We start from the raw sequence: 123,583 nt of genomic DNA, 5'->3' as shown, positions 1-123,583 counted from the left end.
TCTGACTGCTGGCTTCCGAGGGCGTATTGTACATGACACATTTAGAAACTAATGCTGAAAAAAGCATGAAGCAAAGATTTGAAATACTGTAATTATAATTTATTATTATCTCTAATTGTTCCATTTTCTTCCAGTGTATAAACCATTACTTTTTTACTGGTTTCTTTTGACATAATTTAAGAACCACATTTATTTTCTACAGTGTTAAGACTTTTTCTCAGAAATACATATCTTTGTACTACTATTCAAATGAATATATGGACACTGTGGCACACTTTAAGTATTTTTTCATTAAAAATAAATATTTGTGGTTTCACACAAATGACATCAGTCACATTCTTCTCAAAGGTAAGTAACTGCCTTTGCTTTTTAGGTCCCAAGTGTTTCTCAGGCACGGGAAGGTCTTGACCTCACGTTAGACTTGGTTTGCAGAGGATCCAGCTGTCTTGTGCTTACCATTATTAAATGTATATAGGTGCGTGTGCGGTTGTATAAAAATATATGTATATTTATGTGCAAGGAACCTATCAAGAGGAACGAGAGCAGCATAAAATAAACCTGGTGAGGCCTGAGAATACCAGAGCTCAGATTAGATTTGTGTCTGAAACTAATTCAGGAGAAGTCAAGAGAGAAGTGTTGCAAGGAAAGGGAATCATCTCCAAATGAAATGCTGACAGGTCATTGCTGAGATTTTAAAGCTCTGGAGTGGAAGTGTTCGATACACGGCCTCTGAGCTGCCTCTGGCTGAGGTATTTATGATCTGCATGGCGCACGTAGAAGCTGCAGAATCTAAACTTTTGTTTAAAAAAAAAAAAAAAAAACACCAAAATAATCAGGCTGTGGTGTTGGTGAATAGCGGTGTTCTCAGTGTAAACAGATGTGACACCATCAGCCCACACCAGCAGCCAGTGGCTCGGAGACGTGGAAACCACCCAGACATCCCTTTCTGAAATTCGGGGCAGGGGAGAGGGAATATTATTCTCCCAAATAACATTACTCGGGCTGTTGCCTCTTTCCCCAGTCCATGGTGCAATGGGGAAGGACTTGGGAGCTAGACCTTTATGATGAGGTTATGGATTTAGGAATAATTATGAAGGGGAAAAAACAAAGCAAAGAAAAATGGAAGAGAGGAGTGGATGGGAATGGGAAGGGAAGAAGATGACAGCACCAGCACTACTATAAATGCAATGAAACAAAAACAGAGATCTTCAGACAGTGTCAAAGACCATGCTTCAGTGCGGATCTCTGAAAAAATCCATTGAGCCTCGGTGAATTGTAACTCTCCTTGCCTGACGTGTTTACCTTGGTTGATGAACAATCATAAAAAATTAAAATCAACCCTCTAAGAGAAGGCAGCTTGACACCTCTGCTCCAGAAAACAGGCTTTTGTTTACATTACTGGCTTTCCAGATAAGTTGTTTAATCAGCTCTTCCTAATTAGGAGAACTTACGCATAAAAAGAGAATCTCCTTTTCTATTTAGAACATGCAAAACATTTCCAAATGTGCACGGTTTGTGTTTCAGTACTTTGAGTTGGAGCGTGTCGCTGCTGTGATATCCCCTTACACTACTGGGATCTACCCTAGATCTCTTTTTAAAGGCTGTAAACAAAAAGGGGTTAATTCCTGTAATTCTTGTGGTCTGTGTAAACTCCGCCGTTGTCCAGAACATGTTTCAGATTTATGGAATAGCTGTTCCCCTCGCATCAGAACATGCTGGTACTTGCTGACTGCTCTCCATATAAGGGATGAGATCCTACTTTTATGTACATACCCCTTGATAAATCAGGGAGGAGACAGAGCTGGGAAGTAAACCATATTGCTGGTAGGAGAAGGGATAATAAGGACCAATACCTGTTCATTGCTTCGTATTTTTCCTGAGTTAACGGACATATGTACGTATGATTCCATTCTAATTTGTAATTTCATGGAGCATCTAGTAATCTCTAAGCTTAATTACAAAGATAAAGCATACCTCAAAAAGATAAATGGAGATTTATTGTAAAATGTATGCAAAGATGTTAAGCATGCTGTGGGCAGGCTCTCATCTTTTTGACCCTCCAAAAAGATCTGTTCTCCTGCAAAGATGAAATACTATTTGATAATCAAATTTTGAAGTTGCTAGAAAAAGGGTTGCCCCATTTCTATTCTGCAGCGTAACGAAGATTCAAGTAGGGTCACGTCTCTGCATGCTAGTGTCTAAATTTCACGCTTAAAACTTTCTGGTCAGATGGTCTGCGGCATAATGCAGAGCTGGAATGTCCTGGCTTCCAATTACTGACTTGCTTTCTTGTGCAACAATGATGTTTAGCTTTACAAGCTGTGTTGACTGGTGGTTTTTCTTGAGAAACCAAGATAAGGGAAATGTACTGCGCTGTTGTCAGTCTTCTGACTGATACTGAGCTGTTTTCTGAAACTTGTCCTTGAGCACTTTGTCCAAATTTGACTTTTACAGTTTTTGTGCTACGAGGTCATTTTTGCAGATAATCTGCTTTAATGTTTTTTTTTTTCCTCCTTTTAACTGAATTCCATCCCTTTCCTCCTCATTATTCTGTCATGGTTCTACCACAACCGCCCTTCCGCTGTATATGCTCTCTCTCTGCTTTTATTGCCTGTGTTTCTGGAGTTGGAGGCCCTTTGCTTTATTTTACTGTGATAGTCTAGCTGGCCAACTTCAATTATTTTATCTCCTTTCCTAATTAGTAGTATTAGGCTGAACTGAAGCATGTTTCACATTCTCATACATATATTACACCTGGTTGCCACCTCTTCCTTCTTCATGGTTCTCTGTTGTCCCGGTGCTCATTTCCCATGCCATTTGTCAGTCGAGCTGACTCTGCCTGTAGCTAAATCGGTGGGGATTGATTTTTTTCAAGTTGAGTTCATGAATCACTATGTCAACTGTTTGAAGTTAGATAGTTGGCCTCAAGTTGTGCCAGGGGAGGTTTAGGCTGGATATTAGGAAAAATGTCTTTACTGAGAGAGCGGTGAAGCATTGGAACAGGCTGCCCAGGGAGGTGGTGGAGTCACCATCACTGGAGGTGTTCAAGGAACGTGTGGACGTGGCACTGTGGGACATGGTTTAATGGGCATGGTGGGGTTGGGTTGGTGGTTGGACTTGATGGTCTTACAGGTCTTTTCCAACCTTAATGGTTCTGTGATAGTTACTGTGTATTTGTGTGCCCTCTGCTCAGCAAGTTTATTTGAAATCCCTTGTTTCCCATTTTTCTGTTATTAGCTTGGAGATTAGGTTTCTGCCTCCGCATGTCGTTTTTCACTGCAGGTGATTGACCCATGGTGTTTTTCAGGGACATCTCCCCCGTCTCTGCCATACATCTTCAGTAAGCTGTTACACACCAAGACCCAGTAATAGACTGCCACATGTACTGAGTTATTTTCAGTTTTCCAAGCATTATCTCACTGGTTGCTCTCCATCTGCAACTGTAGCGACCACTTTTCATTGCTACCCCAGAGGCCGATTCTATTCTCTTTGCTGACCTTGCCAAAAGCTTTAATATCTTTTTTTTTAAATGTCACCTGTGTGACAATCCTATTTTCTGGTTTATTGGATGGACTTGAGCCTGACGTTTTTTCTTGCGTTCCATGTTTGATCTGCGTTTAATAATCATTTTTCACAAAATCAAACATTCTCTTGGTTTAGCTTTTCCTTCGCTCTTCCGTAGGTATTTTTTAGTACAGCTTGTCTCTTACCCATTGCACTCAAGCCTCTTCTGAAGCCTTTGGTTTCCATTTCTGCTTTGATTTCTGTCCGCTGGCACTGAAGCTTGCTTCGTGAATGTTTGAGCATGGCCTGTGCATCCTCAAGATTAAAGTGGAAACTCTGAAACCCACTTGAAACCCAAGAGGCGTGTATTACCGTTGTGATCCCGGAGACTTCTCCTGAAAGTTCAGCATCAGCAAAGCCCAGCTGGATGTGTTTAGCTTTCAGGATGGGTTTGCATGTTCTCTCCTCACTGCGTTTGCGTCTTCCATCGGTCAGCTTAACTCCGGGACTGACAAAGCATTTTCTGTCAATGAATTTTGGCATATTAGTGAGCAGTGGATCTGGGCTGGCCTCTCCTAAGACTGGTTCCTCGCTCTTTGGGTTTCTCCTGCATCCCCTGAGGCCCGTTTGACCCACGCTTTTTTATAGATGTCACAATGTTTTGTGTTTGTGTGCCGTTGCAGAAGCACTTAAAACTGCATGCAGAGCTCCTGATGCTGACAGTGTGTTGACATGGTCTCCTCTTCCAAGGAATAAGAGGAGAAGTCCTAATCCATGGAGAGAAATGCCTGGCTATCAAAGTTTTAGATCGTCCCGGAGGTCAGTGCTCTCTGGTCCCATTAGAAAGCAAATTCCAACATCAGCCTTTTCCCCAAAAAATGCCCTGTCGCCCCAGCTGCAGTTGCCTAGCAGACCTTGGCCAATGCTTTCCCTTCGAGAGTGAAAAGTCAATGAGTCCCCTGCAAACATGAGATGTCCCGGGAGCGATCTCTTGTGGTTTTGAACTCCTCGATGATTTAACCAGAGAGAGGGTTTTCATGTGACGATTCTGTGGGCTTCTGCCACAGATTAACTTCTCTCTTTGTTTCTTAAATAAAATGCCATTTCTTGCAGCTACTCTGCCCTTTCCCCGGTGCCTCGTTAATTGTAAGCATGGGCGCGGGAGAGGTGAAGTGCAAACTTCTCTACAAACTGCAGCCCTGACCAGATGCTCAAGCTCCAAGGACCCCATGTCCAATTTGTTGTTCTTGCTGGTTTTATGGCTCTTTCAATATCTCCTTGAAAGTCAATCGCTCATCTCAGAGTGGTCCCATACTTTATATCGCAGCTACTTAAAGGGTCTTACTGTTTCACCATACCCCTTGATAAAGAAGATCCTTCTCTTCCATTTTAAAACATGATTTTCAAGCATGTTTGTGCCAAAGCATCTCAGTTTTTTGGGTTTTACTATTTTCTGCAGTTTATAAGATGATGATCTTACAGCTCCTTTAGCTTGGGTTTTGAACTCATAATAGCTGATTCAAGCAGAAATTAGTCTTACCCAGTGCTTTACAAATCCTTTATGAATATTTTTCTCTCTGATACAATATCACTGGTAACGTGACAGACCACCTCAAGCTACCTATGTGGTCCTGCTTATGCTACTTCTCTAACAGCCAGACCCCAACCCTGCTGAAACAAAGGTTTTCCCTTGACCTCGGTGAGCGTTGGATCACATTCTGAGTGCCTCTAGTGCTTGTTCCTCTTCCTATCTTTTCTTAGGTGAATATGTATAATATGGTGGGGGAATAAAAGGCTTTGGCATTTAGGTTGCCAGTTGGCCAGCATCGAGCCCTCGAATCCCTCGAGTAGAGAGATCACGCTGTGATCCGTGTTGGCCTCCATGTACTGCCGTGTGCTCCAGATTATGCCCAACAGCCTCTCAGCAAGCAGAGCGTTGAATTCTGGTTTTCTGTTCATATTCCTCTGCCTGCAAAGCCCAGACTGGTTGGAAACCAAAGCCGTGGGAAGGGGGAAAGGAGAGCCGCTCTGCTGATTTTGAATTTGTGATATTTTTCTGTATATCGCTGTCTCTCACACCTACCCAAAACTGGAAACGAGTTTGTGCTACCACCGGAAAGAGACTGGCGGACCACATTGTCTCTGGTGTATTTTCACAGCTTGTGTTTTCAGAACTGAGTCACTAACATGCACTGGGGGTTTTGGACTCCAAATATTGAGGTTTTGCAGGGTAAGGACCCAGCAGGCTGGGGCTGGACACAATTTTGATTAACCCTCAAGAGTGGAAAAAGCAATTGTGAATGATCGGGGTGGGCAAAGGCTGAGCTGGTGGCAACGGACGTGGTCTCAGGGCGCTGGTGCTCGTGAAACTTGGGTGCTGAGTTGGCCGGCGCTGCCGAGCGGGGCTCCCCCCTCGCCGCGGTTTGCCGTGGGGATGCCGCAAGCCCTGCGCGTTGTCACTGGGAGTCCGGCTGGGCAGGAACAGGCTCCCCCGCGCCGGCTCCCGGAGTAGGTGTTTCCCGGTGCGAATCAGCATGGAAACGCAACATGGCAAAAATCTCTGCAAGATAAAGAGAGCCCTCCGAAACGTGCACAAACGTTTTATCTTTCCAGCTTCTTGTCCCGCTGCTGTTCTGTCATGCTGAAGGGCCAAGCGAGGAGCATGAGGTTTTGGTCTAAAAATGCCACTGTCCTGCTCTGATAACTTTCCAGAATGTCTAATACCGCAGGATTTGTCAGAAATTATTTTCACATTCGGAATTACTTTTAAGTAACCAATACTTCAGTTTAAAAATAACTTAACGTACTTTCAGCATTGCTAGGTGTGCTTTCAGTAAGGAAATGGTTAGACCTATTTGCAAAGAAGAGCAGACCGCTTCCAAAACAAACACCGTTTATCTCCCAGCTGGTGTCTCACGGGAGGGTGGTCCAGGGATGCCACCACTCCCTCTCACCAGCATTTCCACAACTAGTTTTAAAGCTACTGGACTGTGAAGGGCCCTTCAGTTAATCTCTGTGCTTTGTGTAAAGTGAAATACTGGGGGAAAAGGAATCTTTAAGCGGCTCAGACGTGGCACTGGTGTTCAGCCTGGTGTGCTTGGCAGGAGGGGCTTATACTGAAACAACAGCTGAATGTTCCGTGTTTGCAAAGCACGATGTTCGGATGGGATGGTTATGTCTCCTGGCACGCTCCTCAGGTTTTCTCCTGCATGCTTACCAGACTGCCCCTTGCATGCAATTGAGTGTGGGGTTTTTTAATTTTCATATAAACTAGAGTATTAAAAATCAGCAGGGGGGAGGGAGGGAGGTGAGGTTGCTTTGTGGTGGTTGCAGAAAAGGGAAGAGCATAGAAATGTTCCTTCCAACGATGCGTGCTCCGCTGTCACGAAAGAAACCTGCGATCTCCTTCGTGTTGGAGAGACCACATCTGCATTTGGCGGGGGGGGGGAAGGAGGGGGAAGAAGAAACAGGCAGGAGAAGCGCTGATTAAATCAAGGCAAAGCTTGGCAGTGTTGTGGAACAGCCTGATGCGTCTCGGCCAGCACGTGTGCAACACATGTTGTAGCTTGATGCTCCCGTCAGGAGACGTGGGCACCAGGCGGATGGCAGCGAGCAGGACGAGAGCTACGGCCCTTTCCTCCCACGAGGGGCTCGGTCCTGTGCCTGCCCCCAGCACCCTCTTATTCTTTGGGGTTGAGTGATCCCTTCCTACTCGCTGCGAGCACGCCTGAACTAAGGCGCTGCTGCTCACCCAACATATCGCTAGAGCAAGGCTTCTCCTGGTGGTATTTAATTGCTCCAGTGACCACGCTCAGCCCAGGGACTCCCTGCACGGCAGCCTGTGTCCTGGCCGCTTAGGTGGGATCTCCCAGACCCGGAGCAGGGAGCCCCCGGCGTACACGTGTGTCTCCAGGGGAACTGAAACCCCTTTCCGAGCTTGTCCCCGTCCTGGGGGTTATCCAGTGCATGGTCTCCAGCCCATTTCCAGTAGGCAGAGCCTCTAAGGAGCAGCTGGGCTGCAGTTCCATGCAAGGAGCCTTCGCTTCCCTGCCCAGAGCCGCCTAAACTCGGAGCTGATGGATGGCTCAAGTCAGGAGGGAGCGATGTGTCTCCTCTGACCTCCTGCAGGCAATAGCTTCCCACCCAGCATCGCCGGGCTGCTTTCTAGGGATTATTCGCTTTCTTTCCCAAGTCACTGGGCTGACTGAGCGTTGCAGCTTTGACATCTGCAACCACAAAGTCTTGGGAAAAAAAATCTTGAGGACTGGCTGCTTCAGACTGCCTCTCTCTGCAGTGAACGTTGATTCCGAGTAGCCTTAGCAAGCGGCAGTGCCTGAAAACATCTGCAGACCGGGTTGGTCCCGCATTCTGCAATGCACCCTATTCTTTTATTCTAGCTACCCAAAGAAAATCAGAGCTGTATGGATTTTGCAGTAAATGTTTTGCCAATTTCTAGTTTTATTTCATAATCGTGATGGCATTCTTGGCCTCCTTGGATTTATGATTTATGGCGACACATTCACAGCCTTCTGGGGGAAGGGGGAGCTCTGGATGCAAGCTGTTTCTCTGTAAGCGTGAAGGTCCTCCTGAGTTTATTCTGTGGTATCAGGAGAAACGATGCGTGCATGCGAGCATGGATGAATATATTTTGTGCATTATATACGTCTGCAGAGTGCACTTGTTTCTCCACAGTCTAAGCTGTGTTTAAATCAGGGCTTTGAAACGAGCCTAAAAGCTTCTGCAAAATAATTTTACCCTCTCCAAACAATTTAGTTAATTAACTGGCTAAATCAGTTCTTGCTGACTCTCCCTGAAGATACCTCTCCTGAACAAGATTTTTTCTTTAGATTTGGATGAAATGCAATGGTTGAGTCATGAGTTTTCTTTCTGGCTCGGTTGCTGGAGTAGGGAATGTTGTTCACAATGTTGGCTGTTGCCATATGCTTTTTTCATCAAGTAAAAGGGTGCAACTTTCTTTTTGCTCCCCCCCTCCACTGACTCACTCCCCAAATATGTTTCTGGTTAGGATGCCTTGTGACTTCTTCCTGACATAAGGTTTTCTAGTTTGCAGTTCGCTCTGTGAAGCGGCTCTGCGAGCTCTAAAACATCCCAGCTCCTGGGAGGAGAGGACGGGTGTCCTGGAGAGCAGTGGGAGCAGCAAGATCGGTTCTTGGGTGGTTCTTGGGTGCTTTGTTCGGTAGCTCTCCCACCCCAGAAATGGTTTTCCAGAAGACGGGCGGTCCCGCTCCGATGTCCGTCGGTGCCCTTCGCATCCTGCATGCGCCTTGTTGTGCCTGGGCAGTCTAGGAGAAGCCCAAGGGAGTCTCCCAGAGATCTCCCTTCTGGATTAGGTGAACTTGGCATTTGATCTGTCAGCAGTGCGATGCTTTTAGAATCAGTGTAAGTTAAGGAAGGGAGATGCTGGCTGAAAAATAGCTTAGAGGGACAGACAGACAGATAGACATGTCCCTTCCTGACTTCTTTTATGGCATTGTATACAGGCCTACTTTTGCTGTCTCCCAGAGCTCTGATGCCAAATTTCCTCGGAAAGGGTGAGTTAGGAGAGCAGGGCTTTTGTCAGAGCCAACCCAGTGCTCTCAGCATCCTGTCCTTAGCCGTGGGCAGCTTCCAGCGCTTGGCCAACAAAAGGAAACAGCTCCCCAAAAAAAGCAGACCATCAATCATTCAAATGACGCTTCCTGAACCTGACCTTGCAGAAAACAGGCTTGCACCTGCAAGCGTGGGACTGGGTTCCTGAAAACCAGTGTCCATCACACCCTACTACTGACAGCTTGCTGCAGTAGGACTGTAGGTGTACACCCCATCCTCACCTCCCAAAGTCCTGACATCCCGGGAGATGCCAGAGAGGCCAGGAAGAACAGCTTGCCTGTTTTCCAGCTAAAGGAACTGAGATGCCAAGAGTTAAGTGACTGGCCCAAAGCCAGAGTGCTTGGAAACAAGCCCACGTATTCCTTGTATTAGCTGGGACATGACCCTGTAGCATGCCCTGCCCTGCTGGAAATGTCACCCATGATCTCTGGAGCAGCTATTCTGCAAAGAAGCATCTCCTTTTTTTTTTTTTCTTCCCTTTTTTCTTTTTTTTCTTTTTCTTTCTTTTTTTTTTTCTTTTTTCTTTTCCTTTTTTTCTGCCCCCCATACTGCTCTGCCTCCCAGGACAAGCCCGATCTGTTTGATCTTCTGGGATGCAGGAGAGCAGAAACACGCCAGCCTTCACGCTCTCCCTTGTAGCACTTCTCATTTCCTACAACTTTGCCTGGAAAGTTAACTCCAGGCTTATCCGTGCTGGGAGTTTTCCCATCGGCTGCTCCGCTGGCACAATGCTACAGGGGAAGTTATTCCAGCTGAGTGACTCTCCAGCAGTGCGTCCCTGGGCGTTGGGGTGATGGCAGAAGACACGCAAGGGCACCAGGAGTCAGCACCGCAGGGTGGCCCTGCCTGATCCTGGCACCTCTCCCAGGGAAAGGAAATCGGGAGTCAGATCCTCCCTGTCCCTCCTCAAAGCCTGAGAGCTTCTCTTCCCTCTGCCACTTGGGACGACTCGCGGTGACCCCAAGCCGTTTGGGTACAGAAGGTGGCAATCGTGGTGTCACGTGCCAAAGCCACCTGAGATGCCGGCCCTGCTCCCAGGACTCAGGCTCTTGTAAGAAGGTGCTTGCTCCGTTAGGCAGCAGGTGCCATCTTCATTCCGGGGTCCCTTCCAGGGAGGACACGTCATTTATAACCAACCTCCGCAGGCTGGTTATCCACATGGCCTTGGTAACCTCCCCTTTGGGATCCAGGAGTGATTCCTGCAAGATAGTGCCTAATTTCCATGCGATTTGACGGTACTTTGGCTTTTTAGCTGTGGGTTGTTTTTTTTTTCTTACTCTTTCCAATGCTGCTGTCACTCATTTTTCCTGGCCTGGCGCTGTCATCGTCTGGTGTCATCACTCGGGACATGGAGGGGGAGGCAGAGGTGTTTCCTTGCAAGGAACAAATGTTGGAATAACCCATCCTTCCTCAGCTGGCAGCATCTCCAGAGCCCAAAACACACTGGAGAGATGCAAGCAAAACCTGGCCACGCCACAGCCCTGCAAGGAGGGACAGGGGATTTGATGCTTGGAAAAAATACTCTGGCAGCAGAACCTCCTGGACTCTGCCTCTGAAAAAAAAAGAAATCTCCCAAAGGAACTGATGGAGCTCAACATTCGTGTTATTTAAAACTGAGCAAAATAAAGAGCTGGAGGCTGCAAGATCAGTATAAACGGCAGTGGCTTCTCAGGACCTTAGTTAAAGCCCCCTGGGGAGGAAAAGCACATCAGACAGCCAAAATAGGTCTCTCCTCCTCTCCATTGCCATGTTTCCGTGTAGTTGGGAAAACGAGTGAGGTCTTGGGAATATCTTTTCACCGGCTGTGCATTCAAACATGCTGTTGTGATACTTCCCTGTATCACCTCGCCTCCCTCTGGTCCCTTGCCAAGGAGAAGCGTTCGGGACTTGCCCTGCCCCATCTGCATGACCGCCAGCGTGGGGGACCGTGCTGGATGCCGGGTGCCACAGACCTTCAAGGTGCCACAGACCTTCAAGGGTCTGGCCAGCGCCGGGCAGATGTGTCGGGATTTGGGCTGTCGGATGGAGATGGGGTTTCCCAAAAGCAGCCGGTGCTCGGTGCAGAGGGCTTTGGGGAGCCAAACGAGGAGATAAATGCTTTTCTGTGCTCCTTCAAGCCACGTGAGCATGGCACCTCTGCATAGGAGAGCTCGTGGCAAAGCCCAAGCCTGCATGCTCTGGTCCCGTTCGTCACTTCACAGGCCAAGGTGGGGGGGTGGGGGGGGCCTGGGTTGGGATCCCAAACCTGCCCAGTGCCCCTGTCCATCCCCTAGAAGGTGGCACTAAACCTTCCTCCTGCACATTCCTTCAGTTCAGGCTCCCTGGGGCTCTCGCTGTGTTTGTGCTGCTCATGGAGCAGCAGTCCCAGCTGGAACCATGATGTCCATCACAGGGAATAACCATCACCCCATCTTGATAGGACAAGGGGTCACGGTTTTAAATTAAAAGAGGGGACATTCAGACTAGATATAAAGAAGACATTTTTTACGCTGAGGGTGGTGAAACCCTGGCCCAGGTTGCCCAGAGAGGTGGGAGATGCCCCAACCCTGGAAACCTTCAAGGTCGGGTCGGATGGGGCTCTGAGCAGCCTGGTCTGGTTGAAGATGTCCCTGCTCACTGCAGGGGGGTTGGACTGGATGAGCTTTAAAGGTCCCTTCCAACCCAAACCATTCCATGATTCTATGATCTCTCTGCCACGGAAACCTCCTCTCACCCAACACATCTCCCCCTGTGCCGGTCTCCTTCCCAAGAGCTTCCCGATGGCCTGTTAAGCCACTTCAGAGCATTAACTTGATTTTCTCTTCTTCCCCATGCGTCTCCAGGCTGTCTCCTATCACGCTGCCATGGGGCTTGGCTTCTCCTCCCACCCTCCCACGGCTGTGCACAGCAGCGGCTTGTGGTGCATTCCTTCGCATCGTAATCTCCGGCTTGCTATCTAAGGAGTTGAAGGATATTTCCAACCTAACGCTGCCAGAAAATACTGGCACCCACCTCCAGCTACCTTCCTCTCATACACACATCCAGCTCCTCGAGCACTCTGATACTCTGCCATGTTTAAACAACAGTTGCTTGCAGTCAGCTCTCAATGCAGGGAGTTATTTTCTGGCTGGTTTTCCTTATTCTTTTCCAAGCCCCAGCTGATTTCTGCAGTTTCTTGCCCTGGTGACTGGACTTGACTCTTCGCACCAAGTGCCCACGCTGTGCCTGCTGCATGAGAGCTGCAGCTTTAACCCAGCTGCAAAACATGCAACACAACCTTGTCTTGGCCTCTACGGTCCCTGGGGAGCAGCAGGTCCAAGATGTGTCCAACCTTCTGCCATCAATGCTAATGCCATCGGTATCAGTACAGGCTGGGGGCTGAAGGGATGGAGAGCAGCCCTGCGGAGAAGGACTTGGGGGAACTGGGGGATGAAAAGCTGGACATGAGCCGGCAATGTGCGCTCGCAGCCCGGAAAGCCAACTGTATCCTGGGCTGCATCCAGAGCAGCGTGGCCAGCAGGTCAAGGGAGGGGATTCTGACCCTCTACTCCACTCTGGTGAGAGCCCCCCGGAGCACTGCATCCAGCTCGGGGGTCCCCAACATAAGAAGGACATGGACATGTTGGAGCGGGTCCAGAGGAGGGACACAAGAACGGTCAGAGGGCTGGAGCACCTCTCCGATGGGGACAGGCTGAGATAGTTGGGGTTGTTCAGCCTGGAGAAGAGAAGGCTCCAGGGAGACCCTATTGCTGCCTTCCAGTACTTAAAGGGGGCTTATGAGAAAGATGGGGACAGACTTTTCAGCAGGGTCTGTAGCAATAGGCCAAGGGGTCGTGGTTTTAAACTAAAGGAGCGTAGATTCAGGCTAGATATAAGGAAGAAATTTTTTACGCTGAGGGTGGTGAAACCCTGGCCCAGGTTGCCCAGAGAGGTGGGAGATGTGCCATCCCTGGAAACCTTCAAGGTCAGGTCGGATGGGGCTCTGACCAACCTGGTCTGGTTGAAGATGTCCCTGCTCACTGCAGGGGGGTTGGACTAGACGACCTTTAAAGGTCCCTTCCAACCCAAACCAGTCTGTGATTCTATGATTTTATGATCATCCTGCTGCACCCCAGAAGCAGTCCCAGACCAGCTTCCTACAGCGCTAGCCAGCAGCAGGGATGCAGGGTCCTGGCCCCCCAGCACTTGCCACCTCTCTGCTCCCACCTGGGCTGTGTTCCTGGTATTTTTGTTGGCCCATGGGATGGTCTAGTAGCGATGTGCTCTCCATCCTGTGGTCTTAGCCACACGCGGTTGCAAGGACATGAGTGGACGGCCATCCTTCTGGCGCGTGGTGGGGTTGGAGCATCCTCAGTACTGGATTCAGCGCGCAGTGGAGCGCAGGGATTTACCTGCAAGTGGGCATTGGACCAAGTCTGTGCATGGCACTAATTTCAAGCCCATCTTTGGAGAGAATGAAACTGTTGCCCTTTAGATCAGGCAGCAGCTCCAGCATCCTCCTGTTTAAGCAATGAGATGCTGAAAGCTTTTACGGATCAGAGAAGGTGGGAGAGCCCCCCTGGCTCAGAGCAGGCACATAGACCATCTGGGACGTGTGTTTTCTGGCTCAGCTTTAAAAACCTCTGACGATGGGGATTCCCCTCCCTCTGCAGTCCTTCACTGCCTTACACCTAAACAGTCTCCCTGAAGAGCTAACCTGAACTTTTCTCCAGGTGATTTCCCCATTGCTTTCTGCCTATCTGTTGTGGAAATGGGGAACAGAGCATTTGTTCCCTTTTCCATCCCTCCCTCTTCAGATAAACCCTCTTTTATCTACCCGAAGATGTTATCGGCTGTGGTTTTTCTCTAGGGTAAACAGCCTGAATTCTTATAACCTTTCCTCCTCGGTCACACTCCCATCTCACCACAAACCACTGATGAACCGGGAGCAGGGGTCCCCAGAGGGGACCTCATCGAGCCCACCTCTCCCCTATCCCCAGTTTGCAGGGGACACAGGGCTGCACCAGAAACTGAGGTACCCGACAGCACCCTTGGCTGCAGATCGCTGTGTGTCTTCTAGGAGCCTGCAAGTCACTGCGATTTCGTGCTACACGGGGTTTGGGGATTCTCAACATCTCCCTACGTTGTCTATTCCTGGCCGGCTGAGAGCCCACCTCTCCTTCCTACGGGACCTGCCCATCGCTTCAGACCACTCTGCTCAGAGGCGAAGTTCATCCCACCCAGCTGATTCGATAACATCTACCTTATTAAACCACTCCACTCTGCTCTGTCTCTGTTTTTCCGGCGCTAACTGCATTACCATCCCGCTTGCATCTGACCTTTCCGGTGAAGACTGAAGCCGAAAAAGCACAAAACCATCCAGCTGTCTGGGCATCATCCGTCTCCAGTTTCCCCCAGCGCAACAGGCTCCCAAATGTGCTCAGCTGCTGCAGCTACACGGGGCATCTCAGGTGTCTGAGAGGCAAGTAAAAAAATAGATCCATTTGTTTTCTGCTTGAAAATTCCCCAAATCCCTTTATTCAGCTCAGAAAACTTCAGTGCAGCACTGAGAGATGAAGCGATCCGCAGCAGAGAGAGGTGGACGTGACTGGGAATTTTGAGCCCAGCATCCGCTGGTGCACTAACCCTCCTGTTTCTCTGCAGCCTCCGGGTGTTATTTTCCCTGCAAAAGGAAGTGGTTTGGGGTTATTTTTGACCCAAACCTGCACACAGGGGCTGTTGTGCTTTCCCACCGTACCAAACCACATCAGCCATCCCGGGTGGCACGATCCCGGCTCCAGCGGGGAACTGCATCCTCAGTGGTTGTTAAGTCACTGCCGTGCGTCCAGCCTCGGCATCTCCATCTGTAAAATGGGGAGAAAATTGCCACAATTTCCTTGGCTGCAGCTGTTCATACCTGGGGAAGTTGGGTGACCTGTGCCCAGGGAGGCTGCTGACAAACACCCCAAACCCAGCAAGAGGAGCCAGGATATGCTTGTGTTTGGTTAAAAACAAGACAGAAGAGTGGTCTGGGGCAGCCCCACGGACGCTCAAGTGAAGTGGTGTTAGGGGACGACGCTGGGTCGTTTCCCCTGCACCCACAACTTGGGGTCTGGGGTAAAATTGGGGTGATTCACACAGGGCAAAAGCGCCTTGGATGATGGCTCCATCAGGGCTGGGTGGCCGAATGCCCTCCCACGGCACGTGTGCCCCCGGTGCCCGCGTCGCATCGGTTCCTTTGCTCAGGTGCCTGTTATCAGCCCGGCTTTCGCAGAGCTCTGACGTGCATTTCGATAAAAACCCGTGTTCGGAGCTTTTTGTTCTCCAGCAGTGCATGAGCAAAGGCGGCCAAACCCGAGTGGCTCCGTCCTCGGTGCCCTCCTCCTCCAGCCTTCACAGCTTCCCGCAGCAGGGGTGGGATTTATCAGGAGGGTATGTTTTATAGGATGAATGCGATTTATGGAGCTGCTGCTATTCTTGTTTAGCCTTTGAGGCTTCGCAGCCTTGGGGAACTTGTGCTCCCTGCTCCCTGCACCTGCATGGCTTGCCCTGAGTCCCTTATTCCTGAGGCTTTGGATGCTTTTGGGATCGGGAGATGGGAATGAAGTGGCGGCTCTTCCACAGGACTGTTGCTGCCAGCTTCTCCTTCCTTCTGGCTACGCTTGGGGGCATTTGGGCAGCTGCTCCCCAGCGAGCTTGGGGCCACGTGGCTCCTTCTCAGGATGCCACACAAAGGGGAGGCACAGAGTTTCGGGGGCTAATTGGGGTTGCCCAGCTGCCCACACTGGTGTTTGCTCTCTACATCGTGGGGCGGTGTCTGGGTTTCCCCATTCACCCCCCAAGGTGCTGCTGTCATACCCCTGGTTATGGGAGATGAAGAATAAACCCATCTCCAGAGCATCCTTCTGGGGCTGCGGGGTGGGGACCAGGACACCGGTACCAAGCGGGTCGGTCGTGCAGCCAGTGGGGAGCATCCCAGTGCTGGCCAGAGGGGACGGGTGGCCCCGGCTGGGGTTTCTGGGGTTTCCACAGGTGGAAAATCATCCCAGTCCCTCCTCATCCTCATGTTCCTGGAGCACCGCTGGATAGCCAGTCCCCAGGGCTGGATTTGCTATTCTATTTCACGATTTGGTGATTTTTGCAATGCCATGGGGTCAAACAGTGCCCTGGGGAGCTCATCTTACCCTGAGCAAAATTTTTCACAGGCTGGAGGAATTTGAGCAACGCTTGCAAAGAAAAACTGGTGTGGTGAAACCCCAGGCCTGGGCAGGACACCAATTTGCTCTCGCCGGGCTTTGTCTTTGACCCCCACGTGTCTTGAATTGATTTCGACTCCAGAGCGCGGGTGGGAATGGTCCGGCATGTCTCAAGGGATGCCCAATGCCTCCGCAGCCCTCGGGCCCCCGAACGAGGCGTGACGGACGAGCTTCGCCTCGCTGCTCCCTGCGCTGATAGAGGGAAAACCCGCGGGCTGGGAGCCAGTTTCCCCAGACCGTTGGGGAGGGGAGAGCTGGGGCTGGAGAGATAACGGGAAGCGTCGGTGCCACGGCTTGGGGTGGGGTGGAGGGTTGATGCTATAGCACTTGGTGATGCCGGCCGCGGGGCTGCCGCTTTGCAAATACACAGGACGGGGCTACGCAGGGTGCGGGGGGCAGTTTTCCTCCCCTCTTTCACAACCTGGGCAGATCTGCAGGGTGCTGGGTGCCAGCGCAGGTTGCTTTCCCACACTCTGCTTCCCATCAAGCAGCTGCCCCGAAAGGGCCTGAATAGCAGCTATCAATAACTGACAGTGTGATTTGGGAATCTTCCCCCCCCACCCCCCCCCACCCGCTTCCCAGTAAATCATTTCCAAATAGAGCCTTTCCATTATCCGTCCGGCTCTGCAGATGATGGTGTTGGAGCCATCAGATGAATTTTTCGGGATTTCTGTTTTTTTTTCTCGCTGACTAGCAGTGGATAAATGATGCCGGGTGTTTCTTCTAACACCCCAGACTCACCACCTCCAGGGATGGTGATTGAGCATTGCGTGACATTTGGGTTTTCTTCGAGCCCCAGCTCCATGGGAGAAATTCAGCCTTCCAGCTTGTACTTTGTATTTGTAAAGGCAAATGAATAGAAGGCCTTCTGGAGGTGGAGAAAAGCCAGAACGGGAATGGCAAAGGCTCAAAAAATCTGATGGACAATAGAAAGTGGTTTAATATGTTGTATATTACAGGAGAAGAGGCGGGGGGTGAGATATTTGAACCTTTGGGCTGGAGTTACCCCCTTTCCCTTGGGCAAGTGCAAATCAGTGGTGCGGTAAAGTACCCTTTGAAGTCACTTTTAGCCAAAAAACTCTACAGACTGATCACATTCTGGGATTACCTCATCAAAACACAGCGTTTTCCATCCTGGGTTTCTAGAAAATGAGTTACGCCGACCGCTTGCCAACAGCACCACGCAAAGCATCCGCAGCACCCACAGGAGAGCACCCTCTGAGAGCCGGTGCAAGCAGCCGGGGAAAGCTACATTTGGGACAGGTTTTGCCAAAAGAATTTGCAAACCTTGGCAATGGGCGGGATGGAGGCAATGGTCCAACATCCCTGGGTGTCCTGGGGCTGGTTGAGAGACCGATGGGGATGGCAGCTGGGAGAGACACGTTCCTGCATCCCTGTGCAGCATTTCTGCCCCATCCTTGACTAAAACACGGGCTGTGCAGAGCAGCGTGATTTGATGCTGCACGTCATGAGGTAACATTAAGAGTCCAAGGTGAGGATGAGGAGCGGTCCCAAACCCATGAGCCAGGCACAGGTGATGCAGAGGAAGATCAGCAACAAGAGCAGGGTCCTGGGCATGGCTGTTGTGAGATACTCAGGCACCGGCCAGGGAGCTGGAAGGACATTTTCAGCCCTGGGATGAATCAACTTTTGGGAAAATTTACCTGGGATGTATCCAACTTCTCCATCACGTGGATTCAAGTGTTCTGCTAACAACTCCCTGTGGCTAAAACAGATGTCAAGAGGATGCTCCAGGACCCACCGTCCCTTTCAGACACAAAGTTCAAGGACCCTTCTGACCTTGGGGATGACTAGAGAACGATTTGAGGCACGTTGCCTCCTTTCTGGGCCAAGGCAAGGGTCACCCTTGGTGGAGGTCACTCCTGGCAGCTGGAAATACCAGAAGGACATGACCACATGATAGAAAAAGGATAAAAGATAAACGACAGCACAGGGATTAATGTCAACAGGAAACTAATGCCTGACACACGCCGAGACAGGAGAGCCAGTGGAGTTTGTTATGAAGAGCTGATTTCAGAGGAAGAGGCTGGGAAACAAACCTCCCAGCCTGAGGCTTCAAGAGCTTAATTGGCCCCAATTCCTGGAAAGAAGGTGAAGAGGGGTCAGAGAAGAGCCCTGCGGCGGGGTTTGTCCTGCAGCACAAACCCAGCGAGCTCCAGTGCACCATGGCTGATGTTAGGCACATGCAGAATGGAAATGAAATGCAATTTTGTAGCTGTAGGGCAATGAAACCTTGGCTCGACTTACCAAGGGAGGAGGTAGCTCGCTCTGGCTCCTGTGTCTCTTACCTGAGCGTAGCTATCTCTAGCAAGCTCGGATTTATTCCAGCTGCAGGGATGGATTTTGTAACCTTCGGGCATGAAGGGCCAAGAGGGATGGTTGTGACAGTCTCAAATCTTGGTCCCTGGTTTCATCCCATGTGTCCTTGGCCATAAGGAGGAGAGATCTGGCCACATGGTCCTCATAAGGTTGATGGCTCTTGCTTTAGGTACGGATACCCATCTTGGCAGCAGTACTCTTTGCCCAGAGCACCCAGCTGCATTTCCACATCAGGTTGCCTGAACTTCCCTTGGGGTAACTAGGACAAACGTCCCATCCTGAGGATGTGAAGACTTGAGTCTACAGACCTATTCCTGGCCCTCAAACTCTGTGAAGATACGCAGTGCTGCCTTGTGTGTTCAACCCCGGGCTCCACATACCCCTCCAGCTCCGATACCTGCTGTCATCTCCATCCTCCCCCACAAGTGGTAGGAAAACCCAAAGACACCACACCAGCTACGAACCCGCCCGGAAAAGGGTGCTGACACTCCGTTATGGATAGGCCCAAAGATGAGACAAACTCCTGGGAATTCTTCTGTCCTCATTTATCAGAAGCAAACATTACATCCAGCTGAGATGATGAGCCTGGAGGAAAGCTACGCGTGAGCAAAGCAGTGGGATTGCATTGCTGGAGTTGTGTCCTAAGGGACATAAGCAAATAATACTCTACTGTTGGGCAGTGAGGTATGGAGATGCTGAATAATCTTTGCAAGATCACAAGAGGGAATTACTACAATCTAGAAAGACTAAACCTCCACAACCTTTAAGACCTTAATCCCAAATATTATCCACCCTATCGTTACAAGGATGCTGAATAACGCTATGCATGTACCAGGTGATAGATAGAATCATAGAATCATAGAATCATTTAGGTTGGGAAAGACCTTTAAGAGAGTCCAACCTAATACTGCCAAGTCCACCACTAAACCATGTCCCTAAGCGCCTCATCCACACATCTTTTAAACACCTCCAGGGATGGTGACTCCACCACCTCCCTGGGCAGCCTGTTCCAGTGTCTGACAACCTTTTTGGTGAAGAAATTTTTCCTAATATCCAATCTAAACCTCCCCTGGAGCAACTTGAGGCCATTTCCTCTAGTCCTGTCACTAGTCACTTGGGAGAAGAGACCAACACCCACCTCACCACAACCCCCTTTCAGGAAGTTGTAGAGAGCGATGAGGTCTCCCCTCAGCCTCCTCTTCTCCAGACTGAACAACCCCAGCTCCCTCAGCCGCTCCTCATCAGACTTGTGCTCCAGACCCCTCACCAGCTCCGTCGCCCTTCTCTGGACACGCTCCAGCACCTCAATGTCCTTCTTGGAGTGAGGGGCCCAAAACTGAACACAGGATTTGCGGTGGGGTTTCACCAGCGCCGAGTACAGGGGCACGATCGCTGCCCTTGTCCTGCTGGCCACGCGTTTGTACGATACGTAGCTGTGACAGCTTCATTACCCTGCACACACATTCAGAAAAATTAAAAAGCCAAGTCACGTGGACATTTCCGAAATGACAAAATCAGGGAAGAATGAATGTGGTCGGGAATAAACAAGGAAGCGGAGTTACCCAGCACGCTTCCTTTGCCAGGAGCATGACCTTCTCTCTGCTAGGAAATGCTCATTTGTGAGAAGTGAACCTTGCCTATGTCCAAAAGACGCTTAGAGGTGGAAGGAGATGAAGAGACACATGGAGAAAACCACCCAGGTGGTTTGAACCTCTCTCACCTGCTGTTAGGCGGTGCCAGAGATGTGGGAACAGGGGATAAGTGGTTTGTGCTGCTGTTCAGTCACTGCCCAAGTTTATTTCTAGTAGCGCATTTTTTAAAAAGGGACTCAAGTAACGCTCCAAGTCCCCCGTCGCTTAAGGGATGCCTGTAAAGAGCTCAGAGTAAAACTCAGGGAGAAGTAAAGAGCTTGCAAACCCTGGGTATAGAGGAGCGGTACCGGTGGCAGGGAGTTGTAAAGGAGCGCACAGGCAAGGAGGTGTTAGACACAAAAAGTGCCAGGGAAAACCAGGCATCTGCATTTCTCCTTTTTTGGGATTTCTTTTGAAACTTCGCCCTTGTTAAGGAAGAAGCTGCAGACGGGGAATACCGAAACCCGGGTGAACCGGAGGGGTGATGGGGGCGAGGCGGGGGCTGCCCACCACCAGGTCAGAGCCCATTGTGCTCGGCCGCGCTGGAGCATTTGAGGAAACGGAGCTTTTGTCTACACGGAGGTTTGGGGAATTTCTTCGTCTCTGTATATGGAGACGGGCCGGGCGCTCAGTCGTGCTGCTTTTCCTGCTCCAGTCACCCAGCCGAGGCACCCAAATGCACAGGGCAGATTTCCGTGGCCGGTCACCCTGGGAAGAGCCAGTCTGACCGGCTTGCCTGCAGCCCCGGAGCAGCCAGGCAGGAAAGCCAGCTGGTTTCAACAACCGCATGTAACAGTTTAAAAACAAAAAAAAAAAAAAAAAAAAAAAAATCATGATTAAAAAAAGGGGCAAAACAAGTCAAATAAACCCGCAACAGGGAAGGAGCCGCTCAGCTTCAGCGCTGATTTTCCCAAAGATGCCCATTGAGTCATTTCATCGGAAAAGCATCCCGGTTTCCACAGAGCAGAGGCAGAAGGAACGGTGGGCAGGGAGCTGCGCTGCCGGCAGATCTGGTAGGTATCATCCCTGTCCCGATGGAAGCGGCCGTGCGTTTCGGCACCTTATTTGGCTATTGCTGCTTGTACGGGGTGAGGACTTCTTGCAAACAGTGGGAAGAGCCCCGGGGATGCTTGGCTGCCTCTGACGCAAGAGCTTCGCCAGTGCATTTTTGACCTTGCTTTGCGTCTCGGCCGAGCATTGGAGATCACGCTGCCCGCCTCTCCGCACACCCACCGCCGAGCAGCGGCGCTGGGAGGAAAGGAGAGCCCCGGGGTCGGCAGTGCCCGGCCCCGGCCAGGATGGAGAAGGCAGAGAGAACGGCTTTCCCCGTCCTCGGGGAAAGATAAGCTCCGCAAACAGTTTTAAAAGCACAATGAACCAGCAGCCTCTACCCCACGGCGGGCGATCAGCTGTACTAAAAGGTTACTAGCTCCGGCGGAGCTGTATTGAATTGCATCAGCTGGGAACCTCATCCAAACCCTTCGGGTTGAGAGTAACCCTTTCTATTTATTGCCCTATTGTTTTACACTGGAAGAACACGGAGATACAATCTGTGAAAGCTTTATTGTTACAGACCGGCTTTCCCCTGCGCTCCCAAGCCATCACCCTGTAAATTATCCTACAAGTTTGCGGGGGATGAAATGGGGAGTTACATCGACAGGGATTAAGGCCCCGAGAGGATTTGGGTGGGTGGGTGGGGGTCATCTGCTGTCCATCCTCCCACTGTTCGAGGCAACCCGAATTCTCCGCGCTGTTTATGTGTAAAACCTGGCTTACTCTGCCCAGAGCGAGCTCGAGAAAGCTTTTATTAATGCGTATGGGAAAAGAGAGGAACAGCCCTTTATAAATATCTCCCATTATAACAGCAAAAGTGAAAAGATGGCAAGAATTTATCATCCCCATTAAGAGGGTTTTTGTTGCCTCTATGATGGCAAAGCTCCCGCTGCTGTTGGCAGCACAGGACGTGGGAACGGTGCTGGCGGAGAAGGCTCTGGGCTGGCAGAGCCATCCCCGAGGCTGCCGGGGAGGGCACGGCTTTGTCGGGATGTGGCTTCCCATCACCCGGCGCGGTGTGGGACACGTCCTGCCCGCTGCCACCGACCACCACGCTGGACCTCACAACGCAGCTCCTTCCGCGTGTGACGGTTTTTCAGGAAGCCCGGTTGCCTTGGCGGGATGTATGTATCGCTGGGTGGGGAGGTACAGGAAGCGGAGAATATATTCTTTTTTTCTCCGTTTGTGCCGGTTCGGACTCTTATTTAAAGACGGTTCCTATTCCCTAGATTCACGGATGATAAGGATGGAGGGAAGCGGCGCATCGCCCGGCCTCGGCGCGGCCACGGCGCGGGCCACGGACTGCGATGCTAAGGTAAGGGGTTTTCCTGAGGAGAAATATTTCGCTTATGGATTAGGGGCTCTTAAATGGCCGGGGTTAAAACCACCCCGAAGGCGGCAGAGCGGGCCGGGCCGCCGCGGAAGGGCGCTCAAAGCACCCACGCGTGTTGGGGACGGGCAGCTTCCCCCGGCCCTAGAGGACGCGCTGCGGGCCGCCTCACGAGTTCCCCTCTCCGCCCGCCCCGGGACCGCCGACCACCGCGCCGGGGCGGGAAACGGCGGCTCCAGCGGCTGTGCCCCGCGGCGAGCCCCGGGCCGCGCTGCTGCCGCCGCCGGCAGCCGAGCCGAGCCGAGCCGAGCCGAGCCGAGCCCAGCCGAGCCGAGCCGAGCCGAGCCGAGCCGAGCCGAGCCGAGCCGAGCCCAGCCGAGCCGAGCCGAGCCGAGCCGAGCCGAGCCGAGCCCAGCCGAGCCGAGCCCAGCCGAGCCCAGCCGAGCCGAGTCCAGCCGAGCCCAGCCGAGCCGGGTCGGGCCGAGCCCGGCCGCCCCCCGGCGAGTCCCGGATGTTGGAGCGGCCCCGCTTGCTCCGTCCTTCGCTTCCATAAAAGGCCAAGGGGCGCGGGGCGCGTTTTTCCTTTAATTATTATCCCCCTCCTCCTCCTCCTCCTCCCTCCTCCTCCCTCTCCCTCCCCTCCCTCCTCCTCCCGCTCCCCGCCCGCCCCTTCTCTTCCCGCGGCGGCCCCGCAGGCAGCGGCTGGGGGGCGGCGGGGCAGCGCTGCACCCCCCGATCCCGCCCCACCGCGCCCCCATCCCACCTCCCCGTCCCGGGGCGCGGAGGCGGGCCGTGCCCAGCCGTGCCCAGCCGAGCCGAGCCGAGCCCAGCCGAGCCCAGCCGAGCCCAGCCGAGCCGTGCCGGCGGGCGGGCGGTGAGGCGCGGCTGGCGGCGCAGGAGGCCGGGGCCATGGCGCTGGACGGGATCCGCATGCCGGACGGCTGCTACGCCGATGGGACGTGGGAGCTGAGCGTCCATGTCACCGACCTGGGCCGCGACGTCACCCTGCGGGTCACCGGCGAGATCCACATCGGCGGCGTCATGCTGCGCCTCGTCGAGAAGCTCGGTGAGTCCTCCGGCACCCCCCACCCAGCCCAGCACCCTGTCCCGGCATCCTCCCAGCACCCAGCACCCTGCCCCAGTGCTGTGCTGCAGCACCCAGCATCCTGCCCCAGCACCCAGGACCCTGACCCAGTAGTGTGCTTGAGCACCCAGCACCCTGCCCCAGCACCCAGCACCCTGTCCCAGTGCTGTGCTTCAGCACCCAGCACCCTGCCTCAGTGCCGTGCTTCAGCACCCAGCATCCTGCCCCAGCACCCAGCACCCTGACCCAGTAGTGTGCTTGAGCACCCAGCACCCTGCCCCAGCACCCAGCACCCTGACCCAGTAGTGTACTTCAGCACCCAGCACCCTGCCCCAGCACCCAGCACCCTGCCCCAGTGCTGTGCTTCAGCACCCAGCATCCTGCCCCAGCACCCAGCACCCTGCCCCAGTGCTGTGCTTCAGCACCCAGCACCCTGCCCCAGCACCCAGCACCCTGCCCCAGTGCTGTGCTTCAGCACCCAGCACCCTGCCCCAGCACCCAGCATCCTGCCCCAGTGCTGTGCTTCAGCACCCAGCACCCTGCCCCAGCACCCAGCACCCTGTCCCAGTAGTGTGCTTCAGCACCCAGCACCCTGCCCCAGTGCTGTGCTTCAGCACCCAGCATCCTGCCCCAGCACCCAGGACCCTGCCCCAGTAGTGTACTTCAGCACTCAGCACCCTGCCCCAGCACCCAGGACCCTGCCCCAGTGCTGTGCTTCAGCACCCAGCATCCTGCCCCAGCACCCAGGACCCTGCCCCAGTGCTGTGCTTCAGCACCCAGCACCCTGCCCCAGCACCCAGGACCCTGCCCCAGTGCTGTGCTTCAGCACCCAGCATCCTGCCCCAGCACCCAGGACCCTGCCCCAGTAGTGTGCTTGAGCACCCAGCACCCTGCCCCAGTGCTGTGCTTCAGCACCCAGCACCCTGCCCCAGCACCCAGCACCCTGTCCCAGTGCTGTGCTTCAGCACCCAGGACCCTGCCCCAGTAGTGTGCTTCAGCACCCAGCACCCTGCCCCAGTGCTGTGCTTCAGCACCCAGCACCCTGCCCCAGCACCCAGCACCCTGCCCCAGCACCCAGGACCCTGCCCCAGTACTGTGCTTAACTCCCAGCACCCTGCCCCAGCACTCTGCCTAGCACCCTGCCTGTCCTCGCATCCTGCCCTGGCTCTGGGCACCCTGCCTGCTCTAGGACCCTCCCCCAGTACCCCATCCCAGCACCCTGCCCACCCCAGCTCCCAGCACCCTAGCACCCTGCCTTAGCACCCCATCCCAGCCCCGGGCTGCCCCACTCCCGCGTGCACCCTTCCAGACACCACCCAGAAGCCCCGGCAGCCCCCACGCTCCCAGCACCCTGTGCTGCCGCCTCCCAACCACCTCGGGCCAAAACCGGCCAAACTTTTACCCCCCGGGGCCGGTTTCCCTGTGCCGGGGCCTCAGCCCCCCTCCGCCAGCTGCTTTGCACGCTGGATTTTACACCGAGCCGGGAAACACCATCGTTTATGGGGTGCTGGGGGGATTTTTGTGGGTGCTCTCCAGTTTACAGAAAGATTTAATTCTGAAGCTGTAGCTGGCTCCGCGCCGCTTCGGACGAGGAAAGCGCCTCCGAGGACCCTTTGCGAGCGTGGGGTGATTAACGGGGTGGCGTGGGCGAGGGCGGGGGGGGGACTTGGGCTTGGGACCGGGGACGCCGCGGTGTCCGGTGGCTTTGGGTGCGCACCTGGACAAAGAGCCCGTTTGTCTGGGACGCGTGGGAACGCGCGGCCGGAGCCGCCGGGACGGCTTTGTGGCGGAGGAGCCAGCTTGGGCGCGCTCCCCGCCGAAAGCGAGCGCCTCAACCCGCCGGCCGCGGGGAGCTCTGCCCCGCCAAACCTCCCCCTTGTCTTTTTATCAGCTCTTTATGGCTCGGGTGTGTTTACTCAACGGTATAGTCGGGGCCGATGACTGTAATTGCGCAAATAAAATATTAATTGCGAGGTCCCTGCGCGTGCCTGCGGCTGTGGGAGTAGCGGAGCTGTCAGCTGCGCCTGCAAGTCCCGGTTCAACGCAAAGCCCTCGTCCGGCTTTAAAAATGCCATCTTCCACCACGCTTCGGTTTTGATTTACTAATTATCTGAAGTTAAAGGAAGGAAGAGACGGATATAAATATGCTTGTTTCAAAAGGAAGCAAGCGCTCGCATCAAAGGGTCTCGTGCTGGAGATAGCCTTGACTCTCCGAAAACTTGATTTTTTTTTTTTGTTGTTATTTTTATGCTGGAGCTGCAGAAAGATTTGCTGGAGTTGAGCACTCAGTGGCTAGGGAGAAAAAAATAACAGCTTTCTAGAAACGATAAAAAACCATCCCGTTGATCACGAATGAATAAGCGATGCTCCCCTCGGTTTCGAGCCGCGCTGGGTGTCGGGGCTGGGAGCTGCCGAAGCAGAGCCGAGGCCGACTCGTGTGCCGAAAGCCGGGCGCGTGCACGGGGACGAAGCCCAGCGAGGATCTAAATTAGCGCCTGACGTAATGCACCCCCCCCCCCTCCAAATGCGTTTAGCCCGGATCCTCTCCACTTGTTAAATTAGGGATTGTATTAGAGGGAAGGAATGCAGCGGCCGCAGCGCTGGCCCCGGCGGGGGGGAGCGGGGATGGTGCTCCCCTGGGGGGCTCAGCCTCAATGCCCCCCTCCTCGGGACGGTCAAGACCCGCGGATATCTCCGGCTGTTGCCTTCCCTTTCCCCTTGGCTTTTGTCGCTGAGCCAAGCTATACGTATTTAGTTCCTTTTAATCGTCCTGCGTGTCAGCTCTTCCAGCCCTCTCATTATTTTTATGGCTCTTCTTTGAGCTCCTGCCAGTTTATCAGGGTCGGGTTTAGCAGAGCGGGGTGGGACGGGACTCGCTCCTCGTCCTCGTGTGCTTCCTCAAAGCCCTCCTTCATCCAGCCTCTGCCGCTGCTTCATCTTCAGATATATTAATTTTGCGATTTTTGCCCATTGAAACCCTTTCCCTGCGTTTTTAACCTGTCCCTCCCCGTCGTTCCTCTGTCCCTGCCCGTTTGTTTCCCCTTTTTAACAACACCCAGCATTAGAAAAATTATTTGTCTTTTGCAAAGCGGATTTTTTGCTGTGACTTTTAAAGAAATGTCTTCAAAATAAAATTTCTTCGCAGCTCTGGGATCCCCAATGGACTGCTCCGCTTGCACGTCGCGGGGGGAGGAAGGAAAAGGGGGGGCTGTGCTTTGGGCAGGGGTTTGCCGGCTCCATCCTTTGGGACAAACCTCCCATAGGCTTCGTGCTGCTGGAGGGCAGGGAAAGCAGATTTTTGTGGCCTGCCCGGAGTCTCACTGAAGTTTAGGGCATCGCTGTGACTTTGCAGCAGAGCGGCCCCGCTCTGGCTGTAGGATGCTGGTAGGAGCTCTTCCATTAGTGAGCAGGGGAAAAAAAATCCCTTCCCTCCTCCCAGCAGCCAGGAGAGCTTGGAAAAGGGAAAATCTAGATTTACGTTAGTATTTTCTGACGCTTGTAGGAGAAAAAGATCGCAGTATATAGCCCTTTGCCTTGGAGAGGGCTGGGGTGCACGGGGACCGCGTGTTGGGGTGCCATGCTCAGAGCAGGAACGCGGGGAAGTCTCTCCTCCCTTAATTGCAAGGCTGCAGGTATCAGTAAATCTTGTCGACTCAGTCCTTGCCTGCGCAGAGCGGCTGCGGTCGGACTATTTGGGAATAGGCAATTAAAATCTGTCACTAACGCAGGCAGGGATTGGAAAAAACCCAAGCGGCAGATAGGGCTTGTGGTTACTCAAGTGAATTGCGATGACCTGTTCGCTCCCCTGTTATTTATCACCCCGCTGGATTAAGCCACTTCGTTAATTGAGCCGTGCCGCGTGCTTGGCAGAGTCGTCTCTGAAAAACAGGCAAAAAAAACCTGCTGAGGTTTTAGGAGCGGTAGTATTTAGTTGGTGCGTGCGGGTTGGGGTCTGTATTGGAAACTCTTGGTGCTCACCCAGGGGTTTTTAGGAATTTTGCCACTATTGACTTACAAACAAAAAAATGAGGCTTAAAATCACTGGGAGCAGAGGAAGGAAGGAAGTGAACGCGGGTTATTGTTGTTGTCTACTTAAGGCTGTTTTAAACACATGCAAGAAAAAAACCAAAAACCTGCTTTTTTGTTGAAATGCCCTGGGGTGAGCTTCGGGGGATATACGTTAAACGTGGGATTGCAGTTGGGGGATGCTCTATACCGTAGCGGGAATAAAAGAACAGCTGACAGAAACAGGGAAGGGGGGACAAATGGTGGCTGGGGGAGGAATGGCTTAAGACAGATGACCTAAATGTGCGCTGAGCGGATTCGGAAAGTCCGTGGATAGAAGTTTTGCAATGGAGATGCAGATTTCCATCTAGGTTTCTTCTACAGGCAGTATGTGCGTGGCGGCCGGCTCCAGCAGCGGGGGCTCGCTGGGAGCACTGGGGGAGGACTGAGCACCTTTAGGTGAAGAAAATAGATAAGTGAATGAAAAAAAAACCCAACTGGGTTTGGAATTCCGATAGTCCTTCCGGACCGAAAGGTGTTAACGCTTGCTGCGTGGCCCGGCCGAGGCGGGAGGACGGCTCGAGGTGCTGCCCCGCAAGGTGGTGGCATTCCCATTTTATCCGGCCAGGATGGGCGCGCGGGCTGCGCCGGGGACAAACATCAAAGCAAGCCCCCTGCCCTCGATAGAGAGCAGCTGATAACGGCAGGCAGTGATGACATCTTCTAAGGCCTTGGCGGTTTTTTCGTGAATCACATCTTCGATAAGGGTTTGGGCAACTGGTTTAAACTCCATTGTTCCCCTTGGCGGCTCCTCCGCTATCTCCTTTCCATCACTTGGGAGAGGGCGGAATGTAACCTGAGGACTGGCACAGGAGTTGCACATGCAAAGTGTTTTGGTTTAGGTGACATGGCACACCACAGCACGTCGAGCTCTTTCTTTTGCTGGTTTTAGCCTGCAGATGTGTCTGGGATTCACCCGAGGGGCTCTGTTCGCCATCGGATGGCCGCTGCCCACGTTATCTCGCCAATGACTTCAGCTGTACTCTTCGCAAGAGCTGTATTCTTCGCAAGATCGATTGAAAGTATTGGTCTTCTCCCTGCAAAGTCTCATTTTCTTAATGGACCCCTTAAAGGGTTATGAATAAAACACCAAGAAAGTGCAGCGTCAGTGATTTCCCCAGGTTTGTGCTTGAGGTTTTGCAGTGCTTATAAATACTCCAAACCATCCTGAGGCTTGGCTGGGGAAATTCTTTGCCTTGAAACTGGAACGAACTCTTTGAGACAGCTTAAGGCTACGTAAAAGAAATGCAGAGTCCTTGCCCCAGCCCATTTCTGTTGCAAACCCAAGGCAGGATGAGTCTGCAGTGCTGTCTTGCAGATGACTTGCTCCTTTTGCTTTGGAATTCTCCAAGGAGTCTTGGGTAGGAGCTCGCTAGGTGACCGCTTTGCTGTTAGAAGAGGTGAGAGGAATGGTGGGAGGCTCAAGAGAGATAAAGGAAGGGTTTTATCGTAGCCACGCTTTCCAAAAATACTTATCCGAGCATCAGCGCTTGGTGCCTGGAGTATGGCCGTGGCATTTCTCCGGTCCATGCCGCCAGGATGACAGCTGAGCATCTTCATTTGCAAGATCTGCAGATACTCGTCTGGCTGTCAGCTGTCGGTCGAGACGAGAAGGATGTTTTCCTTCAAAATCAGCGCTCAGTCACTCCTCAGTATTGCTTTTCAAGTACGTGGCGTTCACGAGAGGACTCTGAGTGCCATTCAATATGCCGGGAGGCTTGCGAGAAGCTGTTTGTATTCCCTTTGAGGCGGGGTGGTGAGTGGTTGTCTCAAATAACGTGATAAATGGTGGCGGTGCTTGCTGCTGCGGTTTGGGCAGGCGGGACTCCTCCGACGCTCCGCACTGACCCCGCTCCAGGTTTCCCTGGGAAACATCATCCCGGGCTTTTAAACGGCAAAACTTGCGCAGCCAGCGGGAGGTGGGACGGTGAGCGCAGTGCGGGGGTCTAGAGGGTTCTGGCACACTGTCGAGCACAAAAAGTCCTCCTGCCCCAGAAACAGGCAGGGATTTTGGGCCATTTTGAGGCGTAAGTGGTACCCTGGAAGCTGCTGGCTGCTGCCCAGCAGAGATGCTCCAGGGCAGAGATGCTCGCTCCCACTTCGGCAGCATCTTCAAGGAGACCAACGGAGCTGCTGATGCGCCCTGCATTTATATATTGCCACTCGATTAATATCTTTGCTAGCAACCTGTGCTGCATCCTCGTCCCCCAAATAACACATTTCTAATGGCATTTAAGTCAGAACACAGACACAGACATGTTAACACAGACACTCTCCGGCCGCGCACGGTGATCCGCGCGGGGCTGGCTCTTTACTTTACATCCAGCTTTTGCCTCCAGGAAGCTTCTACGTAGGCCCGCACCAAATTACAGGATTGTGGCTGGAATAATGTCCTCTTTGTTAGCCTAAGTGGAATATTCAGCTGAACTGCCAATGACCAGAGGAATTCGGGGCGGGGGTAGGTGAAAGCCGTACGCAGGCAGCTCCAAGCTGCGGTCACGGCAATTAATATTTCTACCCAGAGTGGCCATGACTCTTTGGAAGCAAAAAAAAAAAAAAACAAACTAAATTTTCAAATTTTATTTGTATTTAATTTTTTATCTTATTTTAAATTTTTTTCGCTACAAGCCATTCGCTTTGGCTTGAAAGAGCCTGGTCGATGACAGGGATCCCGGTCGGAGGGGGAAGAGAGCGGGGCGGGAGGCGACGTTCCCGCGAATACCAGAGCCTGGGTTTGTCGTACCACAGACAGGAAATTGTTGGGTTTGCTGCTCCCACCCAGCCCAAATCAGTAGTTTCCTCTTCCAGCTCCCTCAGGTTTCGATTTGACGTAAGGCGCGCGGGGAAGCCGGCGTGGGGAGCTGCGTTCGCCACACTCGCGTCACTCCGAGGGAGCGAAAATGATAGAAATCATCACATTTGCACACTTCCCTTATTTATTTTTTTTTCCCCTTTCTTTTTTTCCCCTGCAGCCATGCTTTCCTTTTCCCCATCCTTTCCTTTTCCCCACCCTTCTCCATCAGGGCTTGCATTTCGCCCAGGCATCTGGCCGAGTCTCTCTCAACCCTATAAAAAACCCAAACAAATTGTACTCAAAATAGTTTAATATTTCTCTACAGAAGCCAAATGCCTCCGGCCGTCCCCGGCGGGGATTTCTGAACCCTCTTTCTGCGCTGTTACGTGTGCCGTGGTTACGTTCATAGCAGGCACCGTCCACCCCTGGGTACCGGGGTAAAATTGTGCCCCACCTCTGGTTTTTTGATGTAGAAAAACGGCATTTGGTAGTTGTCAGTCTGCAGCTAGCAGCCCGCTGCGGGTTTATGAGCGACTTCTTGCAACCCTGCTATGGGACATTGTAAAAACCAAACCAGGAACCCGGATTTTAACCCTTGGTCTCTGATTATGGTGGGGGGAAAAAAGGGATTGTGGATAACTGCATGAAATTGTGGATGTGGGGAGTGTTTACTGAGTTGGGAAAGAGCTGAGGGAGTATTTGCACTGCAAACTTCAGTCGTTTCAACATCACCGGTGACACCGCCGCTGCGAGCTCCTGTTTTGGGTGTTTGGGGGATTATTTTTTTTTCAGTGGGGGTTTTTCTTACAGGCAAGGGGAAGGAAGGAGATTTACGGTGCACGTGGAGCTCTTAGCACACCGACTTCAGCCCAGCATCCAACTCTGGGTCTGCTTGGGAGAAAAAGTCTCATACTGTTAAAACATCTTATAGAAGATGTATTTCTTCGTTCTCTTTCCGAAATGTGAATTAACCGATAGCTTAGAAAGGGGCAGAGAAACAAAACCGAGCAAAACTTCTCAGCTGGTGGGATTCGGTTCTGAACGTTCTTGGTGGCTTTCGAGATTTTCCAGGTGTTGCAGTTTGGAAAAATACTGAGAACCCCAAATTCCTGCAGGATGGAGCAATAATGAGTTTGAGCAGAGTTGCAGTAACTTACTTTTCCTGGCCAGGTTTGCTTTCTGCACATTGCTGCGGTTTTGGTTGTCCAGGCTGGAACTTCCACTGGGCAGAACTGATGGGACAGGGGAAGAAAAATGCCCAGCAAGCCAGAAGAAAGCTTTTTTATTTTCTTTTTTATTTTCAGAGAACTGTGCTCCTCAGCTTTCCTTGCGCTCGCCCGGTTCCCAGCGCGTTTGCAGCAGCTCTGGGTGCAGCTCGCACTCGGTGGCCGTTCAAGTATGAACCTCGGTCGGTGCGCACGGCATGTCTGTGTGCCGGCGTCGGTCCCTCTCTTGCGGACCAGGTGGAGACCTCCGATTTTTGGTAAAACGTGGCTGAGTTTGGACAACAGGCTGAGAACAGGGTTGGGAAGGGATGCACGTAGGCAAACAGGCACACCAGCAGTTGCATAAACCTTCCCCTTTATTATCTCAGCTGGTTTTTAGCTTGCAAAACAACTAGACAGCAACCAAAAATGCATCTTGCCAATTACTACATTTTAAATCTCTTACCAGCCCGTTATACATGTTTGTTTGGTGGTTGTTTTCTTTTTCTTCCCCTCCTCCCTGCAGGCATATGTACTTTTGGAAGGGTTAATTGCCGAAACTCCAAATTCAATTAGAAAGTCTGCGTTTTATGAAATGGCCTGGAAAGAGCTATATCGCTGTCTTGCTGAGCTTCCCTTCCTCGCTGATAATACACAGAGCTTTGCTCAACATGACGTCCGGCTCAAAAGCCGTCTGCAGCAGAAATTGTCTTCTCCACCACCCCACACGTCCTGCCCTACGGCTTTTGTGCCTGAGCTGGGTTGTGTGATAGGTGAGGTGGACCCAAGCTCAAGGTTAGAGGTCTTAAAGCCCTTTAAGAGTGTGTTGCGTGCATCAATGAGCTTGGGCTGATACAGAAATTAATAAGAAAAACGGCAGGGTTTCATCCCCTCCCCGTGGCATCTCCCCATAGCTCTGCAAAGGACCTAGAGCAGAGACCAGCTTCACCCCAAATCCGGCTTTGCCCCAGGAGCTCATCCCAAAACGCGTCCAAGGGAAGGCTGGTGGCGTGCGAAGCGCTTTTGGCTGCTGTCACTGCCGGGGAGGGATGAGGCTCCCTATGCACTTTGGGTGAAACGTGGAAGGTTTGGTGTCCCTCTCTTGAGGACCAGGATCCCGCCTGGTCTGCAGGAGAGGGACCGACGCTGGCTCGCAGGTTGGGTGGAGGGTGAGGCTGCCCAAGGCATCGCGACGGTTGCAAACCTCGCTTTCCAAGGGGCTCAGCTTTTATCGGAGAATAACCGTCGTTAAGGCGCGCTTGGGGGATTGCCTGGTGAGACGGAAGCTTCAGATGGGATGTTGGGAATTCAGGTTGCTCCTTCGGTTCTCCTTTATCTGCTGTACGCATCCGTCCTGCCAAACGTCCTTTGGCTCAGTTGTTGGGTATGATGTCTTTCTGGCAGGGACCAGCTCTGTTATGCCTTGCACGTTCATTGGGGATGAGTCAGGATTGCAGACGGCTGGCACCATCACCCTGGGGCACTTTTCCTTTTTGGTGAGGGAAGGGAAGTGTGATACATGGCTGGAGGGTGAGGGAGTGCCCAGGCTGGTAGTCAAGGCAGTTGAGTGCTCCCTGGAGAAGTGGTTTTCCTTCCTTCCTTCCTCTGCTGCTGTGTTTCTGTCCGATGCTTCCTATTTTGTGCTGGATGAATCATGGAAACCGCGCTCCTTAATTGAGTTTTCTGCCATTTCTGGTGATTGCATGGGAGGCAGGGAGCAGCCAGCGAAAGCCTCTTCTGGAGAGGTGCTTGGTGGGTGGGGGGAAACGCTCAGCAAAATCAGATTGTAAAGATCCTGGGTTTAGAAAAAAAAATATTTTTTTTTTAAAAATCCACCCTTGCTTTCCTTTATTCCCTCCCGTAGAAAAATGAGCAAGCCCAATTGCTCTGGGATGCTGGTGCAAGGATTTAAAGCAAGTTTGCACGGCACTTGCAAAGACCTTCCTGAGCCGATCGGTGCTTGTTAGCGTGGAGGTGTTGGGGAGCTGAGGTGTCCCCGGCTTTCGGCTCCTCCGGAGAGTTTCCTGACGTTTCGGCTGGGTTCAGCATCGCTGCAAAACTGCTCTCCCCGCTCAGGGGTTTAAATGGGGTTGGGCATGGCTGTGCTCAGAGAAACCCATAGACCTCCTGCTGCAATAGGTGCTGAGAAATAAAATAGGGTTTATTTTATATATATATATATATGTATAATAAATTAATGCATGAAACCATAATAAAAGTATGTAGATACCTCTAGGGCAAACACCATATGCTCGGTTCACAGCTTGTGGTACGGATTGCCTGTGCCTTTTGCGTTTGTGGGATAGCGTCAGAGCTGTAAAGCAAATTTAAAGGGGGTTTTGCTGTTCTTGCCGCAGGTCAGCGGCATCCATTGAGGGCAAAGGTGCTTGTCAGTGTGGCCGGCACAAGAGAAATCATTTCAGCCCTAGTAGGAGGAGGTATTCGTGTTTTAGTACTAGCGGTGCAAGTAGTAGATACTGCCGTGGCATCTTAATGAATTAAATTTCCAAGTGCTAGTTGAGTAATCCTATTAATGCTCAAAAGAGCTTCCTTCCTAGAGTTTACTTTAGAAAAAAAGTAACTTTCAGGCTTGTCGGGATTTGCTCTTCTCCCTGAATCCTGCGTGCGGACCCGGCTCCGGCAGAGACCTTTGAAGGCTCAGCATCGCGCCGGTCGAGCGGCTGGAGCGCGGCGGAGCAAAGCCCCGCGCTGCCAGGAGCAGCGTTTCGGGGCTGACGACACACACGTTTGGGTTCAACGTATCAGCCTCCTGCTTTTGCAAAGATGCTCATTGACGGTGTGGGCTTGTACAGCGTCTCTGCTCCGCACGTGGATTATGAAACGATACCAATGGTTTAGAAACCAAGCGGGGAGATTTCCCAGGGGCTTTTGCCGCGCCTCAGTGCGGGGCTGTGTAGGTGGTGGGCTCTGCCGGGGAGGGCGGTGGTTTTGAGCAACAAAAAGATTGACTGCTGCATTTTTTTGTCACCTCTTCGGCACTTCAGTTACTGTCCCTGCCCCTTCGAGACGTGGGCTTGCCCTTGTAAACCTCACTTGTAAACCCAATAAAAGGACACTTCTTTTTCCAGCAGTGCAGCAGCACGTTCCCTCCTTAGCGGAAGACGCTCCATAATTTTTCTGAGCAAGGACGCGTTGAACATCTGCATTCAGCCTTGCGTCCTGACGTGCTCAGTGTCCTCCACAGGCTTTCTTTTTTCCTCCTCCTTTTTTTCATTGCTCTTGAATAGCTCTCCGCATCTACAACGGCGTGCTTTGACGTCAGGATTTCGCGGCGATGAACCGTGCGAGTCCCCTGGCACGCCGGGACGAGAGGGAGGTCTTCTGCGCTCCCGGGAATCGCAGCGTTGGGAACAAGGCTGCTTTTGTCCGTATTTTGTTGTTTTTTTTTTTTAATAAGTCAAACTATTTTTCATGCAAGAAATGTTCTTAAATTTAAATTCCAGCATAGGTCCGCCCTGTTTTGGACACCTCCGTGGATGTGTGTAGATGTTCTCCTGAAGACAAAGTAGGATTAAATAGCGGTGGTAGTTGCCCGTGGTGGTAGATACAGGAGAATTTGAGGTACCACTTTGTATTTACTGGTAGGTAGAAGCCCTTCCGCAGGTGGTTGCTGCAGAGTGGCTCCTGTAGACTATATTTTTCATAGCCTGTGTCAAATACATACAGGGCATGCGATTAAAACCCCCTCTTAAATCTCATTAGTACCAAGAGCATCAGATTGTCGTGGCTACAGCTTCATTACAGCAGTCTGATAATAATTTCATAGTATATTTATCTCCGTGTTTCAAAGTATAATTTTTTCAAGTGTCGTGACCGGAGGCTGGAAGGATTTTTGTTCCACGTTGAACTTTGCTCTGCAATTAAATCCCCGTTGCGGGGTGGAGGAGAGTCTATTCTGGCGCGCGCCGTACCCCAAAAGATTCAAATCCGCACTAAAAAATAGATTCTGCCCCAAGACAGCGACCGTGTCACTCAGCAAAACTCATCGGCATTTCTGTTGGACTCAAGATAAATGCAAACAGCTCTGTTTTTAATTTTTTGTTTCCATAATTGTCCTGGAAGGAGTGGCTTTGGCATGTTTAAAGGAATCTGGGTGTAAAGACGTCAGTATGAACGGCGAGGACGCAATGTCCCAGCCCTCCCCATAGGGAGCAACGGGTTCGGCTATATAGATGTATGTGTGTGTGTGTGTATATACCCATAAAATATGGGTACAGCTCTGTGTGTTTATGTATGTGCACACACATAGTTGCGCTCATATTTTTACATATATAAACATGTGTTTGTATTTATGGATATATAAAAATATATATTATATAAATGAATATTTAATATATAAATAAATATATAGGTGAATACAGATGGCTATAAATATATGTAAAAATTCTGGCCTGCTTTTTGTGCTGTATTTTTGACAGCAATGATGGTAGCCCAAAATGAGCCGGTTAGGTCTCTGGCATTGCAGCGTCGCAGAGGGTCCGTGGGCCAGCATTGCAGCCTGGGCACATCTATCTCACGAAATCCCGGTCCCTGCACCGGTTGGGAGGACTTTTCAAAAGCAAGCCATGATCCTGCAGCTGTCCCCGGCAAACCGCGGGGGTCTGGAGCTGATCCACTGAGATGCAGAAGCTGATCCCTGCACTGGCGTCCGTAGGTGGGGGAAGAAAACGCAGCGGTATTTAATGGTTGTGTCAGTAGTTTCTGAAAAGTAAATAATATTGATGATCACGAGAGCAGGCGCTGGCTGGAGCGGGACCTTCAGCAGCGCTCTTGGCTGTAAAACGCTTCTTTATTCTTGCCCTATCCCAGCGCCTCCGTCCTGCTCCGTGCACCGGATTAGCCATTTTTTGGTACTTCTGAATTTTTCGGGAACATTTGCAGTATTGATTCTTTTAGCCTTCAGGCCTCATTGACACACACCGCTTGATAGTACGTGGAAAAGGAAAACCTACCAAAGCAACCACATGAGGATACGTGCAACGATTTTTAGTGGTGTTTGGGGTTTTTTCCTCCCCTCTTCTGTACTTTTAGTCTTAAATTGCTCTCCTTTTCAAGTTTTTAAATACTTTAACCTTGCTTTCCATGCACGGTAGCCATGCGGTGCATCCCGAAGGGATGGGAGGACGGAGAGGAGGGTGCATCCCCACCCGGCGAGCTCGCCCAGGGCACACGAGGCACTCCCCAGCTATTTATTGCTGGAGGTCTCTTTTCCTTTGAAGGAGTTTTTTTTCACCCCCCCCTGCCCCGCCGGCTTCCCAAGAGGGGTGTGTAACCAGCCAACACCCAGCCTCTGGCTTGGAGAGCCCCTGGCCGCTCCTTGGGGCTTGCGAGCACTGGATTAATGCGTTATCAGCAGGTATTTGAGCTTAAAGGTACTTTAATCTCCCAACTGCCTCTCCAGCTGTCTGCTGCCCGCAGTCGGGGTTTTAAATGTGCTCTCCACATCTGTATTTTTTTCGCTAAAATGTGTATCGCGTATTGATTTTAAAGAAAGAAATGCAACCCCCTTTTTTTTAATTCCATCCTTATAAAAACCCTCGACCAGTTTCAGCCCAACTGCACCAAACCCATTGAAAAGCTGGAAAGTTGGGGGGTTTTCTGGGTAGATTGCCAAGCACAAAAATCACTTTTTGCAAGAAGAAATGCTTGGCTTGTGAGTTGGTTTCAATCCTTGCACCGTATCTTATATATATAGCTTTTTAATATGTGTGTGTGTATGTATAAATGTATGGGTGTGTATATATGACACATATATATGTGTATATATATTTTATATATGCATATATTTTATGTGTATATGTATTATATATGCATATATTTTATGTGTATGTATATATGATGTAAGTGTGTATATATGTATGTTTATATACATAATATTTGTGCATGCGTATATATATATATATGGAACAATTTGAGGTGTTGTGTGGGTGATGGAAAGGCATTTTGCTACCTCGACTTCCCGAGCGTGACTAGACCAGAGCAGGAATAATCATCGTTAAAGGCACCCCTGGTGCACACTCACCGCTGGAAGAGCCAGGATCGGGGAGGGCTGCTGTGCTAATTCCGCTCCTATGGAAAAACAACCAGTGGGATGGATGGGCTTTGGTTCTGCCCTGTTTTGTACCGGAGGAGGATTGCTCCTCCGGGAGGGCTGAAGACTTGAATGCATTGCTCTAAAAGCCATCACTTATAATTAAGAAATGAACTGGAACCTCTGCTTTGGCTGCATCCGCCGCCCGTCCTAAAGTAAAGAGTATTGCAGGGAAACCAGCTTCAGCTGCAAATCTTTGTTTCCAAAAATCAAAGAAAAAACCATGATGCAAACCAGACAGGCTTGCAGAATTTCCCGACATACCTACTCGAGCTTACGCAGGAGCTTTCTAATAATCTGCCTCCGACGTTAAGGTGATGGAGGCGTTCGTAGGCTCTTTGCTGTCCGATGGATTTAATCAGGGATGCGTGTGTGAAAGGGGATGTGGTGCCACCCCATGGGAGCCTTTCCCAGAGGTGAAGACCACCGCTGCTGGAGATTCCTGCTCTCCAAATATCAATCTAGTGGGGTTTAACTGTGTGCCAGGGAGCAGGGGGGATGGAAAAAAGAGGTTTATTCGGTCGTATCGGGGCTCTTTTGTTCTGAGCAGTGCTCAGAAGGAGGGCCCATCTGCAGTAGGGGATATCCCGAAATAACAAGGCAAATACAGTGTTTATGTAACGCCGGAGACTTGTATACTATTGCTAGTAAGTCATAAGCTCTCACAGAGAGCCTGCCAAGTGACGGTAATGCTTCTGAAGAAGGGAGGTTCAATAGCTGCTGCAGAAGCGGAGCAGAAAAGGGCCTTTTAAAATCCACGGATCGGCAGAGGGAAAGCGTTTGGAGCAGCCAGCTCCTGGGATAAATGGGCCATCAGGGAGAGTGGATGGGGCTGCCTCGATCTTCGATCTTCGCACTTCACCAAAATTCGGCTTTGTTGCTTAAATGGTAATTGTGTACGTGTGGCTCTGTGCAGTAGCAAGCCCAGAATTAAAATACACTTCCTATGCATCTCAATTAAGACTTATTTTCTGCAACTTGAATTCTAGATGTGAATTTAGTGGTAGCTGTGGGAATAAAAATCTGCAATTGTAATTATGCTGGACAAGCTGGTGTGATGTGACTGCAGCGAGGCGCCGGCATGAATTGGAATGAAGGATGCTTAAGGTTTAAAACACTTTATTGAGCAGCTCTTCATCTCTTCTTATAATGTTCTGTCCTCGCAGAGGTCTCTACAGCTGTCTGGGTGATTTAAGATACCTCTTGCATTTGCAGGACCATCTGAACAGCTTTTCAAGGTGAGCGGCAAGCTTCCTCCCTGGGTTTTGCTGTACAAAATGTCCTCAGCATCACCCGTGCTGCGTCTCTGCCTCTTGGCACGGTTTTGGGAGGCAAATGCAAAACCAGGATCCTCTTCAAAAATAAAAATCACAGCCAGGTCTCCCAGCCCTCCCGGGCTCCCAGCAGCCGAGGTTTTGGTTCAGGCTGCGCAGGGAGGTGGAGGAAGCGGGGAGCGGGGATTATTTTTGATGCCGGGAAGGAAGCGCCGTGCTTCCCTTTCCCGCTGGGCTCTTGGAGCTCCCCGTCCCCTCCGCCACTGACAGCTCCAGTCCCTGCAGCCTCCCCGAAAGTCCCACCGCCTTCACCTGGCAGGTTCCTTGCCTGGAAGGGGAGCATCGGTGGCAGTGATTTGCTGTGACCCTCGCAGATGTGCGCAGCTCATTTCCAGGGATCCCCCTGTGCTCTCCTTTGCCCAAGATGACCATGGTGGGAGGGTGCTTTTTTGTTGCACTGAGGACACCTAAATTCTGTTGGCTCCGGCATTCCTTACCCCACACCGTGCCGTAGGCAGGAATCAGCCCAATTTAGACTAATATGGGTGAACCGAACAATTCTGTTTCTTCTGCTATTTTGCAGAATCACAGAATCACTAAGGTTGGAAAAGACCTGTAAGATCATCAAGTCCAACCACCAACCCAACACCACCATGCCCACTAAACCATGTCCCGCAGTGCCACATCTACACGTTTTTTGAACACAATTTGCTTTGATTGAAGTGCTGATGAACACTTGCTGGCTCTGACCATTTCTGCTTCTTTGCGTGACAGCGTTACCCTAAGGCTGGTACACTTCGTGGCTGGAAATAGCAGCTCAGGGATGTGCAAGTAGCATTTAGCAGCTCAGAGGAGCTTCTGGATCTGCAAACACCTCCGCTGCGATTTGCAGCATGGTTTTGGACCCGTAGCAACCTTTTGAGTTTGAGGTCTGGGATCTCTGAAATGCGTTTGCAGTGCTTGGAGACTTACCCAGGCTCCGATAACTATGAAACGGGCAGTCCTGCGACAGACAGTAGTAAATGGGAAAAGACGGAGCTGAAATAATAAGCCTTGTCGTAAAGCTGTAACCCCAACGAATCGGTAACTTGTGATTTGGGACCGTGGTGAAGATTTATAAACCTTTGATCAGATTTAACCGGGGGGTTGGCATTCCCTGGGGTTCAAGGCTTGCTCCAAGCCTTGGGTCATGCCTGCTGCCTTGCAAAGCACCGAAGTTTTTCTTGTCAACGTGTTAGTGTTAAACCCAACCCCGCAAGTCAGCTGTTAAACATTTGCCAAGCCCTTTTATATATAACTACCCCGTGGGGAAGCCACAGACCTTTACCTTTCTGGGCATAGCCAACATCTCACTGTTAATTCAAAGTGTTAATTGCTCTCAGGCCGAAAGATGATGCTGTGCGTATTTGTGCCATGGCCTGAAAGGTTAATCTGCAGCATAAACCCAAATCCTCTTCTGTTAGGCATAAATGTTAGTGATTCAAAATGCCTTGGGTTTTTTCTCTCCCCCAGACTTTCAGTGCCAATTTGTTCAGCTTTCAGTAGGGCAGAAGTTGGACTTCATTACCAAAGTCCATTGTAATGATTTCTCAGATTTTTTTGAGAGTAGCCAAGGCTTGTGCAAGTTTGCATGCTTTTCTATATTTGGTTTTGTTTAATTTGATTGTACAAAGCTGTTGAAAAGTCTAGCTGAACATTTCCACTTTCTGGCTCCATGATTATGCCATTAGACCAGAAGTTCAAAGACAAAAAAAAAGCTTCTGCTGGGTTTTCTCAGTAACCCTGAGCTCAAGATCCCGTTTTTAGATAGGGACAGAAAAAGTTTGTTTGTCACATTGTTCTCATCCTGATTAAGTTCAGACGTGGCTCGTGGGGATAGTCTTCGTGATGTCTGTCCTGGAGCGTGTTCCTTGGTACCTTCAGCCTGTGTGGTGCTGTGTCCCTGGACTCTGCTGGGTTTGTCCTTGGCTTTCTGGCTGGTGCCCTGCGATGCACAAGCATCACTGCCGAAGGATGGAGGAAGGAGCTGTTGCAATAAACATCAGCTGGCAGTTTTAATTTGGGTTAAACTAATGTTTCTTGTTGGGAATCCGGGATCTGAGAAGGATCTGGAGCTGAAAACGGAATTATTTTATTACCCGTGCCTTAACCTGGAAAGTGCCATGCTTTTAAGCTTCTTTTTTTTATTACGAAAATTAAAATAATCCTCATACAAAGTCCATAAGCTCAAAACTTACTGGTAACTCTATCATTTGCAATATTGAGTGCAGAAGCGTCCCTGTAACTTGTCCTGCAGCCTCTTGAGGTTCTCATGTGCTTGCCCAGATGACATCCTGCGGAAACGTTTGGGTTTTCGTTCGAAACGAGAGCTTTGGCTGTCCACACTGCTGTCACCGTCAATGCTGACACACCCCCTGGTCGGTATTTTTGGAGATGGAGGGCTTAGGCTAAGCAGAGTTTTGCAAAACGCAGCTCCAGTGCCTGGATCATTCCCTCCCCTTCTCCTTCCCTTTCTCCTGCGTGGTGGGGGGACATTGCACCGTTAACGCTGATCGGTGGTTGTCGGACTGGAAGATGCTCTGCAGGAATGGCAGGGGGCTGCGGGGAGAGCAGGGCAGGTGTTAGTGAAAAATATTCCGGGTGTTAGGGAAAATATTGCACGGTGGCTGTCTTTTGGAGTTATCGCCGTGCTTTGGTTCCCCAAATGCTTCCCAACTTGGACGTGACCTTCAAAGACCCCATGGTTACGTCCCTGCTGGAAGGAGACGTGGCTGTTGGGTTTTGCACTGTTGTTCCTTTGGGAAGTAACTTTTAGTTTCATTTGGGAATTTTCCAGGGGTTTTTTTGTAGAAACCGGAAGACCTGGAAAAGACACGGTGTTTCTGTTTAATTCCTCTTGCAAACCTCCTTCTAGTTCTGCTTTCCGTTTGTGCTGAGGTGGCTGGACTCACCTTCGGGTAGCGCAGGTGTCCTACCTGGTGGGGATGGCGAAACCCAAGAATTGATAGTTAACCTAAAAAGCTGTGCAAAATCCCTCCCGAGGAAGGTGTCGGGTCGTTCATGACCCCATGGCTTCATGCTCCAGCCTCATCGCTGCCGGGCTGAGTGATCCACGGAGACGTTGTGTCTCATGCTTATTCCTCTTGGGTTCTTTCCTACTTTTATCTCCGAGGTGGCTTCTGGATGCTATTGAGTACAAGCAATTATTTGTATCTGAAAAGGGCTGCCGGCGTTTTTGGATCGATAGTCGCTTCTTGGTTAAACGCATTTAAACTTCTGCTTTTGTCTTTTGAAGGCTAATTCTGGTCCCGGTTTTAACTGGTAAAATGGTTTCTTTGTTCTAGATGTCAAGAAAGACTGGTCGGATCACGCGCTGTGGTGGGAAAAGAAGAAGACTTGGCTCCTTAAAACACACTGGACGTTGGACAAATACGGGATACAGGCTGATGCCAAGCTCCAGTTCACACCTCAGCACAAGCTGCTTCGCCTTCAGCTGCCCAACATGAAGTACGTCAAGGTGAAAGTCAACTTCTCGGACAGGGTCTTCAAGGCGGTTTCTGACATCTGCAAAACGTTCAGTAAGTAGCGAGTGCCGAAAGCCGACAGTTTTCAGCCGCCGATGGGGAGGTCGTCATTTAGTTTGGCTCCTGCCTGTCCTTCGGCATGTGTGCTCATCTCATAAACTTAGTAAATTAGTGTTATTTTCCAGCTTCAAACACCCAGCGGTCACCTGGGCATCGAGCAGCCTGGGTATCCACTATTTTTCCCTTGCAAATCTAACCTTTTATGTGTAAATACTTAAATAACGGGACCGATCGTACCGCAAACAGAAAAAGAAATACGGTTTTTGCGCTGAATTCTGTTTCATAGCAAGGCTGTTCTCGATTTTGTCTTAGGTGAGGCGAAGCTGCTGGTGTTGGGTCGTAATTTTTTTTCTGCAGATTTATTTGCTAGATGAAAAACAAACCCTGAAATAGGAAACCTGCCAGCTCTGTGGGTTCTCTTCCAGTGGAAAATCATATTAGAGATTAAGTGATGATGCTTCACTGTAAAACTGTCTGGTGGAGGGAAGGAACCGAGTCTCCCTCTCTCCTCCCCAACTCCTCTTCACGATCCTTTCTCTTGTTGAGAAGCCCTAGAAGAAAGGATGGATCATTTCCTACCAGGTACACAGGGCTTGTCCCAGGCTGCTGCTTTTGTGCATCACTTTTTACCCATCTTCACAAATGTCTAATCCCAGAAGCCGGTGCTTCTTTCTCCCCCCAAAAAAACCCCAGGAGATGGTAACTCCGTTCTGAGCAACTCAGATAAGCGCTCTGTGTGGGCTCCGTACCAGCGTCCTTCTCGGTTGCTCCCCTCCGAAAGGAGCCTGCAACCCGACCTCGGCCGTAGTAAATCTATTTCTGCTCTCAAAAAGCAGCCAGGGTTACTCTTGGCTGACCCAGTTATTTCGTGAGGCAGGAAGAGCTCAGCCGTACGTGCGGTGTTACGGCGTGGCCTCCGGCTCATCTGTGGTTAGGTCGGTATATATAGCTGATTACGACTCTTTGCTATTTCTTTCCTGGGTTTTTTTTAAATATAAATATTGGGCAATTTCTCCTTAAAATAGAAAAGGCTTAGCCAGCATTATTTCCCAGTCGATTTTGCTTCCCCCCTGTCTCCCATTGCCATTTTTAATGCCATGCTAGACAGCGAGGTCACCGGCGTCCGCTTGGTTGCTGATGAATCTTTCTAGCAGTGAGTCACGTCAGGAAATTCTGATACAGTTAATCACGTAACAAGAGATCTTTTACTGACGCCGCAGAGCAGTCAGAACCTTACATGGGCCTGAAGCAGCTATTTATTCAACTCCAGGGCTCTCAGGGTATTTATGAACAAACCGGCAGAATAATGCTAATATTTAAAGATGTGGAAGGGGAAAAAGCCGCTCGGGTGGCTGCAGCCCAGCTGTGGTAGGACCAGGCAGGGGGGACACATCTGCAAGGGTCGTTCTGAATTTCCTCCCCTGCTATGCAACGTGCTGGAATAAATGTTCCCGATTTTGGGGAAAGCAGGATTTTTGCCGGAAACCTCACTCTCCTTTTAGTGACTCTTACCAGCCCGAGCTGTTTGAGGACGGACGGAAACTACGTGGCTGAATACAGCGATTAAATCTTGTTTAGCCCTCGTCTTTGTGTTTGCTGGGAGCCAGATGTTCAGCGGAGCTATGGGGAAGACGGCCACATCAGCTCGAGGGAAGGGGGGATCGGGATGCAGGGAGGAGACGGTGCTGGAGCTGGAGGGACTGGGAAGCTCTTCCCTGGACCGCAGAGGTATTTGGACACTTATATAATGTAGATATAATAGCTGTATTTGGACACCTGTTATACGTAGGTGTATATATAATAGGTTTATTTGGACACCTGTAAAATGTAGATATAATAGGTGTCCAAATACAGCTATTATATCTATATATAATAGGTGTCCACATACCTCTGCAGTCCAGGGAAGAGCTTCCCAGTGGCATGACATATATATTTTTATTTATTTATATATTTCTATATATGAGAGATATAGGAATCAAGAGCTACTTGAGGCAAACACCAAAGCACTCCATGCAAATCTCGGTCACCGCCTGTCCTTTCTTCCTCTGTGTGTGACCTTGGTGTTGCGCCGTGGGTCAGACACGTCCTCAAGCGCGGGGTCCCGGAGCCGAGCACTGACGATGGAGGCAGGAACTAATCTCGGCCGGGAGGTCACGCGCTTGCTGGGCGAGAGGGGCCGCTGCTTTCTGGCGTGCAAAATCATCCCGGGGCTGTCACACTGAATTTGCACAGGGTGTTTCATTCCTGGAAGGCGTGGGGGATATCTGCCCGCACCTCGGTGCCCGACGCGGCTTGCCAAAAATTAGAGTGGCTGTAGGGTGGTGGGGTCATCCCAGCTTGGGGAGCGTGCATTTTCCTTTTTCTCCAACCCAACCCTCTCTTGGGGTCTTGCAGACCGTGCTATAACACTTTCCCAATCCTCCTGTTTCCCTCTTTCCACCCCCCCCCCAGGTTAGTGTTTATGCTGCCGCATTTTTCTCCGTTACCTTCTCCTGCCCTCCGCAGCATCTCTGCACAGGTTGGCTGCAGAGAGCACTCATACCCCATATTAATTAAATTGTCTCCCCAAGGAAAACTGAGTAGATATTTCAAGGTAGAAGGGGAAAGAAGTAGTCCCTGTTCTACCAGCACAGCTCTTGTCTCCGGAAATCCCTTGATTTCTAAAGTTAGGGTCCAGTGTGGCCTGGGCCGATGGCCAGCAGAGCGAGCTGTGCTTGCGAGTTGCTCGTATTTTGGCTATAAGTGTTTGCCCCAGAGCATTTAATTACTCACTTCAGTAATTTTAGCATATGGCATGATTAATGAGTAATGTAAGTAATTTCTCATGTTGCCGGGACTGTAGCTGGTTGCCTGTATATGCAAGCAGGAGCACACTTGGGTGAGTTATTTAGGGTTGTGCCTTTTCTTATATTCCCTTTAAATGGTACCCAGAGGTGTCACCGTTGCGGTGTGTGGTCGCTTTGTAAAGAAAAACCTCTGTTCTCGTGCAGAGTGAAGTTATTGCAAAGGGCAGCCCTCGCCGCCGGCCGGGCTGCGGCTCCCGGGGGACAGCCCGGAGGTGGCTGTGAGAAGATGCTGGAGCCACTCGCACATCCCTCGCTTTCTCGGAGGTCGTGCGAAGCCGGAAAAAAACCCGATCTCATTCCCAGTTGCTGGATTGCAGCCCCTCAATTCCCACAGCAATCCAGCGGGAGGGTTAAGGGCACGGATTGACCCTGCCTGGGGTAGGAGCAGGCAGGAGAAGGCAGGAGGAGAGGAGCGGGGCGGTGGATGGGATGGGCAGCCCTCACCGAAGGGTGGCCTGGAAACCTTCCCGGGAGCAGCTGCTGGCAGGCGGTGCTGGCCTGAAGGGCCAGCTTTGATCTGCAATTAAAGACCAGAGAAAGAGAAAGTAAAACTTCATTTTTTAAATTTTTTTCTTTTTTTTTTTGGAGCGGCAGGGGTTTGTGCTGCCTGCCTGACCGGCAGAGGTTGGGATGGGGTGCTGCCTGCGGGGCTCCTGCGTGCCCCCCTCCTCTCGTCGTCCCGCTGGGGAGGTATTTCTGCCCAGCAGACAGCCCATCAAATAGACAAATGCAATTTGATGGGGCTGCCGTCAACACTTTATTGACGAGGGTGGGAATATCCTCATTGGAAAGTGGGATTTGGGGAGACAGGAGATGTGGCTGCATTGCAGAGCTCCCACTAACCCCTCATCCTGCATAACAAGCAGAAAAATCCTCTTCTCCTCCACAACAGTTGCATTGCAGAGCTCCCGCTAACCCGTCATCCCACGAGCGGAAAAATCCTCTTTTCCTCCACAGCGGCTTCATTTGGTTCCAGGACAGCGGACGCCTTGCATCTGCTCACACCCTTAAGCTGCTTTTTTACAGCATCCCCTTTCTCCTGCTGCTGCCTGTATTTTTTTTCCATGTGTCCTGGGAGCAGTAAGGGACTCCAGGCAGGATCCGTTGCTGCTGTGTGGGCACGTGGGAGAGGAAAAACAAACAGCGAGATGCAAGTGTGAAGGTTTTTTCCCATGCCTCGGCGTTTCCTGCCCCGGCGATGCTGCTTCTCGGGGGGAAACGGCGTGTGTTGCAGAGCCGCAGGGAGAGGGGAGATGCTGTGATGGGGTAGAAGCTTGCATCCTTCTCCTCTGCTTCTGGCTGTGAAGATTTGGGACCTACGCTGCCCTCCAGCCTGAGCAGGGGAGCAGGGATCATTCCAGTTGGTGCTGGTGGGAGCTGGGAGCGCCGGGAGGAGGATGTGGTGCTGGAGCTGGGAGGAGGCAGCTCTGGGAGGAAGCTCTCCCAAATTCATGACTACTCCCTCCCTTACCCGCCCTGAGGCTGTGCAAGATGAAGAAATTCCCTTCGGGTCTTTTTATTTTTCCCCCAGAGGCTGGTAGGGCATCACACCCAGCTCCTGCCTCGTAATCCTCAAAGAATTTCGTGGGAATTAATCACCTGTTTTGGAAAACGAAGTCTGCAGAGCATCCTGTGTCGAGCAGCGGCAGTTTCCATGCCCGCATCCCGTCTCGCTCCGGTCCCCAGCTCCCCGGGGGCGAGGGACGCCGGGAAAATGGGACCCCGCTTGCATAGGGTAAGGGTGGTCCCATCCCAGGGAGCTTGTGGGGCCGAGGGAGGAGGGATGGGATGCCGAGAGTCCCGTGAGGGTGATGGAATGCTTACCCTCACCTCTCCCTGCCCCAAAATAACCAGGTGCCCCAGGCAGTGTGACTGATGGGAAGGCGATAGCCCGTCTTCCTTGCTTCAGCCTCCCGCCACCGAAAGCAACCCGAGACGAGGTGACGGTGGCATTTGGGAGCGGCGTGATGCAAGGCCGGCCCGAGCAAGGCGACACCGTCCAGCAGTCTAGACGCCGAATATGACCCTACCTTTTTTTTTTTCCTTTATAAATGGTCTCCGCTCCAGTACAGAACGTCCTCTGACTTCTGAAGTATTTGTAATATTTCCACGCCCTCCGTTGCCAAAAAACCTTCTATTAAAAGCTGCTGGGTTGATTTTTTTTTTTGCAAAACTGAAACTCTTTGGTACTCCGAGATGCGCAGCGTTCCCAGGGCTCTGCCCGTGCCCGTTAGCACGCGGATCCGCAGCCTCGGCATGGTTGCTTTCCAGGAGGCAAAGCTGTCTGGAGTTACTCCTTGCCACTGCAAACCCCCATTGCAAACCTCTTTAAACCCTTTTTTCTTCCTTCACGCCCCACTGGAAAATAAAGTAGCGTTTTTCCTAAAATAGTGGGGCTGAAACAAAGTCCTGGTAGATGCATGTGAACATCTCGGGGGGGATATTTGGGGGGTGACATCAACATCTCGTGATACAGTCTCCGGATGCTCAGCAGCACCGCGAAGATGCTTGGAGTCGGCGTTCGTGTACCGGCGCGGAGACAGAGGCGGTGAAGCACCGAGGAAGGGTTTGCTGCCTTTTGCTGCCACGAGCAGAGAGGTTTGGCAGTAGCGCAGCTATTTCTAAATATGTCTAGGGGATGGGTGTGGAAGGAAATCTTACCATTTAGAGAGTCGGCCAAATTGCAATGTACTCAGCTTTTTAAATCGCGAGGCCCAAGTGTACCACTGCCAACTTCTTCATTTCGCTATTTTTCCTCTTTTATTGCTTGCCTATATTCATCTGCAGCTGTTGTGCAGGATCCAGGCGAACACCAGAAACAGGACTGTAAGGGAAATAATGAGATTTAACTGCAAAGTGACTGAAATGGAAAAAAAATATTCCCCTTTCTCCCCCCTCCCCACCCTGGTCCCTGTTCTGCCTGTTGAGTAGCGTCAGGTTGTATGTCACCGCGTGAGTCAGTGAATTTTTTCATCCTTACTCTGCTGTTGACAGCGACCCTTTAAATAGACTTTCATCCTGAAGACATTAGGAGATGCTGGCAAATGCCACCGCCTTCCTTAAGATTATTCTGATTGCTCTTCATGGTCCAATGCAGAGGGTGTAAGTGGATTTATTCTCTTGTTTGTGGCGCTTAATTTAATTGAGTTTAATTTGACTTTAGCTGCAGTTCAGACACTTCAGGGGCAAGGCTCGAAGTGCTGTCTGCGCTCTGAGAAGCATCTGGATAACTGCAGTCTGGGGATTTTGTCCCACTTGCGGGAAAAACCATCCAAACATTCAGCGTTTGTTGACTCTGTCTCTTCGACGGCCCTTTTTATTAGCCTTGCAATAACGCTTGGCTCCCTCCTCCTCCTCCTGGGTCCCTCCCGGCCGATGCTGCCTAATTTCAGGTCTCGGTACCACTTACGCAGACGGCGTTTGCGAGCAGCGGTTGCACCGCTCCAAACCCCACTGACCTCATTTTTTGGGTGGTTTTGCAGATCGTTACTCCAGCGGCAAGTCAGTAAGTCAACAGGCACTTGGGTTGTCCACGCTGAATTTGGGAAGGCTCTGGCAAAGCCCCTGCCGGGGTCAGCCCCAGTTTGGTCTGCGCCTGGGGCACTCGTTGGGCATCTCAGGAGGCTTTGCGGGATGTCCTGACATAGCTGCACGGCCCAGGGCGGCAAGTGGAGAATGTGGCTTTTACCCAAATAAATATTTAAGCAACCAGGCAGCTGAAGAACCTATAATAAAATGTTCTGAATGTAGGCGGGTGTACAAACCTAGTAAACTGTTTGGGGGGGGGAGGACTTACTCCAGCATCAGATACAGCCCAGCGTCCGGTACAGCCACGGTCTTATCTCCAGGCACTTCAAAAGTTATATAAGTCTTTTTTTTTTTTTTGCCTTTGGTCTGTTTTGCAGAACTTTATCTCAAGTGAATTTATGTTGACGATAAGTCAGATACTTAATTCTGTAAACTTAGGAATCCTGTAAATTCAGGAGTTGCAGTCCATAGAATTCACTCATTCCAAAGAAAAATACGTTTTATTTTTTTAAAAGTCTGAAATGGGAGAGAAATGGGGTTTGAGGTCTCGTTTTTCTAAGAATCGTCATGTCGATGCGCAAAGGCTGTAATTTTTATGAGTCATTGCTTTGAGACAGCGGTAATCCAGTGCAGAAATATCCCACTTCAAAACACTTTTCCTAACAGAGGGTAACTGGATCAGCATTAAAGAGAGGATTTCCCCTAAATGCTGTGCTACAAGTAAAATTACAGAGTTTTTATGCTTCAAGAGTTAGCCAGGCAAACCAGCTCTCTCTTTTAGGGGAGCCAGAAATCAGGTGGAGAAATGGATGCTAAGAGCTTCTTTGGAGAATTCATTTTTCTTATATATCAAAACTGAATATTGAAACTGGTGTGATTTCCCATAATTTTAAATTTTCGGTACATACTCAGACAGCGCTTCCAGTCGAGGATGCCGTGTTGCCTATGTAGGTGATGCAAGAAAACCACAAATCTCGTGGGAGTGAGAGCCCATCCCTCGGAGCACCGAAATCGTCACTGTGTGTCCCCCGACCGCTTGGCGTGCTGCTTGGTGGGGTCTGGGGACCCCACATCTTGGATGGGTACAAAGCAGCAAAGTCACCCCTTCTTCCACGCCAAGACACATGGATTTCGGTCCCGTCTCTGACCACAGAATCAGTACGGTTGGAAAAGACCTGTAAGATCATCAAGTCCAACCAACAACTGCTTTCCCATCACGATACACTATCGTGGCTAAAGATGGAGCAGCTGCAAGATTTACTTGGTGGATTCAATGCAAAAGAGCATAAATTGTGACTTTTACACCCTGCAAGGTGGATATTTTTCTTGAGAGCCGGTTTTCTGGGTGCAGTCGGTGCCGTGTCCTGTGAAGGAGGGTTTCATCCCAGCTCTGCTGTTCGTCGCTGGGTGAGAGATAAATGGGCACAGCTGGCCTGGGTGAGATGTGCAGGGGCTGGACGAGAAACGAGGGATTTCACGGGGAAGAAAAGGCCATGGATTTATCTTCAGCGGGACACAGCACAGGCACAAGTAGGCTTTTGCAGGCAGATGGAAAAGAAGATGCTGTAGGGAGTAAAATGGCTTCATCCAACCGTTGGAAAAATTCTTCTTGGAGGTTGAAAGCCGCCTTCTCGGTCACATTTTTGAAATGCCACCTATGAAATGCATATATGTGTGTTCCTCTCGCCAAAGGGCATTTCCCTCACTTGATAAAAATCATAGAAAGGTTTGGGTTGGAAGGGACCTTTAAAGGCCATCTAGTCCAACCCCCCTGCAGCGAGCAGGGACATCTTCAACCAGACCAGGTTGCTCAGAGCCCCGTCCAACCCAACATTGAATGTTTCCAGGGATGGGGCATCTCCCACCACCTCTCGGGCAGTAGTTGTTTGACGAAGCCCTTCTGCTGGGACGTGGACATGGAGCTGCAGCAACGGTAGGGCTCAGCCGCAGCTGCAGCTGGTCCAGTGTGGGCTGGAGGAGATGTCAAAATACAAACGGTTCATGCTCGAATTCAGCTGAAAAATGTTTTTGCACCAGATTTTGGTTAGCGCTCTCCCCTCCGTACAGAGCACGCTGGCATATCATCGCAGATGGTTTCTGCTGGCTGTCACCAGCGAGGCTGGGGACGCTCGGTCAGAGGCTGGATAGCTGTGTTTTCACACGCTTACACAATAAATAGAAATAAAATGCTAAAAGGATCATTTACAGTAAATTCTACTAAACGTTGCCAGTGCCATCTGTCTCTTGTGTACAGACAAGCAGTCTCTTTTAAAGCAAACACGGCCCCCACCAACGCATCAATTGAAGAGTCAACACATTAGCCTTGTTCAGAAGGTCACTTCTCCTGGTCCACCCACATTTCACTGACCCTTTTTCCTTCCAAGTGACCTTTGGCAGGAGCAGCTTGGCTTCAGCTGGCAAACGTGGATGAAATAGTTAACGGAGGGTTTCGAGTGGGAATTTGGGGCTGAAGTCAAACCCTGGGGAGATGTTTCACCCCAGCTGAACAACTCCAGCAAATGGGCTCCTCTGGGTGCAGTGGGACTTAGTCAAAAGCCCAAACCCATAGAAAGGACTTTAATTTTTTTGCACCACTTGGATACTTCAAAGATCTTGCTTTTGCTCTTATTGCCAGAAGACAGGGGCTGGGGTTCTGGAGCAGTTCCTTGTCCCAGTTTCCAATTAACTGGAGTCCTACCATCTGCAAGCCCTTACACCCTGGGATAGGCTCTGCTTTAGCTACAGTAACTAAACACCGCGTTTGCCAAGCCCAGCTCTGTTCAAAACACGCTTTAAGACCCTTTCTACACTTACTTATTAATCATAAGCAGCGCAAACATTTTTTTCACCAGCCGTTTACTGAAAGACTGAAACGTGCAGCCGGAAAATGCACGAAGTTGCTTCTCGCTTTTTCTCTGATTCTGGGGTGGGAAATAAAAACACCGTCGCGCTCCTGCTGCTTTTCTGCTCTCTGCTTTTTAGCATGGTGGGTGTTATTTTTAATTACTCCTGCAACTCTCAGTTGGCTTCAGTGGGTTTGCAAAGTCTCGGAGACGATGGTATGTCCAGCGGACCGCCGTTCCGGAGAAATTTGCGGCTTATCAATGGGAAATGTGCTCTGCTGCAGGGGAGCAGGGATGCTCCGGCATCGCAAGGATGCCTTTGCCATGCCCCACGGCCATGCGCCGTTTCGAAGCAGCTGCCGAAAATTTACCCGTATCCTTTGTAATCCGACGATAGCGTCATGAACAACTGAGGGACTATAAAAAGTCGCTTTGAAATCAGATGGTCAAGCTTTGGGCCGTCTCCAACAGATTGCTTTCAGGAGCCGAGCTTGGCCCAGAGCCCTTCTCTTGGCCTCTCTGAATGGTTTCAGCTGAGAGGCTGTATCAGTTGCTAATGCACCATAAATAAACATCAGAGTATAAACCTTGCTAGCAAAATACCAGGGGAACTCCTCATTTTAGGCTGTGCTGCATGTTGTCCCTTGCGCATGACCCTGGTTGTCCCAGCAGATTTTTTCTTCATGAGGTAAGCTGGCTGTGATAAATGGGAATGCGAATAGCTGTCTGGATTCATACGCTAGGTATTTATTGCTAGAAATGGTCAAAAAGTTGTGCGGTGAAACTAACTGTTGGGTGCAGGGACGGAGTTTAGCATGATGATGTGTACGTAGTAATAATAAGTCAGTGTTAAATTAAAGCTTAAATTAAACAAAGCTTCTATATAAATAAATAAAATGTATACATATTATATAAACAAATATCTATAAATATATAACTAAAAACAAAGCTTCAATTAAAGCTGTGCCAGATGATGGTTTGGGATGGGAGACCCATCGTATGAGAGATGGTTGAATCCAGAGGTGCCCAACCTCTGGATTTGGGAACGTTGGAGCTAGCAGGATCCATCCCTGGAAGTCACCTAAAATCAAATCCCCCAAACGTGACAGGCACAGCGGGGTTGGTGGTGGTGCACAGGCTCTTATTGAAAACAGCAGGAAAAAAAGGGAGAAGCACGGGTTGTTATTTAAAATAGCATCACAGGAGGGTGTCGTCCCCGGGAGGGGACAGCCCGTGCGCCAACCCCGTGATGCTCACCGTGTCTGCAAACAGGGGTGCGAAACCCAGGGATGTGACCTGTCAGGGAAGCCGTGCTTTAATAAATTTAAAAAATTAAAAAATAGAAGTTTTGGCAGGTAGTGTTTCTAATGGCAGCCATCCCCTAAGAAGTGTGGAAAAGCACTTCTGCTAAATGGGCTCACGGTGTGTCGCTGGATGGGGCGAGGGGGGAGCAGAGCTCACTTCCAGCCTGAAGTTTCCCCGCTTGTTTGCGGTAAGGAAAGATGCTGGCGCGAGCGGGCGTCAGTTGGGACAGACACATGTGGGGACGCATGTGCTGGGGACCGAATTCCGGGTTCTAATTATATTAATTATATTCTCGCGGCTGGGAGTGTACAGCAAACTCCCACTGCTGCCAGCGCGGCGGCTGCGCTGGGGGGGCCGGGGTGAGATACCAACCCTGTAACCTCTCCTCGTTAGAATAATGACTTATTGTCTCGTTCGGCATTCCTCTTGGTGGGAAAATACAGCCTGGCTGCAATGCAACCAGCTCCCTCTCCTCTGCCTCCTGGCCTCCCTCGCAGCTACAGCTGCAGGCTTCCATGCGGACAGGACCAGTGGCTGCTTTCCTTAGGGCATCCCCAAGCCAAAGCTTTGCGCATCGCCGTGCAGCTGAGCATTTTTGGGCGATACATGCAAAAAACAGAGCTAGAAACAACACAGGGGCCTGAACATGGCCAACCAGCTGCAGAGGAGAGCTCCGAAACTCTTCTTTCCAGGTTCAAGCATGACCCATAATCTCCTTTTTTCCAGTCCAAGCTGTATTTCAGAGCTCTCCGACCTTTTTGCAGCCTTTCGTCATCGCAGCAGGATGGCTTCGTGCCCAGGTGAATGCTTTTCCAGGTCGGTTCCAACATATCGACTGAGTTTAGAGGTGATGGAGGGTTTTTTTCTCCCCTCTTGGTTTTTGCAGCACCGGCGACGGACTCCTGGCCCCCCTCCGCGCCCTCGGTGGTTTCGGTGGTAGGACGGACGGTGGGCTCCGCTTTCCCGGAAAGCTCCTTCCTGCCTGGAAGCAACTGCAGCAGGCAGAAGCAAACCTAAAGTACCGCCTTAGTGGGAAATGGCCCTAAAATTCTCGTTTTCATTAGACTCCCCGTACTCCCGTAGCTTAAAACACCAACACGCTGTGATGTGATAACATGGTTTTAAAATTATTCAGGCTGGTTCTAGCCTGGGAAATGGGAGAGATTTGCTGTGAAAAGGAAACACGTTGGCCAAGATCTCTTTAAAAAGTGGGTGCCTTAAATACAGGCTCTGAAATTTCCAGTCTGATATGCAAATAAATGGCTTGATTCTTGGATTGTTGCTATGGAAGTGAGAGTACCTGGCCTCTTACCTAGGTGCCTAAATAGGGGGTTACATGCTGATTAATATATAAAAAAGAATTCTATTTATTTTTATTTATATTTAAGATAATGAGTGGGAATGGTACTAGGGTCTAGCAGTGCTTGTATTTGCGTTTGAGTGGCTGTACCTGGGAAATTCGGCATTTGCCCCAAACGCTGGGTTACCTCTCCAGCCAAGGACGGTGCTCATTTCCAACAGGCTTGCAGGGAAAATGTTCTCAACTTGTTTTTTAACCATTGCAAAGCAGGAAAATCAGCCAAGGGCGATATTGCACGTTGCTGGATGTTGTTCCTAAAGGAAGGATATTCCTTTTTTCCCCTTTTTTTCCATCCTGCTTTTATAAAAGTGTCCCATTTTCTCCCCAGACATCAGGCATCCAGAAGAGCTCTCCCTTTTGAGGAAACCCAGAGATCCATCAAAGAAAAAAAAGAAGAAGTTGGATGATCAATGCGAAGACGACGCCTTCGAGCTGGAGGGTCCGCTGATCACGCCGGGGTCCGGTGAGCTGGGGCTTGCTTTGTGAGGATGGGCTTGCAGGGAAAGGGTCGGCAGGAGGCAAACAGATAATAAAACGGGGGAAAAAATGACATAGCCGTATCGGTCTGACCTAATTCTTTAAAGTCTGTGCAAGAAACGGACTCCAAATAAATTCCACAAATCATCCAGGGCTGCAGCACACGGTCGCGGTCGCACAGATGCATGCCTGAAGCTGTCACGCATAGAGGGGAGCAGAACAACGCCAGACTTTATAAAATAAAACAGAAACCAAGTGTGACCACTTTAACACAGATTACGTTACTGAAAGGTTTTCTTACCTTATTAAGACAGGAGTTAAATGGAAAATCGTTCCTAATGTCAAATTCCAGGTGTGTTTTAGGCAGTACCACCGTTCTACTCCTTATTTATAGCCCAGCAAAACCAGTATTTTATTAATTGCATTAGTGTTCCCTTATGTTAAGGGCGTAGCTATAGATTGTAATGCCAAAAAAACCCCTTTTATTGCTCGGGCAGGGGGTAGTTTGCCAGTCTGGCTTACAGAACCTGAGCAGAGCTACTAAGAGAATTGCTAACGGAGTAACATCGCTGATGGTGTAACATCTGCTGCCACAGGCAGCAAATTGCTGCAGGGAGGTGTCTGCAAGTGGAGGGGGTTTTCGGCTCTGCTCCGTGGCTGCTGGAGGTCTGGTGTTTGAAGGCAAATGGCAGGAGCTTAGACCGCAACGTCGGTCAAGTGGGAGCACTTCAGCCCAAATGGACTTGCGGAGAAGGTCGCAGCGATGCGCGCTGCTGGGCGGGCGAGAAGTGTCTGGCTGACAGAGTTCTTGGTTTTACATCCAGCAACGAGCGTGAAGCAGGGCAGCTTTAATTAAAAAAAATATCTTGGAATTCAGTAAACTTGTATTAATTGGTCTTAAATTAACTGAAGTACAAGCGAAGGTCATGCAGTGTGGTTAATGTCGCTGGTGGCTCTGGGCTTGCAAGCAGAAAGGTTTCGGCTGCGCACGGCACGGCCGAGGGCGACGATGCGCTGGACCTGCCGTGCCGAAGCGATGTGCACCACAGGCTCTGAAGCAAACCATCAGCACGGGTCTGTAGCAAGGGAAAAATAATCCTTCTTCTGCTCTGGTCTCGCTCTTTCTCCTCTCAGTTACTTAAAAGTACTCCTGGGTTAGTCCTCTCCCACTCCTGGCTCGGGGAGTTTTCCCTGCATCGGGCAAGGCTCCAGGCAATTTTCATTTTCATTTGGCGTTTTTGTCTTGAAAAGCAGTAGATCAGTAGGAAATACTTGGCCTGCTTTGGGAGAAATGAACACAAAAAATATTTTATTTATTTATTGGTCTTTCAGCGAGTCGCTTTGAAACGGCGTGCTGGTTTTTCTTTCCTTGTGAATGAAATTACTTTTGCTGCAAGTTTAATTACTGCAGCTACCTGTGAAGTTTAGGTCCCATTAATTAAAAGCCGTGTTTTTAATCTGAATAAACTTTTTCTAGCCCTGTTCCAACATTAATTTGTGTGCTGAATACTTCTGTAAAATGAGTTAATAATTTGGGATCTGCTTATTTCAGTGCATGTAGATGTAATGGGCATGTTTTGTCGCTGAGCACCCCGTACCTGGCAATGAAACCACTTAAATCACTGTAGGCAGAGCTGTCAATACACCCACAGTAACTGTTGCCCAACACTTTCCATTAGAAGACCTGTATTCACTTGTTTATAAGTTAGCCAAACTTATAGCTATTTCAACTGGAACTTTCCATGACATTGCCTGCCTTGGGCAAATTTGTAAGGGAAGCTTCTTCTGAGATGTTTCAGACGTTTGGAGAAGGTGCCGAGGAGAACATCCGAGGGGAAGCTTTGCTTCTCTGGAGGAGACGCTCCAACAGAGAGGAATGCGGGTTGGATGTCCATGGGAAAACCTGCCCAGTTTGGGGCAAGAAGTGGGTTTATCTTTTGTTGGTCCAGTTAATGCTCAGCCCTGTCTGCTTGAGCCACGTGAAGGTTGAGGCTGGCACGCTGTGAGGGCCGATGGGGAGGAGGCAAGAGCATCTTTCGGGGTGAGGTTTATGGATGGTGATGGTGGTTTATTGCTGGTTCTTCTTGGGCTGCTCTGCTCCAGTGTAAGAACGGGTCATGGGTAGGGCACGTTTCTGCGGCTTTTATAATCATAGAATCATAGAATATCTCAAGTCGGAAGGGACCATAAGGGTCATCGAGTCCAACTCCCAAAGTATAAGTACCTGCTATAAGTACCTGGCAAGTAACCCCCAGCCTTCTCCTTGCAAGTGTGAAGCTTGAAGGTGAATATCTCCATCCCTTCATCATTTCTGCTGCTTTTTTGCTCCCACCCAGTTTGCTGGGTCTGTCTCGGTGGTCGGTTCCCACGGTGCCCACTGGTCCCCAGGCTTTTGGTCAAAATGCTAATCCAGACCGGGATGCCAGCAAAACTAGCAGGAGCGTTAAAAGCATCCTGGTGGTTTTCTTGTTTGATGGCGACGGACGGTTTTCACTCATATTTTCCATCCTATCAGGCAGCTTAGAATCATGTTTCTGTATTATTTAAGTTTCCTAACCAAGATGTTGGCTGTCATTGGTATGATGCTGCTGATTCAAACCGTTCGTACTGCTCCTTGAGACACCCATCGAAAAAGATGAGAGTTTGGAAAGGCTTTTTATTGTGTTGGTCTTGCACCTCAACTACTGTGTTCAGTTTTGGGCCCCTCACTCCAAGAAGGACATTGAGGTGCTGGAGCGTGTCCAGAGAAGGGCGACGGAGCTGGTGAGGGCTCTGGAGCACAAGTCTGATGAGGAGCGGCTGAGGGAGCTGGGGTTGTTCAGTCTGGAGAAGAGGAGGCTGAGGGGATACCTCATCGCTCTCTGCAACCACCTGCAAGGGGGTTGTGGTGAGGTGGGTGTTGGTCTCTTCTCCGAAGTGACAAGTGATAGGACAAGAGGGAATGGCCTCAAGTCGCACCAGGGGAGGTTTAGGCTGGATATTAGGAAAAACTTCTTCACTGAAAGGGTTGTCAGACACTGGAAGAGGCTGCCCAGGGAGGTGGTGGAGTCACCATCCCTTGAGGTGTTTAAAAGACGTGTGGATGAGGCGCTTAGGGACATGGTTTAGTGGTGGACTTGGCAGCGCTAGGTTAACGGTTGGACTCAATGATCTTAAAGGTCTTTCCCAACCTAAATGATTCTATGACTTTTCCAGATGTCTAACTCAGCTTTCTGTCATTTCTTGGGCATTTAGGGAGGAGGGATTGTTTGGAGTGAGAAGCTGGAGGGTGGCCCGAGGGGGTGGTTCAGGGCAGCAGCAGGAGGTGGCACAGAAGACCTTGCTTGGGGCATCTCAACCCTGACACGTGCCCCTTCAACACCCTTAATAGTGCTCTTGGGGGTAGAGTTTGGGTGCATCGAATTGCACATCTGAACAGGCTTGTGATTTAAAAAGGACACAACTCTTTCCCAAAAAGCCAGTTATTAGTCCTTCTGGGTACTGATCCACGGATTTACGCCCAGCAAATGGTGCTGAGCTCATTGCCCGATGTACATACACGATGGAATTACTGACATTAGGATACGGTCGTTGAACCTCCCTTATTTTGAAAATGGGATTTTATATTCTCAACGTAAAAATCAATGCTCCTGTGAGATGAATAGGAGCTATTTAGCTCTCAGCTATTTTAGGGTATGAGATACCAAGCTGGATCCACTTTCTTCTCTTCAAATTTGTAATTTTAAAAGGGGGTTTTTTGTCTGCTTTGAGTCTGTACGAGCTGTAAAGCTTTAAAGGGCCTGGGAGTAATGTGTGCTTCGGGATCAGTTTTGCACCAAATCGCACCACTTGCTCAGCATATTAATACCGAATTTGTTTGGCCGTCTCAGCAAGCTTTTCCGTCCGTGAAATGCCGCGTTTCCGTGCCCAGCTGTTTTTTGTAACGTGAATAAAATAACCGTGGAGTCACTTTGGTTGCTTTGCCTGCCGAGTCCACCGGCGCTGCTGCCAACGCTCCGTTTGGGTGGTTAAACCTCACCTGTGCTGTTCTGCCTTCTTCCAGAAATGCTCATTTTCGGCTTCTGTCCTTTCCTACTCTCCCGGTGACTTTCTCTCGCCTTCTCATTTCCCTCCTTTCTTTCCCTCTCTATAGGCACCGATATTCTTTACATCGGCCCCGTCAAAGGTGAGCTCCACCTCAGTAGGACTTTTGCGCTCTGCCTCTGGTCTCTTTGGCTGCGCCCTTAGTTTATTTTCCTGCTCCTCTAAAACTTTTGACTTCCAAAAACTTTAAGCAACAGGTAATACCGGTAAGTCGGGGGCCGTTCGTGTCCCAGGTGCCACAGAAACGCAGAGGGCAGGAGCTTCCCAGCATGGGAGACCTGCGCCTTTTCCCATGGATTTGGGCTGGAATGAGTTTTCCATCAGTTTTGCTCTTGGAGAAGAGCTGAGAGAGAGGGGCAGCTTTTCATGGGAAAACAAGCAGCGCAGTGTTTTCCCATTGTGGAAAAAAAAAAATGGTAAAAAAAGGGAAGGTTTTTCATCCGCTGGCTTCGGGTTTGTGTCTGAGTTGGCTTGGTTGGGAGCAGGCAGGGCTTGGCTGTGAGCTAACTCCCAGCTTACTCCTCTTACTGGTAGGAAACATATATTCCAGCCCAGGACTGTATAGCAAAACGATGACACCGACCTACGACGCTCACGACGGCAGTCCCCTGTCACCCACTTCAGCCTGGTTCGGTGACAGCGCCTTGTCGGAGGGGAACCCGGGCATCCTGGCCGTGAGCCAGCCCGTCACCTCCCCAGAGTCCTTAGCAAAAATGTACAAGCCACAGGCGCTGCTCGATAAAGCCAAAATCAACCAAGGGTGAGTTAAGGATTTGGTTTTCTGCTCTTTTATTCTTTTTTTTTTTTTTCCTTTTCTTTTTTTCTTTTTTTCTTTTTTTCTTTTTTTCTTTTTTTTTTTCTTTTTTTCTTTTTTCCCAATACGCGGTTTTAAATTGCATTCTTGAAAGCGTCATCGCGACTTCACCGGAGCTTTTTGTGTGTGTTATTCCATGTTGACAATTTACAGATGGCTGGATTCGTCCCGATCTCTTATGGAGCAGGAGGTGAAAGAAAACGAAGCTTTGCTGCTCCGGTTCAAGTACTACAGCTTTTTTGACCTGAATCCAAAGGTACAGAGCTATTTATTTTATTTGCATCTTGCAGGCAAAGGCTTTGAGCAAAGGATGCCTGTATCTCTAACGTGCATTTGTGCTGGTAAATCATCCACCGCTTTGAAAATTGGTCTTACAGGCGTCAAACCTGGCTTTGCGTGCCCCCATGTACCAGTTAGCTAATCCTTAGGTATTGCTAGAGATGCTCTAAGCGTCGCATAGAGCCACTCCACTTCAGTGGCAGAAGCTTTTCAGTCTCGGATTGAAGCACTGCATTGAAATGAAAGATGAAGTGGTTTGTCTTGAACTGGGCTCGTACGTTTTACCACTTTTAACATGTTTTTGCGCTGTGCCGTAGTACGACGCGATCAGGATCAACCAGCTGTACGAGCAGTCCAAATGGGCTATTCTGCTGGAGGAGATCGAGTGCACGGAGGAAGAAATGATGATGTTTGCAGCGCTGCAGGTAGGAGACAGCCCGAGACGCTTACCATTTTGATTAAACTTGATTTTGTAACTTTGCAGACTTCTCTATTGATTAATATTGATTAACACGATAAGAGAAATCTGCTGTAACTGCTGTTTTAAGCCTCACTGTGTCTTCGGTGGGAGCTCAGACTTCTCGTGCTGGTAGAAGTCGGATCGTTTCCTGTCTCCTAATCCTCACTTGAGCTTATTAGGTAATTTAAATATTTGCTGCTGATTACTTCTCATGAAAAGGAACTTGGTCTTCTTTTACCAAACATGTTTATGTCTATCTTAACTTTTAGTTTTGCCCTTCTTAAAAAACCCCAGTAAGTACACTAGGTTACTGAACTGTGCGTTTCTGGCATGCTGCCCCCCAAACAGCTGGTGATAATCTGTGGGTTTCCCAGAACTATTTATTTATCTTTTTTATTAAATACTCGGTGTCATTTGGCATAAATGCTACACCTGCTATTGACTTCTGTAAGACGGATGGCAGGCTGTTTACTATGTGTGGTCTGGCGTGCCTCTTCGCTGTAGGATGCAGAAATATCCCCATCAAGAGCAGGGCTGTCTGCTCCTAGGGCCTCTCCCGGTTAAAAAAGAGTGAAAACAGAAATATAAAGACTCAGTTTACCTCTCCAAGTGATCCAGAGTGGGTTGGGCATGGTCCTTAGTGTGAGATTTTATGGATGTTTTGGTTTTCTGGGGTAAAAACAGATGCAACGCATCCTCCCAAACTGGGAGGTGTGGCTGACACGCCAGAGGGTCGTGCTGCCATCCAGAGGGACCTCGGCAGGCTGGAGAAATGGGCCAACACGAACCTCATGAAGTTCAACAAGGGGAAGTGCAAAGTCCTGCCCCTGGGGAGGAACAACCCCATGGACCAGTATACTCTGGGGGCCACCCAGCTGGGAAGCAGCTTGGCAGAAAAGGACCTGGGGGTGCTGGTGGACACCAAGTTGAACATCAGCCAGCAATGTGCCCTTGGGGCAAAGAAGGTGAATGCTCTTCTGGGCTGCACTGGGCAAAGCATTGCCAGCAGATCGAGGGAGGTGATCCTTCCCCTCTATTCAGCACTGGTGAGGCCACCCCTGGAGTACTGGGTCCAGTTCCAGGCTCCTCAGTGCAAGAGGGACATGGACATACTGGAGAGAGTCCAATGAAGGGCTACAAGGATGATGAAGGGCTTGGAGCATCTGTCCTGTGAGAAAAGGCTGAGGGAGCTGGGACTGGTCAACCTGGAGAAGAGAAGGCTCAGGGGATCTTATTAATGTCTATAAAGACCTGGTTGGAGGCTGTAAAGGAGCTGGAGCCAGGCTCTTCTCAGTGGTGCCCAGTGACAGGACCAGAGGCAATGGGCACAGACTGAAACACAGGAGGTTCCCTCTGAACATAAGCAAACACTTTGTTACTGTGAGGATGACCGAGCACTGGCACAGGTTGTCCAGAGAGGTTGTGGAGTCTCCATCCTTGGAGATACTCAAAAGCCATCTGGACATGGTCCTGGGCAACGGCTGTAGGCGGTCTGGCTTGAGCAGGGGGTAGGACCAGATGACCTCCAGAGATCTCTTCCAATCTCAGTCAGTTTGTGATGCTGTGAAAAGAGCAGCTTTGCCCTGCGGGGTCCTGAGCGGACCTTCAGGGTTCGTACCACCGACTCCTCAGATTGAGAACAGCCAAGCCGGTCATTCCTGACTCGGCTGTGCTCGGGTCTCAGCACTTGCCGGCCTCTGCTCCCACAGAGAGTACGGCTCCGGTTTTCCACTCTGCTTCCCAAGCGCAGCGGCTGTGTTGTGATGAGCCTGCGGCATCCAGCAGATCGCAGGAGCATCCCGGTGAAATGGTGTGCCTTGCCTTTCAGTACCACATCAATAAGCTGTCCATCATGTCTTCGGAAAACCACCTGAACAACAGCGACAAGGAGGTGGATGAGGTGGATGCTGCGCTCTCGGATCTGGAAATTACTTTGGAAGGTGGCAAAACGTCAACCATCCTGGTAAGGGTTGCAGGCACGCGGTGGCAGGGTGGCTTGCATGTCCCCTCCTCGCCTCGCACGAGGAATAATCATCCCAAGCTGGGAATTTTTCCAGGCATGCAACCATTTTCCTTTCTTTCCCCTCCCTTTTTTTTCTATTTCTGCTCTTACAGCATGAGAAAGTTGCCCACAGCCCAGTGAAGCAACACAAAACATAGACCCCAATAATATTTTCTTAAAGATAGTATTTTTTTAAAATACCAAGAGGTAGTTCTGGTGGGAGGGGACCGCGGGCAGTGTCCAACACGGGGCCAGCACCAAGCTGGAGCTCTGCTCTGAGCCCAAAGCAGCATAAAAACCTCTTTGAGCCTGTGCACGTATTGAACCGAAGGCTTCATTTAAGCTGTAAGACCGCCTTCTGTTTTTTGGGTGTTTGCAGTTAATTTAGCAGGGGGAGCTCAGCCCGTCCCATGTGCCCGGCTTTGCGTTGCTGCAGAAGTCAAGTGCAATATTGCTTTTTTTCCTGCTGGGACCGTAAGACCAAATGGTGTTGGAGAAGTCCCGGAGGAGCCGGGATCTTACTGAACCACCCCCCCCCCGGCGCACCAAGCCACCTTCCTGGTGAAATAATGGAAAACTCAGATGAAATTAATTTCGTTTCTGTTCTCGCTACCGGCTTTCCAAAATACTGAATTCTTCACACTGAGGTTTCTCTTCCACCGTTTCTAATTCACGGCAAAGTTTTACAGCACCTAAAACAGCTGCCGCGATTTTCAGAAATAACTTACACTCATGAAACCCTGTTTTTATTAGACTGGATTTTAGCCTGGAGTGGGCTATGACTGTATTTCAGAGAGTTTCTTTCTTTTTTTTTCTGTTATGCTGTTTTAACACTGGTTTTCCACCTTTAAAAAAGTAAAACCCAAAAACTAAACTGTCGAAAAAGGAGTAGGTCCGGTCAGACTTGGCACAACACAGCTTTTCCAGGCACTTTGCACATTTATACCATCTCTGAGTTTCATTTTAAGTTCTTTCAAACCCTAAAACCCCTGAAATTTTCCATTCTTACACTTCATATGATTTTTTTTAAGTGTTTACAAAGGGTCTTTTTGAAGTTAACATCCATACTTAGCCTGCTTTGCTAACATTAATAACGCTAGAGGTTTACAATGTTAACCGGTCGTGGCACTGCTTCGGTGCGACAGAAATAATGAGAAATTTTCATCGCCAAGAGATCTTTTATAATTTCTTTGCAAAACCAGATTTGAAGCACAGTACGAAGGACCAGTCCCTGCCAGATAGGAGGGAAGACGACAATGATTCATCAGAAAACCTCCATCCCTTTCCGTAGGGGTTGTTAGCAGTAGCCATTTCCAGATGCATTCGAGTAATTGAATACGGATAATGGGCAATTACTGGATTGTTTGTTTAGATTCTGCATTTTTTTCCCCATGGTATCTATAAACAGCACTGCTCATTGCAGATGGAAAGTAAACTGTCTTGCTACTGGAAGCTGTTGGAGCAGGCTTTGCTTTTTCTGTCCTTTGAAAACCCTTTAGTTCAAGCTTATGGGAATTGAAAGTGCCACCCTGTATATTTTGCTCACGCAAAATGTGAAGATAAACTCAATATTAAAAAAGCTGGGGGGGAAAAGCCTTTCTAGGCTGTCAGAAAGCCCTTCCCCGGTCCTCGGTGGAGGCGCAGAGCTATGTCTTTCCCTTTTGTTTGGAGCAGAAGGAAAAACCAAGGGAGGAGAAAAAGCCCTGTGGGAACCCGGCGGTGACCTCGCGGGTGGGAATTGGCGGCAGCAGGAATTCCTCAAAGAAAAATAAAACCTTGTCCTCTGGTTTCCAAACAGCACTTCTGTGCGATAGATTTTTCTCCGCTTGCTTCTCCCATGAAGCGGATGGGGCTTTCTCAGGAGCACTTCCATGACCCCTGAGCCCCCGCTGTTGGCCGGTGAAGCTGCCGCTGGCTTCCTCCCCTGCGCAGCATCCCTTCCCTCCCGGACCCAGCACCCCGGCTCCGCTCGGGCAGGCGGATGAATGGGATAATCTTCTCTTTTCAGGGTGACATCACTTCCATCCCGGAGCTCGCCGACTACATTAAAGTCTTCAAGTAAGTGCTGATGGGAAGAAGTGCTTGTGAAACTGGTAACATCTATGAATAATTAATGGCCCTACCGCCTAATATCCACTTTTTTTTGTCTCCTGGCCGTAAGATCTTGCTGCGCACCACTATTGGACCTGGCGTGAAAAGCCACCGAGCAATCGCTGTGTAATACCGCAGCTCAGAGCATCTGCGCTCTCTTGCTGTTAAAACATTTTACTTCTTTATCCCGTAGCATACTCACTAATTACTTCATGCTATTTGAAATACTCGATACTGAAGTTGATCAGTTCTTCTATATAAAACCCAGAGTTTTTTCCCGCTATCACCGCCCCGGCAGGTACGCATCCCTCCGGGAGAGCTTGCTTCATCCCATAGCCAGCAGCGCGTGCCGGGATATTTCTGTAACACAATTAATGCCCATGAAGTGATCAAGCCATCCTAAAATTAGGAGTGAAACCTAGAAACCTTGCTCAGATACTTCTCCTGCTTTGCAAGAGGCTGGATGAATTATAAACAGCCGGGATCCCAGTCTGTCTGCCCTCTCCTTGCCAAAAGGAGCAGGTTAAGGTGACTCTGCTCCTCTTCCAGCTGACTCAGGATTTAGGGTTTGGGTTTTTTTTGCTTTGACTTGGATTGTGGTATGTGGAAACTGGGAACGGCAGCGTCCGGACTGTCAGTAACATTTTGGCAGCTGCCGCCGTCTTTTTGCAATTTATTGCCTGCTGCAGCAAGGGTTACAGGGAAAGTTCTGGAAACTGGAAATAATGATGAGATTTCACAGCGTAGCTATAGGGTATGGAAGAAAAGCGGTAGGCAGCAAAATAGCTCCGGAACAAGCCTTTATTTTATTAATTGTTTGGTTCTGGAGCCAGAACCTGGCACTTCTGTCTGAAAAACTCTTTCTGCCTCTCCGAAGGCGAATTAATAAGGTCTCCGCGTCCGTCTGGGCTTGCAGTCTGTCTTAACTGGGGCAAAGTTTCAGGGCTGCAGACTGTGCCCTGCATCTGAGTAGGTGTCTTTTCCCCCCCTGAACAAACAAACGGACAAAAAACTTGCTCTTTCCTTTGGTGTGCTTATTTGCTAATAAAATCAGGCACGACTCAGAGAGCTAATTGCTTGCAAATTGGCACACTAGTTGGTGGGGCAGGAGACGGAGCGGCGAGAAGCCCCGAACCCTGAGGTTGGGATTCGAGGCTGTCCTGCTGCGGCGGCAAAGGACAGAATTGCCATTTGCTCCTAAAAATGAAGGCTGGGTGGTATTTTACTGCCAGAAACCCAACGTAAATGACGTAAATGACAAGCTGGCTCAGCTTTGGGTGTGCCTCTTGTCACACTTCATTGGGGAGGAGCTGCAATATATGTCCTTAGTACACCTTATATAAAAGTCCTATATATATGTCCCTATACATGCCTGGCATTGCTGCAGAGACTCGGGATGATTCTCTCTCCCCTGCCAGCCAGGTTACTGCCCGTGTGAGCCAAAATGCCCTGCCTGCAATTTAAAGGAGTCCCCCCAAAAAAGCTCAAGACGGTAAAAACGTATTGAAACATCTTTAGAGAAGGATGCGAAGCAAAGGGTGGAAAAACCTGCACGTGTAGGATGGCTTGGCTGGAGGTTGGTGACCTGTGCTCAGCGGGAGGCAGCTTTCAAAGGAAATCGAGGTTGCGATGTTTGCACGGGGCAGGGCTGTGTGTGCCAGGGCTTTAGGAGGAGGAAAACCAGCAAAGGCAGGAGGAGGCAGCAGATGCCCCGAGCTCAGGTGTCCATCAGAGGTGTAGGAGCAGCGGGCTTCAGGCAGACACCATCTTTCGCCCCCACCTCCCTAATTTCCCGGAGCAGCCCCCAGCATGCTTTTGCTTGGAAATGAAAGTGCAGAGCCCTGAGGACGAGCAATTGGGGCCATCGCATATTTGATCCCTACCAATGAGGGTTGAGCAGCTGTTTCTGGGATGGAGATGTGAGAAACGCATCACGGTGAGAGGCTGCGGAATCAGCCTTTGAATAAGGTTGAGATATTCGGGGGGTTAAGAAGCTCTACGGAAGTCCTGGGCTCGCGGTGGGATGAGCAGGCTCAGGGTGCCACCGTGCCGGGTGGGGCTTGCAGGGCCATTGCTGCTTCTGCAGAGTCGGGCAAAATCTATGTTTTCCATAGGAAGGAGCTGAACCTTTTCTGATGTGGAGTATTTAAAAAGAAAACAACAAGTGTACTCATGCATGTGCTTGACTGACAAGTCTTTTAGAAGTACCGCTTCCTTTCAGAGCTCAAGCAAAGAGGTTCCAGTCTAATGTGGCAGGTGAAGAGGAATATTTTGCAGCGGTTCAGGGACGCATCCGTTTTTGTAATACAGTTCTCCAGCTCCCCCCACCTTGCCCCAAATTAGTGGGACCTCCATAGGATTGAAGAGGCCAAATTTGCATTTGCAGCTCAATTTCTTGACCCAACATTGTAGTGAAGGGATGGTGAGTGGTGGCTGAGCTCCCAGGCAGGGGCTGTCCCAGGGGTGGGCATACCCCAGGCTGCTGGCACCAGGTTTTCAAGGGTGAAATGAGTCTCCCGGTGCAGCAGCTTTGTTTAGGAGCTTAAACCAAATGTAACGTCCCTCAACCTGTCTGGCAGGCCCAAGAAGCTGACGTTGAAAGGCTACAAGCCGTATTGGTGCACCTTCAAAGATACCTCTATCTCCTGCTATAAAAGCAAAGAGGAATCCAACGGGACTCCCGCACACCAGATGAACCTGAGAGGTGAGAGAAGCGTAAGCGCCGTTGCATTTTATTGCAGTAATAGGCTGCTCCTCTTGCATCTCGTTTTCCCACTGCCTTATCTTCTTGGCATGCCATCCTAGGGGTGGGTAAATATTTTTAAAGGACTGAGGGTGCCTGGGGTTGATAGCATGGTGTATACTTAGACTTCTAGAAAGTGAATAGGTGGTACGTGTGACCTCGAGGGGAAGCGCTGCCAGCCCCTCAATACCATGGGGAGACAACTTGCCGTTCTCCTTTTTGTTGTGGCTATCCAAAAGACTTGAACTAACTCCCACGGCGGAGAATAAGTCCGAGCACACGCTGCGCTGGAGAGAACAGACCATTCTCTTCCTAAGCTGCCTTTCAAGTTTTTTTCTCCTCTCCCTGGTGCTGGTTGTGAGCAGCCTCGCTCAAGCACTTGCATATGAGTTTTGAAATTCCTACGGCTGCTGGCTTTTCTTATGTCAAGTTAAACATTCCTGCTCCGGCAGCCACCAAACTGCAGAGAGCTCTTGTTTTTTTTCCCCGTGGAGGCAGGAGCAGATGTGATGCCAAGCGACCTCAGGCTGCAGTCAGAGCGAAGCCCGGCCCGCAGGACCTTTTTGGGAGCTTTTGACATATCTGCTGTGACGGCACTTTTAAAAAATCTCGGAGGCGGTGTTGAAGCGGCGCCCGGGCTAACTTGGCTGGTTCAGTTCATCACCCCCCAGTGTTTATACAACCGCTTGGAGTTCTCTCCAGACACCGAAAGCGGGATGCTCACACCTCACCACTGACTATAGCAGCGATGTGCCCGTCTGAAATAACATACAGGGGTTTCAGGGTGAGAGTCAGCACCCATCCAGCCTCCTTTTCCTACCCTTTCATGAAAATTTCAGGGTCATGGAGTATTTACCAGCCATCAGGTCCGTTCACGAGGCCAGGCAGGACCTATGAGATGAACCCTGCAGACGCACATTAGCTTTGGCCGCATTGCTTTCAGATCAGGTCTTGCTTTTTCCCCCCTTTTTTCCTTTTCACTTGGAAAAAGAGACATCTGACAGTTTTTGTCCATGCTATGTAGAGTGTTTATCCCATCGGAGATGTGGTCTAAGACCCTTGCAGCACTGGGATGCTGTTGGACACCCTTTAGTTGGAGTGCTTTGCTTTTTCTTTTCCTTTGTTTGGTTTTTTTTTCATCTTTTTAAAGCATACTTCTTCACACCCCTGTTGAACACTGGCTCCCTCATTGCAGGATGTGAAGTTACCCCTGACGTGAACATCTCTGGTCAGAAGTTTAACATCAAACTTCTGATTCCGGTGGCGGAGGGAATGAATGAAATCTGGCTTCGCTGCGATAATGTAAGTTTATCGCTTGGACCGGCCCTCTCTTTGCCCTTTGCCCACCATCAGCTCACGCTCAGATGTGCCATGTAGCTGGTGTTAATTAAAAAAAAAAACCAAAACGCACTTGCATGTGTTTGATCTCAACGTTCGGGGCACGCGTGTGAATTTGGAGTAGAAAATCAGCCCCTGCTCTTCCTTGGCTTTGTCCCATGGTTGTAGTCTACACGTTGGCTGTGGTTTTGCCCGTCTTTGTGCTTGAGTCTCCTGGGGCTGGAAGGAAAATAAAGGCTCCCTGGAGTTTTATTTGGGGAATGGGGGGCAGGTGGCACCCCCACCGCTCTGACAGGCGTGGGTCTCTGTTTGGGGGGCAGGAGACGCAGTACGCCAGCTGGATGGCCGCCTGCCGCCTGGCCTCCAAGGGCAAGACGATGGCCGACAGCTCCTACGGCATGGAAGTGCAGAACATCCTCTCCTTCCTGAAAATGCAGCATTTGAACCCAGACCCGCAGCTGATCCCGGAACAAATCAATACCGACATTAATCCCGAGTGTCTGGTTTCTCCTCGCTACCTGAAGAAGTACAAGAACAAGCAGGTACGTGCGCGCCCGCTCTCCCGGCGCGGTGTTGGTGTGGACCGGGCTGACCGTGCACCCGTTTTGGCAGTAGCCGGTGTTTAACACTGCCTGGTTTGGATGTTGTCACTTAATCGGATGCACGCGGTTACTAAAATGAAATGCCGACTGAAATGTGTGGTTTCGATCCAGCACCTGGGGATGGCACCCACGACCTTAATTATGCCGTATCTTACGCGACGGTGCACGTACACAGCCTCGGCAGCAAGGAACCATTTATTTTAAATACATTTTACATTTATTTTAAAAACATGGGGAATGGTTTAAAAGAGGGGAATGGTGTTCACCGCTGCCGATACCGAGCGACGGTGCAGCAAAGCATGGGTCAGCTGCCCCCGTCTCTCCCTGCACGGATGTAGCAGCGATGAGACAAAATCAGTCCCCGGTGCTGGGATTAAAACCCCTTCCCTTGCACAGAGTCCGTGCAGAAATCCTCAGGATCAGTGGAGTTGCAGTTGCTTGCGGTGCTTTATCCAGACTTGGCTGTAATGCGGTTTGCATATTTCTCTCTTTGCTTTTCCACTACTTCCAAATGCCAGTCCTTAAAACATTGCTTCATTTTGAGTTGCTGTGACTTGTGCTTGAACTCCACGCTACATTCGATCCGTGCATGAGAGGGCTGAACTGTTCGGCGCTGGAAATAAATGCATGACTTTCTGAAAGACATTATATGTCAGTACAGCAGCAAAAATAAGTAAGGCATTGCTCCGTGGCCTTTCGGTGACTTAATCGTTCAGCTGTAGCTTTGCAGCCTGTGTCCTTCGGGCTGGCTGTGGCTAGATACAATTTCTCCAAACCCAGAAGAAGGCTGCAAGTCAGAGAAGCAGGAAAAATATAACTTTTTATTGGCACAGCACGATGATTTCCTGGCAGTGGAGTTATATTTTATATAGCCCTTATTATTCTTCTGAATAAGCCTTTATATCCACTTGGATGGAGGAGAGGCTGCATAAATATACCATTTTAACATATATAATACCTTCTAGGCTTGAACTCAGTAAAATGGAGGCACCTGGAAAAATATTAGCTCTCAGAACTTGCTTACCATGCAGGTATCCTCGTTATAAAAATAACCTGCGTCGAACCGCGGGGACAGGCACGAGCCCTCGCCCTGCTCCACGCGGGGCCGGTGGCCACGATGCAAACACCGGGTCCCCTATAGACATCGGCTAAATAGCAGATGTAGGTTTTTCATTTATGGCCAGAGGCAGAGCTTGCAGCAGCGGAGGATGTTTGCTGGCGGCACGCGTGCTGGCACGGCTGGGAGGGACGGAGGGATGGAGGCTGCGGGAATGCGAGGAATTCGGCCACGAGGGTCCCTCCTCGCCCCGGCTCAGGGGAAGGAGGCGGAGGAGGAGGTCACGCAGCCCACAAACGGTGCTGAAATGGGAACTGGCAGCGGGCCTCGACGGAGGATTTATAGAGGCGCTTGGTCCCACACCAGCCCCAGGCTCGCTCGGGCGGTGTTTGTCTCCACGTGCCCTTGCAGCAGCGTAGGGTTGGCAGGTCGGGTTTGGGGAGCGCCAAATCCTAAATGCAAAAAAAACCAAAAAAACCCAAAATAAACCTACTCACAGCTCTCAGGTGCCTTCTTGGGGTTCGGTGTCGGAGCGGCGTCCAGCCGGCTTGCAAGGGCAGATGCATCCCCAGGAAGCCCCCGGCGTTGTCCACCCTCAGGACAAGGCCACCTCCCTCCGCAGCCCTGCGTGCTCCGGCTGATGTTGTCCTCCAGCCCCTTGCTACCCCGAGCAGCATCCCCATCATTTCTCAGCCTATCTCAAATAAAAAGAGCTATTGAGCTGACGGCCCGTAGTGAGATATTGAGCTTCCTCTGCGAGTAAGTGGGTTTGAGTTTGTGCGGAGGCATGGAGAGGAACGTGAGGACACAAATTCTGCTCTGAGACAGCAGCTTCACCCTCCTCTTCATCCACCAGCGGGACCAAAACCATCTCTACACGATGCCGGCCAGCCGGGACCGCACCGGTGCTCAGGCAGGGCCGGCACGAGGGGCGATTCTCTGCTCGCTTGTTCCCGCTCCGTCCTTACGTTTACTTCGGCTGCTTTTCTGCCTAAGAAATTGTGCATGTGTTTTTTTTGCTTGAACTTTGGTTTGCAGTTAATTTACACTTTTTCTTTGCTTTGTTGCCATATTTCTGATTGCTTTTTTTTTCTTTCTGCCTCCTTTTCTTTTTTTTTTTTTTTCGCCTTGCCATCTACAGCCAGGCTATGTAAGAGACTTGGTAAGTGACAGCAACAATACAATTAAGCTAAATTTAAGATAAAACTTAAAATAGTCTAGAACCCCTTTGGTTTGGAGAGCAGCGATGAAAAGACTAACAAAACCTCCACCCTCCCCGAGAAACTTGGGCCCTGTTTGGTTTTTATAATGGTCCCCAGTGATTTATGCCGCGAAACTGGAAACCCTACACCAGAAATTTGCCCCGCCGTTTGCTCACATCCTGCGTCTTAAACTAACCGAGCCTGAGCGGCTCTTTGCCTCCAGACAGCTCAGATCTGTATTTGCTTTTATATGTCTGGAGATAGGAAGCAAAAGCAGCTCCACGTTTCTCAGCCGCGGTCACAGGCTTTGAGCAGTCGTAGCTGAAATAAGACCTCAGGGTAGAAATTATCGATCGTCTGCGTTGTTCATAACCGCGCTGGCTCCCAAATGCCTCCCAAGTCGTTTACCCGTTCGCGTGACGGTCAAGATGCCGCTAACGAACCCCCTCGCCTAAAGCCGGTGTGTCTCGCCGCCCGCAGATCACGGCGCGCATCCTGGAAGCTCACCAGAACGTCGCTCAGATGAGTCTCATCGAGGCGAAGATGCGGTTTATTCAAGCCTGGCAGTCGCTGCCGGAGTTCGGCATCACGCATTTCATTGCAAGGTCGGTGGGTCTGCTGGGCGGAACAGGAGGAATGTCGTGAATAAATACGTGGAGTGCGTTAAATACGCAGCACGTCCTTAGCTGTGGAAGTTGCACTTGAACTGAAATGAAAAGCATTAATTGCACTGACTTATAAAACCGATTTTATCAGTTAACTCAGCTGCTGAATTTAACATGTATCGCGGGTGTACGTTTATTAATCCCTCGCCGTGTCGCAGGTTCCAGGGGGGCAAGAAGGAGGAGCTGATCGGCATCGCCTACAACCGGCTGATACGGATGGACGCGAGCACGGGCGACGCCGTCAAAACCTGGCGGTTCAGCAACATGAAGCAGTGGAACGTGAACTGGGAGATTAAAATGGTGAGCCGGTGTTTTACACCTTGGCCGCTTCCCCCACTCCCGTTAGCTGAGACGGACGCTGCTCGCGGGGTTTTTTGAGTAGACTTTGGAAGTCGGCTTCTAAAAAATCAGGTTTTCACGTCGCTGTTTTCTAAAGCGTGTCCCATCCGGCTGCGTTAATGTAGTATAGTTTTTCCTCCTCCCTTTTCCACCCTCCTTGGAGATCTGGAGATCCTAACTGCTGGGGGAGTTGAGTATGACCCTTAAAAAGAAGAGAAAAAAAAAAAAGAATCTTTCTTTAACGCAGCCAGTTACATACTTAACGCGTAACGATTTGCTCCGGTCTCTGAACACCTGCTCGAAGGCAGCTAAAAAAAAATCAAACTTCAGAACTAGCGCTCAGGCTTGATCCTGACCAGTAACATAAATGTACCGGGCCTTATCCGTACTAAAATTCATTTTATTTGCATTACAGCTCAGACTTCCATGCAGGTAATGAAAAACAACGGTAGACCCTTGGCTATAGGCTCCAAGATGGGCTTTTACCCAAACGTTACGTTGCGATGCACAAACTTTTTGTGGTCCTTTTCAGCACAAAACCCGATGAAAATTGCCAGGGATACGTGAGGGCTGTTCTCCTGTGGTTTGCAGCTCGTTAAGAGTTGCTGGCGAATTTATTCAGCTTCCCCTCTGCCTCAGAGTTTTTGTTTTGACCCCGTTGCAAGCCCCAATATCCCAATTATTCATCTCGGATACGCTGCTGGGAATCCCCCTCCCTCCCGCCGAGCTGTCACTGATGGAGGGACAAAAAAAAAAACGGGCATCAATAAACGGACGGTCTATTCAGTCATTCTAAAATGAGCTCCCCCAGTTCCCGTAAAGCATTTCTACAGCTAAACTTTGCCGTAAACCAGAATACACTCACAGGGAAAACTGGAAAGAAATTCCAACCCTCGACAGGTCTGTGCCCTGTCTCTGTTTCTCTTGAAGCAAAGAGGATGTCGCCGCGTGCTCAGCGCCAAGAGGTGCAAAGGCGCTGGGTAGTTCTCTCTGAGCCACGGGAGAATAAAAGGTGTAATGATAATTTAAATAAATAGATAGATAAATAAATAAAATCAAATAGAAAATCAAATAAAAATGAAATAATAAAGCAATAAAAGGTATTTCTGTATCTAAACATTTGAACAATAATCATCGCATCATAGAATATCGCAAGTTGGAAGGGACCCATAAAGATCATCGAGTCCAAATCGTCGTTTACGTCGCTGTTTTTTGCTTAGGCAACAGGAAAAGGCTTTAAAAACAAAAAAAGGTTTAACAGAAAAGAAAAATAAGGCGGAAGGGAAGAGCGTGCACCAGCGTGACTCCTTTGGGAAGGCGCCGGTGAGCCTAACCCCTGTGGTTTTGCCCTCTAGGTGACGGTGGAGTTTGCAGATGACGTTCGGGTGTCCTTCATTTGCACGGAGGTGGATTGCAAAGTGGTTCACGAGTTCATCGGCGGCTACATCTTCTTGTCGACGCGAGCGAAAGATCAGAATGAGAGTTTAGACGAAGAGATGTTCTACAAACTGACCAGCGGTTGGGTGTGAGTCCCATGTACTGTACACCGAGAGGAAACCCCATGGCCATATTAATATTTAACTTTAAAAAGCTGTTCTTCGAAATATGCTGCTTAATAAAGTAAGCTTGAAATGTATCTTTTTTTTTTTTTTTTGATTTCTCATGAAAATTTTTGCATTACCAGACCAGTTAATCTGTGTGCACTAACGAGCACTTCTGTTAATTTGCTATAACAGGACCGTATCTGGGCCAGGTGATCGTGCCGCTGGCCTTTAGATACAGAATCCGATGGGCAGATCAGGATAAGATTTGACTGACTGACTTAAAATAGCCAATTTTTTAAGAGAACTCTAAGCCATCTTCTCGTAAAGCCATCCAGGGCTTAACCTATATGAAGTCTATTTATCATGTTTAATGCATGAGTGTTTTCTTTCTTTTTTTTGATGTTTTTTATTCTGTACATTTGACCTGTTTTGAAGTCATCCTACCCGTAAGTAGAATTGCCATCTCTCCTTTCACACTACGTGCACCGGGACTGCTACAGGTGCTGACGTGACTTTGAAGATAGTTGCGTGTGGCCTCAAAGATGATCTTCTGTTAGTCTGTTATAGCTTGGTTTTATTTGTTAACTTGCCTTTTGATAATCATTTATATTGTCTTTTGTTTTTTTTTTTTTTAATTTTATTTTATTTTTACACCATATTGTATTATGACACTTTTAGTATTCACCAGCATAGTCACTGTTCTGCCTATGATATGCAAACTTTTTCATTACAATATGAAGTAAAGGTCTATGAAGTATAGGTTTTGTGTAACTAATGTAAAAAACACAAATTTTATAAAATTGTACAGTTTTTTTAACTAGTCTCACAAGCCAGCTAGAATATTGCATAGATCCGGTGTATCAGCATTAACTATAGTATGCCTGTAAGGGGTACGGGGAGTAACCAAGAAACAAAAAAACCCCAAAAACCCAATTTCAGTCCAGTAGATTTTTATCTAAGTTAAATGGGATTTCAGAGCTGCGCCACAACACCCTCAATAACTGATACCTGAGGCCAGGACCTCCCCGTTCGTTAAGCCAGCGCAGCGTTAACGCTAACGAGGAGGGATCTCCTGCCCCACCTAATGCCGAGGAGTAACCAGTGTTGCGTTCCTGTAGTCTGTGGTTTCAAGACTATGTACAAATGCATTTTATTTTAAATAAAAGTCAAATCTTTTATTTAATATTAAGCTGTCGCTCCTGGTTTTTGTGGTTCAGCCACGCTATGGCGGGGCCGTCGGCATCTCCCGTGGGATCCAGCCACCCCGTGCCAGCCCTGCGCTCCCTCCCGCTGCCTTATCCCGAGCTTGCCAAGACAAAATGCCGCCAAAAAGCAAAGCAAAATACAGGGATGGGGCAGGAGGGTCCAAGGCAGCAGCCTTGGCCCCCATCCCTGGCCAGGCAGGCAGTGGGGAAGCAGCCCAGGGATGCGGGGAAGGATTCCGCCCGGGACACATGCGGTCAGTACCCTGCCGTCGCCTAATTTGAAGGCTGTTGATGGAGCGCTGGGGTGTAAAACAGCCTCGGCACACTGGGCTCAGTTACGTTAGCAAGAAGAAAAATCGATCTATTTGCAAGTTGGGCTTAAAACGCCGTGTTTCAGCCTTTCAGTTGGTAGCGAAATGATACGGAGTTTGCTGCCAGCCCGTCCGGAGGGCAGCGCTGCGGTGGGAGATGCTGCCTGCGGCCCCGCAGCCGCTACGGTGCCGGTGAGCGCCCTGGACCCGCTGCCCGTGGAGCAGGGGCTTGGCAAGCGGCGGAGATGGTGCTGCTCTGCGGGAATAGGGATGCTGTCCGGGCAGAGAAGCCAGCGAGGGATTCACCGCCGGGAGAGGTCCATGCCCAAAAACACCCCGAGAGAGGGGCCAGGGAGGCTGCTTGGCCACGTCTGGTCCAGCTCCCAGCTTCAGGTTATCCCATCCCGACACGGCAGAGCCGCAGTGGGGCCGGAGGGAGGTGAGGAGGGACGGGAAAGGGGTGCCAGTGGCGGGTGAGGATGGCTGCTCCCCTTCGCCTCCAGGTCCGGGGGGACAGAGGGGGCAGGTGACAGCAACGCCTGCAGCATCTTCCCCCGAATTTGCTCCCTTGCAGGCGGGTGCTTGGAGGAAATCATGCATTTCCCCATCGCTGCTGCATTTCTGCAGCGATCCTCAAGTTTTTGCACCATGTGCTCTTGGACGGGTTGCACCCTTGCTCCATAAAAGCAGAGGGAAGGGGTGGCCCGACAGTGCCGGGTGATTCCTCCCACTCCTTGGTCCCACCACAAATGGGACCGCGGCCGGGGCAGAGGTGTGCTCGGGATGTGCCAGGGATGCTCCCAGCCCTGCCCCACGCCCGCAGGCTTGTCCTTTTGGGTGCTGGCAGCTCCTGGCTGCCCGGCAAGTCCAGGCGGCCCCGGGAGGCACGTGAACGGAGGAGCGATGTGCACGCTCCTGGCAGGAAGTGCCGGGATTTTGGCTGGATGCGGGAACGGGTGAGGCACGGCGATAAAAACGTGCCTGGCCTGGAATAGCACCCAAGCTGGGCGTGTGATGGGGATGGCTCGCTGAAAAATATTTACCTCCTATTTCACAGCCTGAGGTTATGCGGGATGGGGAGGTGTAACACAGAGAGGAAAAGTGGGGGGAGAAGGTGCGTCCCCCCCAATCCATCCGTCCCCAGCCGCCTCCGCAGGGCTCTGCTACGCTGAATCAGGGCCCGATTTTGCAGCTGGGGAAGGCGATAAGGCAGGAAACGCTGAGCAGAAAAGCAGAGGAGGTCGGGGAAGAGGCATGGGAAGGCAGAGGCTGCTTTCAACCACAGCCCTTCCCCGCACGGCCCCCCGAGGACGGGAGCCGGGAGAAGCTGGGTGGGAAGCGGGGAGCGGTGCGGGCGCTTGCAGGAGGCTGGGAAGCAGCGAGGGGGTCGCAGGGGCCTTTGAGGTGATCCGAAGGAGGCTGCCGGCTTCCTTAGGATGTCTTTCCTTTCTCCTTGGATGAAAAGATGCAACTGAAAATGAGCTGCTGGAGTGGAGGGGGCAGGGGGGGTTAAAAAAAAATCTTGGTTTACCTAAAGTCTGGTGAAACACCAGCTAAAATAGAGCACGAAGCTAATCGCAAGCGCCGAGCTGGCCGGCACGGATGGGAACCACCGCACGCCGAGGACGGACACGGGGGTGAGGAGGGAGCACGAGGAGCACGTTGCAAGATGGCTTGGGGAGGGAGGCGGTGGGAGCTGGAGCCCGCGGGAGGGGATGGAGGACCCACCCCAGGGAGAGGCGGCAAGCCGGCGCGAGGAGAAGGGGGACGGCAGCTGTTTGCTCTGCTGCTCCTCCCGTAGCCATCGGACATCGCCGGTGGGGTGATGCTGAGTCAAAGGGAGACCAGGACATGGTGGGTGCAGAGGGTTTCCAGCAATGTGCTGGGGAGCGGTGTCGGAGGCCGGGTGGGTTCGGGGGAATTTGGGCGTTAGAGCCAATGGCGGAGGATGAGGAGGGTCTTGGCAAGCCGAGGCAATGCAAACCCCAGCTCCCGCCGGCCTCTGCAGCACCAGCGCTGAATGGAGATGCGGGGGTTTTATTCTGCTGATGCAGTGAAATCTGGCTAAACGAAAAAGTAAACCAAATTAAAAGCAAAACCAAAAGCAAAGAGAAATCAGCCCGTGGGTGTCCGCAGCCCCCTGGGGTGACTCAGCCTCGGGGAGGAAGAGCAGTAACCGTCTGGCATCCACGAACTGCTGGCTGCCCTGGGGAAAAAAAAATTATCGCTGACTATTTTGTTAAGCACATGATGGGGAGGGAGGTTTGAAGCCAACGGGGCTGCTTAAACCCCGGTTTAACCAAAACAGGCGGCAGAGGTGCCTGAAGACGGGATTTCTCCAGCCCTACAACAGCGGGCAGGGCTGGGGGGGAGGGATGCTCCTCCCTCGCTGACCCTGCTCTAGGACCTTGAGGCAGGGGAAAGGAAAAAATAAATCACTTCACCGAAAGGTACTGATGCAAACCGGCTGCCAGGGTGAAAAAAAAACCCCACTTCACTTAATGCACGCAGGGGATTTGCATGCCTGTCTGAGCAAGGTATGGGCTGGGGTGTCGGCTAGGATTCATACAGCTTTTTAAGCCCCAAGTAATTTAATACCCTGCAGATGGGCAAGTCACATAGCGGTTTGAAAGCAGGAATGGCAGCGTTTTGTACGGGGGAGAGATTTGCAGACCCATGGAGATTTTAAAAAACAAAGCAAAAAAGAAATATCTCCAAAAAAGGCTGTCACCTGCAGCGAGGCGGGATGAGAGCTGCACGGCCTGGGTATGGAGGCACATCGACGGGAAGCGGACGTTTGGGGAAGCCATTGGTTTTGGGGGGGCAATAAGACAAAACGACCCCAAACGGGGTCATTGCCTGTGATCAGGACAGGCGGGAGCATGGGGCCGGTTTCCAAGGGTGCCGGGGGAAAGCTGTATCCCATGGGACGGCCACCCCAGGCAGCGGGGCTGTCTTGCGGCGGGCAGGGGCTGAAGAAAGCTCCTCAAATTAATCCGTAGTAAAAGCAAGCCGGCTGAGTCATTTCAGCGTCTCAGCCTCGCAGGAAACACTTTGGGGACTTTCCAGCCTTCGGGACGGGAAGGGGGTCCCGGGCAGCCGGCGTGGGGCCGGCTGGGTGCAAAAGGCACCTCCCGAACTCCCGATGCTCACACCCCGGGGGGATACGAGCACCTTCCCCTGCCTCGTCCAGCCCCTCCATCCCCTCGCTTGGTCGAGCATCAGGGGCTGGGATCAGCGTCTCTCCCCATGACCTGCCCCGCGTGCTGCGTGAGCCGGAGGAGAGGGGCCCTGGGCCACCGGGGATTTACCCGGCGTTGACCCGGGATGCAGGAATCCCAGACCAAGCGTCGCCACCGCCAGCCAGGATCCGGCCCAGAGACGAAACCACAGGCGGACGTGAGTTGCCTGCTTCAGTCCGGCTGCCGAGAAACCCTCGCTTGCCGGCTGTTATCACCACGGCTGTATTAACCCTCTTCGATGCAGGGAAGGATGGTGAAGAGCCAAAGCCCTCGGCAGCGGCACCGACCTGGATGGCAGGAGCGGTTTCAACAGTCTAATTAAATTCAGGCTGATCGGTGACCACGCTCGCACGGCTCAAAACCTTTCTGGAAACCAGTGGGGGTATTTATTTGTTTGCTTTAAGTATCATAAAAGCACTGTATGCTTTTAATTGTGGCACCGAGGCACTAAAGCGATAAAAGAGCTATAAATATCTGTTGGATGTTATAGATTTTTAAAAAAAAAAAGTGCCTCCCCGCTTGCATCTCTTCCCGTAAGCACCAGTGCAATGCGGTCCGGGCAGCCCGGCCTCGCGCCTGCTGCCGTTCCCATTGGCATCCCAGCCTTCCCTTTGAAATCCCCTGCATCCCTCCAGCTGTTCGACATATTTCAGGCTTGAGTCTCCCCCCCCCAAGAAACTGCTCCTTTGGTTTCTCTTAAGCTCCCCAGTCTGGTTTTCATAACTGCAGAACGCAAACGGGGACTTTTCCCAGGGTGTTATCGAGGCCGCGGCTCTGCGATGCCGCGGGGATGCAAACCCGGACCTTCCCCACACGGGGAGCCAAAACCAGCCGTGCCGATGGGCTGGGGAGGGAGAGGATGGGAGACCCCAGTTTAAGAAGAATTAAAAAACCCAACGTGCCAAATTCACCCCCAAAAAAGCTGGCAGGGAGCTTACATCGGTTTGATCAGCGTTTTATCTGATCCGTGTAAGAGGCTGCAGCATTTGCACTTCGGGGGGGGGAGTTGTGTTCTTTTTTTAGCTCGACACAGGAGCATCAAAATATTTTCCTAGAGCCCAAGTGACTTGGAAAGGCCAACCCCATATTTTAAAGTGACTCAAATATGCAAGAACCTGTCAGATACTGAAATCACTCAGGAAGTTTTCCCTTTGATCCCTAGTTACGACAAAGACCTGGAAACGGAGCTCCCCTGCGCTGCCGGCTCCCGGCAAAGCTGCAGATCCCCGGCTGGTGGGAAGCCTCCAGCTGGAGGACTCCACTCCCCCTCCTCTGAGAAAACAGCGGTTTGAGCAAATAAAGCATTCGCGCTGGGTTTTGGGGTTGGTTTTTTTTCTTTTTGGCTTTTGGTCAGCAGCTGGTCAGCCCCTAATGAGCAAGCTGGGCTTTGATTTCCTGCCTGGGAAAGGGGGCGGAAAAGAAATGGGAGAGGATCTGGGTTAGAAATTTGACTCACACCAGTGATTCCAGCTGGGAATTGCTCCCCTTGCCCGGGGACACGTCCCAGGGGGAGGCACTGGACCGGCTCGGGGACAAGCATAAGGGGTCACGGGGGAATTGTGGTGGTGCCTGGAGAAAGTGAAGCCCCTTGGCCCCAGCCCGGCTGCGGAGAGGCACGGCACGTCCCCGCACTGCCCTCCAAACCAGGCTTGCACCAGCCAGGGCTTGCAGGATGGAACAACGGCGGTTCTGTTACTCCTCTCGTGCAATTCCTTAATGCCGGGGCAGAGCACCAGCGCTGATCTCCGGTGTAAGCTTTGCCCCACTGGCACACGGGTGGGAGAGGAGGTGCTGGTCCCCCACAGAATAAGCCCGTCTAAGTCTCGCTCACACCTTTCACCGCCGCGTTTCCAGCCGGCTCTGCCGCCTGCTCGCCCGGGGCAGAAAGCAGAGGGGCAAACCCAGCAGCGGGGAGCCCCCAGCCACCTCCCCACCGGGCTCCTCTCCACACATGCTCCTCTTAGGGCTTTGGAACTCACGATATCAAGCATCCCAAACGCAATCCGCAGCGCTTTATCCCAGCCAGGCAAGGCTGGAGCTACCGGCAAGCCCCGGCTGTGCTCCCCACATCCAGCCCGGGAGCAGGAGGGGAGCTCATCACCCCAAGTGTCCTACCTGCGTCATGCAATGTGTTCAAGGGACTTTCTAGCTGTATTTAGAGGTGGTGAAGCTTTCCCTTGACCCTTCCCACAGTAATTGTGTGTATCGTCTCTCCCAGGTGGCAGGGACGTCACCTGGGACACTTGGGAAAAATCAGTTCCTGGTTTCCCTAATGGCTCTCAGCAGATTTAGGCAGGAGGGCAAACGAAGAGCTGTCGTTCATTATCAGTGACCTTGAGGAAAAGAGTTTTGCGTGTTTTGCTTTTGCCCCGATGAGGCAGTGAGGGCGAGGAGGGCTCTCGGGAATGGTAAACCTGGAAAGAAGCAGCCCAGAAAGTCTTGGAAAGGCTCTAGGTGTAATGCTGGGATCTTGGGACGTGCACAGGCTCAAGCAAAGCAGGATGAGGGAGGACACTGCAACAGGTCTGAGACCAAACACAACCCAAATGGGAGATATCCCTACCTAGAGCTCGGGTCCTGGCCCAGCGATCAGAGCAGCCCGTTCCCTCTGCCTGGCTCCCCCCACGGTGGGAAACACCCCGAGATGCCCCCCCAAAGCAAACACATGGTAAAAACACCCTCGGCCAGCCCGGACCCCAAGGTGTCCCCATCCCTACCCGTCCTGCCAGAGGGACAGAGCTGCCCCGAGGCCACCTCCAGCCCCTCTCCGCACTGGGCAGCCGTCTGGAAGGACCACATCTGATTCACATCGCCTCGCAGCTGAACGTCACGTGTCAGGCGCTTCAAAGGACACGGCCTTATAGCCGCGGGGCTCCCCTCGAACTCGATGGCAAGCCACCCCACCGCCGGGGCTGGGTGACGGCCGGGGGAGGCTGTTTTATCTCCTGACTGTTTTTTCCCCTTCCCATGAACAGAAGGAGCGGATGGGAACATGACTGAGACGGACGAGGAAATGACGGGGGGAGGGAGAGGGGTGTTAAATCTTCAAAAGCGCTGAAGTGCCGGATCCTGGAAGAGATGCCAAGAGCTGGGAACATGACCAGTGGGGGAACAAGTTGAGCACGAAGGAGAGCACTTCTAACAGTTTTCTTTTATGCAGAGCTGCAAAAAAAGAAAAAGAAAATACTTTCAATGACGTGAAAGATGAGTGGACCGACTGTCCCAGCCCTGCAGCAGCAGCACGTGGCGGAGACGAAGGGCCGCGTTGCCCCGAGGGTGGACCTGCCCCTGCGCACAGCGCGGTGCACGGTGCAGACTCCGGCCCCGACTGCTCCCCCAGCACCCGCCGCCAAACCCCGCGCTATCTCAGATGTCCACATGGCCTGGGAATAACCACATCTGGAACCGACGCCTCCCAAATTGTCCTTCAAGCCCTCTGTGGCCAAGCTAATCCCAGCCCCTTAACAACGCCGTTAATTAATCCAGAGTACAAAAATAGTCCTGCAGGATTTCCTGCCTCCTCTCCCTCCCCTCCAACAGCACCACAAGGTAAGAGGAAGGAGGAGAAGCTCATAAAGCAGAATTAAGGGAAGATGCTCCGCAGAGCCCATGGTACATCCCTGCATTACCGCTCTCATTTCATTTGGAGCGACCCCCGTCCCTCCCCTGCCCACGCACACCCAGAGCACAGCTCATCCTTCCCATCCCATGCACACAGGCGTAAGCCCTCCAAGACACACTGGGCTTTGTTAAATTCCCATCATTAAATTCCCGGGAAGCGCCCAGGCGATGAGGAGGCAGGCAGGGTGGTGGGGACCTCACCGCCTGCCCGGCAGCTCTGCGGGAGCGGGTCTGGACATGGAGTGAGATGAAATCTGATGTGTAATAACTCCACCTAGAGGGAAAAGGGACGTCTGGGTGAGACGGGCCACGGGCAACCGCGGCACGGCCGAGCACATTCCCCCATCGTCTGCCGGCTGGGACCGAGGAGAGATCACTGCCTGGACACGGAGATGGTCCTGCTGCAGGTGGCCGCGGGACACCAGAGTGGGCATGGCTCGCTGTGGCGTTGGCACGATGCTCGCTCCCATGGGTGTATCAGCCACCGTCAGCGCCCAGTGAGCCCGCAGTCGCCTTGGATCCAAAAGCCCAGCTGTCCCTTTCCACCCCCAAGACCAACTGCCACTCACTGCTTTCACATATGAGATTCGTGGCCATCCCACGGGCAATTCTCCGAGTCCTTCACTCAGTGTGTTTCCCTCTGTTGTTATCTCCGTGCTGACACCTGGAGTTTCACTCTTCCCCAGCACGTCCTTGGGCACGGACATCTCTGTGGACAGACCACACAAGGAGTTCAAAACTGGTGGGGAAATCAGAGAGAATGCACATCTTGTCACGGTCCCCCTCCCAGTGCTCCGATACACCCAGTGCTAAAATACCCCCCCAAATCCCAGAGTTTGTTCGCACCCACGTGCTCTGGCTTTCTTTAATTTCTCTTTTTCAATAGCAGATCCATCTGCAGTTTGGTCAGAGATAGTAAGAGCTGGGGAGTGCCTCCTGTCTCATCCAGACCCTCTGCCCATCTCCAGCCAGGATTGACTCCACCAGAGTGGGGGGGGGGTTGGCCACAGTCTCCCCACCCTGTGCAATGGGAGGGGGATTCCTTCGGAGGCAAATTCGGGACTGCTCTCCCCGCTCCCGGCTGCATCTGGCTGAACCTCAGCACAAAGGGGTCAGGGATGGAGGACGTGAATACACCCAGGCGTGGATGGATGGATGGATGGATGGATGGATGGATGGATGGATGGAAAGATGGAAGGACAGATGGGAGGATGGAAGGATGGATGGATGGATGGATGGATGGATGGATGGAAAGATGGAAGGACAGATGGGAGGATGGAAGGATGGATGGATGGGTGGAAGGATGGATGGATGAATGGGGTGATGGATGGATGGATGAAAGGATGGAAGGACAGATGGGGGGATGGAAGGAAGGATGGATGGATGGGGTGACAGATGGATAGATGGAAGGATGGAAGGATGGATGGATGGATGGATGGATGGATGGAAGGATGGATGGATGGATGGATGGATGGATGGATGGAAGGATGGCTGGAAGGATGGATGGATGGATGGATGGATGGGGTAATGGATGGATGGATAGGGTGAAGCCACTGATGCAAACTGTGGTACCTTCTCCCAGCACTCACCACCTGCCACCAGGTCTGGTTGGTGTCCAGGAGGACCATCACCCCGGGCAGGGGAGGTGGGAGCACCGTGCAGGAGCAGCCTCCTCGACACAGCCTGTGCAGACACCTTAGCAAACTATTGAAGTTTTCATGGCCTTGCTGATCCCCTCCAGGCGTGAGCAGGCGGCCAGCCGTCACCACTGTGCAATTCTGAGAACGCCCCCCTCTTTTCTCCTCCCACCTTCACCGACCTGCCGCTCAGCCCCTTTCAGGCCCCGCTCGCTTCAGCCCCGTTGCTCTTCCCACAGGGCTCCTGCCCACACCGATGGGAATCAGCCACCTTTTTTTTTTCTTCTCTGTAACCTTGGAAATGGGAGACCAAGGAAACACCAGCTTCAGCTTCTGTTTAACAACCGCCTCTTATCACTGCTCGCACAGTGCAGCCCAGGCAGGAGATAAAGCATTTCCACCGCGATGGATAAACAGAGATCAAGCCTGCCAAGTGGCTTGCCTGGCCATATTGTCCTCTGCCTGCTCGGCTCCCTGGATTTGGGGTTTGCTTCTTCCCAGGCCCCACATTCCCCAGTGTGGTATAGGGTCTGGCCAGCGAGGCAGAGCCTCGCTTGCTCCCAGCTCAGCCGGTTGTTAACCACTTACTTCCAAACTGTTGCACGCTTTGTCCCGGCAGCCGGCTGCCGAGGGACGTGCCAAGGCTTTTCTGCTGGGGCCGCTGCCGAGCCTTCGGACGGGGCAGCCATGAGCAGAGCTGCCGTGCAGGGACTCACGTACAACCAGGGTGCAAGAGCTCCCTCCTGTATGGCTCCTCTCCAAAGCTCTTCCCGCTGCTCATCCCTCCGGGGCAGTGATTTTGTCTTCAGGTTTCAGATGACCTGACGGTGCGGGCTGGACACTCACCCGTGCCCAAACCCTGGCTGCCCCACGGTTGCAGCGAGGCCAGTTTTGTCCCTGAAATGTATCCGTGGAAGGGGAGGACAAGAGATCAGGGCTGTATTTCCTTTGAGGAAACTTTGATCCTGAATTTAATCAAGCTCATAGAAATACAACCTTTGGGAAATACAGGAAAGTCCTTCTTGACTGGCCTACTGATGGGACATCGGCTGAGACAGCGTGTTTGCAGACAGTCACTAGATAAATGCCAACTTGGGGCCACCAGCTTGTATTTGGTGGAAGGGAAAAGGGTAAAAGCTGTTATTAATCCATCCCAGAGAAAATGCCTTATCAAACCCACAGTGTGCTCATTTTGTACGGGAAGGCTGGAGAGATCCGTCATCTGGAGTGCTCTGCCTGTGGCTGATGAGAAAATGTCCTTTTACCTGCAGGGACCGTAAATCTCTGGAGTTACCTGCATCCTCATACCCACTGCACGCAGGCTCAGGACACCTGGGAATCAGAAATACCATTTAGGCTGTATTCCCCATTTCACAGCTCGAGGCTGGATCTGTGCTTAATCTGATCCTGGCTCCAATTTTTTGGGGTGAGCTGATGCTATTTTACTTCTCATAAAATAGCCACATCCAAAGGAGGATGATGGCAATAGGTTTCTTGCTGGAGCTGTTTTTGCATGTTTTTTAAGCCCTGACTTGGACTCTGAGCCAGGATATTTGAGTATTAACGAGGCGCGATGCTGTTAACCTCAGGTGGGGATTTTCTCCATAAAAAAAAGAAGTGTTCCTGGGCCACGGGCAGGAGAGATGAGAAAACCTGAAGACACGAACGTGTACTTCTTCCAGCCTCCGCAGACAGCAGACAGGGGCTGCCTCTGCTTCCCTCTGAAAGCGACGGCTGGGGCAGGGGGCTGCGACACACCTGCAGCTCCTAACACGTCCCCTGCAGTTAAATTACATTTGGCTTCTTGGCTAAAGATGGGATAATTATTTCCAGCGAGGTAGACGCAGTCCAGATGCACATCTCCTTTCAGAACTGCACTACCGCTATCATAAACCCCAAAGAAATACCATTTCGAAGGTCCCAGGCGGCCATCTGGATGGCAGAAGAGCTTTGCCGAAGACTGCCAGGTTTCCCCTACGACTTTATTAAGTTCGAGCAGGTATTTAGTTTCTCGTTATCCATCCACTGGCAACATTTGGGGAGACACGGCAGCATCTTTCTTTCCTCCGGCAGACAGATGGGGGTTAAGCGGGTGCCAGGTCTTCTGCGAAATCCAGGTACCTGGAGCTGGTTTATGAAGCTCTTCTGCAGACACTTCCACCGCTCGGGATTTATTGGTGGCTGGATACAGCCCGATCTACAAGAGGTTAAAAAGAATCAAAGAGGCTGGTCCCTAGGTATACCGAGCCCAGAGCATCCGTTTCCAAAACAGAATGTAAACAATTTTATTGTGGCAAGGATTTATTCGTTCTTACTGCCTTGTGTCATACAGCCAAAGGAAAGGAGAGCGCTTTTTCTCTCCTCATAAAGCAGGGTGTGTTTCAGACTCAGACATTTACATCAAGCAAGTGCATGGCTCCTTTCCCATCTTTCTGACTGTCTCGCGGTCACGAATTTGCAATTTCCCTGCCTTGTGACCGCCTCGTTCCAGCACTGGCAAATACGGAGCAGCCAGAGGATATCACTTCCCTGGTTTGTTTTTTTTCCTCTGCAACAAAATACGTCACAGTGGAACCGGTGGAGAGGAGATGAACGCATCCGTGACACAAGTGGAAATGTGTTATTTCAACTTTCCCCTTGCTCTTCAGCAACCAAATCTTGGCCTCGGAGGTACCGGGGAGATTTATCTGTTGGCTGCTGTGAATCCTCGCTGGCCCTAATTACTTGACCTTTAAAAAGCCACCGTGAGGGACTCGGAGATGTCTCAAGGAGATGTGAGAGCTCATCAGCAGCCACGTGCCTTTCACCAAGCTTTTGGGAAGAAGCGAAGCCTGTTTCATGCGTGGACTCTCAGGAGCTTTCGCAAAGTTGCTGGGCCCTGATCCAGTTTCCCTTTGCTGGGTACACTAATCCAATCCCTCCCTGCTGGCCACCTCTTCTTTAAAAGCCTGTAAAAGCACCACCATCTCCTTCCTATGTGGTTAAAATTAGAGAAAAAGCTTAAAACCTACTTCACGGGGAGGGGGGTGGCTGAAAACCAGCTGGCCGCGTTCTGCCCTACCTGCGCGGTTGGCCCAGGTTTTGCCAGAGGGTTTTGGATGGGCCCTGGGAGGGTGTAAAGAGCAAACCTTTGTGAGAGGTTAATCCCCTTGTGACAGCGGCCCTTCTCCAAAATGTCTCTGGGTTCCTGAAATGGAAAAGGGTTTCGGAGGCACTGACAGAGGCACTGTTCAGTTTAAGCCCCTCCGTCAGGACAGGTTTCTTTGCTTTCAGCTTGCAAACCCAGTTGAAGAGGGTCTGTTCCCACCTCTGCCCCCAGCCTGGCAAATTCACCTTTTCTCGGGAAGGTTTTTTTCATCCAGATCATTTCCCTGCTCTGGTTTAGACTCACGCTGCTACAAAATCCATGTGCAGAAAGGTTGCTGTCCTCAGGCCAAGGTGAAGTCAGTACCTGTGGCGGTAAATAGGACAGGACTGGTCTCCAGGACTAACAAAAACAGCCCTGCTGGGGCAGGGCAAGAGGTTTAACCAAACCAAAGGATTTTTTCCTCATTCTGCAACATTACGCTGTGGCGCAGACGGAGCTCTGGAAGTCAGAAGCTGAGATACATGCACGGAGGACAGCACCATTCAGCTATTAAATACCACGGGACGGATGTACCTTCTGGGTCAGGATGTCCCCACACGGCCGATTGCCGGAAACTGGGAGGATGTATCTGGATAAAGCTTGTCCAAAACCCGCTGTATTCCCTGTGCAGGTCCAGGACCTCTGCTCCGAGCCTCACTGGGGAGAGCTGGGCTGACCCCATGTGGTCACGGCCTTGTTATGTCATGATTTTATTTTTAAAAAGTCATGACTTTTCACAGTTACTTAAGCAAAATGCAAAATCTCCCTCACATCTGTAAAATCCTTCCATTGAGGAAAAGGCACCGTGGAGGTAGTTAAGCTAAAGCCCTGTCTGTCATTTTTCACACAGTGTCCGCACTTCCAGTTTCCCAATTTAACCAGCCCAAGCAGCGCTTCCCCATTTCTTTTTCTGCACAGAAGCAAGATACAGTGTTAATTTTTTAGCATGGATGGGACCTTCCCACTCCTCTTAATCCCTCAAAACAAAGGAAATAGAGAAGGAACGGGGAGCGGAAAGCTCACACCCAGTTTGTGTTTTTCCCTTGCAACAAAAGGTTAATAGTCGCGGTGATTCACCCATGCAGCCCCCAGACCTGGACAAGCTCAGGGCGAGCATCGCCCCCAGACTTTGGGTGTGCCTGAGCCCGGGGAGGTTGGTGTGTGTCATCTGGTCACTCTGGGCCCAAAAAACTAAAAACTAAGTAATGATGTTGATTGTTTCCTCGGTAACAGTGAGTGATTCATTCTGAGGGTAAAGGAACAGGGGGAAGAAACATGGAAAATGAAAATCATGTCTCAGAAGCACGTTGTGTAATTATCTTGTTCAGCAGGCCTCCTGCTCCATGTTACATGCACATCTTGACCTCAGCTATTTATAAAAGAGTCTTTCAAGATGATCTCTTGGTTTTTTTTATTGAAAAGGCAGAAAAACCCTCACTCATGCTCTCTGCCAGCCTTGGAGGCTGAACAAGGCCCATGCCAGCACAGGACAGCAGATCTTGCCCAATGAGAGTGATGGAGCATCCGAAAACAATCCCCCAGAGATTAAAATTATCAAAGCAAGGGATGCTTTCATGATGAAAGCTGCTGCCACCTGCATTCCTCAGGAGAAAGAGGAACCTTTGTATAGCCCTTTCATCAGGTACCCGTGAGCCCCTCCTCAGCTGTGGCCAGCTCTGGATTAAAGACAGCAGCCCTCCAAAGCCACCAAGCAGCTTCCTGGAGGAACTCCAGAGGCCAAACCCCAGTGAAAACACAGGGAAATGTATGCAGAGCAGCCAGCAATTACACCCTGCGAGCTGCCTAGTGATCTGTTGCTTCTGAAAAGCATCATACAGCTCTTCACTGACCTCACGTGACCTGGGCCTCAGTTTTACCTTTCCCCCAGAAGAAAGTCCTGCAGTCAGTCAAAACAAATACCAAAACCTTTATGGGAAAGGCAGCTGGCTGACAAAAACCCTACCGAGCTGTAAAGAGAAAGCAGGCAGAGATGAGAGGAAGGTGTGATCCAGCAAAGGCCCCCCCGGCACCACGCTGCGAGGAGCAGAGCTCCCCACGCCCCACTTTAGGAGAAATCACTCCTTGTGCTGACAGACGCTGCCCGCTCCCCCGCCACCCGCCTCGCTCCTGGGAAGATGCTACTCCAGGGAGGCGGAAGGATTTTCTTTCAGGCGTCAAAACCCTGTCAGGGCAAAGGCCGCAGCCTTCGTGCCCCCACGGCGGAGCGAGGCGGCAGGGCCTGAGGCCCGGTCGGCCTCGCTGCCCTCACCCTGCCTCCCGCCGAGCCTATCGGGGCCACCGCCAGAGTGAAATGGCCCTTCAGGCCGGGGAGCGGCGGGAGGGGCGGCGGGAGGGCTCCACAGGAGCGCCGAGGCCGCGCAGAAGCACCCGGGCTGCGGAGAGGCAGCGGCCCCGGAGCAGCGCCCGCCATCTTGCCCCGGCTCTGAGGGCTACAGCGCTACGTAACACGAGGGGCGGGGCCTCTAGCAGACAGGGGGCGTGGTCACACGACGTATCGCCCAATCCGCGCGCGGGGGAGGGGCTGTTCCCGAAGGTCGCGGGGGCGGCCCGGAGTTCCGAGCGCGCGGAGCCGGGGCGGGGCCGACGGGCGGCGATTGGTTGCGCGCTGGCGTGCGTGCGTGCCGGGCCCCGCCCCCCGCCACGTCCGTGCGGCGCCTGCGGCGGAGCCGGTGCAGGCGGCAGTTGGCGCCGCGGCCTCGTGCGCGGGTGAGTGCGGGCGGGGCGGGCGCCGCCTGAGGGGGGCTGCGGGGGGCGCCTCCGGCTCCTCAGCGCCCCCCCTCAGGGGCTGTGTGAGGGGCGGGCCTGCGGGGACCCCCCCGAGGGGCTGGGAGGGGTGTGTGGTACCCCCTGAGGGGCTGTGTGAGGGGTGGGCCTGCGGGGACCCCTCGAGGGGCTGGGTGTGAGGTGAGGGGACCCCCTCGAGGGGCTGGGTGTGAGGTGAGGGGATCTCTCCGGGGCGCTGGGTGTGGGGTGAGGGGACCCCCTCGAGGGGCTGGGTGTGGGGTGAGGGGACCCCTCCGAGGGGCTGGGTGTGAGGTCCCACCCCCGAGGGGCTGCTTCAGCTGAGGGGAGCTGCGGGGACCCCCTGAGGGGCCGCGCTTGGGGGTGTGTGAACACTCCCCCGGTGAGGCTGCTTCAGGTGGGGACCCCGCCGAGGGGCCGTGCGGGGCTCTCTCGTCCCTCGGGGCAGGGCTGGGCTCTGTCGCGCCGTCCCCCGCCGCTGGAGAGCCGGCAGAGGTCTGCCCGAGCACCCAGCGGTTCCCCCCCCGGGGTGGGGGTGTCCCCCTCGGGCAGGCAGCTCATCTCGGGGGCACCCCCGGCATACCGTGCTCCCTCCCCGCCGGCTTCCTGGAACAGAGCGGAGTGGAGGGAGGTGGGACGGGCGAGAGGGGCCGAACGTGCCCCGTGGGTGCTGGCACGGCCCCCTCCCGCTCCTGACACGGGTGGGGAGCCCGGGATGCTCCGGGGGAGACATTAACCCTTTTTTTTAATTGGCCAATGCATTTCTATTAAGTCATATTCCTGACTCCAGCAAATGCATGAAGCTTCAAACTTCTTCCTGCTCCAGCTGTGCTGGATGTAGTTTGAAAAATAACTCTTAGTTTGTCACTAACTGCTTGAAGAGCATCAAAAATTTTATTTCCTTCATGTGCTTTTTTGCTGCCATGTGTGCTTGGTATTCAGTAAGCCTGAGCTGAAATGAATTAGATCTATTTTCTTCCATACAGGACACTATTTGAATGTTGTTATGAACACTCATGAATTCTAGGAAGGTTTTGTAATGGGACAGGGTAACGGCAGCGTTAAAATAATCAAGATCTAGGAACAGAGGTACCAAATGTATCACTGGAACCAGGGAGACTTCACTTTTGCTTAGCAGTGACATAATTAATACGCTGGCGGTGGACTTGCAGTCCTCCACACATATCAGCGTGATCTGATCACTGAAGCTCAGGACTGAGACCTGGAAGACCTGGATTCTCACTTCTGACTCTCCCTTTACACTTCATTTTTCCCGCTGTTTTGTTTTGAAAATTCATGTGAGATGAGAATTTGTATTGCTGTTTAATTGCTATAACAGCATTTTTTTTACTTTTATATGCAAGATTGAGATGAGAGTGGGGATTTAAAGGCCAGTGTATACCAGCAGGTGGCATAAAAAAAGATTTTTGTGGTTGGTTGGGTTTTTTTAAAGAAGCTTTTTCAGTTGGGTTTCCGGAGCCACCTTCAGTTTTGAGGCTCGTGTGCTGCAGTTACACTGAGATGCTTCATAGCTAACATCCTCTGTACTTTCTCTGGGCAGCTTAACAGGGCTGTAAGATGTCCTATTTTGAAAAGTATTCATCCCAAATACATTCTTCTTTCTGATGTTTCTTTGGCCTGTCCAACAGCATGTGACTACTGTATCTTTTATGGTGCAGCTAAGTTAATTTGAAGATGTATAAAGAATTTAGTCTCAGGAGAAGTTCCCATGATACGCTCTGTTCATACCAGAAACCTGACCAGGTATTCCACAGGTGAAAAAGTAAGAATTATTTTCCTGTATCTAGCAATTAGGAAAATATATCCCTTTTGCTTCCTCTTATCCCTAATTCCGAATAATACACAATCCCAAATCTCTCTTTAAGCATTAACAGGTGTCTCACCGTCATCTTGGCAGTTCTGCGTTTTACCTGTTAATGGACAATGAGGTGCTGTGCTTTCCAGCTGAGATGGCATTTGCTTTTGTAAATACACAGAGCAAACATGAGTGCATGAGAAACGCAGTACGGGCTGCAAGCGTGCGTACAGGCTGTTGCCTCATCTGTGTTTTCCTATGTGTGATGTAGTGCCTCTTGGCTGAGATGCTAAATAGTTATGTGATGGGACTGGTTGAAAAAAGCGTACTATTGCTACCGCTGGTTTTAAATGGAACACCGATGCAAATGATCTCCTCTGTGCTCGGTAAACAGTATGTTAGGGAGGTTTCTTGAGAGTGCGAGATGCTTTCCTTTTCAGAGGGCTGTAGAGGTTAAAGATCCTAGTCAGTGTCTTACCTGGGGTTTTTCTTCCAAGAGAAGAAACTTCCCAGATGAAGATAAAAGTGCCACATGTGTTGACTTTAGATAACGTGCACAGTGTCAGTGTCTTTGTTTAACCCAGCGGCCTAGTCCGGTGAAGGTTGAGGAGCTTAAGTTGCAGATAAAGTGAACAACAGTTCTGGTTTCATTCACCTTTCTTTACGTCCCTGAGGAACATCACGTGGCATGATATAACCAGGGGAAATAGCAGATTTAGAGATTAAAACAAGAGCAAACCAAAGTGTTCCTTACCCATGTCCGTTCTGTTCCAGAACACCTGTCGCAGCCATGATGCCTGTTGCAACCGTGATGCCTGACGACACACCGATGTTTGACCCAAATATTCTGCATGAGCTTGACTGGAGTGAGAACACAACGATGTTTTCTCCTGCTATTTCTCCTTTAGATCCAGGAGATGGCCTAGTTTTGAGACCACTTTGCACAGCTGATTTAAATCGAGGTAAAATCCTGTTTAATGATCATCACCAACAAAAGCTCCATGCTGAACTAGATAATATGTATTTCTGCATGATCTCTCAGTAGATTAGGATTGCTCATTTTATCTGATTTGGGTTTTTTTTATCAATAAGGAATTTGAGCACTCTGCAGCATGGATTGGTGCTGTGTTGGGTGACCCTCAAAATTGGTTTTACCGTTTTAACCTCAAAAACAATCTTAAAATTCAAGTCAAATCTTCCAAACAAGCCACAGCTTCCTATTCACCACAGCTTTAGAGAGGGAGTACAGTTGTTCATACTGTTCCCTTTAATATAAAAGTAATGTGAACCAGCATATTATTATTAGTCCACGAAGACTTCTTTAGTTCTGTAACTTGGATAAAAAGGTTGTTCTGAACATACAGCTTAATATCACCTAATTTCAGGCTTAGCCTTTTCTTGCTTGAGTATATGCATCTTCTGCACTCGAGCTGCAGTTTGCTGCTCGTGCATTAGCTGATCCTTCAGCATTGCTCAAGGCGGAAGTTTAAGATTACGGTCTAATTCTATAACACGCAGAGCACAGGCCTTTACTTTCGACTGAATTGGTTGGTGCCACAAGGAGGTTAAGTCTCCAAACATCCATGTCGGGTCCTTCTGCACTGTTTGGAGCTAACTGTGTGTCTCTGTCCCGCACTGAGGGTTTGTGGTTTTTTCCCTTCTTTTATAACAGGCTTTTTTAAGGTTCTGGGCCAGCTGACTGAAACGGGAGTTGCAAGCCCAGAGCAGTTTATCAGTGAGTATATCATTATTTCTTGGCATTTCTGTAGAGGTTGCCGGGAACCAGAGGGTATTGATGCTGACAGCAAAGCTACTTGGGTGTGAGGCTCCCCGCTGCCTGATGCCAGAGGGATTTATTAGTTCAGCTCCCCTGAGGCAGCCTTTGGCACTTAGCGTTGGATCCAGTTGCAGGTATCTTGAAGGGCTTCTTGGCTGGGACAGGCTTAAATTGTATACCTGCTTTTGAAACTGAGCTTTAGATACCTGGCAGAAGGGACTACTCGGTGATGGCTTGCTTTGGCTGAATTATTGCAGCACCGTTAGCGAGGCAGAGGCTTGCCTTTGATCATAGCTCAACAGCTGCTGAGCTTGCTTCACTGGTTGGACTGAGATGTGAGAAAACTTAGAAGAGGTGCTGCCACCTGCGTCGTAGTGCCCATCTGCAGAGACTCTGGGGAAGGAGGGCTCTCTTGGCAGCTGAGGAAAAGGCATTTGTTTAATTTCTGCTTTTTCCTGGTTCTGTCTCTGGGTTAGTCTGACTCCGGGGCTTTCAGGGCGCATCTTCCTTGTGATCCTGTGCTCTGCAGTGATCTGTGTTCGGAATCTGTTGCAAGTGTTAGACTTCACAGCAATTTAATCTGAGATTAACGGTGACTGTTCCACTGTCTGTCTGCTCCCACAGAAGCCTTTGAGCACATGAAGAGATCTGGAGATTACTACGTTACTGTCGTAGAAGACACAAATCTTGGACAGATTGTTGCTACGGCAACGCTGGTGATAGAACATAAGTTCACTCACTCCTGTGCAAAGGTATATTCTCTCGCTGCGGCTGTGAAGTGAGGAAAAAGATTTCGTCCCCAGACTCTGTGTGTTTTATTTTTATGGTGTTACTGTGTGATGAAGTACCTTCTGCTGAGTCAGTGACAAAGGCACTTTAAAAATATCTCCCATCCTTGGGTGTTCAGCTAAACAGTAAAAGGAAGCTTGGGCTTTTCTTAAGGAAAAAGAGCAATTTGCTGTCTGTCCTGTTCTCCCTCCCAGTGAGCTTTTGAACTAGTCAGGCTTGGTTCTGATGGAGCAGATGGCTGAGGATCTCGCTGCTGTGGAGTCCCAGCTAGACGTGTGAAAACGGGGAGCTGGGGAGATACGAATCCCTTAGCGGGAAAAGCCGTGGTGGGGCTGCAGCTCCTGCTGGGTGCTGGAAGGGGCATTACGAGCACGTCGGCCGCTGGAGGAGCTGTATCTAAGTAGATGGCAGAAAATCCAAGCGTGAAATGTAGCGCAGTAGGGAAACTTAACACAACAGTGTTCTGTTCGACTAACACCTGCCTGTATCTTCACAGAGAGGAAGGATAGAAGATGTCGTCGTGAGCGGGGAGTGCAGAGGAAAGCAGCTTGGTAAACTGTAAGTATTTCACCACCTTAGCCGTTCAACAGCAGGCAGGGCAGCGAGCCCTCACCCGCTTGGTTTGTCTCCCCCCACCTTACCACGCTGATGGGTGCTGGCAGAGATCGCTCACCAGACCACCGAGAGCAGGGTTTTAGCTGGCAGAGAGCAAGCTGAGGTTCTTCCAGCAGTGACATAACATTATCTGCAAGATGCTGGTACTTTGTTCTTTTTTTTTTTTTTTTTTCTTGGGATAGCAACTATCCTGTGTAGTGAAGGAAAATGCAGACTGCTGTAAAATCTCAGTATTGTAGGTCTGATAACTTTAGCTAATTAAATGTTAATTGATCCAGCGTTCAGGGCTCTTTCATTTAACTGTTGGGTTTCTGTCTCTTTCAGATTAATGTCCACCCTTACGTTGCTAAGTAAGAGACTGAACTGTTACAAAATTACGCTTGAGTGTCTCCCAAAAAATGTGGATTTCTATAAGAAGTTTGGCTATTTGGTATCTGAAGAAAACTACATGTTTCAACGGTTCTTTAATTAAGAACTTCTAGTCTCTTTTTTTTTTGTAAAGACTGTTGGTGGAGGAGCTTGTGCTACAAACATTCTCTTCGTGGAAAATTTATATAGATTATTGCTGCAAATATAACGATCCCTATAAATAATGAACATCAAATGTGTAAATCCTGCAAAAAAAAAATCACTGACATTTTAGAAGGGTCCTTTGGGTTAGGAAATAAGCGCTTAGAACTAATTTTTACTACTGTTCAGTCTAAGTGAAGCTTTTTTGTTCTAGCTGAGTTACAAAGGACTCTTGTTTAAAGGGATGGTTTTTAACCAAAGGTATATATTTTTATCTCAAATTTTTTCTTGCATTGTATTTTTCTAAAGGTTTGTGCTTCTTTTCTCGGTAGCCAAAGTACAGCTTGTGGGATTGTTCTCCTGTCTGTACTTTGCGGAAGAATGACGGAGCTCGGGTAGGGATGGCGCTTCTCTCGTGCAGAATTAGCGATACAGAACGGGCATCTGTTCCGTTCTTTCCATGAAAGCTCACTGAAATGCTGTTGATGTTAGTGTACCTAAAGTTTTATAGGCACTATTTTCCAAAACTGAATTTGTTACGATTCATGCGGATAGGAGAGAATCCTTATGGGCTATGCTAAATTCCGAGTCTAAAAATGGATGCGTACTTCTCACTGCAGGGGTCCTGCACTTTAGCTGATAACTTACTTTGTTTTCAGGATAATTACTTGTTTTCTGACAAAATAACCCCATGGTTTGCGAAAGGGCAAAGGTAACTGGGAAACTGGAATGTCTGACAGAGAATGCACCCCATCTTTGGTGGGGCTCTGGTTAGTACTCGATGGGAATGTGATTTGGGATTGGCAGTAATACATTCAGCTTCACTGAGCACACCCGGCCAGCTCGTGGTCCTTGAGGGCTGGGGGGGGCTGTGGTTTTGCTGGTAATGGCTTATGCCTATGGCATAGCAAACTGGCAGAGAAATCTCCCCTGCCTGGTCCTGGGGGATTGTTGCTGCTTTGGAGCATCCCTCTTGCTATAAGATTGGATAAATGATTTTAGCACTTTTGCCAGTGATGGCAAGCAAGTAATGTACAGAGCCCTGGTTCTAACAGTAGTGTTTTGTGCACAGAGAGTGACAAATCCTACATCTCTGAATAGGGCATTATAAATACACGAAGGTTTGTACAGAACAGCCAGTCTTGTTTGTGAACAGTTATGCCTTACAAAATGTTCTTTCATTGTGGCGTGGAGAGCTACTTTAAGCTGTGGTGGGGGTTCTATTTAACGTTCCTGATGGTACTCCACTCAATATAGTTGTTTCCTTGGTGATGTCTGTTTTATTTATTGATTATTTTTTAAAAAAATATCTTTTGTTTAAGCTGAATAAATGAAGACTGCCAAATGTATCTGGTCTGGTTTTTATATTGCTGTGTTTTGCCCAGCGGTAGGTATCCCGAGTTAAGTGTGCACCTATTGTCTTTCAGTACTGCCTGCTACAACTACCTTTGTTTGCCTTTCCCTAGACTGAAAAGAAAACTTTTTGAGATTCCACATTGATTTTTAAGTATGTGTCTGATGCACATTTACATCTTTGCAAGTATGGCTTCTCCAAAGGAAACTCCAGGCTCCTTCTGGTGGTGGAGCCTTGGCCTGCAGGCAGGAACCCCAGCCCTGCAACCAGAGGTGTGCATCTTGATTGCTTACTGGCATGGGCACAAGCCCAGGGCTGCCAGGACCACCAAGAAAACATGTCTCTGAGCCAGGCTGATGTTTCTAACTAGGCAGTTAGGCCTAGGCACCCCATTTCCTTAGGGGTGTTTTCCCCTGAGGGACAGCTGGGCTTCTCCCAGATCTTCTGTCAGCAGAGCATATCTAAGTAAGTGGCTTGAGCCCCAACTCTGAACTAATTGTATAAAATCAGCTACTGATTTATGCTGGGCCTAAAGGGCTGAGGTAGATTTTCTTGCCTCTCACAGTTTAAATTAGTGGAAATTCAGAATTAATTAAAAGTGGATTATTTGAATTCCATGGTATCTACACCATCTAAATAGCTTCAGGCCCTCATTAAGAGTTAATGAAAAGATCAGTACAAGTGAAGAGCAGGCAATTGCATACCCAGCTTAGATCATCATAAAACAAATGAATTAGGTTGAAAGCTTCGTTTTGTGGCGCATGACAATGCCTCTGCTGGGAGGAGTCCAGCTCATCAGTGTCCCTTTAGCTTTGAAGAGCCCTTTGTTCTGTACCGGAGCCCTCATTCCCAACCCTGGCATGCTACCACCCCTCTGGAGAGAGCAGTTGCAGGACTGTGGCGTCACCTGCTGTGTCACACCTGGTTAACAGCTAGGCTTCCTTCCTCCAGAGGAAGACTGGGCTCAGTGCACAGCCTTTTACAGGAGGAAAGGGTTGTGGGTGGGAGCTGCAGGGCAGGAACTGGCCCGTTCCCAGCAGAGGCCCTGGAAGTGTCAGCTGGCAAACGCGCTAAACATGCTGAATATATCTCCACAGTGCAGGCAGGTGCTGTAGAGCTGATACTGCCCAGAATGGAGACTTACAAACACAACTGTGGTTTCAGGCATGCCCCAGCCAGCTGGAAGACAACCTAGTACACAGGTACATGTATTTTAAACTGTCACAGTCCACAGGAACCAGGGCAACACCACAAATAACAGTATTTAACAGCAAGAGGTGGCATTAAAATACATGATGCATCTCCTAAACTGAAGGCTCAACAATTGGCTCAAGAGGAAGGAGCAAGACCCACCTCCAGAGACCAAAGGAACCAAGGACTTTGTCAGATGCCAACCATAACATAACTACCAGCTTCTCTAGAGGTTTAATGTTACTCCTCCTTGGGATTTCATTTTTTGAAGAGATCTCCAGCTCCTTCACTCTGCTTCCCCTAAGCTGGAAAAGGGAACTTCAGCACCTTAACATACAGCTGTGGATCCCCAAAGATCTGGGCCCTGCAGCTTTCTGTCTGAACCTGGGGAAGGGAGAAAACTTCAACCCCTGCTGCTACTGTAAGGGCACAGTGAGGAACCCCTGCTGCCAACTGCCACCTTTGGTTTAACCCCAGGAAGAAAACGGTAATTGAAATACCTACTGGCAGTAAGCTAAATGAGATAGAGGTCAAGAAGTTTTAAATAAAAGGCTTAATAATAGATATAGGAGGAAAACTAATCTCAGAATCCCTTAAGATCTGCGAGGCAGTTATCTGCAAGGCAGGAGGCAGACGGACCAGAATGACTAGAAGGCATCAGTAGGGGGTAATGGCATAAAAAAAAAAGATTGGTGCAAAGTCCTTAGTCATGAAGCTTGTTAGTTTGTGAAGCAGTCTCCCCAGGGAAGCACCAGGAGCCCAGTGAGAGAACAGAACCAGACTACCCATGAACAAGCCTCTCTGGCAGGGGATAGTTAAATGAATCAGGGGTGTTTGCCATCTGTGTTTCATCTCTACCCCTTCCCAAGGGAGCTGAAACAGAAAGCCATTTTACACAGAAGTTCTGGTTCCCATCCTCATTTCATCAGAAGTTGGAGCTGGCAGCATTTAGTGAGCTGTGTAAGAGAGACAGACATCCACAAACACCACGGCAGCTTAGTGGGGTAAGCGGTGAAACATCAGGGAATGTATTTCCCAACAGCCCCAGAAGCATTCTTTAAAAGAGAGTCAGTTAACAGCACATAATACACCCTACCACTGCAAAACCAGCACTGCATGCTTAGCCAGTCAGCTTAACACTGACAAGTTGTAGTTCTTAAGGAGATAACAGTAACATTTCCTTCTTTCAAGCTAAAAATTTCTTAACTAAAGCATCATACAGTTCTTAAAGATTTTTTTTCTGAAGGATTTGCCCTGCTCCATCACCAACGTGGGAGGCAGAGGACAGACAGCAGTAAAGGGGAAGCTCTGCTGAGGGCCAGTTCAGCTGCCCTGAAGCTGTGAGCCCTCCCCATAGGCAGCACTCCAGGCCCTTCACATACCACATGAGAAGAGGTCATTAAGCTATAAAACCTCACCCAGGTGTCCCAACTCAGCTAAAAGCCCCAGCTTACTGCAGGAAGATTTCCTCCTCAGGCATCACCAACATCTGTTCTAGCAACATGCTTTAATCCAGGCAGCAGTTTTCAAACCAGAATCTGCTACCTACTTGTGAGAGCCTTGACCTAGGCCCAGAGCTCAGACTTGCTCTGGAGGGACTGCCCCCTCGGCAAGCCTTCCCAGGAGCAGCAAGGCAGAGGATCAGTGACTAAGCAAAGATCAGCAAGTCACAGGCAGCGAGGCAGAACTCCTACAAAGCAAACAAGCTGTCAACTTGCCGCGGGTACACAAAGTGAGACAGAACTCCTACAAAGTAAACAAGCTGCTGGACTATCCTCCAGCAAAAGGCAGCGTCAGAGGAGATCCTCACAGTACAAAATGGCTTCACTGTTTAGATTCATGCCTTCAAATGCAAAGATCTCCGCCCTCAGGGGGTCCCCCTCAGCACAGGTTGCTCATTCTGAGGCTGACAGAGGACACTGGCCATTGGCACCCAGCCATACCAGAGCACAGGGAGAGAGCTGGATGCCCAGATCCTCCCCCCCATGTCTTTTATACCAATTCAACTCTCTTGAGCCCACCTGTTCCCTGTTACAGTCTAATTACAAGCTCACATTTCCCAAATACACAAGTTCTTCAAACAGCTTTGTAATTTCCTCAGTCACCACAGTGCTCTAAAGGAGCCATCGTTCCATTGGTATCTTTTATGCAACAGGCTGATGGGCAAATAAAGCAGAGATACAGAACTGAGACCGTACTTGCACAACCAGTGGTTATCACAGTGCTGCTGAGAAGGGAGAGTAGTTACAGCTGTGTGAACCGCCTTGAAAATTCCCAGTTTGAAAACTTTAAAGCACTGATAAGTGCACAGCCTTAATTGACTCTAATGCTTTAGAAAAGCTGAGGCAAATCCTTCAAGTCTTCACACTGTTACAGCCAGCGCTTTGGGACTCAGTTTTCAAACACCAACCCAATTTCAACCTCAAATGATGCAACTATTATCCTAAAGGGAACTACTCCTTCAATACCAGTTTGAAAATACACTATTCTAGTAGACAAATGGACCATATTGGCTTGTTCAACCTGTTAAATCAACCTGTACCTAATTTAACAGGCAACTTTTTAATGCTAGCTGAAAGAATTCAGTCTTGATGTGTGTAAAATTGGTAGCTGCCCTCTGTAATAAATTAGTCTTGTGCTAAATTAATAAGTCATTAATCAGCACTCTGTTGAAGCTTCAACTTGCATAAAACAAGTAGAGATTTTTAGAACAGTATTTTCTCTTAAATTGGTCTCAGAGTGTCAGGCTCAAGATAATTCAGTATATAATGAGGTTTTACGACAAGGTAAAGAGTTAAGAGTGATTAGACAGTTTCCAGCAGTAGTGCATAGTGCAGCTTGTAAAGCACATTTCTATGAGCATGACCATAACATATACTGAGAACAAGGTGAGTTTTAGCAAACTTTTTCTTTACTAAAGTCTCTTGTTATAAATTACACAAATAACTTTATAAACAAATCCCCCCCAGCTTGCATTTTGTTTAAAGTAATAACTTTATATCATACAAATAAAGAAATTTCAAGTATGAAAAGTGCATTATTGCAATAATACCTCTTTGCAAGTCCAAAAATCTTGGTTTAGAATAAAACTGTAAAGTGTAAAAAAGGAGTAAAACAATCAGTGCCATCTATTCATTCAAGAAGTCCAACATCTTAAAAATGATGCTTAGTGTGTTGCAGAGGCAGATTTACATCTGAAAGCAACATGTAATTGAAAAGAAGCTATGTGTGTGTGTGTGTTCATTCATCATTTTGCATTATTAATTCTTTTTCCCTAGTTTTCTTCACCTTTCTTGGCAGGAATTCACAATACAAACAGTGCTGTCCTCAGGTATCATCCGTTCTGCGCTGCTGCCACTTGCATGGTTCCAAGTTCTTCATCCTCTTCATGCATTCGCTTTAAACTTCCTGCAAAAGGCAAGCGGAAGGCAGATACATCTGAAAACATCAGCTCTAACGATACACAGCTGTGAGCAGGACTACAGGGCAGTTGTTATTGTCTTCCTGAAGACACTCTGTTTTTGGGATAGCCAGTCGCTGACAGCACTCTTCTTCCCCTCATACTTCTCCACACAGAAGAGAAATTTCCTAGAACACACCATTTTTTGCACTCCTTTTACATCTCCCCCCAGAACTCCATTTTCACTGACCTTTAGCAGGGGTTGCTACTGGCACACCTCTATATGATTAAGGTAACATTTTTTACATGCCCTAATCCCCTGTTATCTGCTTAAAGGCACAGCAAAACTTACACAGGGAAGTTCAACCTTACGATATTTAAGTACTGCATACTGAAGTTTGAACATAGCTTGCACACCAACTGCAGCTATCCTTTTCCCAAAAGTTTGAGATTCACTGCTGCTGGAGGTTTACTTAGGGAATGCAAAAGCCACCTCACGACAGCAGGTAAGACAGGCGGCATCACACACACCACAGGAGAGGCTTCTAACCTGTAGTACCAGGTGGAACTGAGAGGGATCTCTCCAACTGCAGTGGTGACATCATCTGGATGGTTAATTTTGCTAGATAGATGGCTTCATATTCCTGAAAAAGTTTAATAATACATATTGCTATTAATTTGGCATAACACTTTGTAAGGATGAGGACTAATTCAGAGAGTTCACTAGGACGGACTAGAGAGTATCTTACAGTAAGACAGAGATTTTAGAGAAGGAGAGCTCTTTGTTGCTTTGATGTGAACGACAAAAACTGTCAGGAAGGCAGAGTGAAAGAACACTTATGGATGACAAAAATGGTTTTAAGGAAGAGAGTAAACATTCATTAAAAAAATTCTGTGAGAGTGTTCAGAAAACTCACTGTTGCTCCCAGAAGGCAATTCAGACAGTAGGAACAAACCAAACTTACAATACAGTAGCTTCAGAGATTTGTTACAAGGACAAACCATATGTGGCCCTGAAGTTGCGTTCTAGTGACCTGTCATGCTTTCAGTGCTACAACAACTCCTTGCAGGAGTTACTTTAAAAAAGACAACACCAAGCTCGGGAGATATTCAGTCACCTTGCTGCCAGCCACCTAAGTAATAGCAGAAACACTGCAAATCTGTTTCAACATACTGTCCTGATGTTTGCCCACCATTCACCCAACAGACTCCTGGAATATGATAAAGCAACTTCATGATACCACTGTGTTTGCTGTTTCAGACTTGTGACTTTCATCACCTATGAACACAAGCGTCAAGAAGCGTCACTGATGCGTGCCACAATACCCACTTTGCAGTTTCCTTAGCCGCCAACTAAGCTGTTTCAGAGCCTCTTAATCACTGCACAAACCAGGATTTTTATTTCTCCTCCGCTCCTGGATTCACTTTGTCTAAAGCTTAAGTCTAATTAACTAGAGTACCCACTCATCTTCCTCCCAAGCTCTACTATAGCTTCTGACATTTTACTTGAAGCATACTTTTACAGTAAATGTTAAGCCTAATAGAAATGCCCATTTTGCAGGAAGGTGATTCATCAAATGGCTTTAGAGTTATGACCGGGGGAAAAAAAAAAAAATCACCTGAAGTTGATGGACAAATCCAGCATTAGGATTAATACAGAATCTTCTTTCTTGAACATAAGTAAATGCGTCCCTTAAAAAGAGAAGAAAAAAAATACTTCAGTGTAAAACAGACTATGACAAAAGTCTCTGTGGTTTCAGGAGTCTTCCTTCCGATTATTAGTTCTTAGGAAAACCTCTAAACGCTCCTCAGAACTGGTTTGTATAACTGAAATTGTTTGGGCAAAATAGGAAGTAGAAGTTGTAAAACACTATTTGCCCACCTCCAGCCTTCAGCTTGCTGGCCTGTTCTTGACACACTACTTAGACCAGCCTCTTGGGGCCTCTCCTATATAGTTCTACAGCAGGGCACCAATCTATGTAGGCTGGTATCCTGTTTCCATTAGCAGCAGGTACCTACTTCTTAAAGAAAGGATGTAAACAAGCCTGCAGTGGAGCGAAATGGAATAATCTGCCCCATGTAAAGTCTTCACTCAGTCTCAGCAGATAACAACTGGCTTATGCATCAATACATGACTGTTTACATTCCCTTCACAATGATTACTCACATCACTTGAATAATACCTACAGACATATCAGACTTCTTATCTGTACTAAAGTACTCTCTCACTTCAGCCTTTTTACACAGATAGTTAGCTACACGACCACGCTCTGTTCTTACCTGTACTTCACCCCAAACGTTTCCATTATGTATGCAATAACTAAGGCAGCGCTGAAACAAAACAAAAAAATTAGTAAAATATAGTTCCATTGTTAAAAAAAATTAATAAGCGGGATAGATAGTTTCCTACCTTCTAGAAATCCCTGCATTTCCATGGACAAGAACTTTTCCTGAGAAGGAAAAAAACACCAACAACCAACCATACTTTAGAGACTGATGAAAATTCTTGGAAATGTAGTTTTTCCTTGTTATGGAGAACTACACAGTAGCAAGGTACATCCTAAGAATAATAAGTGTGTCTTACTTCACTCTACATTACTAACTACACTCTGTCCATTACTGCCCTGGGATACAGAAGCATGGATTCCTGCTCCTCTGAGGATTTTGAGTAACAGAATCTGCATTCCAGGACCACAATGCGGATTTAAGGCCCTACATTAGAGAGGGGACAACCCCCCCCCCCCCCCCATGCACAGAACAGTTGTGTTTAAAGTGGAAAAAACCCCAACAGATACACAGAGAGGTTTGTTTTCCAGTCAGAGGGAAAAGGAAAGAACAACACTTTGCTCTAAACTTGTATAATATAGTTCAAGTCAAGCACAATAAAATCCCAAATTTAAGAAAACCTCTACTTAAAAGCCTCTAATACATACCACTAAGTTTTAAAGCTTTAACAACAACGTATTAGTAAATGAAGGAATAAAGTTAATATGATTTTACCTCCACTTTGTAAACTTCCATCAATAAATTCTTTAGTCTAAAAAGAAAAAAATTACAAGACTCAGTTTCAGGTTACTTTAGATGTTACTGCTACTTGCATTGAAATTTGGTAGAATTTTTGTATCAGTCTTTATATACAGGGACAATAATACACTCTGTTTATACAGACTTAAACATCACTTCAACTGGACATTTATATTGCTTTTGTACTTTTAGCCGTCCATAAAATTGACAGTGAAAAACTAGTGCAAAGCGAGGAACAAAACGCATAAAAATCCAGTATGTGTGCCTTTTACAATCGTTATGTCACATGTTATTCCACTATAATAAAAAGTAACCTCCAAACATCTTTGCTTGACAGTTTGGGGGGAAAAATTAAAAAAACCCCAAAACACAAACAAAAGCCCACATGCATCAACAGCAATATGGCCTGGACCACTCTACTGATACTTTGTCTTCCCAGAAGTTCTCCAATGATATTTTCAGTTACAAAAATAGGTCTAATCAATCTATAAGGTGAGATGTGATGTAGTGAGGTCTGTGGAATACTGCCAGGTTGAAACAGCTGATTAGATGAAAAGCGAAAGCTAAATAATTTATTGTGGGGAAAACTCAGACTAGACTCTTAAAAATATACCAACACAGAGCTACTAAGATGTCAGTAACTGAGACTTGCAGAAGATGTTGTTTGATCAAATGGCATTACACTTTAGAAAACCTGCAAGCCATCAACTGATTTGACACCTTGTTCTGCAAAAACACGACCACCTCTGCCATATACTGGGAAGCCAGAAGAGCTTTTTGGTGGGGTTTGGTGGTTTTTTTTTTTGGGTGGGGGAAGGAACAAAATGCTTTTGCTTTGTTGCAAACTAACCTAAAATAAGGATACAAAACCATAGCTCAAAACTAAGGGTTTATTCTATTTCCAAAGGTCAGGATGTAATGGGCACTGTTTAACTTAAAGTTACTTTTTAATTCCTCTACAGTAAACATGTTTCAAGATGCTGTAAAACTTAGTTACACCAAGTAGTTACTATTTTCTGTTGAATTTGTTTTAGTATTTGATCCAAGAGATGTAAACACTCTTGGGCTCAAAAAATAAGTTTCCTACAGGCCAAGTTCTCCAGCATCCTCCCAAGCACTAGCATCCTCCCATGACCCGATTTCCTTGTTTTGAGACCAGTCTGGGTTTGTCTTTTTTTTTTTTTTGAGAGTATAATAAGATAGAGCTCTTACAACTCTGCCTCAGTATACTTGGAAGGAGTTAATTATGCTTACTACAGTGGCAATAATAAGGTCACTTAAGAGTTCGCAGCCCTTCCAGGTGCCTCAGGCTGGGTATCCCAAATTTGAAACTGCTATCTGTTAATTCAGATAACTTTTACTGGGCAACTCCATTCCCAAACCATTCCCATTAACACACAAATACTTACCATAGGGAAAAAACGTATTATATTCTCAACTGGATTATCTGCAATATCCAAGACTAAATACCTACAATGGAAACACAGTTGCTATGAGTACACAATAACACCGAGTTGCTGCCACCTGTACACGTTTAGCTGATTCAACCCCACTACAACACTCAAACCTGCAGAAGGAAGCCAGCACTACCCTCCTGGCTTTACTTTCTGGTCTCAGATCCAGAACTTCTACAGACAAGTAGCATATGGAGCTGTCCTCATGAGGAAGCAAGTGAGGAACCTTCTCCAACATCCTCTGACAAAAATCACCTCTCAGAGTGGAAGAAATTCACAAATGCTTTGCTACAGGTGACTCAATTTTGTTTGAAAGCAGTGTACTACATACTCACATGCTCCCCATCAGTCTGTAAATACAGGCCAGTGTTCTTTCCTGGGGCTCTACACAGCTTTTTTCCCCCAGAGATACACACATTATGATTAAGTTATCTCAAATATTTTATGAGCAGGACAAACTGTACTTAGAACTAACAACTTTAAAACTGAAGACAGTTACTGCAAATGAGTTTGCAGACTTGTCTATGTCTAAAGTTTAGTGGGATGAATAAACTTGATGGCTCCTACATCCTAGCACAGTTTTCAAATAGTCTTTACAATGTGGAAATATTTGGAAAGAACACTAACATAAAAAACAAATCTCGTTAATACAGAATAAGGTGTTTAAAAGTAAGATCTTCCATTGTTTGCAGTTCTGCATGTTATGATCATTTCTCACCTAAATAACTGTTGGAAGTTTGGTTTAATAAAATTCGCTTCAATGTTTTGCCGTATGCATATTACATGGGTTATGCCATGTTTCTGAAGTATAGGTAGCTGTGGAAAAAAGAAAAAAACAGATTTTTAAAAAATTACTGAATCGATCTATTGCACAGTAATGAAAAGAAAAGCTGTACTTAAACACACAATAGGGCTATGTCGTGTCCTCAGGGAAAATCAGAGCTAGTTTTCTAATATTCAAAGCATAGTGTGAAAAATTTTGTCTTTCAAAAAGACAACACACAACCATTAGGAGCTGCAAGAAAAAGCATTCCTAACAATGATAAAAAGAATAGGCAATAAAGAAGGCATTCGATGAGCTTTTTTGTCTCGGCCCACCTTTCAATTTACCTGAAGTTGCAAGTCCCTACATGACGTAGTAATTTTCAGCTAGCGTTGGATTCTTGCTGGAATCAGACCATTGATAATAAGATCATTTAAACTACGAGGTAAGCTTGCAGATACAAGCTTTGCCCTAGCAGGGCTTGACTTCATTGTAGATGCAGTTTACCTTATTTTACCGCATATGGGTGAGTTCCCAGTTCTGATTTGTATTGCAATGCTTTAGCAAAAGGAAATAGATTGCCTGATCGGTAATGTGCCAGTCTCAAATGTTTTACATTTTTCTAAGAAAAATTATATTCAAGCTTAACTATAAGACTCAATTTTAATACAAAAAGTTCACACATGAATGTTCACTGCAATTAGTGTGCAAGTCACTTCAAAATTCCATTTTTCTCTGGTTTGTAAGGAGTAGGTAAAGCTGACTAGCTGAATTGAGAGAGCATGCTCATGTGTGTACATGAACGCATGACAAACTTCAAGCCACATAAAAAAAAAAATCAATCGGGGTTCTTTTTCATTTTTCTCCTGAAGCAACCCTTTAGCTCACAAGATTAAGGAAAATGCAAGTGCCAACCGCTCCAGCATGTACCTGAGGCGGTAGTTCAGGTTCACTCCGCAAAGGGGAGGCATCAACACCAGCCCCAGTCAGATAATCCTGCAGGCTAAAAGGACCCTCCCATAAATGCACCGTGTATTACTTCTGCTCTGGCATTTTTCATGTTCCAGCTCAGGATTGCAACCAAATTTACACCTATGTAGATAACACTTGAACATATTGCCACAGTAACAAATCACCACAGCAAAGTTTCCTTATGAGACGCTATTCTGAAAATCATACCTTGCTTTTCATAGCTGAAGAATATGGGCCTAAAAATAATCCAGGTAAAATTTCCTAAGGGGGGCAGAAAAACAGACATTTAATACCAACTCAAAATTATTTGAAATAATACATTGCACTCAACTCAGACTCAGGAAACAAGCAATTTACATATTAGTGAGAGATGTGCTATCAAGCATCATTTATAACAGGACAAAGAAAAAAATCGGTTTGGCAAAATTAAAGAAACATGATCGTTGTGCAGGAGATCTTGTTTTGGAACAGGAATGAAGTCCTTCATTTGGACTAAGTTCCAGTCCGATTACTACCTCTTACCCAACCTCAAATCAAATCACTCTCATGGAAAAAGATACACGCACGGTAAGTTTTCTAGCTTTGTCCTAGTAGTAGGAAAATATCAATTTTTAACCGTTTATCTCCCCATCAATAAAGACACGTAGGTCTGTAGATCCTATCTTGTGCAAAGATTTGGCTAACATCATGGTAAGAAAATTTTAACTGTCTAGAGCTCCTACCTGAGAACACTTACTTCCAACCAAATTTAAGTCAAAAAGCAAGGCTCCAATACATTTGTAGCAACCATCTCCTAAAAACATTAATGAAAACAAAAATCTAGTATTTTGGGGATTCTGAAGAAAAGGACAAGATAACTTTTTTTTTTTTAGTACTTGCACAACAGAGATCAAAGCACACCTGCACTCTAAACTGGCAATCCCCGCACATCTCTCCCCTGGTGCTGCCTGACACTTCACCCCTAAAGACTGATTTTCATACCAGCTCTTTTGTAGGGCACTTTCTTTTTCTTACTGAATGCACCGTGGGTTTTGACTCAAATGGTAAATGAAAGTGTGTCATACCTGCATCTCTCTCCTCATGGGATAGGTCCAATCCTTGAAATAAAACAAAAAATAATTATATAGGCACATAAAGGGAAAAACAAATTCAGACAAAGATCTTATGTAAAAGAATCAAAATCTATTTTCTGCAGATTGTACAAGCTACCTGCTACGCAATAGGCACGTCGCTTACGCTTACTGCTAACTGTCCACATGGAGAGCAGCAACACTCAAGGGCAAGGAACACTATTTTGAAAGCTAACATGAAGAAACCTCAAGCACTCTACATCAGTGATGAAGTCTGTGCAGAACAGACAGTGTGTTGTACATCCACACCTCAGCTTTCTGCTTAGGAGAAAGAGTGGAGAGAAAAAAGAAAAAAGTTTTAGAACATTCTGTACTAAGCCACAGACGCAAAAAAATTCCTGACACTGGTACATTCCTACAGCCACTGAAAAAACAGTTAGAAGATAACAAGTATAGCAGGTAACTCCCTGATAATCTACACTACCCCACCTAATACATTCAAACTAATTTGATTTTGAATATTCGTGATTTAGCTTTAACAATTCTAGAAACTTGTGTTCTCCATGAACACAGCAAGCCATTTGAGTGAACTTCCACTCTTCTCCATCCTAGACAGTTACACTGGGGAAGGATCCTTGCACAGTGAATGCATATGCTTGTGTTCAGCCACAAGGACATGATACTCCCCGACAGTTAATTTACAGCTAGCACATCGCACCCTTCCACAGAACCTCAGACCCACAAGTTTGTGAAGGTTCACCACTCGGGAACCCCCCCTTCCCAGCTGACTATTTACTATCATCCAACTCAATCTATCAGAACTGCCCAGAGCAAATGCCAGGATCAACATTTTTGTCCTTTCCTCCATTTTACAGAACTGCCAAAGCTGAACAGAAAAATGCTCAGGCAGACTCTATTCCTGTCTTTCCTTCTTTACAACTCCCACTGTCCTCTATTAACAGGCTCTTACTCATTCTTTGACCCTCACACATGAGGGAGTTTATCTGAGATCACAGTTACCAGCTGGAGGCAAAAAAAAAAAGGAAATAGTCAAACATATCAAATCAAATAGACTGCATACATTTATTTACATAACTTTGTTGGTTGCTACACACACACACACCGGCAGCTAAGAAAAAACTTTGCCATATGTCGTTCTTGTTATGTTCCAATCTCCTCAAAACTATGAGAAAGTTAAACTCTAAATATTCCACCTCTGAAGTGAGGTCAGGGTTACACTGAGAAAGATCCAGGCCCTTAAACTGCAGCGTTGTCCATCTTAGCGCCTGCTGTTATACCGGTAATATCAATTTCCCATTGACCCTCTTCTTACTAAGACACACAAGAAAAATCCAGAGCTTCCCCCAGACACACACGCAGTTACGCAGTGAGGTTTTGCTAGCTCTTGGTAGATGAATTAGAAAGGATTTTAGTATCAGCAAAATTACTCTGGAAACCACTGGAATTGAATCTGTGACAGCATTTCTGAGAAAGCAAACAAACATTAAGCCACTCAAAACAATTCTTTGAATACTACCTAAAATGGTAGTACAAACAGGGAAATAAAATGCACTGAAATGGTCTTTGCTAAAGACACAGAGATGTAGCTAAATTATTTCTGCATGTTCCAGCTGTAATAATAAAAGCTCCTGGTAGTAGAAAGCAGAGATCCTGTCACAAAAGGATCATATTTACAGAACTATATCCTTTGAAGGTTGACCTAAGAGTGTTTTAGCAAAACCCTGTTGTCTCACTGCATATACAAAAGTATAATTCACTTATCAAAAAGCAAGTAAACCCCGGTTTTGTCCAAGTATAAAAACAATAGTAAGAGTAATAAACTCTGAAAAGCTTAAGCTATACTCTAGGAGTATACAAGCACTTAAGTGGGTTTATTACTCTATTTGTAAAGTTTAAAAGTCTTCATGCGGAGCATAATGAAAACACAACTTCATCACTGCTTTGGTCAAGGGGACTTAACAATACATTACAAATATTCCTTTCAAATGCATTAGAAGCAGGAAATTGTGTTAGTCCCAACAGCTGTAAGCTGTGCAAAATAAGTAGGCAAGAATTTAGCAATCTACAGTCCAAAGGAAACCAAAACCCAAAAGACAACAGGTGCCACAGATGTTATGAACAAAAAAATAAAGTCAGTATTGGCTCCAGACATTAGTCTTCAATGTTCTTCAAGAAGCCAAAAGATACAGTTTCCAATGGGATTTAGTCTGCAAAATAAATATCTGAAAGATGATGTATAAAGAAAACATTTAATCTGAGACAAGTACACAAACTACTGAAGGAGTGATGCTAGTGATTTCCTGACAGCCCTTCAAGGCTTTAAAAACTAATAATGCAAGATTATTCAAATGTTATGCAAAATTATGTAAAAAACATATTCATGTAGGCTGAACCCAAGCAGAGGTCTCATTTTAAGGAATTCATTCATCAACCATGTTTTCTACACTGTCTAAAGCACCCAGCAGACAAATAGCAACTGAAAGTTTCTCTTTTTGTCAGACCGAATACAAGAATTTTGCCAAGACAACAACTGACTATGCCAGAGCTGGATAGAGTAACAACACTCTTGGGTAGGTTCTACAGAATAAGTGACAACTCACCAGAAGTCATCATCTTCAATACTCGCAAGACACAGAAGTAAAGAATGCAAAAAATAACCCCCACAACTCCAAAGTTTTAAAGAGGAGCCACTCACCTCTGACAGATCTTCCCAAACTAGACTGTGATTCACTAACGGACGAGTTTAAAAGATACCTCAGCTGTTTCGTTGAGGGTGTTCACAGCACCTGCCTGCTGTATTTTGTATTTGCACTAAGCGCTTCAACTACCATCCCAAAATAGAGCGACTAGCAAGAGAAAAGGGAATAAAGCACATTTCAAAGACCTCCGTGCCCCATCTACAGCCAATCTCTAGCTGAAATAAATTGAAGGTATGAATGAATAGGTGAGACTCGTCTACGCTACAAAGAGCTTCTTGGTAACCAATATCCAAACTACATTAGGAGTTACTCTTAACAGTTATTGTTATTTTGTCAATATTTTGCCACAGCAATACCTGTTCTTCTTTAAAAGAACAGTTTAATGGCAAAAAACCTGACACCTTACATTGACATGTGCAAATGCACATTCATGTGGACTTTTTCCTGGAAGAGTGACCTTGGCTGGGACTCAGGATAAAATTCATATTATGATTTTTTTTTTAGTTTAACAGCCCTGACATTGAGACTTGTCTATGCTCAAGATCTGCACAAAAGCAAAGACTGTGGTTTTTAAACACAGCACCACAATATACCTTATGCAATCTGCGTATGCTTCACCAGAAGGAATGTAGTGAAATGGATATATGTGACATTGCTTAACTGGTCCCCAACTGACAGTTTAAGTCTGAAGACCCACCTAATTTTCACATATAAGAGGTATATCCTAGTCGGTCTTTGCCAAAGCTCAGCTTTGCTTGAAAGGCAATCTGCAGTACTGCATTTCCATTACTATGGTTAAACTCCTGCTGCCTTATAATTAGTAGAGCCTGCAAACCACAGACTGCCCTAGATGAAAGAAAAAAAAATCTCAAAGGTGCTGAAAAAACCCACCAATAAAATAAATCAAATCAGTAGTTTAAAGAAGGAGAATCCAACATCTAGAAGTATCTTTTTAGATTTTAGCTGCTGTCCCTTATCTGCTCAGCATCACTGGGCATCAGCCACCATCTGCAATGACTCTCCTTGCTTTCAAGACCATTGCTCAAGTCCTTTTCAAAAGCTGCACGCAACTCCCAGTAAAACCTACCTGACCACTCCAGGTTTCTGACCCTTTTCCAACACTCAGACAACTCTTTTGTTGTTGCTTAATAGCATTACTTACCTCTCTGTACAGATTTCCCATTGCAATTCATCATAGCAAGACTGCTGCATGATTGATTGTTCCTCATGTACCTCAAAAATCCAGGGCTGTCAGAATCCTCCTGCCTAAGTTTGCTTCCCTGTCTAGTGGAATATTCATACAAGCTATAACACTCAAAAGTCTCTCCTCCAAACCTGGTACAACATTCTTCCACAAGTTGTGAAATCAAAGCTGAAGACAACTGTTACGGCACTGACAGCCACACATTCTGCTGACCTGCTTCAGGTTCCTTCATCTGCTCTGGCCAACTGATTTCTTGGCTATAACTTTGTACCGCTCTGTATAGGAAATTAAAATTGCAGCTAAACAGTGTTATATCAGAATAGTTAGAGGGCATAACTATATTAACAGCCAACACTACTATCACCCCCCCCTTAGCAGGCTACAGCTTGGATTGTGGATGGGTCCTGATCCCTTAATGATTACCTTGACACAAAAGCTTTATGCTTAATTCTAAGGCAGTTTTAAGTCTAACTTAGACAATGAAGTGAGATCATATCTTGGTTTTGAAGGTTTTTTAGACTATATTTTGAAAAAACCTCCAGCTGATACAGTCCAACAAAAGGGGGGAGGGGGGACATTATCATTAAAGACATGCACAAAAATAAAGCTAGTTACACCAATGGCCTTTGTAAAACAGAGCAAACAATTGTCAAAAGAAATCATGAAACACCAAATAGTAACAGAGCATACTCATTTGCCATCTTTTAATAAGAAAACAAACAAATTAAATGAAGTACTGAAAACATATCCAAGAAAAATATTTGAATGTTACTGAAACCTGTCATGTCTATCACTGAAGTATGGTGCTTTAAGGGCCTCAAATTTAGCTACAAACAAGAATGAAATGAAAGGCTGTGTCTTCAGTTTCAGTCATGCTTCATGTTCTTGGACAGTTCTTCCAGTTAGAAGCTTTTTTTTATATACATGTATTTTTTTATATATATAGAATAGAGTTATTTCAGTTGGAAGGGACCTACAACGATCATTTAGTCCAACTGCCTGACCACTTCAGGGCTAAATATATATATTTTTTTTTGTTGCTGTTTCAGGTAGAAGCCCTAGTACAAGTATATAAACTTTAAGAAATTAAACCCAGTCTTTGTTTACTCAAGATGTGGGCATGCCACTAACAAGGACAGAGCTCTACTAACAAGGTTAAGGAAAGCTTCAACAGTTCTGCTAACTCAAAGCAGTGGTGGGTTAAAGGGTGAGGTTACATTCCCACCCTCACACAGTTGTTTAATCCTGCAGTCACCACACTCAGGAAACTATAATGGCCCAAAACTAACAGCTTTTTTAGCAAAGCTGGTTGTCTACCAAGTAAGCTCCCTGCTCCAGGTCACCCCAGGTCAGATAAGCAGCGGGACAAAAACGGTGACAACACTGGACGGTTGGCAGGACGGGTAAAGCCACTTTTTAGCAAAGCCAGCTTTTAGATGGGCTTTGCTGTAATGGCAAGTCCCCCCTGGGACACAGATCCCACTTCAGTCAGTCTCGACAATGGTAAACATGGGCTGGGAAGCGGTGTTTAACAGTGTTTTCTGTGTGTTTGTAAAGAGTACTTGGACAATGGGAAGTCCTCATCATACAGGCATTTTTGCTTTTGAAAATACAAAGGAGTACAAAAGCAGGAAGGTGGAGAGGAAAAACAAAGGCAGGTGGGAATGACAGAGCATGCAGAGGAAGGAAGACGCGTACAACAGGAAAATAATGGTTATTTTGGCAAAGAGGAACACAAGCCACGGAAAAGGCTAAAAGGTAGACTAAGGCAACTCAATGGAAAGTAGAAACATAATACAGATAAGAAACAAATGTTTCTTATTTGTCCCATTCTGTAACACTGGACCAAAAGATACCTCTACTAGCTTGTTAAATACCAATTAGCACACAGGATCATCAGCACTGGCTTTTATTAAAGCACAATAAAGGAGTAAGGGCAGAATTCTTCAGCTTATATGAAACACTCAGCCAAGTGGCAGGACTGCCACACTTTTTGTATTATTTTCTTTCTCATTAGACTTGCACAGAAGCTGAGACTCATCTGAATTTTTCCTAGTAGTATTTCTCCCGCATTCACCCCACGGCAATTCTACCCACTACAATAATAGGTCTTGGTGATTCACTTTCTGCGAAGAATCTGTAGAATGTGCACTAATGAACAAGTTTTACCAGTAACTGGTAAAGGAAAAATTCTATTCAGATTATTATCAGAATTGTTTATAATGGTGCAAGTATGTCCTTTTTCATGCCTTGTTTTCCTTTCTTTTAATTTTAACTAGAGCCTATTGAGTTGGGCTGTATTGAGATGGCCAAGGACCATACAGGTCTCTTTACAATCCTCATTTAGATAAAACCCCCATGCTTTAAGTCCCCAGTTCTACAAACCGCTCCAGTTGTGAGCCATCTTCACATCTGCGTGGATGCCTCTGCACCTCAACAGGCTTCCCACGGATGCAAGGCATAAGTTCATCACGACTGACAAGACTGCTCAACTTCAGTGGCCACAGTGCACTTTTTTGATATATGCAAAGTGGTCTGGTAGAGTCCCACGGATTTAGGATCAAAATCTGTCACCGGATTTACATTTCCCAGCATGACATAGCATTTGTTTTAAATGACTTTTGCTCTATTATGTGGGCAGGTAGAATAAACATTATAATACAGGCTTCCTACTTAAAGAGTCTGCAGAGGAGGGGAAATCACTATGTTTGCTAAGGGGGTTATTTGTGTTTCCTATCAAAAGTAACAAAGCTTAAGAAATTTGTTCCGCCTTTAAATGGACCACACTACTGCATAGTTTAAAAAGCAGTCAAAGATACATTCGCGTTTCAGACTAAATATAGCTGTCAAGAAATGTACATTTCTTCAAACTAATCATGTGCTAAAGAGAGCTCAGCTTTTACATGCATAATAAAAAGGCAAATATGACTGCTTAGTCAATAAGCTGATAATTCTATTACAAGGACCATGGAGAGTCCTAAAAAATTCTAAATACATCATGAATACTAGTATACTCAGCCCCCTTGCAAGCAAATATGCTAATGTTTTAACAAAGAAATGAACTAGTAATTATTGGTGTGTTCCCATTACATATATCCTACCGCTATTTTTTTAATTTAAAATTTAATGGGAAAATAATTTCCATTAAATTCCTTGAATTATTCCAGTCCTTATTTACCATCTTTCCAAAAGCACTAAGAGGTCTCAGTACTAATATGCCAGCATGCACTAACTGTTATTAACCTGGCCCTCTTTTAACAGGTCTTTAGCCATACATAGGGGAAAACAAAAGCCCAGCACTTCTGAAATTTAAGAAAGTTTGAGACCTCATCTCAGAAAATTTTAGAGAGACATATAAATCTAAGCTTAGAAATGGTTTCCATGCCATGTACGATCACTATTACTCATAAGACTTTGACATATTCTCTATCGCCAATCTGTAAAAGAACACGTACAGTTTACAGACGTTCATGGCACATACCAGAAAAGCTTTGCAAGAATGAGGAGTTACATGTTAAATATCCAAAAATTAAAGGTAGAAAACACTCAGATGGGATAAGGACCTGTAAAAAGGAGTTCAGCTTTTGACTGCCATAGACTCACCAGTGAAAGACCGAAGCTGGTTTATTCCAGACTTGATTAGCTCATCTCGCAGAACTGGACAACTCAGCCAGACTGCAGCCAGCACAGGAGAGCGGACTAGAGGAAGCACCACAAGCCAGCACTGGCACACGCTTGCACCAAAGCGTGGCAGATGCTGGCGAATACCTGTCTGTGCTTGACCTATAACAAACATGGTTTCACCACCTGGATGAACTTTAAGTACACACAAACTGCAGGAAGAAAAAGTGACACATGTCACTAAGTACTCAGAAAAACTGACTTCTGGTCTGTCAGTTCCCGAGATGGTATCGGATTAGGAATGCAAAGATGGCACAACTTGCTCCAGCAGGTAAATATCACCAGAGTTTCTTAACCTGGCATTTCACAAGCTCCAAAAAGTACCAATAGCCAAGGTCAGTAGTTTAAAAATCCACCAATTTGTAATACTACGTATGGATTAGGGACATCGCAAACAACCTACCGGCCAGAAAACTGACCTATTTATCTGGAGTACACTTCTGCAGCCTGCCTAAGTCAATCCCTCCGCAGGCTGCTGTCACCCCCTCAACAGATAGCCTTACCCGCTCTCTGACTTCACCTGGTGCCAGAATTAGGGAGTGTGAAGTTGTGCAGCCAACCAGATCAGCTCACTGATTTGGCTTTTTTTTAATTATTATTATCTAAGCTATCACATGGTTACTAGTGTCAGCCGGCAGAAGGGAGCTGAGGGGGTAGCAGTTAGATTGCCTTAAAACAAAGTTGCACTTACTCTTGAGCAGCCTACAGCAGGAAGTAAACCAGGGATTCCCCAAATTCTCTCTCCTCCACTTCCCCCCAGTATCTTTAAATCAAATCTACCAAGACAGCATTAAACCATACATAATCGACTTCCTGAAATAATATTAGAGAGTACTCCTCATTAAAGAGCTCCTCACGACAACGCAGAAGAGATCATCTTCAGCTTTCCATGAATAACTACATTTTCTGAGCAGAATGATTTTAGTTTTTCCTTAGTTTGCTTTTCCAAAGCATCTTCTTAAGGACTGGGCTGAAGGCCCAAGGCTGAAGTCTCTTACGCTTTGCTTAACCAGCTAGCTCCACAAGAACTTTGACATTCTCACACTGGCTTTAACTTTTCTGTTTCCCCCAAATACTCCAACTACAGTGTATTTAGATCAAGTCAGACACAAATGTAAGTTGTCAAAAAAAAAAAATTAACTTACAGCTTTTAAAAATAGTCCTTGAAATTCTCCACTACTGTGTTGCAGCATGTGAGGTTCTAACATTCTAGACATCACACTATTGAGACACAGAGCAGGAAAAAAGCAAAAAATAAAATCCACTCTGAAGGACACTGTATTATAATTTCCATTTTCATCAGCTAAGAGTTGTTAGACTGGCAGTGACCTCTGTTTTTAAAACTATTTTAACCCCAAACTCCTTTTTAGCCGTTCTAGTTATAAACGGGTTCAAACAGCCATCCGGGCTAATTTAGTTAACCATTTTCAGAAGTAACTGTAGATAATATGATTGGTTTCTCCAGAAAGAAATTTAAAACCCAATAAATTACAAACCTCACAGGGTGGTATATAATTTGTGTTCAGCTACAAACTGATTACAACTTTCTGAAAACAACCAAGGTGACTTGTAAACACCTCCATAGCTCTGAATTAAGAGGGTATTAAATCTTGACAGCAAAACCAAAAAAGAGAAAAACAACATAGTAACTTCCATATTTCAGGTAACTTACCAGGTTAACAGCATTCAACAGTAACTCCAATAGAACAGAAATAAACCCTGATGTTTCATAAAATATGCAACAATCTATAGACCTCTGAGGAGCTCAGATACTATCAACTTCCCGCAGTAACACTGTGACATTTTGCATTAAAGAACTGACCCTACCAAAGTGGGACACTTGGGGCTGTTTGTGACACGTGAAAACACACCACCAGTATCCAGGGTCAGAACAGAGAAGCCAAGCCAAGTTCAGAAATCAGACACGCCACCGACCTGACTCCTCTGACACCACGCAGGGTGCAGTTCAGTCTTAGCAGATATTGCCACCTGTCTTAGTTTGCCGAGAACTCTTGGCTCTTGAACACCGTAAAAATGCCTCCCCAATAGACTCACCAGAGCGCCAAATTGTTTCTTGAGTACCTAAGAGTTAGCAGACACCAACTGTTTGGAAGGGAAGCGCAGGTACGCGCTGCTAGCAGCTCATTACCTTTCTGCATGTACAAAAAAAAAGGGGCAAGCAGGCAGCAGCAGATGGAGGACAGGACCGGTGACCGTACAAAGAGAGAGGGAACACCCAGCAGAAAGCAAAAGGGCGGCTAACAGGCAGGCCGTGACACCCTGAAGCAGAGAAGAGGGGACACCAGAGACGGGGGCCACCCTCAGAGGGCAAAAGCCAAGGGAGCGGCGGCCAGGCCAGATGAAGCGGGGGGGCTTCCGTGGCGGCAGGCACCCACCCCTCTCTTCAGCGGGCAGGGCTCGCTAGCGGCCCCGGGCGCGGGCAGGAGGGAAAGGCCGGAGGCACCGCGAAGGGGGGGGTGCAGGCGGGAAGGGGCTCTCTGAGGGAGCAGAGGACAACAGGCAGGACCGGAGGATGCGGCCGGTGGTCCCAGGGGGGTGGCACAGCGCCCGGCAGCGCGGCCTGCCGACGCGGGGGCAGAGGACGGACCTGCGCCTCGGTGGGGGACCCGCGGGGGCGGGCAGCGAGGCCTGGCCCCAGGGGCAGCGGGGGAAAGGGGACGGGAGGCAGCCCGCGGCGGGGAGGGCTGTCAGCGGGGACCCGCCGGCGGGGACGCAGGGCCCCACAGCCCGGGGCGGGGGGGAGGCCGGGACCCTCCGCGCCACGCGGGGCCGGGCGCGCACGAGGCCGCCGCGGCAGCTGCCCCTCCTCAGGCGGGGCCGAGCGGCGGCCCCCGGCAGCTCCCCGCCGCCGCTCACCTCAGAGTCCTCTTTGGCCTGCGGCAGCGCGGGGAAGGCCGGCTTGGCGAGCTCCATGGCCGGGCGCTCTCCGGGCGGGGCAGGACCGGGCAGGGCGGCTATTTGGGCAGCGGGCCCGCGGGCTCCGGCTCGGGAGCGGCGGCGGCGGCGGGAGGAGGCGGCGGCGGAGGCGGCGGCGCGCTCAGCCGCTCGCGCCCGGCCGCCATGCTGCTGCTACCGCTGCTGCCGCTGCTGCCGCCTCTTCCCTCCTCCTCCTCCTCCTCCTCCTGCCGCCGCCGCTCCCCCTCCCTTCCGCCCGCCCCCGGGCTCCGCTCCAGCGGCGGCGCCGCCTCCGCCCCCGCTCCGCCCCCAACGTCCGCCGCGCGCGGGGGCGGTGCCGCCCAACGGCCCGAGGGGCGGGGCCTGGCGCGCGGAGCCCGCGCTCCCGCCGCCGTTGAGGCGGCAACCGCCGCGCGCGCGCTCTCCCCTCACGGGCCGGGCCCAGGCGGAGCCCGGGAAGCGCCGTTAGCTCCCCGAATTCGTTAATGAACGCCTCGCATCCCCAGCCGGAACTCCTCCGACAGGCCCCTGTCCCGCCACAGGTTGGCGGCGATCAAGGTCCAGCTTCTCCGGTCCAGGCGCAGGCCCGAAGCGCCTCACGCCTCGGCCACCGCAGCGCCTTGGGCACGCTCCCCGCCACGTCGCGGCCATTAACGCTTCCGAAGACGTTCTTCTCGTCGCCTTCTCCTCGCCCTGCCTTTGCTTGTGGTCTCCTCCTCCTCACAGGCAGATCAAACCGCAGCTGTTTTGGCAAGCAGACGCTCGTTTTATCCCTCATGAGAAGGATGCTGCCTGCCTCAGATTTTAGCTGACGTCGCAGACGGGGTCATTTTCAAATAGGTCCTCTTTGCACATGGGAGACACCCTCTGATACACCAGTCTTGGGGCAGGAACCCATTTTTCAGATTTTGAGGGTCCCTGGTCCCATGCTCTGCTGGACTCTCAAGACACCACCCCGAACTACTCGAACGTTTTGCTCATTTCCCCCTTGAGAAACCTTCGACAATCATGTTTCAGCAACCGTTCCTTCAGCACTGCAATTTCCTTTCAGTGAAAGATGAAAAATGAAACGGTAAAGGAGAAAGCAACAGTAGAACTGCAGCTTCCAGCTCCAGCTGGTGTCTGGAGTAGGCACAGGGAGTGGTGTCGGTAGCCTCAGCTTATGGCCCGAACTTCAAAAATGAGCCATAACCACTCCCAGGGCTTCAGGAAACAGTTTGCCAGCTTTTACCCTCCTCCAAGGTAATGCCAGAAGCTCATGTCACTGTTTACATCACTGCAGTGCTCAGAAACAGACTTTTATCGAATTTTCTAATTGTTCCAAGCACGCTGGCTGTGTGTTGGAACTCTACGACCTGCACTCAAAAGGGTTTTACAGTAAACTAAAATGGAGATTTGCATCTTTACGCTACACAATCACGTAAGAAGTTTTCATACTAACCAGAAAAAAGGTCCATAACAACCATTAGCCATATAAACATGAAAATATTGTTGCCTGTCCCGTTGTAACTGTTCTATATCTTATGCTGTTTTGTCTCACAGTGACAGGGAAAGAAATAAAACCATGGCTATTAACAGCATCTCCCTGGTTTTAAGCGGTGTGTTTCCTGGTAAGTCTAGAGTTAATCTAATGTACTTGTCTGTCAGCTGAACATGCCCAGAGTAATCCAATTAAGATAATTAGAAGTAGCCAGCAGTACAGTCTAGTATACTACTGTTGCAGTCCAACATTTAGTTAAGTTGCACAGTGCGGTCGGTCAATCTGCATGCACACCCTTTGGGGGCGGAACTGATTGGCAAACAAAAATTAGGCAAAGTGACAGATGCCTGTAAGAACACCAACGTCTCAGCCTCTACATTCTTACTGCCGTTTCCGTGATTACTCAAACAGCTGCAGCAGACAGCTCCCAGGGAGCAGAAAGGCGACCCGCATACAGCCAAATTCCAACCTCGCAAAGCCTCGTTTGGAGCTCCAGAAGTATTAGGTACGGCACTTGGCGCATCTAAAGCAGCACAGGTTCAAAGTATATTGGCCAGTTCCTGGCTATAGAGAGTAGCTGAAAGGGGAACTTGGAAAGGAAATCCATCTCACATATCTCCCCCCACACCCTAAAAGCTGGAATCACAACTTTTGTACGTCAAACTGTTAGCAGTTTCTCCACCTCCACTTAGATGCTTTTGTCTAGAACCGGCAATCAGGATAGGAGTCAACCTAGCATAAGGGAAGACAGCAAACATTTTAAATATTTAATAATTAAATGCTAACCCAGCTAAACCCTCTTCCCAAACTTCAGCAGAGAAGGAATAAACAGCACTTGTCCCTCCTCTGAGGGAAAGGTTGCCTCCATTTGGTATGTAAGGCACAGGACGCCAATGCAATCCCTAAGCCAGAGAAAAGTTGCTCTTCAAATTCTGAAGACACATAATTTAACTCTCTCCAAGAGTTACAGAGAAGGTACAACGGGATAAGCAGATTTAAACAAGTTTTATTCATAAACTGTTTGGGGAAAGGAAATTTACCGATATAAAAAAAAGTCAAGAAACGAACTGACTTTCTTGAAGTCCGCTAACCCATTCAGGCACATTTATAAATTCACACCATAATTGCTAAGAGAACGCATCTCCACACATTTTACTTAACCTGGGCTGTAATGAATATTGTATTTCAGAACTGTACAGAAAACACAATTCTGTAGCTGACTTGCAACTAGTGTTATCAATTTACTAGCTACACGTTACACAAACACCTTACAATAATAATCAAGAGGTACATTATTTCTCTTTTTATACATTAACCCAGCCTGACATGTGCAGTCAATCACAAATTATATGGTTAATTTAAACAGGTTTGTAGTCAAGCTTGGACTCCAGCTTCTTAGAATCAGCTACTTTTCTAACAGCTTTCATGAAGTCTTCCTGAACTACAAAGTCATGATCGGCACGGATTGCAAACATACCTGTGAAGAATAATTTAAGAGCAAGAGTAAGTTGGTGCTCCTTGCAGCAACAGTACAGAGAAGACAGTACATAAAGATCCACTGAAATTAAAGTGAAAACAGATCCACATTACACTGTCTGCATGTACACTTCTACATGCAGGTCTTGGATGTCGGGAAGAGGAGTAAACTTCAGCAAGGTCACCCTTCTGAACTAGATGATCACTAAGAAATGTATAACTTGTTTTAAGCTACGAGTGTGTACTTACTGTGTTACTCAGGCTTCCCATGTAGGCAAAACCCACATTTATAACGTGGAAAAAGCATAAAATAGTATTAACTCTCCAGTCACTCAGGTACTAAGAGACTTGGATGCTCCGCTAAAAGGAGAAAAATGGGTACCACCGCTGTTTCTGGAATGCATCTAGTTCTTATGAGATAGTATGACAGATGTCACAATATTCAGCCAGTAAGCGGTTGGAGGCCAGCTCCAGCTCAGAAACGGTATGGCTGTTTTATCTCCGCATTATGCTGAACCTGAACTACAGAGATCTTTTACACCACACATGTCACAGGATAGTGCCCAAATCCCCCTAACTCTGTGTGGATGCAGCTTGCGTATGGCAGGGGATATCAGCAGGCGTAATGTCACATGAATGCAGTGCTACTGCTCCTAACTGGCAGCAGATCTGCACGTATCAGCTGGACTGCTGGTATGCCTAGCTGGTTTATGCGCAGGCGCGACAAGAGACTTGTCCATAACCTTAGAACGAGGATGTAAAGAATCGAGTTCTGCGTGACTGTATAGGTCACAAGGAAACTCGGAAGAAAGAAAAGAGATTTTGTTCAAGTTGTTCCACCAAGTTTCAGGGCATATCACCACGCTGCTGCTTATGCTTAACAGTCCCGACACGCGTGACATGCTGTGAAATACACAACTTTTTGGCATTTTGCTGCTGTCCAGGTGCTACCATTTCCGTTGAGTAAAAGCTACCTAGCCCTTACGAAAGAGATACAAAAAGTGAGCATCAGTGAACAGGCGCTGTGTTCCAGCAGAACATTTTTGATCTCCTGATTTTAATCCATTGACAGAAATATCAGAGAAAC

The 123,583-nt window shown here is 49.0% G+C and overlaps 4 protein-coding genes across 7 annotated transcripts in view; 2 read left to right on the top strand and 2 right to left on the bottom strand.

Annotated features, from left to right (window-relative positions):
• Positions 1-23,591: 23,591 nt before the first annotated feature.
• On the top strand, positions 23,592-75,561 carry FERMT2 (FERM domain containing kindlin 2). 2 transcript variants are annotated; one of them, XM_059819231.1, is made up of 15 exons: positions 23,592-23,748; positions 42,561-42,794; positions 55,011-55,145; positions 59,777-60,002; positions 60,210-60,312; positions 60,653-60,760; positions 62,624-62,758; positions 64,806-64,855; positions 67,468-67,592; positions 68,827-68,933; positions 69,290-69,511; positions 71,770-71,790; positions 72,311-72,435; positions 72,654-72,795; positions 74,190-75,561. In XM_059819231.1, exons 1-15 carry the CDS (start codon positions 23,592-23,594, stop codon positions 74,361-74,363), a joined length of 2,064 nt encoding a protein of 687 aa, XP_059675214.1. In that variant the 3' UTR covers positions 74,364-75,561. The 2 variants fall into 2 exon arrangements, with proteins under 2 accessions (XP_059675214.1, XP_059675215.1); XM_059819232.1 differs by lacking the exon at positions 71,770-71,790.
• A 14,663-nt stretch (positions 75,562-90,224) lies between these two features.
• Positions 90,225-97,058, top strand: GNPNAT1 (glucosamine-phosphate N-acetyltransferase 1). Its single transcript, XM_059819739.1, has 6 exons — positions 90,225-90,248; positions 92,875-93,062; positions 93,773-93,835; positions 94,502-94,629; positions 95,163-95,224; positions 95,606-97,058. Exons 2-6 carry the CDS (start codon positions 92,891-92,893, stop codon positions 95,751-95,753), a joined length of 573 nt encoding a protein of 190 aa, XP_059675722.1. The 5' UTR covers positions 90,225-90,248; positions 92,875-92,890; the 3' UTR covers positions 95,754-97,058.
• A 4,200-nt stretch (positions 97,059-101,258) lies between these two features.
• Positions 101,259-121,778, bottom strand: STYX (serine/threonine/tyrosine interacting protein). Of its 2 annotated transcripts, none has more exons than XM_059819714.1 (11): positions 121,681-121,778; positions 109,014-109,047; positions 108,157-108,210; positions 106,933-107,030; positions 106,170-106,230; positions 104,737-104,773; positions 104,147-104,186; positions 104,017-104,067; positions 103,356-103,428; positions 102,287-102,380; positions 101,259-101,744 (listed from the first exon to the last, which is right to left on the bottom strand). In XM_059819714.1, exons 1-11 carry the CDS (start codon positions 121,776-121,778, stop codon positions 101,671-101,673), a joined length of 714 nt encoding a protein of 237 aa, XP_059675697.1. In that variant the 3' UTR covers positions 101,259-101,670. The 2 variants fall into 2 exon arrangements, with proteins under 2 accessions (XP_059675697.1, XP_059675698.1); XM_059819715.1 differs by lacking the exon at positions 121,681-121,778 and adding an exon at positions 119,502-119,575 and having other exon boundaries at positions 109,014-109,046.
• A 459-nt stretch (positions 121,779-122,237) lies between these two features.
• PSMC6 (proteasome 26S subunit, ATPase 6) overlaps positions 122,238-123,583 on the bottom strand; it is a 364,454-nt gene continuing 363,108 nt past the window's right edge. For both annotated transcript variants that reach the window (XM_059820024.1, XM_059820023.1), the window contains exon 14: positions 122,238-122,497. In XM_059820024.1, coding sequence (XP_059676007.1) covers positions 122,379-122,497 — 119 coding nt within the window. In that variant the 3' untranslated portion in view covers positions 122,238-122,378. The remainder of the gene's footprint in view (positions 122,498-123,583) is intronic.

This window comes from Gavia stellata, chromosome 7, assembly GCF_030936135.1.
Source record: "Gavia stellata isolate bGavSte3 chromosome 7, bGavSte3.hap2, whole genome shotgun sequence".
In the NCBI taxonomy this organism is placed as follows: domain Eukaryota; kingdom Metazoa; phylum Chordata; class Aves; order Gaviiformes; family Gaviidae; genus Gavia; species Gavia stellata.
Note: the sequence above shows the minus strand (reverse complement) of the source record. Positions and strands in the feature narration are given on the sequence as shown.

Bases quoted from the DNA above. Each gene is read 5' to 3' on its own strand.
- FERMT2 (XM_059819231.1), top strand. From the start codon at position 23,592: ATGGCGCTGGACGGGATCCGCATGCCGGACGGCTGCTACGCCGATGGG. The intron at 60,003-60,209 runs GTGAGTTAAGGA...GACAATTTACAG, and splicing joins AAAGCCAAAATCAACCAAGG to ATGGCTGGATTCGTCCCGAT. The intron at 68,934-69,289 runs GTAAGTTTATCG...TTTGGGGGGCAG, and splicing joins TCTGGCTTCGCTGCGATAAT to GAGACGCAGTACGCCAGCTG.
- GNPNAT1 (XM_059819739.1), top strand. From the start codon at position 92,891: ATGATGCCTGTTGCAACCGTGATGCCTGACGACACACCGATGTTTGAC. The intron at 93,836-94,501 runs GTGAGTATATCA...CTGCTCCCACAG, and splicing joins AAGCCCAGAGCAGTTTATCA to AAGCCTTTGAGCACATGAAG. The intron at 95,225-95,605 runs GTAAGTATTTCA...TGTCTCTTTCAG, and splicing joins GGAAAGCAGCTTGGTAAACT to ATTAATGTCCACCCTTACGT.
- STYX (XM_059819714.1), bottom strand. From the start codon at position 121,778: ATGTTTGCTGTCTTCCCTTATGCTAGGTTGACTCCTATCCTGATTGCC. The intron at 109,048-121,680 runs GACGTACAAAAG...GTTTTATTTCAA, and splicing joins GGAGAAACTGCTAACAGTTT to GGATTGGACCTATCCCATGA. The intron at 102,381-103,355 runs GTGATTTTTTTT...AAACTTTTTCAG, and splicing joins GATTTGTCCATCAACTTCAG to GAATATGAAGCCATCTATCT.